The sequence below is a fragment of the Pipistrellus hanaki genome (assembly GCF_964339955.1).
Source record: "Pipistrellus hanaki genome assembly, chromosome: 7".
In the NCBI taxonomy this organism is placed as follows: domain Eukaryota; kingdom Metazoa; phylum Chordata; class Mammalia; order Chiroptera; family Vespertilionidae; genus Pipistrellus; species Pipistrellus hanaki.
The window spans coordinates 40,143,529-40,265,424 of NC_140509.1; the positions used below are offsets into that span (position 1 = coordinate 40,143,529).

The window sequence follows — 121,896 nt, forward strand, 5'->3', positions numbered from 1 at the left end:
CTTAATTCTCTAATCACCACTTCCAGCCCTTCTAACTTACTGCTGAAAATTTTTGAACCTCATAGACCCTGTTTCTAAATTTATATCATGTTACTTAATTCTTCCCTGCATTATTAGAAATACTTGACTCCACTGAAATTATTTTCTTAAAAATTTTAACCTTATCAAGACCTCCATAAATCCCACCATTTTCTCACTAATCGGCCATCTTCTTTGCCACCCCCCCCCCCCCCCGCCTTAACTAAATTTAACTATCAGTAGAAAATAAAATCCTTGGCTAATGCCAATATTTAACAGTTAACCAAACAGCTGAACAGTAATGGAAAAAATCACACAGGGCCCTTTTTTTTGCCACTGTAACTTGTTTCCTGAGTCTACCCAGCCCAGCTGGCCACTTCCTCCACAGCTCACTTCTACCCCTTTGACTTTCTAAATAAACTTTCAAGTGTATTTGAGTATTGGCACTAGAGTCTTTCTTAGCCGAATGAAAGGCCTTAATAACCCATGCGCTGGCCCACCATTTGATGACTCTGTGTATGATAATTTAATATTGTCTCCCAAGTATGATCTGATTTCCTCTTCCATGACCCTGTAATCTGTCTTTAAAACACAGTGGCCATGAGTAAGTGAATGGGCTACCGTGCACAATTTAATGCATGATTTGACAAGTCCATCATTTACAAATGTTATATAGCAGGAGAGTTTTCTGTGTGAGTAAATCCCCATATCACATTGATTGTTAAAGAAGAGTAAAGCTAATTATCATTCACATAATTTTTGCATTCGTGAATTCTGATTTTTACAGTGAACAATATTTCTTCAAACTGGTTTTGGACAATTGACTTAGTTGGAAAAATTCATCTAAACACTAAAGATATAAAATAGTTTTTGATTGAGTTAATGGAGTTTTGAGTCTTGGCCAAAATGATTAACAGAAATCTTACTGTTATAAAACCACAAAAGAAAGACACATTGGAAATTTTTACAGAAAGTATTTGATTTAAATGTGAATTTCTTATTGTGGCTGGATTCTTGTTTGTGGCAATACATTGAAACAAGTGAAGATCAAGCAGCATTTCAATCTGACAGCATTTGTTGACATATCTCTATTCAAGTGACTCAAATTTAACAAATAAATACAAAATTGATTTTTAAGTTCACATTTTCAAAAAGAATAATCTAGGTCACTTTTATGTTCCTTTCACATGAATTTAACTCCTTTAACTTAACGTCAGAATCTTTAAAATATTAATTTTCTAACTCTAAGTATGAAGATGATAAAAGCAAGCATCCTGCATGATTTGCCAACAATATAGTTAATCCTTACTTTTCTAGATATTTATTTTCCAGTTTATGAATTTAGCACAATTTCGGTTGCTTCTCTAACTTGCTTTCTGCTGCCTTTGAGCCATTTCACTGTTTATTAGTAACTAATTCAGAGTAACCACGGTAACTAAGGAGGTTTTAGTCAATTTTCCTGTGTTTTCTGGAAATAGTTTCATTGGGATTAATGGCTGATTAGTGCTTTTCATTTATATGTACCCAATTTCTTCCATATCAGCATTGATCCTTGGCCAAAAATAGTCAATGGCTGACTTTAGTCAAGAAGAACTTGCCATTTAAATATATTTTTACTATATGGCTGACAACACCCCAACTAGGCACCCCCCCTCCCCCAGAGAAATGAAGATATATGTTCCCACAAACATAAGTGTTGATAATAACTTTAGTTACTATCACTAAATACTGAAAAGAAACACAAATGTCCATCAACTGGTGAATGGATAAGTAAGTTTTATAAGGAATACAACTCAGCATTAAAAAGAAACTACCAATACCTGTAACAACCTGGATGAGTCTCAAAGCATTATGTAAATAAAAAGAAAGAGACTCAACATTACATATTATATGATTCCATTTGAATGCATTTTGAAAGAAGCGGAAAGTATAATATGGACTAAAACAGATCCGTGGTTGCTAAGGACCAGGACTGCCGAGAGAGGAATAATTAAAAAGGCAATATTCCTGTTGTCAGAGAGTTCTATAGCTTGGTATCTATGATAATTACACAACACAGCATACATTTTTCAAAATTTATTAGAACTACACGCATAAAAAGAGTAAATTCCACCGTACATAAATTATACACTAATAAACTCACTCTTTTTTTCATTATACCACATTATTTTTTAAATAATTATTGCTTGAAACAGGTGAATAGTTGACTAGATATTGGAAAATTTTGTTATCAGAATATCTTTTTTCCTCATCTACTTATTTTTGTGGTTGTTTTATGACCACAACTGGGTAAGAGCATTTACTGAGAAGCTGGGAAATTAGGTTTTATTTCCCTCTCACCTGAGATTTGGATTATGAATAAAACAAGAGATATTATGCACCAGAGAAAATTGTTAAGGCAAGTTGTAACATCTTCCCTGGAGACTTTGAAAAATGTAGAAGATGGACATATCCCTGGAATTGCTAAAATGCAATCATTCTTGGAGGTAGACACTAGAAGGTATAACCTCTCAACTTCACTCCAGTCCCAGTGGTAAAATTGGGGTAAGAGTCATGCTTACACATTACATGTTTTTATTTATTTATTTATTTTATTTATTTTATTTTATTTTATTTTATTTACTTATTTTTCCCCCCTGGGGAGTCCTTTACTTTCTCTAACCTTTTATTTTATTTTATTTTTTATTTTTTTTAATCAATCTTTATTGTTCATATTATTACAAAGGTTCCTCATTTCTTCCCCCCTCCACCAGGTTCCCACCCCACCCTCCGCCCCCTCCCCATCCCCCATTGTTCTCATCCATAGGTGCAGTTTATGTTCAGTCTCTTTCTCCCTCCCTTTCCCCGATAGTAAATCCCTTTTCAGATAGTAAATCAGTTACTTAACATTTTCTCATATCAATAATACCTCCACATGCCCAATGATACATTTCACACAAAAGACATTTCCAAATAGGTCAACCAGCCTCATCTAGGCCCCACCCAAGGCACTCACAGATCAACACCCCAGCCCTATACTAACTCAACACATCCAGTTCTAAGCCTTCATCACTTGATTCAGCAGACCCTCAAGTTCCCACAAAAGTTTCCAGCCATGTCTGAGAGGCAGCCGTGGGGCAGGGGCAGGCGAGGAGTGAGCTGTTCCGGGCCTGGATGCTCCAGGCCTGGCCTCTGCTGCTCTGGTTCGTTCCACAACCAGCTGCTCCGGGTCTGGTCACTGCTGCTCCCAACCTAGTTGCTCTGGACTTGGCTGCTGCTGCTCTGGGCCTGGCCGCACCCGACCCGGCTGCTCTGGGCCTGGATGCTCCTGGCTCGGCCACTCCAGGCCTGGCCGCTCCCAGCCTGGCAGCTGCTGCTCCGGGCCTGGCCGCACCCGACCCGGCTGCTCCAGGCCTGGCCGTTCCCAGCCTGGCAACCGCTGCTTTGGACCTGGCCGCACCAGACCCAGCTGCTCCGGGCCTGGCCGCTCCCAGCCTGGCAGCCGCTGCTCCGGGCCTGGCCGCTCCCAGCCTGGCAAGCGCTGCTTTGGGCCTGGCCGCACCAGACCCAGCTGCTCTGAGCCTGGCCGCTCCCAGCCTGGCAGCTGCTGCTCCGGGCCTGGCTGCTCCCAGCCTGCCAGCTGCTGCTCCGGGCCTGGCCCCACCCGATGCTCCGGGCTTAGCTACTGCTGTTCTGGGCCTGGCTGCTCCCAACCCGGCTGCTCTGGGCCCGGCCACTCCGGGTCTGGGTGTTCCTGGACTGGCCATCCTGGGCTTGGCCGCCTCCGCCTCAGGCCTGGCTGCCACTGCCCCAGGTCTGGCTGCTCCAGTGCTGGCTGTTGTTACTCTGGTTCTGGCTGCTGCTGCTCTGGGGCCTGGCTGTTGCTGCTCCGGGCCCGGTTGCCACTGCCTTGTGCCTGGGCACTCTAGGCCTGGCCGCCGCTGTTCCAACATTCTGTCCTTTTTTTTTTTTTTTTTTTTTTTTTTAAACACATATATGTTGCAATGTTGGCTGGTGAGTTGAGTTCTGACTTAGTCTTTGATTTTTCAAGATCTTCTTTGTTTTCTTTCTTAAGTAATTTTACTATCTTTTGCTCTCACTTGATTTCTTCACATTGAGAACTTCTTTGGTTTCTTCCTCCTTGTCCTGGGAGCTCAGCAGGTTGGCCCGTGGCACCCCTTTGTTCTCCTCGGGCTCCTGTGCTGCTCCAGCCTGTTGCCGGGGTTGGCGCCACCCAGGAAGCAGCCCACGGCCTTGGCTCCATTGCCAGCGTTCAGAGGTCGAAGGCTCAGGGGCACATACCACCCCCCCCCCCTGGGGCCCCGTCGCCCGGCTCCCTGCCGGCGCCCGGCTGGCCGGTGTCCGGCAGAGGCTCCTGCTCCCTGTTGCATTCCTCCAGTCTGGAGCTTTTTTTTTTTCTCCTTCCCGCTAGGGGAGTCTAGGATCTGAGTCAACAGACTGTCCTCTGCGTGCAGTGCGCACGACTCTGGGGACTCAGCTTTTCGCCACTCCCCTGGGATTCCACCTCACAGCCCCGTCTCCCCCTGCTCGAGCCTGGGTCCCCAGGGTCTGGTCCAGGACTGGGGTTAAGAGCAGTCGAAACTGGGGCCCAATACAGCCGGGGCTCCTGTTTCCTTCCCTCCAGGGCAATCCCGCATCAGAGTCAACATTCCTTCCCTTGCAAGCAATGTGCGCGACTCCAGGGGCTCGGCCTTTCGCCGTTCTCCCAGGACTCCACCTCACAGCCCCGTCTCCCTCTATTTGAGCCTGGGTCCCCAGGGATTGGCCCAGAACTGGGGTTCAGAGCAGTTTGGACTGAGGCTCAGCGCCGCCGGAGGCTCTGTTCCTTCCGGCTAGGGTAATCCAGCATCAGAGTCAACATTCAGTCCTCTGCGCGCACTGTGCGCGCGACTCCGGGGGCCCTGCTTTTCGCCGCTCCCCTGGGATTCCGCCTCACAGCCCCATCTCCCCCTGCCGGAGCCTGGGTCCCCAGGGTCTGGCCCATAACTGGGGCTCAGCGCTGCCGGTTCGGGGGTTCAGCCCAGGCTGCGGGTTTTATTTCCTTCCTGCTAGGGAACGCCAGGCAGGCACCCAGCCTTCTCCTCCTCTCCGGCTCCGTCCTCTCTGTGCACGCGCGCATGTGTGCGCACAGCATGTCTCCTTACCTTAGGCTTTTTCAGCTCTTCTGATTTTCCTTCTGGTTTTCTCTTTCCTTCTTGTTGTAGAATTTTCAGTCAGTCGACTACCTGTAGCTCTGGGCGATGTCCACTCTACATTTTAGTTGTATTCCATTGAAATTGTTGTGTGCTGCTGTGGTTAGGTGTCTACCCGAGCAGCCATCTTGGATCCTCTCTCTTTCTCTAACCACATTACATGTTTTTAAATAAAGGTTGATTATAAATAAAAAAATTCACTTCTATATTGCTTTAAATTATACAAATTGTAAGAAGAAAAAAGTCAGCTAAAAAATTCTTTGGTCATTGAGTTTTAGTCAAAACACTCTTTTTAAAAGTATAATATCTTGTTGCTGACCTCAGGGAGTCTACAGATGGTGGATAAGGCTAGACCAGTGAAAAGTTAATTCACAATAACCAAGTGTACTTTTCTTAAAAAGTAAAAAATTCATAAGACCTGCACAGTTATAACCTCCCCATATATGATTCTTCTTAGGTTTAATTATGGGGCAAATAAAATGTAGGTATGATCATGTATGGAGCCATATTTTCTGAGGCATTTCTAATTGTGGCACTTCAATACTTAGGAAATCAATTATGAAGCTTGTGAGAGTGAAAGATTAAATTTTCCAATAGTAGTTAGTGAAATCTATTCAAACTTTAAAGAATTGAAAGTCTTCAGCATTAGGGAGACATAACTTGTAGAAACCAAGGATACTTTTAATGTTATAGTAAATGCTGTAATAAGGTAAATGCTGTAATTTTATCACAATTATGGAGCCAATTTATCACCAGACCTGCAGTATACTTACCACCTACAGAAAGGACTAAATTATTATGTTGGATGGGTGACTTTCAACTTAAAACTGGGGCTTCATAGGAAGCTGTGCATTTAGTTATATGGGGTTTTCTTTTGTCTCCAGAGAGCTTCTTGCTCCCCTTGTGCATTCTATCTCGGTTCACTATCATTTTAGCATCGTGAAGGATTTGTCAGTGGCCTCCATTTTTCCAAGTATATTTCAATGCTTCCCTCTGCACCCCCCCCCCACCTCTACACCCCACTCCTAGCTCCCAGTTGGTGGTTAAAATCAAAATTGCAGTTCTTTGGTGCTTGCCAAAGGATATAATCTTAGTTACAGCCAAGCAATACCTTCTGTAAAATTAGGCAAGGGAGATAGTCTTTGAGAATTGCCTCAGTGCAGGGGTTTTCAAACCTTTTAACTAGATTCACAGTAAGAAATATATTTTGCATCATGACTTAGTAACACATTTGAGAGAAACAAAAAAACATTTCTCAAGACACTGATTTTTCTATTCCATACTCTTCTGTTCAATTTTTTCCTCTTTAAAAGTTAGTTACCACCCACTGGATTAATTTTACTATCCACTAACAGATGAAACATAATTTGAAATCCAATGCCCTAAAGGATATAAAACTTGCCGTTCATCTACATATTATGTAATCTAAGTGACAATAGATCCTTATGGAGTATTTCACCTTGACCATGTTATATGATAAGCCCCCCTCCCATGCCCCACCTCCATGGACCTGAATTGCTTTTCCTGAGCTGTACTTTGGCTTAATGCCATATGCCTATATGAGAATGATCCTTATGTTAATTGAGAATGTTGTGAAATACTCTGTTCATTATACTACATAATATCCCCTGTATGGGGGCAAGGGGTAGAAAAAGTCTTTCTGGTCGCACCGTCAGGAAAAATTATTATCCTAGGTGACTGGCTTGGTTTTCCTTTTAGAAAAACTTACTGCACTTTCTTTCGCATATTGGCACTTAGAAGTCTGGGGTTCACATTCAGAACCTGCCTCTCACAAAAATGTGGGAATTGTGGCTAGAATTCGGATACTTAACCTCATCCAAATTCCCTTTTACTTTTCTATCTTTTGTATTTTCTTTTGCCTCATATTTCTTACTGATCTTATATTTATTTTAACTATTTCTTTGTATCTTTGTATGCCACCTAAAATCTTTGTGAAACAGAAGAGAAAGAAAAAGGAGAGTAACAGAGAAAGGAAAGGAGAGAGATTTAATTCAATATATGGTGATAAAAATCAGGTTATTAGGCTTTCATTTTCTACATTTTCAAGCTGAAATTATCACGAAGGTACAAATTTAGAACACTTTGTTCTACCTGTTTCAAAAATAATAATTATATGAGAAACCAATTTGCTAATATTTTAAAGCTAATAAAATTTGGTTTTAAATTTTTCTAAAACTAAAGCATTCTATATGCAATGATCAACCCTGCCTGGACCAGTAAAAAATAAGTTCCAGAAAAAGCTGACTTTCAGAATTGTATATGATTTTCCATAATACCAGAGAGTATAGTAATTTCTTCATGGTCCAAGAGAACAATGTTGAAACATAGTGTGATATCTAAATTGAAAGAACAGTTTCTTCTGAGAGAAGCAAATAATATGCATTTTACCAGTGGCCAAAGTGACTGTGGCTTCAAATACATCGCTAAATAATGTCATGATATTAGAGTGATAGAGTAGGCGTGAGCAGAGCAGGAACGATAGGCTGGAATGTCATAATAGCTAAAAGTCCCAGGTGCCTAGCAATGGGAAAAACTAGAGAAAATAACTATTAGAGTCCATGGCCTCCAGGTTGACCTTTCCTCTCCTAGCATGTAGTTTGTCCTGTGATTTAGACTGCCTTAAAGGAGGAGAAAGGGGGCTGGAGAATAGCCTCATACAGCTCTCACACAAGCCTTTGCACTGCCATTCCTTTAAGCATTAAGTCTGCAGGAAAACAAGGTCATGATACTCATCAAATAATCTTAGGAACAAAGTCTCAGGTCTTTTAACCACAATCAGAGGTAACATCTAGGCCTCAGTTGTATTTCAGCTCCACACCAGAAAAGCATCAAACCCAGACAAAGTGATGCCATGGTTGACATCAGGACCAGATGCGATGACTAATGACCCCTGCCCTAGCACTAACCAAAAAGTAGAGTCCATGACCCTGGAGAGATACACTTGGAAAGCTGATGAATATTCCATTGAGATTCTCCTCCTGAGACCTTCTCTAGAATTCATGCCTGTGGAAAACAGATAAACACCCTCAAAACTAAGGACCCAGTGTGGGCACATGCTCTCTCTAGAGCACACCTGCCTCTTTCCCCCTTCTTTCCTTAGGTAGGTAACCTTCGCTTTCTTTCTCCAAAGCTCAAAGGGCCCTTCCTTTTCCCCTGTAACTTGTTCCCTAAGTCCACACAGCCCAGCTGGCTCATTTATTCTACTTCTATGACTTTCTAAATAAGCTCCTTGTGCTAGAGTTCTTGGCTCTGAATTATTTCTTAACCAAACTCAAGCACTGAGGTGTAACACTACAGTTAACAAGAGGACAGATAAAATTAACTATGAAAATTTATGTTTATTTAGCCAGTATGGCTCAGTGGTTGAGCTTCGGTGATGAACCAGGAAGTCACAATTCATTTCCAGTCAGGTCACATGCCCTGGTTGCGGGCTCGATACTAGGTATCTCAATAAATGGTATTGGGGAAAACAGCTAATGAAAGGATTATAATTATTATATATAATAGCAGATTAATTACTTGACAGTTTTCTCTCAATTAACTATGAGTAGTCTCAATGTAGAGAAATTAACTTTGAGAAATAATGTGATAACTGAAAAATAATTTTATTGGAAAAAAGATAAAAACCAAGAAGGGATTGCTTTTGCCTTCTAATAGCACTCACTTTTTGGCATCACATCTCTAAGCTTCTTTTATTTCCTTCCAGATCTTCCAATCTTCTTCATTTGTCACCCTCTTGGTCTCTATTGGCTTTGATCCTCCCCCTACCTCCTTAACTCAATCAATCTCTGAGTATAGGGAGTGCCTTAGCACTAAGTCCTGGACCTCTGCTTTGCATCTTAGTAACCTTCATATAGAAGGAAGGAACTTTCTACACCATCTATATGCTAATGGCTCCCAAATGTGTATTCTAGCCTCAACCTTTCATTTGCATTTTGATTTACATAGGCATTCATTCAGCCAAGAGCAAAGAAGCGGGGTAGGGAGAGAGAGAAAACTACTTTGTCTCGGGTTATGTATTCACAGATTTTCATGGGTTTGCAGTACCCATGCCCACTCTGGCCAATAATCTCTTCCCATATGTGACTGACAGGAAAGTACTTACTCTATGTCACCCCAACTCATTGCACATGCATCCATCTTCCTCTTTGTCCAGTTTCTATCCCCAGTATTCTGCAGGGAGTGGGCTGGTGGTTTCCTGGGGAGTGTGAAATTGTAGCCTCCTGATGAAGCTGCCCAAATGACATGCCCATAATGTCTGGCTTCCCCCTTTGCTCCTTTTCTATTATTAATAACTAGCTAATTACAATAATATCACCTCTAGAAAAGTAAATTTATGGAATTAAATTGTATAACCCATTTGATTTATATAAACTTAGTTATACATTTCCACAGAAGAAAAAAAATACAATTCTAAGAAATTCCTAAAAGCAGAATTAGAAACATTACAAATCTTTGAAAACCATATAACCTAGAAATAAAATATTTTTTTTTAATGAAAGGGGTAACATTTTTGAATCTCATCTGTCTCCTGGTTATGTTCTAGGCATGTTCCTTATCTTGCCTCATTTAATTCTCACAATGATCCCGTATCTTAGAAACCATTGTATTTCATTAATAGAAGAGAAAACTGAAGCTCATTGTTAGTCGCCTGCCTAAGGGTATACAACTAATTAGGACAGAACCAGAACTTAAACTCCACTGCAAGGCACCATCTAAAAATATTTTTTAATTCACAATATTGACCATAAATGATAAATACCACTTAACTCAGCCTTAAAACAATGATTAGATAATGTTTTTACTTTAACTTACATTATGGGAGAAAAAAATACATATTCTTTGGGCCTGTGCCATGCACAGGGAAGCACTCATAACAGGTCAAGAGCTATTAATCATTTAAAGAAAACCATAACTGATTAAATTTCAGTTATGGTTTCCTTTATCACATGTAAAAAAAAATTTTCATAAAAACTTATTTTATTGTTTCTGTGTGAGTTCTTTTGATTGTTAGTTTCTTTAATAATAAATAGCACAAGGCTTTTAGTGACATGACAGTGGATACCTATTCATAGCATCTTTTGTAAGATTTTCAATGACAAATATATTATTTATCTCTATAGATTAAATAAAGAATCTATATTTGCTTATTATGGAAAATAAGAAAATGTATATATGAAAAAGAAGTAAAATCATTGCTAATACCCAGTTCTTCCACACATACCCAAGTAATCTATGGATTAAAAGCACACCAGTACTAAAAAATAATGACAAGTTAGTTCTTATCTTAGAGTACAATGCTAAACACACCATAAACAATTAAAATGATCATTTTATTTTCCAAAGTGCTATTTTTAAACTCTTATTATCAATAATATTTTCTGTGACTTATTTATAACTTAGAATTTACAATATACTAAAACAGGTGTGGGGTGTTTTTGTTTTTGGCAAATATTGTACTATGTAATCTTCATAAGAACCTGCAAAGTAGGTAGCACTGTCAACCTTCTTTTTTTTTTTTTTAAGATAAGGAAACAAAGGCTTAAGGAGCTTAAATAATGTTATCAAAGCAATAATTCTTACCTGGGACAGATGGGCTTCTAGTGTAGGTTCTTCTGACTCTAAAGTTGACATTCACTCCACAAAGGACTTGGCTACCTATATTGGGTAGAACCACATGATGTTGCCAATAGTAAACCATTTTATAAATAGGGAAAAAAATGTAAATTATTCCATCTATTAAAATAAAATTAGTTTCCACTATTAATAGAGTCACATGACAAATGGTATCAAAATGTCAGATTAAAAGGTTAAGAGTGGATATCAGATGATGTGGATTCAAATCCTGACTTCCAAACTGATTAGTAGTGAGAACTCAGGCAAATCATCTCACTACATGTTTGCTTGCATGTTGAAAAAATGGAATTGCAGTTCCCTGTATAGTTCATAGGAATATATGAGGAGCAAGTGAAATATATAAAACTATAAAGGATATAAAACAGAAAGTGATTATTATAAATAACTTATACATAAGGAAAATCCAACAAGCCACATTCCTAGGTTTCAAGTGTGAAAGAGTAAAAAGAGCGGCATTATAATCTAGTGTAGAAGGCCTTAGGGAGCCCTCCACAAGGATGTTGACTCATTTTTGACAATTGTGTTAAGACTAAAGGTAATCCTTCAGAATCCTGGGAGTGATTAGTGATTCCAGTTAATTATAAGCACCAATAACCTATTCAAATGTCAAACATAATGCTTATACAGAAATTTGTCCTAATCTACAAAAAACTCATCACTGTTCCTGGAAAAAAGAACAAAACTGTCTAAGAAACATTATTGCTGTACTGTCTGAAAGCCCCAATTGAAATTTCAAGAAGCTCAGAGACTTCTGGACAGCCTGCATAAATTCAAGAAGAAGGAAATATTATATCTACTGGCAAATAACCAAACCTCAAGAGCATGTGCCTCACTGAAGAAGGGTTCTTTAGCAAGGATTTAGAGGAATTCTGAGTTGCCCTTGAGTATTAATTCTCTTTCCTGTACATCATTTCTGGAAATAGTAGTTACTCAGCATGAAGAGACTCTTCCCTTTCTTTGGAAATATTTTTGCACTATGATTTATGTTCAAGATTTCTATCCCTTCTGGTCCTTTTAGCATGTGAGATAATTTGAGTGAAGATATTTTGTAGACTGAAAAGTACGAGGCAAGTGGAAGAAGAACTCTGTATAATTGACTCCTAAGATAGACATAGAAGCTACTCTTTTTCCTGTAGACATCATTCAAGCAAGAATTTTAAGGAGGACTTAATTAACATATAACTTCAGTAACGATTTACATTTCCCTTACTGCTGCAATGAAGGATGTCTGCAACAATCATTAGGCTTACGTAACTCAAGCATTTGTATAGCATATTGATCTAATTTTGACTCTTGCTCAGAATTGGCATATGTGTTCCTTTAGTTGAATAAAATAAGCCTCAAAGTTCTGCATTATATTTTTCTTTTTTAATTCTCAACCTTAGTCTGTCTTTTCCCAATGGTTACTCAAAATCTTTTCCATTGTATGAACATCTCCAATCCTACATTGCCTTCTACCTTTAGCCAATGACCTGATCTCCTTCAGTTCCTTCCACGGCAATATCTCTCCAACTACTGCCCCCATCCCTCATCTTCTCTTCATCTCTCTTTTTCAGTAGAAGGTGCAAATGTAGAAATCTCTTCCTTTCCAAAGTGGACTCTTCCACCTGCTGTTCCTTTTCTTTCCATACTCTATTTTGTCTTCCTCTTCATCACTGTGTGTTCCCTTTGCATGAAATGAAACTCTTTCTTATCCCTAAGAAAATAAATAAACCAGAAGCAAACAAAACAAAAACTTACTCCATTTTCTTTTTTTTACATTACCATTCCATGTTATATCATTTTTAACATCAAACCTTTACAAGAGTTATCCATACTCATTTCCTGAACTCCTTAGTCATGTGTTGTTAATCTTATAATCTAATTTCTATTTACTACTCTTCATTAATCTCCTAAATGTCTCTTCTCAGAGGTCTGAGTAGTATACCTTCCCAGTCATATTTTTTAGAATTCTCAGTCTTTATCTCTTTTCTTTGCCTCCAACAGCCCTTTATCTAATCTTTGTCAAGTCATTCACACACTGCCTCTCACATCCATAGCTTCCTCTTTATTTCAACAGAAATAGGACAGGCCTCATTTCAGCCTGGAATCCAGCCCTTCTGCCCTGGATTATTACAACTCACTGCTAACTGGTCTCCCTAAACCTTCCTCCCTGCCAACACTCTCAGTGCCTAAAGGGTAAGCGTTCTTCTTCCACAATCAGACCCAAGCTCTCCTTCAACTTCCTTAACCTCCTGGCCCACCTTAGTGTCCTTATTTCTTTCTGAGCTTTCTGCCTTGTGCTTTTGTTTATACTGAACCCCTAGACTGGAAACTCCTTTCATATCTGACTGGAAACTCATATACATTTACTGACCACCTGCCCCATAAAGCTCTCACCAAAGTGCTCATAAGTTAATATAATCTGAAGAAGAAAAATCAGAACACTAAAATGTAACTGCAATGTAATCCCAATTTATATGTATACCAGCATGTGGCATATAAATATACTGAATGTTAATAGTGTCCACTTTAAGGTATGATGCTCTGGAGATATACAATGGAACTTTGGGCTCATTTTTTGTTGTATTTTCAAAATTATTCAAAATAGATAATATTTATTGAGTGCTTCTTGTATACTAAACTCTTTACGTGCAATAAGTCATTTAAATCAAGCAACAACAAAACCCTCCAATGTAAGCAATAGTATCATTCTTCTATTACCGAGGTAATTGGGAGTGAAGCGATTTGCTCGGTTATAGGACTGGTGAAAGTGGGCTAGCTCCAGAGCCTATACTCCACTGAACTGCATGAAGGATTTTCATAATTGGAAAAACATGTTTTTAATTACCGTTTTTTTTCCTCCTGTCTCTACTCTCCACACACCTCCACCCCCAACACCACCCAATTCCAAATTTTCCTTCCATTTCTTTCCAAGACAATAATCTCTGCTAGGAGTTAAGAAAATTTGCATGAACCTGTGAGTTAGCAATTGTCATTCTGAGGTAATTGCATCTTAAAAAGGATTTTTGTTAACATAAATTAATACCTAATTAGTGAAATTTTAGGTTGCTTCGACTAAATGAACATGGCATACTATTAGTGGCACTGTGAGGAGGGGCAGAGGAGTATCTAGGGAAAGTGGTTTCCCCCACAGATTTTATTTTATCTATTTATTTTATTTTTGCATTTTTTATTAAGGTACTATATGTGTACATATCTTACCATTGTCCCCACAAATTTTAAAGCACAAAGGCCCTCAAATCCATCCTCCTTCACACACAAATTTGGTAGAGCACTAATAATCCCCAACCTGAGGCCTGTGTAAAATTCTATTATACCATTTTGACTCTGTAGTGGCCACTAAAAACCAAACTAAAAACAAAAGTCATAGCATGCCCTAGGTTGATGTGGTTGAATTCTCATTTTAGCCTGACAAGAGTACCACAGTGTTAACAAATCCATTCCTGAAACCATCAGTATGTTTATATTATGGCATTTGTTCTAGCTGTGCGTACCTTTCACAGAAAAATGTTTCCAGTGTCAGTGTCTAGTCTAACCTCCCTTGTACCTCTAGTATTTCAGATTTATAAGTGAGTTTTATGGCTTGTCTTTTCACCAGTCCTGCCTTGGTTGCATAACAATGGTATTTTAAATCAAGAATTCTGCCTTGTGTTTGCTACCTCAAACGAATACTAGGGATTCATATGACATTTTCTTCTCTAGGCATTTCTAGGGACTGAATGTCTGTTGAGTATTGACCATGGCCAAGTTCCTGAGGGAAATCCCCTGGGCTGGGCACATTGCAGGGCAAGCTGTTTATTCCCTGAGGAAGTGGCGGAGGCTGAAATAACACCAGATGTTCATTTCCAAGAGAGTCTTTAATGAAATTAAGGATAAAAAGTGATACAAATGAGACTAATTTAACAGAAGAACACCCAGTAAGAACTTAATAACCCAACTGATGTGGCTAAGTGGTTGAGCATCGACCTATGAACAAGGAGGACATGGTTCAATTCCTGGTTAGGGCACATGCCCAAGATTCAGGCGTGGTCCACATTGGGGGGCCTGCAGGAGGCAGCCAATCAATGATTTTCTCTCATCACTGATGTTTCTATTTCTCTCTCCTTCCTCTCTGAAATCAATAATATATATATATATATATATATATATATATATATATATATATATATATATGTATGTATGTATATATATATATATATATTATTATTATTATTATTTTAAGAACTTGATAAATATTTTTTGCCTGGATGGATGGATCAATGAATGGGTAAAAGCTTCCTTGGAAGAACCAATGGTCACAGAATATAATGGAGGGATGGAGAGAATGCAATTGGGGGGGGGGGGGGGCGGAATCAAATAAGTAGCATTTCATGGGGTTTTCTTGTTCTTTGTCAGTTTTGGAAATAGATTTGTTATATGTTTTTAGTGTGGTTATTTGTGTGTGTGTGTGTGTGTGTGTGTGTGTGTGTGTGTGTGTGTGTATTTTAGATTTTCAGCAAAAAGGCAAGCACTTTATCATGACAGTTGGCCTTTTATTAGGCAGGACCAAATCTCAGTCAGTCAGAAGGGAAGAACCCCTGGAGCAAAGCTGAGAGAGAATGTCAGTCATTCTAAAATTTCACATATCCCATGGAATCTAGAAAGTGCCAGAAAACAGAATCAAGAAGTAAATATAACACAGTCTTGAATCCCCACCCAGAGAAAGGAATGCCACATCAGAAGGAAGGGGTGAGGTAAAGAGGTTGGGCAGGCTGAGGTTGCCCAAAAATTCTGATTATCTAACATAGGTTCTCTCCTGAATTAATGTTTGAAATTCATGTTATTCAATGGCTTTCTGTTACTTAAAACTTGCAAAGAAGTTTGTACAAGAATAGCTGTGGCAGTGACATTTGCTGCTCATTAAGTATTTTTTGCACCCTCACACTACCCACCTTCTTGCAGTCAGCAGGGACCACTTGACTAGCAGAAGTGGCTTTTGTCATTGCTAAGAGGAAGCACTGAAGAACCAGCCTGTGATCCTCTGTCTCCCTCCTCCCTCATCCCCCCACAATGTTCCTGATGGTGCAGCTGCAAGAGGGCAGAGCCTGCACTAGCTTATACCCCAGAGCAATCTGGGCCCAAATTCAATTCTTCCACATGCCAGCCTAGTGATTTTGGGCCTGTGGCCTCACTTCTCTGGGCCTTAGTCTCCTCAACTGTAAAATGAATATAATAACAGTATCTACCTCAGAAACCGGTGTATGTGGCACAGAGTAAACACTCAGTAAATGCTATTATTATTAATAATCTTAGAAATAATAAGAAAGGCCACATAATAAAGATATTTAGATTTTTCTCTCTTTTCCTCTCTCTCTTTTTTTTTAAATGAAGGTAAGGCTGAACATTTTAAAAACAACTAATAAGTATTATCATTTATAGTATTACTTCTGTGTCTTTTCCCTTGTTATGACTTACATTTCCAACCTTATAATCTACATTCTGCTTTAAAAGGTCTATCATAACCACGTTTTCAGATTATTTCAACATGTCTTATTTTCTCTTTTTAAAAAGGAGTATATCTTTTTAAAGCAGAGTAAGAACATGTGTCAGTGGTTTATTGTGCCATTTAATGAATATTTCCAGAAAAGATTACAGTGTGTAAAGACTGCAATAAGAAGAAAGGAAGAGGGGAGTTTCAAACAAAGTTTTGGCTCTAAAATAAAACTTCCAAACAGCAATAAAATTCAGTTCTCTGCTAACATCACACCTTGTACCTCATAGTTACCCAAACTTCGCATTTTACAAAGTAATCAGTATCTAGATGTTACCTTAAATATTATTTCAATTCTTAACTTCGGCTTCATTTCCAATGCCTATATAATTATGTTTTCACACTGGAATGAGAGTGAAATAATTTTACTTCTGCAATTATAAAAAGTTGAGAAGTCAAATCTAGACTATGTTTGATGAGTAAGTTCTAAATGTAAAGTGGTGTTGCTTTATCTTTAAGCACGCAGTTAAGGTGGTCTAAAATGGAAGGCACATGCCAGTCCTTCCACTCAGCATGTCTCTCTATTCCTTATCCACTAGTGAGCTCCTCTTTCACCATCACAACTTACTTCTCTCCAGAGCCTCTCTTTTCCTCCTTACTTATCCCTCATGCCCAGAGGTAGCTGGTCACTCCTTCGCTGTGTCCCCTCCACAGCTTCACAGATCCCATTGTTGTCCTTCCCACTGTGTGTGTATGTGTATGTGTGTGTGTGTGTGTGTGTGTGTGTGTGTGTGTGTGTGTGTGTTTGCATCTCTCTCCCCACAGTGAGAGCAGGATTCATGTATACACCCCAGAGCCCCCAAATCCTGGGAAACCGCTCACAGTCCAGTTGAACATTACAGAAAGAGTTTTCCTCACAGTTCAATATGGAAGTTGCTAAGAGTATGCTAAATCTTAAAAGTTCTCATCACAAGAAAAAGTATTTTTGTAATTATGTAAGGTGACAGGTGTTAATTAGGCTTATTGTATAACCATTTCACAATATATGTAAATATTGAATCCTTATGTTATACGCCTGAAACTCATACAATGTTGTATGTCAACTAAAAAAAGAAAAGTAAAACAAATGGTTGGTTGTTGTTTTTTTGGTTTTTTTTTTGTTTTGTTTTGTTTTTTACAAACAGTTGAATATGTAGATAATAGATTAGACTGTATAAACACATGATATGGATTCATTTTGCTATTTTAATCCAACACTCAGGGCTTTCTATTTTAATGAATTTTGCATGAATCCTGTTCTCTACTAAATAGTGAGGCACTAGAAGACAACAATTTTGTGTCACTTATCCTTGTAAGCACTGGCATCACATAAAAAATAAGCTTGAAAGGCAATAGGCACTATTTGCGGAAATTAATTTAAATCATTACAGCAGGCCTAAGTGTTAAGTGACTCATTCAGTAATAAGTGAAGTTAGGCCCTCACTGAGTCATGTGATTCTAATATTTATTACTGATACAGCCAATATACTTGTCATTAATTTGCCCAGTTGTTCATGACACTATGATTCTGAGGAGGGTAAGCACAAGAAGTATTCAATTAAGCCCAACAGAACATCAAAGTGTCAGCAAAACTGTAACAGTTTTCCTGGAAAACCAGCCTGCTACAATACTACCGACTTTGTTGAGACTATGTAAATTTCCTTTTACAATTCCCATTATAATCACAGATTTCAAAATTCAGTGTCAGTTTCAAGTTCTCACCGTCAACATTTCCCCAAAACCCAATAATTAATAGCTACCTCTTTAGAAACCTAAAATATTTAACTTCCTCACAATTTATATGATTTATGCCCCTCTATCATTCGCATTCATTTTCCCACACACGCACTGAGATACTTTGCAAAATTTTGAGTAGTTGCCTGGTGATTCATCTTCAGTGTAATATGAAGTGGAAGCATGATGAAAAGTTTGAAATCAGGTGTTTCCAGAGATCCTAAGATAATATTCAGACATTGTTCACTCACAGAAATATAACTCACTGAGAGTTCTTTTCTTTTCTTTCATTTTCTTTTCTTTTCTCTTTATTTCCTTTTTGGTTCTTGAAGCACCAAATGAGGAAAGATATAGATAACTGTCCAATCTCTCATGATACAGCTGGGTAAAGACTCAAAAACACACATGTGCTATTTATTAGCCAAATCCCTTGGATAGCTTACTTCTAACAGACTCATCTTTAACTAAAATGTGGTAAATATCCTCCAACTTTACTGCACAAAAGATTTTATTGAGGAATTACTAAGATAAGATATGTGACACATGCCCTAAAATAACTAAGAAAAATACAAAAATAAACTATATAAAATATGCAAAGAGGCAAAGAATATACCAAACATTTTTCCTATCCATAAGAAGTTTATAATTTCAAAATGAATGTTAAAGACTCATACTGATGAATGAATGATTAATGACTCTCAGTGGGAAGAATCAGACCACAGACATGAAGCTAGTGTCTTCAATAAAGACTAAAGGGCCATGATAGAGAATTGTGGACAATTGTAAAGCAGAAATAAGTTCTGGAGCTACACAAACAGAGGAGAATATTTCAGTGATGAACAAAAGATTGTTTCATGCTTTGAGAAGATACTGGCTTATATAAAACCTATGAGGCACCTATGAAGAACTACATGGTTCCGTTTCAAGGGTGGAACAGAAGAGAATAGTTGGGGGGGCACCAGGCCAGCAGGGGAGGGCGGTTGGGGATGATTGGGTTGGCAGGGGAGCAGTTAGGTGTCAATAAAGCCGGCAGGGGAGCGGTTAGGGGCTATCAGGCCTGGCAGGCAGAGTGGTTAGGGGCAATCAGGCAGCCAGGCAGGTGAGTGGTTAGGAGCCAGCAGTCTTGGATTGTGAGAGAGATGTCCCAGATTGGAAAGGGTGCAGACTGAAGAACCCCTCCCCCCATGCATAAATTTCATGCACCAGGCCTCTAGTAGAACTATAAACCTAGAATTTTATTAAGATTGTTATTTGCTATAAATAAAAAATAACAGATTCTTTATGTGAAAAAACTTTTTTTTGTATCTATTAAATTAATGATATGACTTAGCATTGTAGATTGCAAAACTTCCAACTCTTCCCCTTGAAATATATGTACATAAAACCACTTCAGTGGACCTCAGATACAGGCCAGGTGGTTCACCAAAAGTTATAAGGAGATGGAAAGAAAAAATGAAATAGGAAAGAAAAGTTTTTATTCCTTTTTTAAATTTATTTATTTATTTATTTTTTTACAGGAGTACTGAGAACATTTAAATGTCAGTGAGCTCAAATACAGAAAATTGAAGAGGTTCTTGAACTCACTGTTGAAATGACCTTTCTAAATTTCAAGGCATTAAATTAAATAATATATATGGGACCTACCACAGGAAAATATTTAAAGTAAGGGTTTACTTTTGTGTCTTTATATGGCTTTGATAACTGTTAGGACAGAGCTATAAACAAAGTAATGTTTTCCTGTTGTGTCTGATTTCCCAGATTAACTAGATTTAAATATATATATATTTTATTGATTTTTTACAGAGAGGAGAGAGGGATAGAGAGTTAGAAACATCGATGAGAGAGAATCATCGATCAGCTGCCTCTTGTACACCCCCTACCGGGGATGTGCCCGCAACCAATGTACATGCCCTTGACCGGAATCAAACCCAGGACCTTTCAGTCCACAGACCAACGCTCTACTACTGAGCCAAACCGGTTTCGGCTTAACTAGATTTTTATTACAGGAAAACAATATGTGCCAGATTCAAGAGCATAATAGTTACTTAGTGTGTGGACTGATAGGCTAACTGGGTGGGTTAGAACCTGAATTTATAAACTAAATACAAAAAAGTTCAAACCTAACACTAAAGCCAACCAGTTTCTCTTTAGCACTCACCTATCTTGTGAGCACGTGTCCCTCACTATGAGAGGAGGAGAGAAGGGAACTTAGAGCCTCACAGCCAACGCAGTTACTGCCAACAGCAATTCAGTGAGCCCCTCTCTGAGCAGTGCGTCAGACACCAACATGATCTCTGTATATACTAATAAAAAGTAGGTCATGGTAATATTTCATATGGCATGACTTCATAACCAATATTCAAAGCTACCTTATTGATTTTGATTATAATAATCCAAACTCTTGGAAATCAGTTATTCAAACTAGAAAAGTTTCTCAATAATAAGAAAAGTATCTTTATTTTGATATCTCTCAAATTCCACTTTTGTTATATCTTCTCCATGGGTTTGTATAATTATGGCCTTTCTCAAAACGTCTTGGAGTGTCAATTCTATAATACTTTTCTGGGTTAATCCTTATAAATATTATTAATCCATTTGTCAGGGTATATTTGAAAACTACCTACTACAGTATAGTCTCAGGAATATTAATGTGTTTGTGGGTATAAGAATATTTATATCTCTCACCATGCATCATACTTACACAAACAAGTTTCCATACACACACACACACACACACACACACACACACACACACACATAAAATTAACCAGTTAGTAATAACAATGATAGACCCTTCCTTCACTAAAATTATACTTTGAAGTTGGTACCACAATTTGGCTAAGTTAAAAAAGTAAGACTCTCTTGGGTCAGCTCTCTCTCTCTCTCTGTGTCCCCAAATATGGATGTGGCAAGAGGTTATCTTATAGATGTCCAAGGAGCCAGGTTCTAATTATAAACCATAATTTATTTTAAAATAACATTAATGTACATTTTCCACTTATTCCAAATATAAAATGATAACTAAATTACTTTATATAACCTTATTTGAGAGATATTGTTATAATATAATTATGGTAGAATTCATACAGCATCCATTATTTGGCGAATCTCATTCCATTTGTTGTTGCTGCTCATTAAAGGTCATCCCTTCATTAATTTGTTCTGTTACAGTGTGAGGTTCTCCAAAAATGCTTGAGGTTGGACTAATCATAGAAATACATATTGGGATTTCACAGAATGTCCTCCAGCCCTAAAAAGAAATAATAAGTTATATAAGCCTTTAATGAAAGTCTCACCAGAAAAAAAATGTAATCAAGCTAATAATACCAGATTCAGAATAATACCAGCTTCAGTCATTGTTTATCTAACACTATTCAAGACAGACACAAGCAGTCCCACCACTAGAGAGATAGTCTCCACTGAGGTCTGCTAACATGTTATCATACTTCCTCATAGTTTAGTGGAAACATCCCAACAGTTCATTCTGTTATTACTACCTCGAGCACACCAGAGTTACTTGAGCAACATGAGGAGAAAAACAGTCTACTCTAACAAAGGACCTCAAACAACCCCAAAACGCCGTGGCCTGAATAAAACTGAGGTTTTTTATTCTCTTGCAGAGCAGTCTGGATGTAAATAACCTAGGCCTGGAGGAACTCACTCTACCACCCCTTACATATGATGTTAAGCGTTGTCCCCGTCGTCACCATTCCCCAGTCAGCGTCAAGGGTAAAAAGGTGTGTAGGACCTCTGTATTAATTGCGTGACTACTACCCTCAGGCCATTCAAAATAGTAGATTGGGAGGGAAAGCAATGCCCTTTAGTCAGACCCTTGCTACCTTTCTCCCTGGTTTGGATATAGTATCTTAACAGGTTTGTGAGAAAAGCTCTGAATGACAGTATTATCTTCACTAAATTTCCTAAATTTTCTTAATTTTCAATTCTTTGAATTCCCTATTTAACCTGCAGGTCATAGGCAGAGGGACTTTCCTTTAGGAGATCTATATTCTTTTCCAGCTTTGCTTCCAAAACTGGCTAAACGTGTCTGCTTTCATCTCTCTTTTGCAAAAACCAGCAAGAAGAAGCCAATAAACATCAAACATTTTTTCATGTAGTTACCATAGACCAACAAACTTAGTAAGCAGGTAGTCTGTCTTCTAAGTTATTATAGATTAAATTTCACCAGTTATTTTTCAACAGTCTACACTCAGTATCATGAGAACCTGCAGTATTTATTGCTTACAACCTACTGTTGGACTGCTAAGCATAGTTTTACTTATTGTTATGTAGGAGCTCAGTTCTGGGTATCATGTCCTGTATTAGTTAGCTGCTATGACTAAAGACCCCAAAACACAGTAGGTTACACTAAGAATGAAGCTCATTACTTTCCTAAAAGGTGTCTACAGCTTGCATGGTGGCTCTCTCATTGGTTTCACATGGCCTTCAAGGTTGTTCCAGTTGTCATCGTTTCCCAGCCAGTAGACAAAGGGGAAGAGACAACACAATACAACCAAAAGTATTCTTTAAAGAGGTGACCTAGAAATTACACACATTTCTGCTCATATTCCATTGGCTTAAACTTATTTGCATGGCCACAGCTCAATCCAAATGTGTTCTCTGTCTGGGTCACCTCCTGTTCCATTAACACTGGCAAGAGAGGGATTATATTCATAAAAAGAAAAGAGAAACTGGTTAGTAAAGAGCAATCAGTAGTCTCTGCCACATGGGCATTTCAGAATCCCAGCCCACTGTTACTCCATCATTTTGGTTTGTCTAAGATTCTGCAAAGCAAAGTATTTCAAATAGAAACCAAAAGACTTACCATTAATGACTTTTCATAAGTTACAAACCCCACACGTTACACAGTCCTTGGTCAGCCTCACATTCCCCATAATATTTCACATCCCATAAAAAGAAGAAAGAAGGAAACAACATAGCACGTAAGTCTATTGCTTCCATTTTGGAATGTTTGTACTCTAAAATTGCCTTTATTATTTTTTCCTTATGTTGAAATCCTGTGCCACACAGCACATTTGCAAGAGCACAGTCTGCAGATGGATCTGGGTTTTGGCAACCTTTCAGCCCAGATATTATCCTCCCCCAAGTTCCACAAACAACAAAATTATGATTCATGGGAATATTACTACTCAGAATACAGTCATATAAATGTGCCAGACAACATTCTAAGATAAAATAGAAAGCAGGTCCCCTACTGGTTATAGTTCATTGCCCCTTAAGCCAGGTATCCAGCACACCACTTGACCCTTTTTAATGCTATTTCAACACATTCTACATCCAGGACTACAATTTCATTCTTTACTTCTGATCAGTAATAATTTTATTTCCTAGATACATTGATACTAGAAAGAGCCTATCTTGGAAGGTCTGCCAACAACATAAATTATATATATGGTATTGTGCATGAGATGCATATGCATTTAATAATAGTGAGTCTGTCATTGAAAGACAATAATATCTGGTTTAACCAAGCAAATCTTTTTCTAGACCTACAAGGAATGGGACAAACAATAGAAAATGATGACTCTAACTATGACTGAATTATCCCCCAAACAGCAACCTTATTGGCGTTCCCTCAAACTCCTACAAATGCATTTCTAGTTCTCTTCAGTGGACTTATTGAGAGTTGTAAGTTTAGGAGAATGGTGAGGTGATCTTGCCAGTTATTCTGAAAAACTCCTCAAGTGGCAACTACTGCAACATTAATTAAAGGAATATACTTGCTCTTGACTTCCTTTTTTTTTATGAATCCCTATTTAGAAGAATATACATAGCACATGTACCAGAAGACCAAATACTGACAACATAATTCCTTTTATCATATGGGTTGATAAATATACAACATACCTCATCTATGCATATGGCAGGTATTCTAAACCAGTCATAGTACCTTTTCTCACAAATGCCTATAGTATCCTTGGAATTATGCAAAACTTCAGGAAATTGTCATCAGTTAAAATTAGTCCTCAGAGTGAAATCTATTTAACATTCTGACATTTAAGCACACACACACACACACACACACACACGCACACACACACACTGAAGTTTATGACGAAACAACATGGTAGATCTAGAACCAGGGTCCAGGATCCCTATTTCCTGAGATTAGTGTTTTTTCTTCCCCAAGGTATCATGATGGCTTATTAGTAAATTAATTATATTTGTAACAGCTTGAACCACCTTTATTTGTCTAGGGGAAAATTATTGAAAGAAAATTCAATCTATAGTTCCCCGGATGGCATTTAAGAAGATTCTTCCCATAAAACATACTTCTAAAAGTCCTTCTAAATGTTAAGAAGGTAAGAAAATTGCTTTTAATTAAGTTATTAATTTATGTTTATTGTAGATATTATGTCATTGGGCTAGATTTATATCAGGTAGAGCTCTTTGTACTTTATAGTATATTTGTGCTTTCTTGTAGAGTTAAAGTTTGTTTATGTCAATTGTATAGGCCTTTTATAAGGAGTATAGTGGTCAGTGTTTTGAGAAATTAGGAGAAATAGATGGAATATTCCCTTATTTTAGAGGATTGTTGTGTTTCAGATGAGGTATATTGAAGGAACACCAAAATGTTGCATGTTCCACTCCCAGCTGGGGCATGTATGGCAAACAACTAATCAATGTTTTTCTTTCACATTGATGTTTCTCTCTCTCTCTCTCTCTCTCTCTCTCTCTCTCTCTCTCTCTCTCTCTCTCTCATTCTTGTTCTCTCTCTCTCTCCTCCCACTTCCTCTTTCTCAAATCAATAAACATAGTTTTGGGTGAGGATGAAATAAATAAATAAATAAATAAGATATTTGCAGGACATTTTTACTTTATCATATATGTGTTATCAAAGGTAAATGTAAACAAATTTTCCCCACATAAGAAGAAAATGAGTGTATTTTTCAATTGATTAAAACAAATAGGATTTATTCATGCATTTATTAATAGGCTTAGAAGAGAGTGCACATGTGTTTTTTTAAAACAATTTTTTCTTTTTTTATAATATATTTTTATTGATTTCAGAGAGAAAGAGAGATAGAAACAGTGATGAAAATCATTGATTGGCTGCCTCTTGCACACCCCCTACTGGGGATTGAGACCACAACCTGGTCCTGTGCCCTTGACCAGAATTGAACCTAGTGCCTTTCAGTCCACAGGCCGACGCTCTATCCACTTAGCCAAACCAGCTAGGGTGAGTACACATACTTTATTTAAGGAAGTGAATTAATTTTATTATGACTGGAAAATCAAGTACAAAAGAATAAGCAGTAGAGAGAAGCCTGGACTAAATAGCTGAGACTATGTCATGAAGGACCTTGTAATCAATCCCTAGGACTGATTCCTAAAGCAATGGCAGCCATCTGAGTTTTATTCTTCTTACATGATCAGATTTAAATTGTAGAAAGCTCCCTCTGGTGACAGTATAGGGAATAGGTAGATTAAAGGGCAGTAAAACCCGAAATGCACTTGGGAAGACTGAAGTATTATTGTAGGTGAAAGATAATGTTGAGACGAAATGTTAGTGTTTGTAGCAGGAATAAGGAGAAGTGAAAAGATTCATGATTGTAACTTGGAATCTCCCAGACTTGGGAACATGTTGGATCTAGAAAGAGATATGGACGGCAGCATCACTAAACAGGAGAAGAAAAAGGCAAACAGGCTTGGAGTAAAAGGCAAAAGGTTCAGATTGGGACATCAAGACTGAGCTGGTCAGACAAAGGCGTCTAACAGCTCAGAATCCAGGCAAGGCCAGACATCGAAGTGGAGGGTCTTTGGCATAGACATGAGAGTTGAAGCTGTGGGAGTGAGTGTAGTGAAAACGGGGAGGCTTATAATGCAGGATCTAAGAAAGAAACATCAACATTACAGGAATGGTTCAGAACAGGAGCTTGCAATAGAGACTGAGAGAGATCACCAGAGATAAGGAAAAACTAGAGTAGGGTGGGGTTCTGGAAAGTAGGTCCAAAAGAGAGTATTAAAGGTGAAAAATGTTGCCAAATGAAAGTAAAAAAAAAAAAATTTTTTTAAAAAGGACTAAGGCATGGGGCTGAATTTGAGGCAAAGTGTTTGCTGGTGAGAGGTTTCTCCCAGCATCGGTAACATGACAGAATGCTATGGCTTCAGAAGGAATGGAAGGTGAAAAAACAGAAGAAGTTTGAGTATGAACAGGTGAAGAGAAAGGCAGTAGCTGGAGAGGCCACCTGGGATGTTGTTTTGGAGAGGTTGTTTTCATTAAATGTATTGCGGTGACAGTGGTGAATAACACTATATAAGTTTCAAGTATACAATTTTATAATATATCACATGTATCATTTCCATTTGCAAATGCAACGAAAAGAATAAGATACCTAGGAATACACATAACAAAGGAGGTAAGGGACCTCTTCGCTGAAAACTACAAGGCGTTGAAAGAAACTGAGGAAGGCACACACACACAAAAGGAAAGATATTCTGTGTTCATGGATTGGAAGGATCAACAGTTCAAAATGGCAATAAACAGAGTTAAAGCAATATACAGATTTGGTGCAATCTCCATCAAAATCACACTGGCATGTTCTTTTAACATAAGGAGGATTTGGCAGTTTCCAAATGATACAGAAAGCCTTGGCACAAGAGCAATGCTTTAAGATGTAAGAGATATTTTGCTGCCTGTGGATTCTTATAAGATTTTTATGGTTTCCTGTCTTATTTTTAAGTCCTTTATCCATTTTGTGTTTATTTTTGTGTATGGTGTAAGGTGGTGGTCTAGTTTCATTTTTTCATTTCATATATCTGCCCAATATTCCTAACACCATTTATTGAAGAAACTATCTTGACTCCATTGTATGTTCTTGCCTCATTAGTCAAATATTAATTGATTATAATGGCTTGGGTCAATTTCTGGGCTCTCTGTTCTGTTCCATTGGTCTATATGTTTGTTCTCGTGCCAGTACCACGCAGTTTTGAGAACAGTGACTTTGTAACATAGCTTGATATCAGATATATGTCATAGCAATATCTTTACTGATACAGTTCCTAGGACAATGGAAACTAAGGAGAAAATAAACAAATGGGACTTCATCAAAATAAAAAGCTTCTGTACAGAATAGAAATGATCAAGAAAACAACAAGAAAGCCCACTGCACAGGAGAACATATTTGCCAGTTATATCTGATAAGGAAAAATTATAATTTTCCAAAATTTATAGAGAACTCAAACATATTAACAAAAGAAATATAAACAATCCAATAAAAAAATAAGCAAAGGACCTAAATAGATACTTTTCATAAGTGGACATACAGAAGGCCAAGAGACATATGAAAACATGCTCAAAGTCACTAATTATCCAAGAGATGCAAATCAAAATGACAATGATGTACCATCTCACACTATCACAATGGCTATCATCAACAAATGACAAGTGCTGGCGATGATGCGGAGAAAAAGGAACCCTTGTGCATTGCTGGTGGGAATGCAGATTGGTGCAGCCACTGTGGAGAACAGTATGGAGTTTCCTCAAAGTTAAAAATGGAACTCCCATTTGACACAGTAATCCCACTTCTGGGAATATATCCTGAGAAAACAGAAACACCCATCAGGAAGGATATATGCACTCCTATATTCATAGCAGCATAATTTGCAATAGCTAAGATTTAGAAACAGCCTAAGTGCCCATCAGCAAATGAGTGGATTAAAAACAAGTGGTACATCTACACAATGGAATATTATGCTGTAGTAAAAAAGAAGGACCTCTTACCATTTGCAACAGCAGGGATGGATCTGGAGAGCATTAGGCTAAGAAAAATAAGCCAGTCAGAGAAAGATAAATATCACTTGTGGAATATAATAAACCACATAAACTGATGAACAAAAATATATCCAGAGATAGAGAAACATTGAACAGACCATTAAACCTCAGAGGGAAGGCTGGGGGACAAGGGGAGGGGGCAGAGGCAGGGGGATCAACCAAAGGACTTGTATGCATGCATATAAGCATAACCGATGGACACAGACACTAAGGTGGTGAGGGCATGTGTTGGGGCGTGGGAGTGCCAGGGAGAGGTCAATGGGGGGGAAAGGAGACAGATATAATACTTTAAACAACAAAGAGTTAAAGAAAAAAAAGATACACGAGAGACATTGTATGTCAGAGTAGAGGTGTAAAGTGAAAGAGGAAACTTCGACAAGCAGAGGAGGAGGGATAAGCTTTAGAGAACAGGAGGGACATTGTCACAGAAGAGAAGTTGGAAAGAGGATGTAAGAATGGAGCAATGAGTTTGTAGTAGATTTACTCACAACTAATCTCTGTTCAAAACAGAAGGAGACGTTATTTGCATTATTTGCGCAGAGTATTGAGAAGAGAGTAGGAGGAGCACATAGGAAATTTTGAGAAAAGTAGAGAATGTGGGAAACACCCATGTGAAAAATGGGAGAGCTGACTATGGAAAGGAAGTGGAGTTGTTCTAATTTTCCATTTTATTTGGCACATAGTTAAAATCTAATTGAATTAAGCAATCATTAAGAATATATGAGAAACTGCTTAAGTAAATTTAAAGTACCCTAAATTAATTTTAAGTAATGATTGTAAGTGGTTTTAAAACAGTTGATCAACAAGTATACAGTACTTTAAATATATAAATTAATGAGGGAACAAGTATAAATCAGCATTTTTCTTGAACATAATTATTTTCCTATTTTTTCTCATTTTCCTGCAATTAGGAGAATGACAAGTCCCATAATAAGATATACATGTAAGAAGTATGGGTTCATTCTCATATCAAATTATACTTGTTAATGTAAAAATATTCAAACCTATAAATAATTTCTGTGAGTTTATTTGAGCCAAACTGTCCACAATTGCTGAGAACCAAAATCTCAACATATTGGGATAATGCTCCAGAGAATGGCAGTTTTTCACTTTTATACACACACACACACACACACACACATTACAATCAAAAGAGGAGACGTAAGTGGGTTACATGAAATCCGTTGGTGATAGATTAGGGAGGTGGGAGAAAGCAAATTGGGGGAAACCTCTGGGATTAGATAAAAAGTAAAATGATAGACATACTCCTTTTACTTAGGTCAGTTCAGGATGGTTAACAATCAACAATTAACTCAATAACAATGAGGGGATTTGTAGTATCTGTCCTGGCACCCAGGGCATTAGGTTGTGCCCTGAGGGATCCAGAAAAAAAGGAAGTTACAAGTTACCCTGACATTTTACAGGCATGTTATCTTAGATGCAAATAGACAATAGGCTCTGTAAAGGTAAAGATTGGCCTTTATCAGGGAAGATACCAGCCTAGGAAGTGATTACCCATAGTTAAAGTTTTCATTTCAGATCACCCTTTGTGGTTACTTTAGGTCTTTGAGTTTGCAAGACCGCTAAACAGGCCTTCCCGAGCTTGTCAGGCTAGCATGGAGCCCTTTTTTTTGTCCACACAATTAAGAAAGATGTGAAAACATAATAGAATTAGAAGACCAGATGCCTAGATACCCAATGATCAGGTCTAGAGACACATCATTCCCAGATTTATGTGCTCCAATTACCCGCCAGACATCTGCTGAGCATCGACCCTGTGTCAGATGCAGGCTAGGCCGTGGCACAACATAAAGGGGATATCACTTATGCTTGCAAAATGTTCACAGTCTCATGGTAAGTTCATGGCTCTTTCATCTTCATGTAATGTGGACTAAACATATTTTGAGACTTTTACCAGAGTTTCCTCATTGTGTTTACTTATCCTCCTCTTCCCTGCCCCCCATTCCTTGTACTAGAATATGAAAGCATTTAGAAGATTCTTTTTGGGGAATCTTAATAGCTCAAGAAAGAAATCCTAAAGATACCATCTAAATTTCCTGATGAAATGTCTCATTCGGGTCTCCCAGCAATTAAGTGAACTATCAACAGATCCCCCCTTCAAGCATAAGCTTCAATCAGCTGTATAGCTCCCTTCATCTAAATATGAGAAAAGATCCAAAGATCACCAGACATCTAAGAAGTTTGTGCGTGTGTGTGTGTGTGTGTGTGTGTGTGTGTGTGTGCGCGCACGCGCGCGCACACATGTGTGTGTGTTTTAGAAGGGGGGTTTCAAGAGAGTCATGGAGAATTGGACAATTACAACTGAGGGGTACTTACATTATTTTATAAAATTGTCAATATATTTCTATATGAAGATCCAATGAATACAGGCTCTACAACAGGGGTCAGCAAACTGCAGTCCATGAGCCAAATCCAGCTTACCCACACACAACTTTTATAAATAAACTAGAGACCCAGTGCATGAATTCATGCACCAGTGAGGTCCCTCAGCCTAGCTTGAGGGATTGGGCCAAAACTGGCTCTATGACATTCCTCAAGGGGTCCCAGATTGCAAGAGGTGCATACAAGGCCAAGGGACTCCACTGGTGCACAATCAGGGCTGGGGAATAATGTGGGAGATTGGCCAGCAGGGGGAGGGATCACAGGAGGGCTCCAGGGCATGTTGGGTCTGTCTTGCTCAGTCCCAATCATTGAGACCCCTGCAGCAAGCTCACCTACCGGTTGGAGAGTTTGCCTCCTGGTAGTCAGTGCATGTCATAGCAAGCAGTTGAGCAGCTTTAGCATATCATTTGCATATTACACTTCGATTGGTTGAATGGCCAATGTGCCAACTGGACACTTAGCATATTAGGCTTTTATTACATAGGATTATATAAGATTTTTAATAGAAATACCACCATGCTCATCTTTACATATTACCTACGGCTGCATTCACACTACAATAGTAAAGTTGAGTAGTTGAGATGGAAACCATATGGCCCACAAAGCCTAAGTAGCTACTATGGGGCCCTTTATAGGCAAAGTTTGTAGACCTCTCTTCTACGAAATAGGTCATTTGAATAATTCTTCAATCAATCATTCCTTTTTTTTTTTTTTTTAGTGCTCACTATAAAAAGGGAGAAACAAAGGTGATTAAGACATGGATTCCATCCTCAGGCAACTTACAATTTTATAAGAAAAATTATAATACTTATCTATATAGCCATATTAGAGAGTAGATAGTGAGAAGTACATGCTTTGGTTATCAGATAATATAGGAACTCAGGGAAGACCCCTAAAGTAAATGATATTTAAGTTAGAACTTAAAGATTAGGTATGTCTTTGAAATCCTTACCTCCTTTGAAGTGCTTTAGACAGTTACTTGAAAATTTTCATCCAAATGTTTAAATAATAATAATAATCCTGTGATTTAAAAATACATTTTAGCCCAGCTGGCATGGCTCAGTTATTGAGCCTCAACGTATGAACCAGGATGCTGCAGTTCCATTCTCAGTTGGGGCACATGCTCAATCCCAGTGTGGGGCATGCAGGAGTCAGCTAAGCAATGATTCTCTTACCACTGATGATTCTATCTCTCTCTCCCTACCTCTCTGAAATCAATCTACACTAATAAAAGAGAAATATGCAAACTGACCATACCTCCATGGCACCCACCAGCCAATCAGGAGTAAATATGCAAATTAACCCACCAAAGATGTTGGGTTAATTTGCATATGCAGGCACAGAGCGAAGACTAAAGGCTCCAGCCCGAGTGAAGACTGAAGACTGAAGAGGCTTGGCTTCTCCGCTACGGCCGGAGTGAAGGCCTGGGTCCTGGATGCTGAAGGAAAACCAATGCCAGCAGCCAGGGGAAGGAAGGCCTATTGCATGAATCTTAGTGCAATGGGTCTCTAGTTTAAAAATATATATAAATATACCATCTTTTATACAAATTCTTTTTATGTTTATTGAATTTCATTTCTATTTAATTCTTATTGTCAAAGACCTTGAAAAATTTGTCTAAGAAATCTGACAGTGAGTTAACATAATACTGTGATTTGGGTAGGAATCATTTATTATGAAATACTGTCTGGCAGGAAAGAAGAAATGGTTAGGTCAAAGTAATTACAGCCAGGCTGTCTTCTAATCACAAGGTACCTTGACAATTTGACATGAATCTAATTTCATAAAACATGTCATTCATTATTGCTGGTATGAAAGAATATTTTTATTTTTATTTATTTTTTTTTTAAAATATATTTTATTGATATTTTTTGACCCCCTCCCTCCCTCCCACACATCCCCTCCCTCCCCAAAGTTTTGTGTCCATTGGTTGCACTTATATGCATGTATACAAGTCCTTCGTTGATCTATTTTCTCCCCCAGATCATCCTCCCCTCCCCGCTGTAATTTGACAGTCTACTTGTTGATATACTGTCACTATATCTATCTTATGGTTCATCAGTTTATAATGTTCTTTATTATCCACAAATGAGTGAGGTCATGTGGTGTTTCTCTTTCATTGATTGGCTTGTTTCACTCAGCATGATGTTCTCCAATTCCATCCAGTTTGCTGCAAATGATGAGAAATCCTTCTTTTTTATGGCAGCATAGTATTCCATTGTGTAGATGTACCAAAGTTTTTGGATCCAATCATCTGCTGACGGACACTTCGGTTGTTTCCAAATTCTGGCTATTGTAGATTGTGCTGCTATGAACATAGGGGTGCATATATCCTTTCTGATTGGTGTTTCTAGTTTCTTGGGATATATTCCTAGAAGTGGAATTACTGGGTCGAATGGGAGTTCCATTTTCAGTCTTTTGAGGAAACTCCACACTGTTCTCCACAGTGGTTGCACCAGTCTGCACTCCCACCAGCAGTGCACGAGGGTTCCTTTTTCTCCACAACCTCGCCAACACTTGTCGTTTGTTGATTTGTTGATGTTGGCCATTCTGACAGGTGTGAGATGGTACCGCATTGTTGTTTTGATTTGCATCTCTCGAATAATTAGTGACTTTGAGCATGTTTTCATGTGCCTTTTGGCCTTCCTTCTGTCTTCTTTTGAAAATATTCTATTTAGGTCCATTGCCCATTTTTTAATTGGATCATTCATCTTCCTTTTATTTAGTTGTATAAGCTGTTTGTAGATGTTGGAGATTAAACCTTTATCAGTGGTAACATTTGCAAATATGTTCTCCCACACAGTGGGCTTTCTTGTTGTTTTGTTGATGGTATCTTTTGCTGTAAAAAAGCTTTTTATTTTGATGTAGTCCCATTTGTTTATTTTCTCTTTAGCTTCGATTGCGCTAGGGGTAGTATCAGTGAAGAAGTTCTTTTGGCATACGTCTGAGATTTTGTTGCCTGTGGTTGCTTCTAGTATTTTTATGGTTTCCCGTCTGATGTTTAAGTCCTGTATCCATTTTGAGTTTATTTTTGTGTATGGTGTAAGTTGGTGACCTAGTTTCATTCTATTGCATGTATCTGTCCAATTTTCCCAACACCATTTATTGAAGAGACTGTCTTGACTCCATTGTATATTTGTGCCTCCTTTGTCAAATATTAATTGAGCATAGTGATTTGGGTTGATATCTGGGTTCTCGATTCGATTCCATTGATCTATATGTCTGTTTTTGTGCCAGTACCAGGCTGTTTTGAGAACAGTGGCTTTGTAATACAGTTTGAAGTCTGGTATTGAGATACCTCCTACTTTACTCTTCTTTCTCAGGATTGCTGTGGCTATTCGGGGTCTTTTATTGTTCCAAATGAACTTTTGGAGAGTTCTTTCTAGGTCAGTGAAATATGCCGTTGGTATTTTAATGGGGAGTGCATTGAACCTATAGATTGCTTTAGGAAGTATGGACATTTTGATGATGTTGATTCTACCAATCCATGAACATGGTATGTTCTTCCATCTGTTTACATCTTCCTCTATTTCTTTTTTCAGTGTCGTGTAGTTTTCCGCGTATAGGTCCTTTACTTCCTTAGTTAAGTTTATTCCTAGGTATCTTAATTTTTTTGGTGCGATGGTAAATGGAATTGCTTTTTTAGTCTCTGTTTCTATAAACTCACTGTTGGTGTATAGAAATGCCATAGATTTCTTGGTGTTAATTTTGTATCCTGCTACATTGCCAAATTCATTTATTAAGCCAATTAGTTTTTTAATGGAGTCTTTTGGGTTTTTTATATACAATATCATGTCGTCTGCAAATAAGGATAACTTTACTTCTTCTTTTCCAATTTGGATGCCTTTTATTTCCTCCTCTTGTCTAATTGCAATGGCTAGTACTTCCAGTACTATGTCAAAGAGGAGTGGCGATAGTGGGCATCCCTGTCTTGTTCCTGTTCTTAGAGGGAATGGTTTTAGTTTTTGCCCATTGAGTATGATGTTGGCTGTGGGTTTATCATATATAGCTTTTATTACGTTGAGGTATGATCCTTGTACTCCCACCTTGTTAAGAGTTTTTATCAGGAAAGGGTGTTGGATTTTATCAAATGCTTTTTCTGCATCAATTGATATGACTATATGATTTTTATCTTTCAACTTGTTTATGTGATGTATCACGTTTATTGATTTGCGGATATTGTACCAACCTTGCATTCCTGGAATAAATCCTACTTGGTCATGGTGTATGATCTTTGTGATGCTCTGCTGGAGCCGATTTGCTAGAATTTTGTTGAGGATTTTGGCATCTATGTTCATGAGGGATATTGGTCTGTAATTCTCTTTCATTGAGTTGTCTTTATCAGGTTTTGGTATTAGGGTGATGCTGGCTTCATAGAAGGAGTTTGGAAGTGTTCCTTCCTCTTGAATTTTTTGGAATAGTCTGAGAAGGATAGGTTTTAGTTCTTCCTTGAATGTTTGGTAAAACTCTCCTGTGAAGCCATCTGGCCCTGGGCTTTTGTTTGCTGGAAGCTTTTTGATGACTGTTTCAATTTCTTCCCAAGTCACTGGTCTATTGAGATTTTTAGATTCTTCCTGATTGAGTTTTGGAAGTTTGTATTTTTCTAGGAATATGTCCATTTCCTCCAGGTTGTTCAGTTTGTTGGAATAGAGTTGTTCGTAGTATTTTGTAACAATCCATTGTATTTCAGTGGGGTCTGTTGTTATTTCACCTCTTTCATTTCTGATTTTGTTTATTTGGGTCCTCTCTCTTTGTTTCTTGGTTAGCCTGGCTAGAGGTCCATCTATCTTGTTTATTCTTTCAAAGAACCAGCTCTTGGTTTTGTTGATCTTATGTATTGTTTTTTTGGTCTCTATGTCATTTATCTGTGCTCTGATTTTTGTTATTTCCTTCCTTCTGCTTACACTGGGCTTTTCTTGTTGCTCCTTTTCTAACTCTTTGAGTTGTAGAGTTAGATCATCTGTTACTATTTTTTCTAGTTTTTTGCAATAGGCTTGTAAGGATATGAACTTCCCTCTCAAAACTGCTTTTGCTGTGTCCCATAGATTTTGGATTGTTGTGTTTTCATTGTCATTTGTTTCCAGGATGCTTTTAATTTCTTCCTTGATTTCACTGGTAACCCAGCCCTTGTTTAATAGCAAGCTGTTTAGTCTCCATGTGTTTGATTTCTTTGGATTATTTTTATTGCAGTTAATTTCCAGTTTTATGCCATTGTGGTCTGAGAAGATACTTGATATGATTTCTATCTTCTTGAATTTGAAGAGACTTTGCCTATGTCCCAAAATGTGGTCTATCTTTGAGAATGTCCCATGTGCACTTGAGAAGAATGTATATTCTGTGGCTTTGGGGTGGAGTGTCCTGAAGATGTCAATTAATTCGAACTGGTCTAGTGAGTCATTTAGGATTGATATTTCTTTGCTGATTTTTTGTTTAGATGATTTGTCGAAGGGTGACAGTGGGGTATTAAAATCTCCTACTATGATTGTATTGCTATTAATCTCTCCCTTAATGTCCTCCAGCAGTTTTTTAATGTATTTGGTTGCTCCTGTATTGGGTGCATATATATTTACCAGGGTTATTTCTTCTTGTTGGATTGTTCCCTTTATTATTATGAAGTGGCCATCATTATCTCTTGTTATGTCCTTCACTCTGAGATCTAATTTGTCAGATATAAGTATTGCTACCCCAGCTTTTTTTTCATTTCCATTTGCCTGGAAAACTTTTTTCCATCCCTTCACCCTCAGTCTGTGTGCATCTCTTTTTCTGAGGTGAGTTTCTTGTAGACAACAGATGTATGGGTCTTGTTTTCTTATCCAATCTGTTACCCTATGTCTTTTGATTGGAGCATTTAATCCATTTACATTTAAGGTTATTATTGATAGGTACTCATTTGACGCCATTTTTATTCTATACCCATGTTCCTTCTTCACTTCTTATTTCTTTATTTTTACAGTAGACCCTTTAGCATTTCTTGCATTGCTGGTTTGGTGGAGATAAATTCCTTCAGTCTTTTTTTGTCTGTGAAGCTCCTGATTTCCCCTCCAATTTTGATTGATAGCCTTGCTGGGTACAGTATTCTTGGATTCAGACCCTTCCTTTGCATGACTTTGTATATTTCGTCCCATTCCCTTCTGGCCTGATAAGTTTCTGTTGAGAAATCAGTTGCTAGTCTGATGGGGGTTCCTTTGTATGTAACTTTCTGTCTCTCTCTGGCTGCTTTTAAGATTCTTACTTTGTCATTGTTGTTTGCCAATTTAATTATAATGTGCCTTGGAGTCTGTCTTCTGGGATTCATTTTGCTTGGGACTCTGCGGGCGTCTTGGATTTGTGTGGTTTTTTTCTTTTCTATTTCAGGAAAGTTTTCTGTCATTATTTCTTGAAATACTTTTTCCATGTCTACCTCAGTTTCCTTTCCTTCCGGAACCCCTATTATTCGAATATTATTTTGTTTTGTTATGTCCCAAAGCTCCCGTAGGCTCTCCTCCTGCTTTTTAATCTTTTTTTCTAGAAGTTGCTCTACTTGGGTATTTTTTTCCATGTTATCTTCTAGCTCACTGATGCGGTCCTCTGCTTCATCTAGTCTACTCTTGATGCTTTCTATTGAGTTCTTCATGGTAGCGATGTCACTTTTCATTTCTTCTTGGTTCTTCTTCAGTTCCTCATGGCTCTTCTTCATTTCCTCATGGTTCTTCCTCATTTCTTCTTGGCTATTGTCAAATTTCTCTTCCATTCTTTTTAGCCATGCTATGATCATTACTCTGAATTCTTGCTCTGGTAGGCTGCTTACCTCTGACTCGTTTACTTCCTTTTCTGGTGATGCCTGCTTTTCTTTCACGTGCGGACTATGTTTTTGTCTCCCCATCTTTTCAGGAAGTCTGGTTATGCGGTATTCCTTCTCCTGCGTTGATTTTTGAGGTACAAAATACAACACTACCAGGTACAACACAAGAGGCACTTAACAGGAATGTATTTACAATATTAATAACCTCTAATAAAGGTGACCACTAGAGAAAGGCAACTTAGGGGATAGTTGAGAAGGAATAGGGGTAAAAATAAAATAAAGAAAAATTTTTTAAAAAAAAATTAAAATTAAAATTAAAAAAAAAATTAAGTAAATTAAAAAAAAAAAAGAGGGATAAAGAGATAGAAAAAGAAGAAGAGAAAAAAAATAATGACAAAATGAAGTTGGAAAACAGGGAGAAAAAAAAAGATGGAGAGAGAGAGAGAGAGAGAGAGAGAGAGAGAGAGAGAGAGAAAGAGAGAGAAGAAGCAAACTAAAAGAGAAATGTGAAACAAACTATATATATGTGGAGAAAATTGCCAAAGAACAACCTCTGGACCCCGCCAATGCCAGGAACAATATTTGGAGATTAATACAAACTACTATATCCACTATTATTAAGTAAGGCTATGATATACAGAAGTAAAAAAAACAAACAAAAACAGAGGATTTAAAAAAAAATACAAAGCAACAATAACAATACAGGAATAAGCATAACAATTTCACTAAAAAGCATAAAAATTCACAATAATCAACCTTCACACAAACAATGCGACAAGGATAGAGGAGAGAACAGATGTTTTTTTTTTTTTTTTTAACTAGTTAATATAGTGCAGAGATTGGTATTTATACACTTGGATCAGGGGTTGGAACTTAGGTCTATAAGTATAGTGAGAGCTTTAGCAGGGGGTATACAGAGAGAATAGAGGAAAAACTAAAGCCAGAATGGGATAGGATAAACTGTAGACTAAAGGGTAAAGTTTAGTAAGAGAGTGATAGTGTAAAGGTTGAGTTGAGATAGGGTTGAATGATGCTATAGTAGAGATTAAAATAGAATGAAGGTTACTCCTAATGTAAAATAAAGAAAAAATAAAATGGTACTAGAGAGAGAGAGAAAAAAAATAAATAAAATTTTTTTTAAAAAAATTGCAAAATAGCAGTAGTAATAGTGATGATAGAGATTGAAAAATGTAATAATTGAAAAGGTAAAATCAAGTAAGGAAAAAAGAAAAAAAATTGTTTCTTAAGTAAAAGATATGAAAAATGAAAATTAAATAAAAGATGTAAAAAATGAAAATAAAATAAAGAATAGCAAAATTAGCATAAAAATGACCAGTAGTAGTCCTTTACTTCCTCAGTTAATGTATTTGGCACTTCTGATTCTCGGACCAGACAGTCTTGCAGTTCCCAGCTTTCCACTGCACCTCAGTTTTGTAAGGTAATCCTTAATTTTAAGTAGGCTATATCTTAGTTATTTGTGTCCATTTATTTTTGATTAATTAAAAGACAAAAGAAAAGAAAAGAAAAGAAAAAAAAAAAAAGAAGGGCAGTTTGTAATTCAGCTCTTAGGTGTCAGTGTTTCTGGTTTGACCTCCCAGTCTTTTTGGTTGCTCTGGCCTTCTTTCTCTATGGCTCTAGCTGGCAGGGTGCTAGCTGGCTCCCAGACTATCTCTTCTGGCTCCGATCCCTTGTTTCCCGAAAGGGAATTTCTCCCTGCCAATTCCCCGGATATGCCCAACTAGGCAGGCCTTCCCTAGTATTCCGAAGCTAGGGGTTGAAGGGGATCAGGCGTCGAGGTGTCCAGACGTTCCGCCCTTGGCGGGACAGCCGCGATTCTTAACACTCTGTCCCCTGTCCCCTGGCGTTTTTTTTTTTTTGTTTTTTTTTAAATAAAATCAAAAATTCCCGCTTCTGGGGAAGCTTATGCCAAACCCAGCACTAGATGTCGCTGCAGCCTTCTTAGGGCTCAGCTTTGCGGGCGCTGCATGGAGGCGGGGCCGGAACTCTCCGGCTACCAAAGCTGGCCGTGCCGCAGGATCGCGATCTCTCAGGCTTTCCCCGCAAACTCTGACCTTTCCGTGGGTGACCGAAGAACTCCTTTGAATCCACACGCCTGCGCCAATTCCGGCGTCTCAGCTACTGGATGGACCTCTCCGCTGTGGGCTTTCCCGGCCTCAGAGAAGCCACTCCTTTCTCGCAGCGCCGCCGCCGCCGCCGCTGCCGGCCGCCGCCGTGGCCAGGAAATCTGACTGCTGGATTACTCAAGAATGACAGCCATGATGAATTCTTCCACATGGGCCAAAAATGAACCTGAGCAGAGACTTGCTATAGGAGACCATCCATGGAATGTGTGCTGAGGTCGGAGAACTTGAGTTGTAGTTGGCAAGTTGGTCTGGGTTCCGTGTGGACGATATTGAAAGCTGAAAATTTTCAGGTATCACAGTCCTAAGTGGTCCCACACAATGTTTACCTCCACTTCGGCCAGGTTTCCACAGAAAATATGGGTGAAAAATCCCCTCCGGCTTCCAGCAAGCTGAGGGAAAAAAGGAACCAGTTTGCAACCCTGCAAGGCACGTTGTTTTCTTAAAAAGGCCTGCCCTCAGAGGAAACTAGTTAACTGAATTGTAACCAGCTGATGTGATACTAGGGTCACTGGTCTGAAATAAAGGGAAATACGCAATCATAGCTCGCTCTAGTCATCCTGTCTGACCTAAGGGAGTGAGGACACAAAAGGAAGCTAGGTGGATGGGAGGCTGAAAGAATATTTTTAAAAGAGCACTGTAGTTCTATAGCAACAGAAGACTAAAATCTTATTTTCAATGGTTTAAGTTTTAAATTATATTAGAATCAGAGATGAACATCTTTTCTGAGCTCTATATACATGAGTAAGTTTTCACCCATATGTCTTGAATGATGGCTTGCTCCTTTCTTTTAAAACAGACCAGCCAATGATTGCAAGCTTCACAATAGAGGGACAATGTCCTGTTGAGAGGGGAGTTCCAGCTCTCATCTCAAGATCCCCCTTCGAACATTCCTGCCACCACCTTGCTGGCTTCAAGCCCTGACCCACCACTCATAACCAACAACACAGAAAAAAACAAAACAAAAAAAACACACAAACAAACAAACAAACAAAAAACCTGAAAATTCACCAAGACTTTAAAAGACTCTAGGACAAGGAAGTAAACACAAAGTATTACATAAAACTAAATAAATAACAACTCACCAGGACTCTGAGGCACCATGCCATCCCCATGTACTCTTGAAGAGAAAATGGGGCCACCGTTCCCCCATTAAATCCCTTCACATCTGCTCTTTTTTCCTCCCCACTTCTACTAAGAGATACAATCATTTCACCATGAGAGAATTTCCTCACTATTGTGTCTAAGATGGATACAAATCAATGATTTTAAATTAAAATACTATTTGGAGAGTTATTTTAATATAGATATGTCAATATTATTGCTATGGTGTGATTCTGGAAAAGACAGTATTAAACAAGCTCAAAAAGTAAGTTGTAACCTCAAAAACAAGATAATAATTAGGTGTGGGGTATCTGTCAAGGAATTGTCATTAAATCAGTCACATACACAACCAATTGTATGTAATTAAGGGCTGGTATTGATGCAAAGTGTTGCCTGCTGCATTTCTTCTAAGTTGTGTGACTGAGCCTCCAAAGCTAGCCATTTCTCCCTCTAATGTTTAGAAATGGGATTCCAGAGAAATAACACTACAGTTTCCCAGAGATTAGGGGTGGATGTGTCCATACTGACAATGCCTTCTATGTGCATGCTCAAAACCTGGTGACATATATGTGCCAGGCTCTAGCATTGTAAAATTTGGAATCATTAAGGATTAATGAGAAGATTCATGGATACAAAATCTTTATTCTAATTCCAGCTTATTTATAATCCATATTTTTTTCTTTCCTTTTCTTTTACTCAATAGATCTTTATTTTGAATAACCAGCAGTGCTACTATCTCTAATTCAAATCCACCATTCCAGGGTTCTTCATTAACTTCTCCCATTCCATATTTGTAGTCCCCTTCTCCCACAATGAAAATTCTTGTTCTACCACTCTCCCCAGTCTACATATTTACTCATTCGCTGTGTCTTACTATTCAAGCAAAATATTGATATGTTTAAGACTTACATCAATATCACTAGCAACAGCAAATCTAAGAAGAGCTCAAGAGTGTTTTGTAATTGTTTTTATCTTTTGGAATATATTCCTCTATCTATGATCAAAACACTGCCTTGAAAAGTTACTTGAATTCCTTTTTCTGTGTATGATGATATCAACTTTATACAAAATAGGAATGGATTTTATTTATATTCAGTTTTAGAATTTGTTTGCTTTTTAAATTTTGCATGAATATATAAAATATTATAAAAATCAGAACTATGTAAAAGTAAATTCATAGAATCCTAATTCCCAGCTCTATCCCTCACTCAATTCTCACCTGCCTGCTATGGAACCACTTTCATTAGTTTCTAATTTATCATTGTTGTGTTTCTTTTTTGAAAAACTAATCAACAGCCCAAGCCGGCCTGACTCAGTAGTTGAGTGTCGACCTATGAGCCAGGAGGTCATGGTTCGATTCCCGATCAGGGCATATGCCCAGGCTGCAGGCTCGATCCCCAGTGTGGGGTGTGTAGGAGGCAGCCAATCAATGACTTTTTCTCATCATTGATGTTTCTCTCTCTAGACTTCTCCCTTCCTCTCTGAAAGCAATAAAAAATATAATATTTTTTTAAAAAAAGAAAAACTAAGCAACATGTGTGGGAAATGGAGTCTCATATTTATTTATTCTTTATTACAAAAAGGGTAGTTTGCTCTCCCTATCCCTTTCGTACCTTGCTTTCTTTATTTCACAATATATTCTGGAATTCATTCTATATAGTTTTATAAAGATCTTGTCATTATTATGGTAGAAAACTACTCCATTTTGTGGCTCTTCAACTAATATAACAATGGATATTTAGTTTGTTTTCAGTATTTTACTAATACAAGTCATTTTGCCATGAATAGTTTGGGACATTTTTTTTTCTTTTTTTTTATTAACGTATTACATGTGTACATATCTTCTTATTGCCCCCCCCCCCCAACCCGACTCCCAAACATGTCCTCACCCCTCAGTATCTTGCTTCCATTGGTTACTCTTATATGCATGCTTACAAGTCCTTCAGCTGATCTCATCTCTCCCACCTCTCCCTAACCTTCCCGCTGTAATTTGACAGTTTGTTTGATGCTTCACTGCCTCTGTATCTATCTTTTTGTTCATCAGTTTATAATGTTCTTTATTATCCACAAATGAGTGAGATCATGTGGTATTTTTCTTTCATTGATTGGCTTATTTCACTTAACAGAATGCTCTCCAGTTCCATCCAGGTTGCTGCAAATGGTAAGAATTCCTTCTTTTTTATGGCAGCATAGTATTCCATTGTGTAAATGTACCATAGTTTTCTGATCCAGTCATTTGCTGATGGGCACCTAGGCTGTTTTCAAATCTTAGCTATTGTAAATTGTGCTGCTATGATCATAGGGGTGCATATATCCTTTCTGATTGGTGTTTCTAGTTTCTTAGGATATATTCCTAGGAGTGGGATGACTAGGTCAAATGGGAGTTCCAGTTTCAGTTTTTTGAGGAAACTCCATACTGTTCTCCACAGTGGCTGCACCAGTCTGCATTCTCACCAGCAGTGCACAAGGGTTTCTTTTTCTCCACATTCTTGCCAGCATTTGTCATTTGTTGATTTGTTGATGATAGCCATTCTAACAGATGTGAGATGGTACTTCCTTGTCGTTTTGATTTGCAACTCTCAGATAATTAGTGACTTTGAGCATGTTTTCATGTGTCTCTTGGTCTTCCTTCTGTCTTCTTTCAAAAAGATTCTATTTATGAAATAGAATTGCCCATTTTTTATTGGATCATTTATTTTCCTTTCATTAAGTTGTATAAGTTCCCTGTAGATGTTGGAGATTAAACCTTTACCAGTTATAATATTTGCAAATATGCTCTCCAGTTTGGGACATTTTTATTTTGTATTTCTAAGATATATCTTCAGCCGAAGCCGGTTTGGCTCAGTGGTAGAGCGTCGGTCTGCGGACTGAAAGGTCCCAGGTTCGATTCCAGTCAAGGGCTTGTACATTGGTTGCGGGCACATCCCCAGTAGGGGGTGTGCAAGAGGCAGCTGGTCGATGTTTCTCTCTCATCGACGTTTCTAGCTCTCTATTTCTCTCCCTTCCTCTCTGTAAAAAATCAATAAAATATATATTTTAAGATATATCTTCAGAGGCTAACTAATATTTTCAGTATTTGACATAATAGATGGTTAAATGCTAGAGAAATAATTAGGATAGTGGGATAGTTTTCTACACAATATCCAATTTCTTCTACCTACTAATAGAATTCGGGTTTAATTATGGACTTCAACATGCCAGCTGGAAGACTACACTCCCTACTCATGCTAGGGAACAGACTCAACAGGGAGGAGATCCTTTCTGCCCTTCTGCTCCCTGCCCTCTCTCTGCATAAAATTCAGACAAGATGTCTGGAACCCCAGCTGCCACTTTGTGCCATGAGGTGAAATCTAAATCTAACCTAAAAAGGTGAAATCTCAGTAGAAAGGATGGCATAGTGGGCAAATTGTAGGCTGAATTCTGGTCCCAAATTGCCTGCCTCCAGACTTCTTTTACTTCTATATTGCTTGTGCTATGTGTTTGGATTTTTCTTACAAACAGCCAAACTTTAGTGATGCAGAACATGGTCCTGAGAGTGTGGTGCTACGAAGCACTTAACCAACACACGTCACGGCTTAGTGGAGGCAAATCATCTGGGAAGCTGGCCATCCTTAGAATGAGGTAGCAAAACACTTAGTTAAATGCTTGCCTCTGTACTTTGGAAGAATGCCCATGTGCTGATCAAGACTTCAGTGTCCAGGGAAATGGTTTAAATATTCATAACAATTCATGTGTTGGCCCTTTGTCATCGCTTTTAGCAGAACCTACAATGGAGAAATAAACTCAGACCAGAGCTATCAAGTCTGCAAACTGAGGTTAAAAGAAACGTGGGCTTAGCAAGGAAAGCGTTCTCTGCCCGAGGTGTTCAATCTAAGTTGAATGAGAGGCCCCTAGTTCAAAGCCTCCAAGCTGGAAGAGCAACCACTGCTTCTGTGTGTTCAATCAGAACCGCAGTAGCAAGTGTCTGTACAACTACAGCCTTTAAGGGATTTCAGATGGAAAGTGCATCTGCTGGTAATGACAAGACTGAAGATGTGACTTCCTGCTGGAGCCATTATTTCAAATGTCCTCAAAACCTCAGTCCTGAAGTTGAGTGTTGAAGAGCACAACAACGCCTAAGCTATAGGAATTCTTCAGGCTTTAGAATTCTCTATCTACAGGAGATTGGTGATAATGCTGAATCAGCCCAGGGCTGTGACCATGAAAGCTGTCTCTGCCTCCTTCACTTCTATCTTCTGTGACTTGATCATTAGTCACAGAGGAAAACCAGCTGTGACTAATGATCAAGTGTCCACCCTAAATCAGTTATCTCAGAAATGCTACAAAGGAGGAAATCTTTTATTGGCTTTCTTCTTCCTAAGACCAGGAGGAGGTCCGGATGTCTAGCTGCTTGAATGAACGAACAACAAGTTCACTAAACCAGAAACATTCTTCTGGCCGGGCCCTCCTGACTAATGCAACGTTACCTCATAATCCCTGATACTTTTGGAGCCAAAAGACTTGAATGCTAGTCTTCAACTCTTTTCAGGGAGGGGAAATATATTAAAAAAAAAAAAAAAACATCTATGCCAAAGTTAACGTCTGCTTTCCCTTTTTCAAATAAATCCCCTAGATGAGATCATTGCAAGGCTACATTGAAGAGATACTGCTTACAGACTTCATGAAGGAGATAAACTTGAAGGAGGGGTAGAATTTAAATTAACTGTTACTTATTTCAAGTGGGATACACAGGATGCACAAAGGGTTGGTAGAGAAAGCTCATCACCTGTGCAAAAAACAATGGGCTGGCTTGGCTGAAGCTCCAGGCACATTTGGGTAGGGTGTTGAGTGCAATGCTAAGACATTTGGACTTTGTCCTGTAAAAAAACAATGGGTAATGTTTGCATATAATTGTTTTTTGTATGGATTATATAACAATTCCCAAAGTTAAATCATGGTATTAGCTAGGACCCATAGCAAGCAGCACAAGTTCAACTAAGGAAAGTGAATAAGCAAAATGGAATAAATCAGTGGCTAAGCCAGCAAGCCACTTCAGTGCTCACACTGGCTGTATGGCAGGATGAACCAAGGTCAGCTCTGCTTTTTTAAAAACAAAACAAAACAAACAAAAAAAAACTCTTCCATTTTCAGAGCTCCAGTGGTGCAATCGGTTAGCGCGCGGTACTTATAAAAACTCTTCCATTTGTATCTCTACAGAATTAGACTAATGTAGTCTACATGATCCTTGCCAATAGAGACTTTTTAAATATTGGTTTGTTGGCTTGTTTGTTAGTAGATCAGCATTCAAGTACTTCTAGGAACATCAAGAGTCAGATTTTTTACTTGTCCATCTAGATCAAAATCTGTTCAAATGCATGGCCCAGTGACTATTTATGAATATGTTGAGAATAACTAATGAAATACAAGGGCAGAAGCTCTTCTAAGATTACTAAGCAACCTTGAATTTTTAGTATCAATTTGTATAGTACTCTCTATAATCTTATTTGAGATAAGATACAAAATATTGTCTTAACCTGGTCTCATTTATGTCCATCAGATTGTGTCACCTCAATCTGGCAATGTACTATGACTTCTCTGAATTTTAGATGTGACACTGAAATGTGGCATAATCTCGGGTGACTTAGAACAACCATTATATCCACATCAGTCCAGTCATATCAGCCTCTTAACTGTCAGCTCCAGGTTATAAATTTTACCTACCAGTTCATGAAGCTGGGTCACAGAGAGAGAACATCAGTCCTAGCATTAAAAAGGGGTTAGAAGCAAAGATGGGTTCAAGTGTAAAGAGAGTATTAAAAATAATGAGATAATAAAAAAGTATTATCAATGCCTCTTAAACAATGGAATAAGTTATCCGAACATGGCTGCAATAGGAGTATTTCTTTATCCCCCTTACCCCTCTCCCCCCGTTTATCTTCCAACTTTATCCTAATTGTTACAGTACACCCTTTGAGGTGATGTTTGCCAAGGGCAAAGATAGTTTGTGTTGGTGCTTTTCTGCCTCTAGAGGGAAAGCAACGGTGAGTGTCATTTGAAGGTAGACAGCATCAGATTTGTTCTGTGAGAGCCCTTGCACACTGCAGAGATTTGATAAAAACTTTAAAAATAGAAGAAACCTACTATCAGTGGTGCCATTGAGCTCAATGTCCATGATTATACTGAGAACAAAAATCCTCACTCCATGGTTCCAGAGTTTGTGTTCCCATAGATACATGAAAACCCTTCTGAACGCAGGCATCGGATCGGCTTGCCCTAAGCTCATAGAGAAGGTGAGCGTTCCCATTACCTTTTTCCACCACAAAATAATAATTTCTATTAATAAAAGCCATCAAGCCGAAATTAACTAGACATTTTCTTTTTAGTTTCAAGACTTTTCAAAATTAGTCATGTTCTCTGTATTACAGAGCAGCATCCTCCGTGGGTTAGCACACTGTGTTCGTGTGGAGATAAAGACGACTGTCGGAGGCAGAAATTCAGGAGCTCTTGCTGGGTTAGCAGGTGTTATGGGTTGAATTGTATCCCCAGAAAAATAAGTTGAAGCCCCAGTCACTTGTACCTATAAGTATGACCTCATTCAGAAACAGGGTCCTTGCGGACGTAAAGCAGTTAAGATGAGGTTTTAGAGAAGACTCTAATCCTGGATCCTTATAAGAGGAGAATGCCATGTGAAGGCAGAGACACACAGGGGTGGCACAGGCAGAGGTTGGAGTGAATCAGCTATAAGCCATGGAATGTCAGGGACTGGGTCGCCCTCCACCGCCAGAAGCTAGGAAGAGACAAGGAAGAATTCTACTCAGAGTCTCAGATTAAACATCACCCTGCTTACACCTTGATTTTGAACTTTCAGCCTAAAAAAACTGGGGGCGGGGGAGGGGGAAATAAATTTCTATTGTTTTAAGTCATCTAGTTTGTGGTACTCTGTTATAATACTCTAGGAAACAAAATAATATTGTATCACAACAATGGCAGGAAATGGAGAGTCAGGCTAAACTGGGAAACAACATGAAATTTGTCTCAGAAACCCTTGATTGGATCTTGGTTTTGCCATAACTCTGCTACATTATATTATGATTAACTTAAAATATTTTTACCTGGATTACAAAATGCTTACTTTAATCCCTAAACGAATTGTAAAAGTATATAATTCTGTGCAATTGGGTCAAGAATCAAAACTTGGGACTACTCTACTATTCTAAACTACTAGTATTACTCTGTAATAATTATTACTAGTAATAATTGATTGTATCACTTTGACACTTTTTAAATAAATTTGTTTCTTGATGTCGATTTTTTTTTAATTTCTGCTTTGCAAATGTGTTAAAACAGTGTTAAGGAAAGAAACAAGTGTAGTAATTATAATGAAGAAAAACTAGAAAGCACTTTGCATGTGTGTGTGCTATTGTTGTTGAAAATCTTACTATGACAGTAAGTTTGGCTTTGTCGACCACTGCTGTGGACTGAACTGTCCCCCTAAAATTCACATGAATCCTGAATGTGGAGCCCTGATCAAAAGAACTGGTATCCTAACAAAAGGGAAGAGACATCAGATTTTCCTCTCTCTCTCTCTCTCTCTCTCTCTCTCTCTCTCTCTCTCTCTCTCTCTCTCTTTTCTCCTCCCCCTCCTACTCCCCCCCCCCCCATCCCCTTATGTGAGAGCATGGATAAACAGAAGCAGAAAGAGAAGTCTCACCAGAAACTGAAATGCTGCTAGACTCTTTGGTCTTGAACTTTTCAGCTTCCAAAACCATGAAAAAATAAATTCCTTTTGTTTAAGCCACCCAGTCTATGCTATTTTTTTTTTTTTTTTTTTTTATGGCAGCCTGAGCAGACTGAGACAAACACTGGATGTCTGGCAGGATGAAAGAAGAACTGCATAGTATGAACAGTTTGAGAGAACTTATTCTAAGACAAAACTACTTTCTTAAAAAATACATTGTGTCTGAATCTTTTTAGCAATATTTTGGTTTTCTTTTTTTAACACATGAAGGAGTTATTTGGGGAAGACTTTGTAAAACACAGATTTCTGGGCTACGTGCTCAGAGATTTTGATTCAGGAGTCTGGGACAGGGTCTGGGTCTTGCTGTTGTTATTTTCACATTCTCCAGGTGATTCTGATGCACAGCCAAGTCTGGGAACCTTTGAACCACCTCAGAAAAAATAGAAGTAATGAATGAAATGCCCTCTTCTCTCTAAACCTGCCGATCCCTCACCCTCCTTTCTCCTTACCAAGAAAGGGGGCTTAAATGAATCAGAGTGTTGAATTGGAATCAGTGGTAGACATTTTCTGATGAACAAGAAACTCATCACTCTCTGGTCCAACAATGAGATGGTGTGCACCCGGGCAAGACAGACCCTCAGGAGGCTGCACCCGGGCAAGACAAACCCTCAGGAGGCCCCAGAATGAATGCTGCTGCCCGGCAGATCTGCAACAGACCTCTCCTCCGTGTACTCACACAGCCTTCTGGATTAGTCTGTTTGCTTTCTTTTCACTTTCGCATTTTAAGACCATAGTTTTTGTCTCCCAGCCTAGAAACAAGTGAAAATGCCAACATCCCTTTTCCCACTAGCACCTCATCTCTAATTAGTCACCAAATCCTCTTGGTTTTGCCTTTTTAAGTTTCTTCCAAATTCTTCCTTATATCTCTCCATAGTATCTACCCACAACCACTGGCATATTTCCACTTCCTATGATTTCACATATAATTATTGCAATTGCTCTGGTTTTCATTGCTTACAGTCATGACCTTCTACGATCTAATCCAGATTAAGGCCCTTTGTATTCCTTACAGCTTCAGGCAGGGCTTTTTTCTTCTTTCTGGATTAACTTCCACAGCAGAAACCAAGCCAGAACCGTACATCCCAGGGCTAGTCATGCTCAACTATTTTATTCTCTGAACATCTTATCTCTCGGTACAAATTAATCTCACACGTTTCCTATTGTAAATTGCCATTCTGCTTGGTATGTGATTTCCCTAAAACTTGTCCAATCATACTCATCGTTCCTTCCAGACCATCCTAGATGCTGCCTCCTCTGTGAAATGCTACAAATCTTCCCCTGTAGGGATAACAGGGAAAAGGTAATTTTTGTGAATAACTCAAATCTCTGGATAGGCCTGTTTTTGGTAAGAAAAGACTGTGGAGAGGTAAAAGCCAAGCCTTGAACTTGTGCCTCAGAAGCCTGGGATGTCAAGCAAAGAGTCTGATGAGGCCTCGATGAAGGGAGAGGCTGGTGTCTGGAGCAAGTCAGCTCTGCAGACTGTGGCTCCCGCAGTACGGCAAGCAGCGAGGGGCAGGCTTGAACCATCTTCCAAGGGAGGGTCCCTTTAAGCTATCACCATAGGGCCTTACCACTAGGAGGGGAGGAGGGAAGGAGTTGAAGATGCACGGAGAGAAAAGTAAATTGCATTTCTCCACAGTCAGCACTGCATTCATGATATTTGACATCCCTGGAGCTGAGCATTTGAGAGGGGCGCTTGTAGAGAACTAAATCTGTTTTCCTTCCAAGGACTCCCTTTGGAAGGTACTTGTTGACATTATTTTCCAGAGAAAGATGTAGCTAAATTTAAAAACCATTTAAAAATACTAACCCTTTCTGAAAGGACTGTGGCCAACTCCCTTTGTTTAGACACACGGCACCCTTGGAATTCTCAAGCCGAGCCAGTCACCTATGAATTCAAGAAGCCACTGGAACTGAAGACTGTTTGGGGGCTCTATCAGACAAGCATTCTTTGCATCCCAAACTCAAAGAAAAGCAATTGTCTCCTCCATGCTTTTTCTTCCTGTTCCAAAATCTTCCTCCTCAATACAACCTCACTCTTTTTCAGTCTCCCATCACATCAGGTTTTGTATCGATCTTTCAGAAGGAAGCTAATGACGAAGGTACCAACGCTGGAGTCAGGAGCACTGGGATCTAATCCAGCCCTGCCTCTGACCAGACGTGTGACTTTGGAAAAGGTAAGTGACATCTTCCTTTTCTCAGGCAGTATCCTCATCTATAAACTATATGTTAATGTCCAAGGTGTCTAAAATTCTCTGGGATCTGATAAATAAATGTACACCAAATATATTATTTATATTGGAGAACCTTATATAAATTATATAAGGTTTAGAAGCACCTCCGTTGACCAGCTGTGGCCTTGGATAAGTCAAATCATCTCTCCACTTTGCTAGGCTTCACTACTAGTGCCACATTGCCTGGTTTTCAACCCCCGTTTTGCTAGCCACTGGCTGCTGCAAAGATTTCAGAACTTAACCTCTTTGAACCAGTATACCAGTCTAAAAGATGAGACTATTTCCCCATCAGGTTGTTGCAAAGATTAAATGAATTAACCCAGGGATATGTGTGGAGCACAAATAGTAAGAGCTCAATAAATGTCAACTACTCTTAACCATCCTCATTATCATGATAGAATGAGAATAACAACCTGCTTTGAACTCTTCCCATGATTCATGATAATGTAAGTCAAAGGGATTTGTAAATGTAAAAGTGATATTTTAAGTTAAGGATTTATAGAAATGTTCAGCAGCTGGTGACTGGATTTTTTAAAAGGTGCCGAACCCAGACAATGGAAAACAATTTTCAGCAATTGATGGGAAGTACTGCTACAAGCTATGTGCAGATGAACCCAAAGCCAGACATAAAATGCTGCCTACTTACCCCCACCAATCTGCACGTTTAAAGAGACAGAAAGCAGATCTGTGGTTGCCTCGGACAGGGGGTGGGAGCAGGGGAGGAGGGCACTTCTTAGGGCAATGGAAACCCTTTACCACTGGATTGTGGTGCTACCTCATCACTCCGTAATTTAATAAACCACTGAACTGTCCATTCACAACGGGTGAATGTGATGTTATATAAATTATACCTCAATAAAGGTATTTAAATAAGTAAATATAAAGTTAATTATCACCTAACATGTTAATTGTAAACCGTTTTAAAGAAACACACAGATTATTTGAAGTTGCTAGGTTTTGTGAAAACAGTGAAAGTGCTTTGAAATTTATGTCTTTCAAAGTAATACACAAAGTAAATTATATTACTCATAAAAAATAACACTGTACGCATTTTAAGGATTCTGTGATTGGACCACCACTACCCCTAACACATACACACCTTCACTATCAGACACCCGCACAGAAATCCCCTGCTTTGGTGAACTTGAGCCCCACAGCCTCCTCTTTCATTGACATGCTCTCCCCGGAGCTCCCTCAGCCCATCCCTGGAGCACACTGTCTAGTGAAATAGACAAGAAGAGGCTTTAGAGCCAGTCATGTGTTCAAACCTCACCTCAGCCACCTACATGTCTGGAGGCAAAGTATTTAGACCTGAGATCCTCCTTTGCCAGAAGGTGGGAAGACAGGCATTGAGGCAGAGAGATTAGCCCTACACCAAGCTAGCCTAGTCATACTCCTCACCTTTCCCAATCCGGGTTAGTCCCACTTCCTCCACAGAGGCTCCTCTGCTCCCCAGCACTTTCATGTAGTAATTCCTTCAAGTGCCTTCACTCACCTTGACTTTGAGCTACATCCCTTTCAAACTTCGGATTGGAGGTATTCAAGAAATATTTAGTAAAAAAAAAATGTGTCAACTACTTCCACTTTTAATCTAGTGAGTTGTTTTTCACGATCACTTTTAATGAAGAATTGTGTCGAATGTGAGGGAGATCTGGCTGACATCTGTCACCCATTGATTGCCAGCGATGACTGGCTAGGCTGGTGTCCCCTTCCTCCCTCATTGCTGTGGGCTCAGTCCAAGAGGACAGCCTTCCCCCATGGAGGAGAGGACCGTTCTCCAGTCAAAGGTAAACAAGAGCATCTGTGTTCCCCTGCCAGAACCTCCAAACAAGCGCGCAGGAAATGTGTGAGGAGGAGCCACTGTCCATACTTGCGCTGGAGGTTTTGTTCCATGCCAGATTGCTCCTGACAGCCCTAGTCTGTCTTACTTATTTTCTCGTGGAAACAAATATTAACACATGAAGAAATAGCCAGTTTGTGGCCACTGAATGGAGCTTTTTCTTGGTGTAAGGCCAACGGTCCATAATGGTTGGTCTTTAATGACATGTTCTAATCCATTAAGTTAATCAACCTAGGTTCATTATTTTGCTCCCTATATTCTGAGGTTGGTGGACACCATTAGCTAATAGAGTCTATAAATAAATATTTTAAAGAGAAAATGTCTTTTTTCAAAAAGTTTTGCTGAAAATTGCTGTCAATTGAATAACATGCTCACAATATTTTGTCATTCCCAGGCCCATCTCTACAGCTGACCCATAGTTAATATGTACTGTGAGCAAGATATAAAACTGTGCTATGTATAGTAAGCTACTGATAACTGGGGGGTTATAATTTGTAACAATAGCATAACTTACTGACAGTGGACTAATGCAGAAAGCTACCTATAGATATTTCATAATCTCCCTCTGGCCTTTGTCACACCACAGACATAGAATGAAATTTGAAACTCATTCTTTGAAAGCAACTGTAAAAGAGATTTTTAAAAAAAATATGTCATAGGGTTATTGCAATTATCTGGTGGGATAACACATGGAGAGCACCTAGGATTGTGTGAGTTCCTCCCACCAGAACTCCTTCCCTTCCCATTTTATTCCCACTTTCATGATGGAGGTGGGAAACCACAGGCAAATGTCTACTAGGGTCTTGACTTTTTTCTGGACTGGTGATATGGACAGGTCATACACAGTCCCTACCTTATGAAGCTTCTAGACTAACTTCTCCTACAAAATGTACCATATGCATGCTTATTTCCTCATACACTAAAGTACATTTCCAGCATCCAAAGGGAAAGCTAGCAAATGTGATTAGGATGGGTCTTGGAGCTAGATTCAAGCCATTGCTCATCATTTTATTACTCCCCACCACTGCCAACCACCCCTCCTCCTGTGCACACACTATGCGGCCCTTTGCTTCCAGCTGATATTCCCCGACCCTACTGGCTGGTTTAGATTGCCCTCCTCTGTGCTTCCCAGGGCACCCTGAACTACCTCTTCTCCCAATCATTACTTTGAATTGGATTTACTAGTTTATGAATTTGTCTTTCCACTAGATCCTACAATCTGTAAAAGAAGAAGTTATATCTTCTTAATTATATTCCTAGAAGCTGTCTCTTGCCTGGTCCAGGGTAGGTGTTAACCAACATTATTTGAATGAATGGATAAATTTGATCAATTAATTCCTTCATAATGACTTTTGAGTTCTCACTGCAAGTTGATGAATTTGTTAGGCCATGTGCCTGGGGCTCCACTCAATCCTTATAGATGTTTTTTAATGGACAAGGAATTCTTCATTATGAAATCGGCATGTGATTTACATCTACCTACAATCTTAAAGCACTCGTAGAGCCCCATGGAAATTCAAATGAACAAGCCACAAATTGAATTATCAGCTCCTAATTAAGCAGATGTTGGCTTTCATTAATACTGGTAAAATATATCCCAGAAGTTAATTAATAGCTTGAGAAGGCAAGGTATTCTGAGGTATGTTCAGAAGAGTTTCCAAGTCTCATATATGTTTCTATAGTTGCTTACACTGCAATAACCGATGAATTGGCAAGCTAATTTACTAAAAAAAGAACAGAATGAATTCCAATTTCCTTCATCTTTTGGAAGGACTCCAGAGTTGCCAGTGTCCTTACTTGCCCCAAGATACCTAAAAACTTTGAGCCTATAAGGTTCTTTTTAAAGATGAGGAGTGATTCTTGTTCTGTTGATTTTTATATAACACCTCTATCATCAAACACATTTCAAAATAATGATTTGGAAGCACCGTCTTCCTTTGGTAGTAAAACATCCAGCCAATCCTCCTGTTGGGTTTTAGTCCACTTAAGTCTTTTCTCTTAGTGTAGTAGGATGAATAGAAGCAAATCACAATTCAAAACTACAGTTTACCAACCTTCCTTTCTCTTGTTCAGCAAAATTCCCCTTCACACCCACCACCCAGCCGTGCTGATGCTGAGAGGCACTGCAGAAAGCAGCCAGAAGGGCACACATGTTTGCTTTCTGAATTGAAGTAGGATTTCATTTGTTTTACAATTGCCAAGTTACCAAACAATGATTGAAAGTCTTCTCCATTCAGTAATAAGGCTGCATGCAAGAAAGGCAAGTGTGAGGCAGGAATTTGGGGGACAACATGGGTTATCTACAGAGATTCCAGGGGCCTTTCAGCCCAAAGATTGTAGCAAGCTGTGTACATAACTATTGTTTGATCAGATTTCCTAATTCATCTTATGGCTCCCCATCTCTTCTCTCCCATCTGCCAAGACTGTAGTTCAAATAATTTGAGTTTTACCTCCAAAAAAATACCAAAGAATCTACCTGCATAAAACTTCAGGGTACCCTGGCTGATTTGGCTCAGTGGATAGAGTGTCGGCCTGCAGACTGAAGGGTCCCAGGTTCGATTCCAGACAAGGGCATATGCCTGGGTTGCAGGCTCAGTCCCCAGTTGGGGGCATGCAGGAGGAAGCTGATCAATGATTCTCTCTCATCATTGATGTTTTTATCTCTCTCCCTCTCCCTTCCTCTCTGAAATCAATAAAAAATTAAAAAAAAAAAAAAACCACTTTGGGTTTCAGAGCCACTCAGTTCCTAAAAGGAATTAACCAATGAGCCCTCCAGAAGCTCCCACCAGCAGTGCCAGGATTCTACAAAAGAATCCCAAGCTCCCTTCTCTGGCCCTCAGCAGGCGGACACTCCTGGAACACGAGGAAGAGCAGAAGCCTTCAGCCAACCTGAAATATCAGCCCCAACCACCCACCCCTTCTCCTTTTCTTCTCTGCTCTCTCCTCCCCCTTCTGCTTTCCCCCTCCCTAATTTTCTCCACTTGTTCCTCATATCCTTCTTTTAGGAGAAGAAATAGAATATTGGGGACTAGCTATAATTATAAGAAATATTAATCATGCTCTGTAAAGCAAGGTTGTTCTGATTAGAGAAAGCATATTCTAACTTGGCTGAGAGCTGTATGCCCTGGGACATATGAACTAACATCAGAATGCAGTCCGTCCTCCTTTCCCGAGAACTGCCTACCATCATGGAAAGATTTACCACCTCCTGGCTGAAATAAATGTAGTCCCGGGGGCACCCACCCTCTCTGACCTCCCCCAGCCCGCATTGTCTGCAACCTGTAACCATTATACCTCGCCTCCTTCCCCATGCCTGTCATTCTGACTTTCCCACGCAATCTTTGCCCTTCTTCCCAATGTAAGCAGCTGGCTTATAGGGAGGGGCAGAGCAGATTCTTGTGGGTGACCTGCTGCTCTCCCATGCTGCCCGCAGTATTGGTGTAAACGCTCATATATGATTCAGCCCTGTCTCTGCTTAACTGGCTCAAGTAGTGACAGGCAGCCCAGAACCCTTGGCTGTCTGGTGACACTTCTTCCCTCCCCTCTCCCTAAAGCACCCATTGGAGGTTGATTGTCATGTTTCCCTCTAGAACAGTGGTCGGCAAACTCATCAGTCAACAGAGCCAACTATCAACGGTACAACGATTGAAATTTATTTTGAGAGCCAATTTTTTAAAACTTAAACTGTATAGGTAGGTACATTGTTATCAACATCATTAGGGTACTCCTAACCTGGCCTTTGCTAAAAATTCAAGGGGCCAAAGAACCACATGTGGCTCGCGAGCCACAGTTTGCCGACCACTGCTCTAGGAGCGCAGAGGCTTTGCCTAGAGGAGCTGCAAAGGTAAAGTCCAAACCTCCAAGCTCTTCTCTCACCCTCTCCCCCCACCCACCCACCCCCCCGCTGGCCCCGGAAGAGGCAAAGGCGTCTGCCTCTCCCAGCACCCACTGGCCCTTTCTCAGCCTGAGCCTCGGCTAACAGCCGGCCCGGAGGTGTGACCCTTTGTCCACACCTCCAGACGCCGGCCAGGCTTATGGCGCGGGCAGCGCTGCCCTCTAGCGTCTCCCACCCAGAGAGAGCCCGGGGCGCCACCGGCTCCGGGATTTCTCTCTCGCAGCCGGAGCAAGACCCGGAGCTCCCGGAGCTGCGACCTCCAGGTCTCCTCCACCGCCTCCGCCCTCCCTGCGCCCGGCTCGCCTTTTCATCACACCTGCCCGTCCCCGTGCAGCAGGGCGGCCAGCAGCTGCCGCCCTCCGCTGACTGAGGAGCCGGCGCTCCCGGGGCTCCTCCGCGCCCCGCGCCGCCCCAGCCGCCGGCGCCCGGACCGGGAAGCGCTGCGCCCGCTGCCGGGGCGCCCGCTCCGCCTCGCCGCCGCCCGGGGCGCGGGCGCTGGAGGGGACGGCACCCGGCACTCCGCCGGCCGGGCGTAGCGAGAAAAGGGAGCGGGTTCCGAGAGAGGAGACTTCTGGAGCCGGCGGGACGCCCCGGTTCGCCCTGCCGGCTCGGCTGCTCGCACCGTCCGGACACCAGGTGAGGGGCGCACGCCGGACCCGCCGACCCCGGCTTCCCAGGCCACCCCACCCCACCCCACCAACCCCACCCCACCCGCCCCACCCCACCCCACCCCACCCCACCAACCCCACCCCACCCCACCCCACCCCAGGCCGGGGCACGCGGTCTGCCGAGGTGGTTTTGCTCTCTGAGGCGCCCAGGAGAGGGGATGGGGGCAGGGGGCGGGGAACTATGGGGGGGTCGCCTGGGCGCGGGGTCTGCCCCCCAGACCTCTCACTAAGGGACGCATTTCTCGGTCAAGCTCCCCCCCTCCTCTCCCCAACCGTGCGAACTTGGATGTCGACATTGCGTATAACTGTGGTTTATGAATTTTATCCTGCTTCCTTGCGAGTGGAGTTGAAGAGGCTTAAAAAATGAAATCAATGGGAAAGGGGTTCTAGGAGGAAAAACTTGAGTGGGAACCACGCGGGGGGGGGGGGGTTGTGCTTCGAGAACCTCTGGAGGAGGACGCGATCTCAAAGGGAACGCTCCCTGAAAACCTTGGATGAGAAAGGATGGCCAGGCTGCTCCCGCCCTCACAAAAGAACGGTGTGCTGAGTCCTGATAAAAAAAAACAGGACAGCACTTGGTGGGGAAGGGATGGGGCCGACCCCGTTTTATAGAATTACAGGATAAAGCTGGGCAGTGTGAGGGAAGGAGGGAAGTTTTGTCTTAAGCCATTTCCACTCAAGGAAATATGCAAGGTGGGAGACGCGCCCCCTTCCCAGGAAGACGAAAGGGAATGGAGGCTGACTGGACGTGGTTTCTGCTCTCACGGGATCACGGATGGTTTTGCATGCTTCCGATAGACTTGGGTGTTTCTGCCTGCGTCCGGTTTGGGATAGGACCTTCTAAATTCAGCCCATCCCTGCTTGTCCTTGGGTTAGAAGGATGAGGCCGAGGGTGTCAGCATCTCAGGGAGCTTCTTCCTCGCCTTCCTTATTGTCCTTCCCCGCCTCCTGCACCAAAGCTGAGTCCCAGGGGGAATAATAGACGGACAAATGGGTTGGAGGAGGGGTGTGCTTCCCCGATTATTCAGAGTTCTCCTACCATCCTTCTTTTACCCTTCGCTCCAAGCAGTACGTGCTCCTGCTCTGAACTTGACATTGCTCCAGAATACATATTTGCCAATAGTGACACGTGCAGACGTGACCTTAAACACCAGGGTGGGCTTGAGAGTCAGAGGCTTTCCTGAGTTAGCCTTGTTCCTGGTGCAGCAAGTAGGGGCGGGGGTCTGGCTCCCTGTGCTGCCATCTCCATGGGGAGCATCTTTGCAATCCCTTTGAAATACATATTTCAAATAAAAGAGGAGATTGTGAGCCAGCCTTTCTCTGTGGGTGCACTTGCATTCCTGCTGAATCCAATGACATGATCCTGTCTTCCACAAATAAACGAGTGGAGGCATTGGAGGCCCACTTAGCAATTTCAGACAGTGTGCCTGCCTGTCTTTTTCCTCCTTGAGCACTTGAGCCCCCAGACAACAGATCCCTGGAAACGAAGTGGGCCACCTAAGTGGGATTAGGCTCAATTCCTGTCTCATGGTTAAAGCCAAGTATGTTACTTGTTTCTGAAGCGGCATAGCACCTCCACAACGAATCACCGTGCTGCGAGAGGTGGGAGAAGTGCTTTTGCTCAGGTGTGTCATCCCTAGCAGAGAGCTATCCAGAGAAACTCCTTCAAATCCTGATTCATCATTGTTGATAGAGCTTAACGATTATGTCATCCTCACCCGATATGGGCTGTTGAAGCCCAGGGATTGCCACAGATTGCTGTATAAATTGAGACTTGTGATGCTAGAGCTGGAGAGGAGCTCAGAAAATAATGTAGTCAAGACTGGTCCTCAGCAAGTGGTATATGCATGCCTACATGTCCCTTTAAGGGGTCACTGTTTCTCTCATGAAGATTTCCTGGGATGAAGACTTCACAGATTGTTATTATATCAAAAGGCATTCAAATGAACCATTTATTACCACCAGCTGGCAAGTTGAAATGCTACAGAAATCCACATCACAAGCATAGTAAACGCGAGTTTTCATTCTTTTCTCTTCTCCTGCCCACGGCGGCCTTACTCAGAGTTCTGTTCCTAGACTAAGTGCTTCTGGGGATCCTCCCGGACACACCATCCCCATGGGCGTGCGTTGAGACGGGAGTCACAGCCTCCATTTCATCTCACCCTGATAGCACCTTTGTTAGCCGTTGTGGTATCTGTTCCAAACATTGGCTCCCATTTCTTTTTATTGATGCCCGGTCAGCATTGACCATGTAAGTGAATTTCTTTGGAGGAAAACCACCAAGTTAGGATTTCTCAGAGAGGGTATTTAGGAAGAGACAACATCCAGGACACATCGCTAGCCCGGGTGACACTGGAGTATGTTTCCACTCCCTGCTGCTTGATAAGGTTATTATTAGAGAGCCACGTGAGATGCATCACTGACAGCACCTCATCCCCACCTGGCTCAGGCTCCTCTCTGTCAACATATCACACCACCACCACCACCACCACCACCACCACCACCATCACCACCACAACCACCATCACCACCATCACCACCATCACCACCACCACCACCACCACCACCACCACCATCACCACCACCATCACCACCACAACCACCATCACCACCATCACCATCAACACCACCAACACCGAGGCTTCAAATTTAAAGTGGATCCCATTTCAAAACCTCAGGCACTGACACGTTAGGTCATCTCATTATTCACACATCCTGTTCCCTCCTTCTCACCTTTACACTCAGATCATTATTTTTCCATGTGTCTGTGGTCCTTCTTGGAATTTTATTTCTATACTACCCTTCAAAGGTAAAAAAAAAAAAAAAAAAAAAAAAAAAAAAAAATCTAAATCTAATACGTTAATATGGGGAGGCCTTCCCTCTACTTCTATTGGCTCATTTACATAAGAAGCTTGAGGCTGTTCAGGAGGTGAATTTCAACCAAATAGGGATTTATTATTCAGACCAAATGTTACCAAGGCCATCTTTCAAGACAGAGGTTGAATCTGGACATCTCATGCCTTAGGCCTCTTTCTTATCCACCTCCCGTATGTTTATACATGTGATATTATATGAAAATAGAGTCCAGGGAAACGCAGAAGGTGAGTATGCTAAATGGGGGAGGGGAGAGGAAGGAGAAAAGGGGGCAATGGAGCAGTGGGCAGTGAGCAGTGGGCAGCTGACTTCTTTGTTTTCTCCTCCCTGAGTCATTTTGTGGAGCCAGCACCGTGGGCCCTAAAGCTTGGGGTCCAGGTGGGTCGACTTACCAAAGTTCATCTTCCTGGGAATAAAAGGACTTGCATCAGTATCCAATCTATTTTTATGACTTGGTATACCTTTCCACTTTTTGTGAATTAGGAGATTAAGAGCCAGAATTTATAAAGATTATTCAGTCCATTGGTATATTCCTGGATCACAACAAATTGGTATAATCCTTGAGAATTCTAATACAGTTTAATTCTAATTTTATTCTTTTTGGGGGGTGCGGTGTCTTACCCACTATGGATTACCAATCACCTGGTTCACTGTGGTCCTTGTCCTAATAGATGTCAGTACATTTTTTTCATGATTTTATTCCCCTAAGACAGTGGTCAGCAAACTCATTAGTCAACAGAGCAGCAAACTACAGCTCGCAAGCTCTAAGACATGTGAAATGAAAAACCTGTAGTCAGCAAACATGTATAGTAGGTTCATTGTTAGAGCTCTCTCCTGTTGGTCAGTGCTCAACACATTCAGTTGTAGGATTAGGAAGACAAACTTCTTTAGAAGAACCTGTGAAAACCCAATCTGGATCATTTTAAACTGCAAATTATATGAGGAATGAGTATCTCAAGATTTTGGTTATCAGTACAGACCAGATGGAAGGTCTTTATGAAAATCTGACATGAGAAGAAAAGCATTTGTATAGCAAGAAGTTAAAATTTTGAAAAATAGGAACCAGTAGCAGCAGCAGCTTACAGTTTTAAACTCCCAGATCCTTCTATGACCCCATCTGCCTAAAATGCCCAAGTAAAGCAAAAACAGACCCCTTCGCTGCAGCTGTTCTCTATTCCCTTATCAGATAGTCGGCTGGCTTGTCCTGATATTCCCAAAGGACTTGGGAAGGATCTGACTTGAGATTAAAGTAGAGTTTTGTTGGGACAGTTCCCCCAAGAAAGTCAAATCTGTGTCAAGCTTTGTATTCTTTGGAATCAAAGACGAGGAGCCAGAGCATCGTTGAGAAGTAAACTCACCAAATGGATAGTGAGACTGATAAGCAATACCTTCTACAAAGTGCCTGCAGCTACGATACCCTAATGATGTTCAGAGTTATCCTAAGTCCATTCATCTGCCCTGGGAGGAGGGGGGCAGGAGGAAGGAACTAACATGTGATGAGCGTCTGCTGTGCTTCAGGACCTGTGGTAAGAACGGCACATATACTCTTTTATTTAATCCTTGCAAAAGCTCTGCAGGATAAGTATTATCAGCCCCACAACTTACTGGTTCATTAAAACCCTATATATATATATATTTTTTTTTCATCCAAACACCTGACCTGCCGTCCTTTTCAGGGAGCTACTAACAAGCCCGAGTGAGGGAAATGAGGGAACACAAGAGGATTAGCTAATGAAAAGGTTTGAGAAGTGTCTGCTTACAGAGGAGATCCTGTGAATGTGGACTTTACCCTGAAAACCTCCAGGAATCGTTTTAAAAAGTATTTATTAAGAACAACATACATACAGGAAAATGTGCAAATCAGAAGTGTTACGCTCAGCAACTTTTCCCTAAGTGAGCACACCCTGATAAGTAACCACAGCAAGATAAGACATGGGACATCCCCACCACACAAGCTCCTTTCCTGTCCCCACCCAGTCAGGACTGCATCCTCCTCCTCAGATGTCACCACGACCTGCATTCCAACATCCTAGCTTAGTTTGAGCTTTGTATGCACATAAGTTGTACAGAATGATCTCTTTTGTGATTTGGTTCAACGTTCCACTCATAAGATTCATTTGTGTGTATGGTTTGGCCAGTAACTTGTTCATTCGTTGTTGTAACATGGCAAAGGTGCCACCGTTTTGTACAAAGGTGGCACCTTTTCATTATCCATTCTACTGTTGATGGATAGTTGAGGCGTTTCCAGGTTTCTGCCATAATAAATAATATCTCATTATAGTATTTTAAGCTGTTGCCCAAAACAATTAGTTTGATGTCATAGAGAGCTCACCCTGGCTGCAATATGGAGTGGAAGGGAATGGGTCTAGAGGAGGCAGGTACCATGAGAGCCCGAACGAGGCAGCAGCAGTAGACATGGAGAGAGGGAAATGGAAACAAGATGAACTGATGTTGTAGGAGAAGAAGGATAGTGTGGCATGCAGAGAGTGAATAGATGCGGAGTGAAGGAATGGAATGCAGGACAATTCCCAGGTGTCTAGACCTGGTAAGTAATGTTTTCTTTCACCAAAACTGAGAACACAGGAAAATGAAAAAGAACCTATTTGTTGGATCTCAGAAGATGAATAGAGTCTGGCCAGTGTGGTTCAGTGGTTAAGTGTCAACCTATGAACCAGGAGGTCAAGGTTAGATTTCCAGTCAGGGAACATGCCTGGGTTGCAGGCTCTATCTCCAGTAGGGGGCATGCAGGAAGCAGTTGGTCAATGAGTCTCTCATCATTGATGTTTCTCTCTCTCTCTCTCTCTCTCTCTCTCTCTCTCTCTCTCTCTCTCTCTCTCTCTCTTCCCCTTCCTCTCTTTGAAATCAATAAAAAAAATTATTTTTAAAAAAGGTTAAAAGAATTGCCCAAGATGACTCCAAATCTGTGTTTCTGTTGCAAAGCACTTGGTTTTCCCCTGGCGGCCACCATGCCCCTTCCTCCTGCGGCAGCACCCCTCACACCCCCAATTGGTAATGGGTTGTCACCTAACAAGGAACAACAACTACTTAATGTTTCCTGAACTGTCGACCTATGAATCATTTGCTTTCCTCTTCAATTTTGTCTCATTTTAGTAACATAATCACAAGAAAAGAAGGAGATGATGATGAATCAGCTAAAACTTTTTATATTATTTTCTTTTTTACCTTTTAAGACTACAAGACAGAATTCAGGACAAGAGACTGGAAATAAAGGAAATAGCATGTAGACGGCCTTGTGCGGTTCTGGTTGATCAGGAGGACAGGGCAGACAGACCCAGTTAACAAATGTGCAGGGAGGCAGGTTCCAGCACGTCCTGGAAGGACTGTCTGCACTCCCCAAACATGCACTGGCTGCCTGGGAGGCGTCCCTGGGAAGGGCAGGGTCTTTGGGGGCACGTCACAGGTTGGGTTCTCCTTTCTCTAAGAGAAACCTACTCTGCAGTGGGACTTCTGTGCAGGATGTTTATTAGGGAATGCCCTTGGGAACACACTGGAGGAAGGGAAGGAAGCAGGATTGATTGGTCAGAGGGAGAAGCTGCAACGTGGATCCAACCACAGGCTCAGCCAAACCCTTGATGGGGTGGTCTGAGTTAAAATAATGCAACAGAGTTGTCCCAAGGATTTGGCTTTTCAACTGCTTCCCACATCAGGAAGTGAATGCAGGCTGCACGAGACTGTCATGGTCTTGGGGGAGAGACTTCTCTGACACTGAGGACATCCTTAAAGGGCGGTCAGTTGAAGGCTGTCTTGACCGAATCCAAGAAGCTGGGCTACAAGCCCTTTCTTTCTTCTTTATTTTTTTACCTGTATTTTTTTAAAAAATTATTAAATGTATTGGGGTGACTTTGGTTAACAAGGCTATATAGGTTTCAAGTGTACAATTTCCCCTTTTTGAAAAAGGATCTAGGTAACATGTCTGTTCCATCCCAGGACATTTTTATATGGATTTCACCTGCAGAGGACTAAACCAGGTAACTTTCCAGGCTCCCTCCAACTCTGAGATCTGCATTGACTTATTTCATTATACCAAGGCTCTAAGCCACTGAGAACTTACAAACTGTTATATCTCTCCTCCCTCCCATTTTAGCAAGTAAATACACCACTCAAAATGGATGGGTGGCAAGACCACTTATAATAAACATACGTGGCTCCTTGGTGCAGAATTTCTCATATGAAGGTAGAGAGGGTACACTGCCAACTATTTTCCTAAGGAATTTTTAGATGATCATAAAGGGACTGTGTGTGTGTGTGTGTGTGTGTGTGTGTGTGTGTGTGTAATGCCTGTATTTAATGCTTTAAAAAGAGTTCACTATAACTGCTCCATTATGATTGGACCTGCACTACAACTGAAATATAACTGAAAAACTGCTCGTAAAAACTTCCCCTTACTATCTCAGTACTATTCGGCTCAGTACCACAGTGCCCTGCAAAGGGATTTTGTGCTGTGCGCTTTGAACAAAGGACTGGCTGATACCTGTCAGTCTGAAGGGCCTCTCAGCAGATTCTGCCGGGAAATCCTGTTCTCCCAGCAGACACAACATCCCCTGAACTGGAGGCGCTGCCTCTGACCTCGGGAGTCATTCCATCTTTGCCTTCAATTCTAGGGATGCTACTCCGGCTCCCCCACCACTGTGTTTAGTGGATTCCTACCAAGAGCCACACCACAAAATTTTAATGGCCCGATCCAAGCTCCGTTCTTGAGTATTGTTTGCTTTTTCTCCCATAGTTTGGTCTTCTTTCAGAAATAGTTTTAGCATCTGCAAAAGATCATTATAAAAGAAACATGGTCTTTTAAGAAAATGTCACTGGTTTGGGGGTCCTTGTTATGTCAGTTTCCTGTAACATTTTTTCTTCAGTTTGTTTTGTTGGTTATAATCTTATCCCCTCTCCCCCACACCTCACTTTGTTCTTATCACCTAAAGCAGTGTTCGGCAAACTGTGGTTCGAGAGCCACATGCAGCTCTTTGGCCCCTTGAGTATGGCTCTTCCACAAAATACCACATGCGGGTGCACGCGTTCAGTGCGATTGAAACTTCGTGGCCCATGCGCAGAAGTCGGTTTTCCACCTGGGCGAGTCTATTGTGAAGAAGTGGCGTTAGAAGAAGTTTAAGTTTAAAAAATTTGGCTCTCAAAAGAAACTTCAATTGTACTGTTGATATTTGGCTCTGTTGACTAATGAGTTTGCCGACCACTGACCTAAAGTAAATTCTTTAATTGTTCTGTGCCTCCGCTCTCCCATCTCTAAAATCTGAGTGATAATTCCTGCCTTGTAGACCTACTGTGATGAATAAAGAAGAGGTAGTGCAACATAGGCTGTGAGAAAATGTTTGTATTATTACAATTGTTATCGTTATCCTTGTGTGGTAGAAATAATGTAAATGTAGGTGGTGAATGTGATGCTGGCCTTGCAGGAAATAGAGAGAGGGGTCCAGGCTGAGTTACACTGCCCTGAACCCTATTGGCAGGAACTTTTCTCTTTATTTATTTATTTTTTTAATTAAGGTATTATATGTGTACATATCTTTCCATTGCCCCCCCCCTCCCAACTCTCATACATGCCCTCTTCTTTTCTCTTTTGTTTGCTAAACATTACCTCTGATCAGCTATGTTCTCAAGCCCCAGAGAATGCTCTTAGGTGCTACATTCTCCAATCACTGAATCTACTACACTGAATTTATCCACAGCCCTCCTTTATAGATGCAGGAGAGGAAACCGATCCCAGCATGTGACTCGATTTCCATTTGCAATTGCTCTGCACCCAAAAAGTCACAGTTTCTGCATGCTCCGTAGTGGCGCCTCTCATGCCTGCATGTGTGGAAGGAACGCCTGGAAAACCTGCTAAACCTTAGGTTCCTGGTCCCCACCTGCAAAGCTAATAATCAGTAGGGTAGTGTGAGGCCAGGATGTACATTTCTCACAAACTCCCAGGCGATGCTGATGCTGTTAGTCTGCAAACAACATTTTGGGGGGCACAGATCTGCAGGGGTGAGCATGACATACAATACTTGACTGGGTCAAGACAACCTTCATGGGGAAAGCAGACTGCCTTTAAAAGTGGGCAAGAATATCACATTGATAAGCCAGTAAATGCTCCTCTCAAAGGCTGTCAGAAGTTCACAAAATTCAATATATAGTCACTTAAAAAAAAAAAAAACTAGAAAACTAAGAATAAAAGAAATAAATTTCTTAATAAACTATAAATACAGGGTATCTCCAAAAAGTGTATACACACAATGTCTATAGATTTAATTACATTTTGAAAATGAAATGTATTTCAATAAACACTGCCTTTATAATTATTTAAAATGTATACATTTTTAGGACACCCTATAGAACAGAACAGCTTCTCACAATAAGAACATCTTTCTGAAACAATAGCTAACATCATGCTTATTGGTAAAGTACTCTAAAGATAAAACAACCACCATTATTTAACACTCATCTGAATGTTTTGATCAATGCACTAGACAGAAAGCAAACAAAAAAGAAGGAAATGTAACAAAAAGAAGGGGGGAAAAGAAAAAGAAAAGAAAGGAGTTATAAATTTATAAATTTTGGTCAGGCTGTATTACTATTTATAGATTATGGAAAGGATCGTTGAGACCTGTCTCTCTTTTTTGTAGTTTATCTTTATTGTTGAAAGTATTACAGATGTCCCTCCCCCCTCCCCACCACCACCCCTTTGACTGCTTCCACCCACATCCCACCCCCAACACCACTCCCAGGCCTTCACCACACTGTTGTCTGTGTCCATGGATTATTCATATAAGCATATAAATTTTTTGGTTAATCTCCCTCCACTCAGCCACCCCCACCTTCCCTCTGAGATTCCTCAGTCTGCTCCATGCTTCTGTATCTCTGGATCTATCCTTAAGGCTGCCTACCACAATATGATAACATAGGAAAAGCTGTTTGATATTATTACCTCATAGTACTGTTCTTAGACTGGAATTAGATAATTTGGGTAACAGAAACTTGTAAAAGGTAAATTTTCATGCAAAACCAAGATTTTATTAATGTTGATAATCTAGTTCCAAATTGCAAATGGTAATACAAGAACAGCAAACCAAACATTAAGAGATCTGAGTTATGTGCCTTGCTCTGTGTGTGACCTTGGAAAAACCATTGATTTGTTTCATGCCTTAGTTCTCTTCTAAGAGCAGTGATGATAACAGCCTTACCAGGATACAATGAGCTAGTGTCACATAAAATGATGCTGAAACCTAAAAATTAAATGATGGGGATGATGATAATGGCAACAATAATAATAAAAATTTATATATTTCAGCTACTGCTTCTTGTTTCTTTGTTGACAATTGAACTAAACAGATGTGATTTTTATGTTTTTAAATATTTGTATCAAATTCTGCTACTTCCAGATTTTACAGTAATTTCCTATGGCTCAATATTACCTTGCATCGCACATCAGATATGTTGTCCTGAAAAGTGGATGAGAATAGAATTTTGGGAAATTAACCCATAATTAAAATGCACAGAGGGAGTTTCCATATATTTAGTGGAATTTTAAAATTCATGTGAGATAATGTAATTAGCATTTTTCTGATATAAATCATTATCTTCAATTAGCTTGAATTTTCTGACATTATATCAAGTACTCTAGAATTGAGCACACCTGTGCAAATACTCTTCTAGTATATAATCAAGCCTTACAGTTATTAAAGAACTCACAGAACAACCTTTTGAAGTAGGCAAATATAACCAACTCTTGGTTATCTCAATGTTTTATGTTTGATTCTTTTTTTTTTTTAATCTACATTTCTTTTCTCACTCTACTCTGACACAAATTTAACAAGTAAAGTTCAAAATCCTCTGTTCAACTACTTTAAGGTTTTTCCTGATTATAAATGAATGATATATTCATTGTAGAAAATATGAAAATATAGAAAAGTACACAGAATTGAATTAAAATTACTCAAAACCCCAGCACCAAGAGAGAGCAACTACTGACACTTCGATTACTTCTGATGCCCACTCTCACAGTGGTGTTCATCTATATGAGCAGAAAATAGATGTTTCTTTTTAGATAAAATTAGAAGCATACTAAGTATTTTTTATCCAATTAATGCTTTTCAGTTAACATCATGCTTCAATATTTTCATATCATTAAAATATTCTTTAGAAACATTACTTCTATCTCTGGCCAGTGTGGCTCAGTCAGTCAGGCATCCTCCCATATCCCAAAAGGTTGCTTGTTTGATTCCCACTCAGGGCACATGCCTGGGATTGCTGGCTTAATCCCCTTAGGGGGCATGCAGGAGGCAGCCAATTGATGTTTCCCTCTCCCATCAGTGTTCTCTCTCGCTCTCGCTCTCGCTCTCTCTCGCTCTCTCGCTCTCTTTCTCTCTCTCCCTGAATATTGAAGTTTCCCAAGCAAATACATTCATTCATTTTCTCTCTCTCTCTCTCTTTTTGCAAAAGCCAATTTAAGAGGATTTCTACCATTTGTGTTTGAAAGGATCATTATTAATCCAATGATCTTCCACTCTCAAATGACGAAAATGAGTTATGATTAAGATAATGTAGGGAAGGCCTGGGGTGAGGGGCAGGGGTGGGCTAGAGGGGTCAATGGGGGAAAGAGGAACATATGTAATACTTTCAACAATAAAGAATTTTTTAAAAAAAGATAGGTACAAACTTTAGAACTTTATGAGTCATGGTTAAAACAGAGTGATGAACCCTAGTCCCATTACTCACATCACGTGGCCTTTCTCCACCTCAGCTTCCTTATCTCTACAATGAGGAGAATGCTAATACTTACTTCAAAAGAAGGGTTAGATAACGTAATATGTGAAAAGTGCTTAGAGCAGTGCTTGCACCTTCTAAGTGTTATATAAGTATGTCCCTGATGCCACTGTTGTTATTTTGAAGGCAGAAAGTGAAACATGGGAGGGTGAATTTTGCTCATTCAGAGATTTACTGGCCAAGCTGAAATTCATTAGTTTTCTCTTCTCTTCTCTTCTCTTCTCTTCTCTTCTCTTCTCTTCTCTTCTCTTCTCTTCTCTTCTCAGTGGGCCTTTTCAACACTTAACAATGTCAGCATCTTTATGACAGAGATTTAAGCATTAAAGTTTTAAGAGGCTTTCTGTCCACATATCTATATATTTCTTTCAAAAGCATTTGAGGGACATCTAGAGCCCACTAAATAGGTGTATGTTACTAGCAGTGACTAGATCCTATTGTTAGAACTGCAGGTTTATAAATTGTAACAATATCTCTTATTATAATAAAGTTAAATTCATTGCTAATGTTATTTTTATTTTATTTTTTAATCCTCACCTGATGATATTTTTTTCCATTGATTTTCAGACAGAGTGGGAGGGAGGGATGGGGAGAGAGAGAGAGAAAGAGAGAGAGAGAGAGAGATGATTGCCTCCCGCACACACACCCACTGGTGTCAGGAAATGAACCCACAACTGAGGTACTAGGTACATACCCTTGACTTGGAATCAAACCTGCAACCCTTTGATTCATGGGCTGACACTCTAACCACTGAGAAAAACAGGCCAGGTTGTTAACTTTATTTTTAATTAAAATACATCTAATTGTAATTTTTATTATTACAATGAAAAATAAATACATGGTACCTTTCTCAACTATTATAAATAAAATATACTTTCCCACTAAACCAGTTGCTCTTGCAGAATGCTTAAATCCTTCAACATTCAGTTAGTGATCTCCCATTAGCTACTGAGCCCTGGGTAGACGTGTTTGCTGGGGAGGCAGCTGGTCTCTCCCAAATGGAAATCAGATTTCATTGCGTCTGATCAGAGAGAATGTGGCATATGGCAAATGAATACACAGCTGCCTGGTAAATTTTTCCACTAAGAATTAGTCTAATACCTAAATGCACAGTGAATAAAACATTATCTAAATAAGAATATTATATTTCAATTCCTCATCACTGTTAAAGAGTCAGGTCATTCCCTTCAAATATAACAAAGTCGCACTATCTAACTTTAAAAAGGACATGTTACCTAGTGTTTAATGTCATACTATTCAAACCCAGCCTGCCTTTTAAATACTGTCATTAAATCATTTCAGGCAGTGCAGCTCATTGAGCATTCTGTAAGGCCTTGTAGAGTTCTGATAGAAATGGAGGACATGGAAGAATGATAGCATGGTGGGAAGGTCCATGGCTTAGAGCTTTGGAAAGTCAGATCAACGTTCAAGAACATCCTTGCCATGTCTTGGCTGCCTGGCACAGAGCAAGATGCTTATCCGCCTCTGCCTTAGTTTCCACATCTGTGAAATGGTAGCAAGATCATCATGCAATGGTGGTGATGATACAAACCTCATAGGATTGTTGGAATCAAAACGGGAAACTGCATACAGTGCTGTTAGCATAGCACCTGCTGCATAATCACACAAAAATGACGAGGGCTGCTTTGTCACTGATTCTAGAGTTTTGCTGGGTTATCTTTGTAACCTTGGGAACATTATCAGACTTCTCTGGGTCTCAGTTTTGTCAACTTCACCAGTAACGTGTATCAGATACTGTATAAAATACCTTTTCGGTTTAAAATGCTTTGACAATGCCCATAGGTGTTGGAGTGTACCAGAAATCTGTAACGGTGTCAAAGTTGGGAGAATTTCTTACACCTGTTGTCTCACAGTGAAATTGAGCTGCATTCATTCTCCATGACTGATCAGTCTTCTCAGGTAAAGCAGCAAGATTCACCCATTCATGACTGTGCATCCAGCCGGTGCTCAGATTTCCCAGCCCTGGTTTGGACAGGACAGTTCTGCTTCACTGGAGAACTGCCCTCCTCATGATGCCTTTACTAGTATTACTGACCTTTATTTCAGATTCTGCAGTGAAGCTTTATCATAATCTAAGGGCCCTGTGATGTTGACAACTCAGGCAAAAGAAACCAATACAAATCCAAAAACTTGATTCCTGGGGATCGCTAATACAGACTTTCTCTCCCAATTGTGTTGGATACACTATCTTTATGTCTATACTCATCAAGCTAACCTGAAAATCTCCTTAGTAGCCTTTAACTTTGTACTTTGCCAAAACAACCTTGGAAGTATCTATGTTTTTCTTTTCATAAAGAGCTTTATTTTTATTTTTATTTTTTTGCCTAGACTTCAAAGTAAGAAATTAAATGGCAAGCTTTCAGCTTACACTCTGAAAGCCTCCAGACATCGTCATTAAATCTAAATTGATAACTATTTTTTCTTTAAATAATGCAATTTTTAAAACTAGTGTCATTTCCGCCGGGACCGGCTTGGCTCAATGGATAGAGCGTCGGCTTGGGGACTGAAGGGCCCTGGGTTCGATTCCGCTCAAAGGCATGTACCTTGGTTGCGGGCATATCCCCAGTAGGGGGTGTGCAAGAGGCAGCTGATCGATGACTCTCTCTCATTGATGTTTCTAACTCTCTATCTCTCTCTCTTCCTCTCTGTACAAAAATCAATAAAATATATTTTTTTTAAAAAACTAGTGTCATTTCCTATGTAAATAACTATAATGATGTTCATGTATGCACTCTAGGGAAAAAGGCTAGAGGAGCTTTAGCTGTTGTTGTTGTTGTTGTTATTATTATTATTATTAAATAATATAATAATAATTAAACTAATAATAATCACCCTCTTATAACAGGTGTTGATGTGTTAACTGATATTTATACTCACTTTTCAAAACAGAATTGTAGATCAATAAAGGATATATTCAAAACTCAGTTCACCAGAAGAATAAACAATAGGTATGTCTATTTAAATATATCCCATGAGACTGAAAAAAAAATGCTTTTCTTCTAATAATATAAATGGAATTTTAGTGGCATACAATATTTTGCCCCCCCCCCCCCCAGATTGACTACTGGCCTAAGTACACCAGAAGATAAAGTAGAAACTAGATACAGCCAAGCGTTGGCATTTATACTTTTATTTGATTGTTAAGAAACTCATAATAACTGAATTTTTCTTAGTTGAGGCTCTCTTGATTATAAGAAACATATTCCCATTTTTGAATTAGCCTAATCTGAAGGGAGTTTATTAGAATGTGCATTTGAGGGGATCCAAGAGTCAGAGTGAGCTGCTAGGTAATTATCAAGAATCTGGAACCCCATGTGCATATGTCTCCCTTTTCTCTCCTCCCTCTCTTTCCTACCTCCTCTCCACTCCCTCCCTTCCCCTCTTATCCTCTTTGAATTAGCTTCCAGTGCATCTGTGTGCACATGGCTAAATGCAGGTGTTCCGAGCTCCTCAGTTTAGATGTCCAGATTCAAACAACTCAGCATCTCCTACTCACAGTTTCAAATTTTTTAGAAAAGAAACTGATTAGCCCAGCTACAGTTAGGTGCCTACCCCTGGCCCATCAACAACGTCCAGGATGTGAGATTATGGAACCCAAGCATGGTTACTGAGAATCTAGTCCCAGCGAGAGGGAAATAGCGGAAAGAAAGTCAGGAGGGCATGGTTTGAAGGAATACTCCCCTAAAAGTTGTCTATTCCTTCTCTCTCTCTCTCTCTCTCTCTCTCTCTCTCTCTCTCTCTCTCTCTCTCACACACACACACACACACACACACACACACACACACACACGCTACCTCTCTTCCCATTTATTAAGAGCTCTCTCTGCTGTACATGATTGAACCATGTTACATTAAACTACACTCTCACCACCCTCAGTCACTCAGATCTGGCAGCTGAAACAAAAAAAAAATATTGTCAATGGGCACCTCTTCTCAAAGTGAAAAATTTCCCAATTAGTTCATATTTTTCTCTAGGTAACACTCCATTTCGTTCAGACAACATCCCTTTCCATCCTGCAATGCAGTGGTTATATGGGAAAATGTGCTTACAGAACCACAAACACTCCCACTTAGAAAAAGAAGCAAAAAACAAAAGTCCTTTCTGTAACACCGAACTTTGGCTATCAGAGCAGAGAATTAATTGCATCCCACAGGACAAGGACTGCACAGTGAAGAGTATAACACATTTTGTGAGCATCCACCGGTATTCTGGGGGGTGGGTTCCTTGTCTAATCAGCTGTTTCATCATAACATGAAGAAGTGAGGATATTCTCTCTTTAAGCCACCGTATGTGACTCAGCCCATCAGTTCCACCTTCTCTCCGTAGCTCTATTGATTGTAGCCTTCTCCGTTGATGCAGTTTCTCGCTGAGTCAAAATTCTTGGGTTGCAAGTAAAAGCATATACTCAAAATCTGAGGACATAAAACAGCGCCCTTTAACTCAATTTTGGAGATAAGCTGAGTAATTTTTCTGCTCTGGTCCGGTCCAGCTGCTCTTTGTTGAGATCGCTCTGCACCCAGCTGACAGGTCACTTGCAAGCATGATGATCCAGTGTGTTCTCCTATTTCTGGGGCTGGCAGGCTGTCTGCTAGCGTAGAGGAAGCAGGTGGGCATGTGGTTCTCAACATCCAGACACGAGACAAGGTGGTTTGAGCTGTGGTGGCTGGGAGCCCCCCCTGTGGCAAGGGATGCTGTGGGGCCCTCTCAGAGGCACGTTCTGTCACGGCGTGTATTGACAAAGCCTGCGTGTGTGAAGAAGACAAGTGAGGGCTCCGTTACCAGCTCAGTAGCAGGCAAGTGCAACAAAAATTGGAGACAAGCTTGTCATTTTATTTTTTATTCCTTCCGAATCTGAAGCACCTGTAAAAACCCTCTTTTAGAAGGTTTGTAAACAATAGTTAATGGAAGTCAAATGTGGTCTGCAGCATTTTTTTTGTTTTTACCTCTTTACTTTTTTTACTTGATGTTTCCCCCTTATCTTGGGAGCATCGGTAATGACAGAAATAGTTCAGGGCACCGTCACAGGCTGCATCAGGAAAGTGAGTGCAGCACAAACCAGAGCGAACGGGCTCTCTGCTTCCTGATAGTAAGCTTGGCTTCTCAGGAGCCTCTCTGAGCCCATGTCCTGCGATCTCTCCACACTGTCCACTCTTGTTGGGGCAAATGATTCCTCTTGCTGGCCCCACCACTTCTTTCCTACAGAGTGATTGCGAGGGAACATGGGCCTGGTGCACCTCATCTTCCCACCTGCACTTGTCCAGCCTGTGGCCTCAGGCAGAGCCTCCTCTCTGTCGTCATGTGCCCTGCAAAGTCGAGATTGAAGTTGTCTGCTCTTGCTGATACCTCCAGTGTTTGCTATCAAGATCAAATGAGACCACACCTTCATGTGGTAGCTGCTTGAAAACAGTAGCATGTTCTGTGCATGTCAAGAAATGGCACTCCTGTCACAGACGCTTGGTAGCGAGATCAGTTGTGAAAGGCCATTTTTGCCCAGGGTCAGAGGGCAGAAGCAAAATCCCACCTTGGAAACGGGGGTGACCACACGTGGAATGCCTGCTGCTGCTCCTTGCGGCACCTTGGCGGTTTTCCTCTTAGCTCTCCTCTTCAGGTAGGGACATTTGAATAAGCCCATCAGAAAAAGGTTGAAGGCATGAGAACTTAACAAAACGTGGTTCTCCCAGGAAAAGTCAGCCTGTGGGTTCAGTGATGACATGTCACACTATTCCGGTTTAGAAGCCACTTGGCCCACCCACCTTCTGATATCTCTTCCATAGTTTGCTCCTAAGTTTGTCATTGTTTCCTCTGATCTCCTTTGAACTTTTACCAGATAATGCGTTTCCGTCCTTGAAATTTACTTCCAAATGTCAAGAGCTCTCAAAACTGTAAAATGCTAGAACACCCAACCTTCAAATTATGTTCTGAATGTAGTGCCTTTTCCTATTATTTTTAATTCTAACACTTGAAATTTTTCCCTACTCCAACATTTTATTTTGATGGGTCAAATCTACAGAAAAACTGAAACACTAGGAAGATGAGCATGGATATATTCTTCTAGTTGACAACTGTTAACATTTTCCCACATTTATTTGCCTTCTGATTCTGACTCTCTCCCTCTCTCTCTTCTCTTTCTCTCTCTCTCCTCCCCTCTCTTTCTCTCTCTCTCTCTCTCTCTCTCTCTCTCTCTCTCTTAGATCTGATCCATGATCTGGTCGTTATGGTCGGTCATTATGTGGTCAGTCATTACACTTCACAGCGTAATAACCATTGCATATTATATCTTTATTATATAGGATTATTGTATTATTTTCCATACGAACAACTGAACCCCCGCCAGTATTATTAACGTATTTAGAAACATTTGTCTCTATTTATACCCTATTTTATAATTTGCTTCTTTCCATTCATTATTTTTTGAACACATAAACTATTTACAAAATTCCAAGATCAGAATATATTCTTAAATAGTACATTTTTTAATAGTAGGACAAGTAAATATGCCTTCTCTTCTTACATCATTTACACTCCCAGGTAACCATTTACATTAGTTTCTGGTTTATCTTTCTTGTGTTTCTTTTTTTGCAAACTAGATATACATTTATCTTTTCTCTTACGCAAAATGTAGTATATAAGATGTATTCTTTTATACTGTGTCCTCTTTTTTTTTTTTTTTGCTTATCAGTGTATCTTGGAAATAGTTCCATGTCAATTCAAAGAGCTCTTTCTCTCGAATGTTTTTCATGACTACGTAGTACTCGGTTTTGTGGATGAACCATAGTTTATTGAATTAGTAGCACATACAAGAGCTTTAAAGTTGTTTCTAGCATTTCACTTTTAAAATAATATTGCAGTGTTTAACATTGGGCTCTTAATATTTTTAGAGGTAAATTCATGCAAGTAGGATTACTAAGATGAGGGTTAAACATACTTGTACAGTGAATTCCTAGAAATTGAATTGCTAAGTCAGAATGTAAATCTATATGTAGGGTTGTTAGATATTGTTTAAGGCCCTATCAGCAGTGTGGGAGAGTGGTGTTTTCTCTAAACCTTGCCCAAAAGAGTACATTTTTTTAATACTTTTGCCAATCTATTAGGTAAGAAATTATATTTCAATGCAGCTATTTTTTTTTTTGCTTTTCTCTAATGATGAGTAAATTTGAACATGTTTTCACACATTTAAAGATCATCTATATATATTTTCTATAAACTATCAAACTATCAATTCATATCTTTGGCCCATTTTCTATATTGGGTTTGAGTCTTTATTTTTATTGATTTTGTACAGAGAGGAAGGGAGAGAGATAGAGAGCTAGAAATATCGATGAGAGAGAGCCATCGATCAGCTGCCTCCTGCACACCCCCTACTGGGGACATGCCCACAACCAAGGTACATGCCCTTGACCGGAATTGAACCCAGGACCCCTCAGTCCCCAAGCCAACGCTCTATCCATTGAGCCAAACCGGTCTTGGCGGGTTTGAGTCTTTTTCACTTAATTTTAAGAGCTTAATTTTATATAAATTAGACCTCTATCTTCAATACATGCCACAAATATGTTCTCTGTGTGTATGTCTGCATTTTGCCATGTAACTTTTTTAATATAGTCAAGCTTATTAATATTTTTATTGCATTTGGATTCTGGAGCAACATTATAAAGGCTTTGCCCTGCCCTACAAAGGAGTTGACCTATATTTCCTTCTGATCTTTTATAAATAAATTTTTGCATGTCGAACTCTGATTAATTTAGCATTCTGGTATGGATCTAATTTGATCTTTTTTCAAATTGCTATCCAGTTGTCCCAACAACATTTATTTATAAGTCCATCATTTTCTCAGTGATTTTAGATGCCACTTTTATCACATTCAAAATTTTAATTTGCACTTGAGTCTATTTGGGGAGTTTGTATTCTGTTCCATTGGGCTCTCTGTCTATTTAAGCACTAATAAAAATGTGATGGCTTTTCAACTGGGTTTATACAACAGCCACTCCTTCTGCAGTTGGTGCTTGTCAGGGCTACAGGGAGAGGATCCCATCAGGCCTATGTCTCACAGTTCAAACACTTAGGAATTATTTGTGGTGGACAGACTTTAAGGTGATTCTGCCTTCTGTACTCTTCTCCCCTTGAATGTGAGACCTGGGACTTGATTCTAACCAGTAAAATACTGGTAAAAAGATGTCATTCCCTTACAATATACCAGTATAAGACTGAGTCTTGCTAGTGGACTAACTCTCTCTCCTACTGGACTTGAATAGCAGAGTTATGTGGTGAACTACAGAGTGAGCGCATGGCAGAGAATGAGGTGGGGCGGGGTGGGGTGGGGGTTTCTAGGGACTGAGGCAGCCTCTAGCCAACAGTCAGCAAAACCAACCAAAGAAAAAACTGAAGCTCCGGAGTCTCCTCCTTGTGGACTTTGAAAAAGCAGGCTGCCATGGATCCTACAGCTACGAGGAAACTAATTTTGCCATCACTTGAGGAAGCTTGAAAGTGGGTCTTCCTGCACTCCAGTCTGTGATGAGAATGCAGACAGACACAATTGCAGCCTTGTCAGCCCTAAGCAAAGGCCTCAGGAGGTCATGCTCAGACTCCTGATCAGAGGAACTACACCAGAAAGATCTTTTCACATGTCTTTAACTGGTTTTGAAGTGTGTGATGGTGCATTATCAAGAAGCAAAATTACTTTTGCCGTGTCTTCTGGCCCACTCTGGTTTTGTATGGCTTTAGGCTGCTAAGTCTGCAGTAGTTTATCACACAACAATGAACAGCTAATATACAGTGTTCAATCTTAAATCTAAAATAACATTTAAAATCATAGAATCCTAAATGTGTATGCGGTCTTAGGCTATACATTAGCGGCTCTCAACCTGTGGGTCACCTAAGACCATCAGAAAACACAGATATTTACATTATGATTCATAACAGTAGCAAAATTACAGTTATGAAGTAGCAACAAAAATAATTTTATGGTTGGGGGGTCACCACAACATGAGGAACTGTATCAAAGGGTCATGGCATTAGAAAGGTTGAGAACCACTGTTCTAGAGGGTGATCTGCTTTACTCAAATCTGCTGCTTCATTTGTTAACTCGTCTAAACACATGAGTGACAGAAACAGTCTGTCTAGTGTTTGACCAAATGTCTGGATGCCAGGGCCTAGCCAAGTTAATACAGACAGAGCTTCCACAGAGGCAGGGGAGCCAGAGGTTCCTGTGGTGAAAAGATTAAAAACAAGGACATGAGTGAGGAAGAAGGGGCAATTTCTATGTAAATTCCTGACAGGTTTTGAATCTCTTTTGACCCTCTTGTGCAGAAATCAGAAAGAGAATCGGGAGGTAGGGCCAAGTTCAGCAGTGGGAGCCCTAGCTTTCCAGGCTCATCACAGCCAAGAGCCGACATGAAACTGTTGATGGAGACCCAAAAGCTCTGAATCCCTAGCTTTGTCTGTAGGGACACTCTTCTCAGTGTCATATTCTTGAGTACTAGTAAGGAAGGCAACCAATTTACTGATAACTAAATTGAAGTCTTGGCTGTCTCAACAAGCAAACTGAATTGGCACACTAGAAAAGATAAGATTTGGCAGGCAAGTTTGAAAAGCTTATATTTGGGATTTCCATGATTCCAGCTGGTGACCTTCAGTGTTTTTCACTCTGGCAGATGTTCTGTTACCACAGGTGTTCCTCGGGCTCTGTTGAGAGGCAGGTGGCAAGAGGGTTGATCGATGACAGCCAGTCCAGGAGAGTGGGGGCCTCTGCTAGGAAGGCTGGACTGGGTATTTAGAAGGACAGAATTCCAACAGGTTTTACACCTTCGGGGTAATTTGGGACAAGTCTCTTGATCTTTCAGCCTCTGTATCCTCTCTGATTCGCTCCCAGCCCTACAATTTCATGGGATATCTAATCTCAGACGCTCGGCTGGCCATGAGGGCCCCAAGCCCCGCTCTTCATCCGAAAGCTAGCCCTGTGTGCCTTCTCATATCCGCTACTGCCACTGTGGATTGTATTTCTACCACTTGAGTAATTTAAAAACCAATATTTAAAAACGCTTATTTTCCCCACAATGGTGAGTCAGAATACAGGTTCTGAATTGCTTTACACGTAAACTGCATGTTTATCTAATTATAAATAGAAAGTAAGACTGTGCCAGTGATAAAAATGAAGCTAGAAACTATCAAGAGAATCTGGTCATATTTCCAAATCCTATTATAGTCTTTAATAGTTTGGTTTCAAATCAGTTTCCAATACCCAGGGAGTCGGCTTTTCTGTTTTAATATTCCTGTTGCTCACTCAATTCAGGAACTCTCTCGTTGCTATGGAAGTTGACTGGGTTTTTGCATCTGTTTTAAAATTCTCTCTCCGTGCCTTTACAATTAAAAGTCAGACCTGATTATAATGCCAGATGAGTGGATGCATGGCCACGTGTGAAATAAGAGAGAATACTTTTTCTGAGTTAATTATTCTACCAGACAGTAACTCTTTCCCATCCTTTCACATCCCACTCGGAGGCAGCCAAAGTGTGACTAAAATCAATTATATGAGTTTAATTTGCCCAAACTCGGGATAAAATTTTATTAGTCTTTTCCTGAGCATCTGGTTATTCTAATTAATGTTCTTCTTATCAGCGAGTTTAATGATTCACTTCCATGCCCAGCTTTTGCCAAGTGCGTCAGAGCACGATGGGTAGGCAGACCTGTCTCCATGGCTGTTAAGAAGCTCTGACCCTGAATGAAGAGACAAGCAGTGTGCTGAGCAGAGCAGGGATGAGGGCATGGCTTTGAGCAGTGACCGTGACCTTTATTGTGCCTTGAGGTTTTGTAATTGTACCCACACACACACACATAAAAATATAGGATGCCCCCCAGAAAAAGTTTATGCACACTTTGTATAATTACAAAGGCAGTGTTTATTAAAATACATTCCATGTTCAAAATTAAGCTATCAGCAGTTACGGTGTGCATACATCTTTGGGACACCCTATATATGCTTCATTATCTATATCCTTGTCAGTAGTGAGTGGCGAGTGAAGACAAGGCTTTTTCCACATTTTTAAACGAGGCTAACTTCAGCTCCTTTGTAGAGCTTCACCTGAGTAACCCTTTCCAACCAGAGTGCTCTAATTACTCCACATTCCCTTCGCCCTCTGCTGCTATGACTCTGCTGTCATAGCAAAGTCACAGGCTGACATCTGCAGCCGGGAAGGTCAGTAAGAAATGCATGAACATGTGGTACAAAGCCAAGCCCCAGGCATACATGGTCATGACTGGTACTGAGGGAAATGTCAGACCTGCTTAAAAAATATGAATATGATGTAAGTGCCTGGGATTAAGAACGGAGACACATTCCATATAAAGCAGTGGGTGCGGCACCTCCCTGAGGAAGGTGTGTGAACCTGTCCCTGGTCCACTGCTGCCCTCGGTAGGTTTCTTTACTCCTTCCCGAAGGTGCATTCTGGGCACATGACTCAGCCTCATACATGGTCTGCCAACACGAAAAATGTGTGAGAAAACAGATGCATGGACAGGATCACGTGGAAGGGTACTGCCGCCATCTAAAACTGTACAGAGGCTAACGTCAATCATGAAGAAAGACTACGTTGGCAACCCGTGTCCTGTGCTTCTATTTTGCCTTTAATTCCCAAGGTTAATCTTCCAAGTAAGAACGGCCTTCCTGGGAGCATTTTCCCCATAAACGAGTACCTTTTACCTGTCCACACAGAATGAGCAAAGAAGGGAGTCTAGCGTAGGTGAGAGTCTGTTTACACATAAAGAAATTCTTAAATGATGAAACGGTTTGTAAAACGTGGCGGAGTGGTCTCCAAACCTGGGTCACATAAGGAAGAAATTAAAGCACTATTTGCCGGAAGTTCCTGGTGTGAAACGACAGGAATGGGGTGCAAATGATCTTAACTGGTCGTGGGACTGCTCAGACACAGATAGGAAGAGATTAATACAACCATTTATCCTGTAAATGCTTGCTGAGCACCTATTCTATGCCAGACATTATGCCGACACTGGAAACACAAGGAACAGACTCTTTTGTCAAGTCCCTCGTAGGCTTAGGGGTGAAACGAATGAACAAGCCAAAGTTGCTGTGCAGTCCAGGGCATAATTCTAGACAATCCTAGAAGAGTAGTGTGCGCTGGGGGCTGTGGGTTCAGGGGAGAGGCACCTTACCTGGGCACTGCATGCTAGGGGTGGTTTTCTGAAAATATCCAGCCCTCCAGCTCTAAAAGCCAAATTGCCACGTGATCGTGAAAGCTGCTAAACTCATCTGTAGGAATAAACTGGATGCCTTAGAACAGTATCTCTGGCTGGTGCGCTCATAGCCAGGCACAAGACAAAAATCAATTTACAAGTTACAACTATTTGTAAAATCCATGCCTGTTGCCCATAAAATACTGTGTATATGAATAGATGCAAATTTGTGCTATAACTATATTCAGGAATAAATATACATAAATATGTGGTGCAAATCATAAACCCAAGAACCGCATTCAGCATTGCAAGATGCTCTGAGGGTGAGAGACTCAGGGAGAATGTGAGGAGGGTCATAAGCTTGTTTTGGGATAGAACAGAACTGTTTGCAGGATTTAAATTATTTCTTCCTGCCTCTGCCTTTATTTTATTTTTTCAAGTGTGGGTGGTTAGATTTGTCTAAGTTAAATGAGCACATAGTTTGATTACAGTGCTACTTCAACTTATCTTTAGAACAGAATTAAGTTACAATTTTAACAAATGTCTTTGAACTAGCTTAAATTCTCTTAAAATAGTGATTCACGGTATTGAGGAAAAAAAAAAACCAGCAGTCAAAGGAACCTTCACAAATAACTGATGTTTTTTAATTTTAGTGTCCTTAGATTTTTTTAATGATCTACAATTATGAATAATTACTCATTTGTAGGCATTGTAACTTCCACATAAAATAACAGTTAACAATTAAGGTTAATAAAGGAAATCAATATAGTACCACTAAAGAAGTTACATAAAAGGAACATCAGTAGAGACATATTCCCTGAGTTTACTTTGCTTCATCCACTTCCAGATTGTGTTGCGCAGGCTGTTGCTTTACAACCAAATCTGCTCAATTAATATCACTTTCTGCCTTGTTTCTGTTGCCTCTGTAGGTCAATTTCCCCTTCACTGCACCCACTCCCTACCCCATGTGCAGCCTTCCAGACCAGCCCTGACTTGAGGGACTCAGTACTGTGGGCGCCCTACCCTTCACTTTATACTTGAGGAGAGTGAAGCCTGGAATAGTTGACCAAGTTGCTCAGGACCACACATTATTAGCCGCAGAGCTGGGACTGAGACCCGAGAGACTCCTTACTTCCAATGATTTACTCATTTATTCCTCCAGGAAGCACTTGTTGAGCATCTTCTATGGTCCAGCCCCTGGGGATTCAAAGATGAATAGAAAACACTCTTGCTGATAAGGAACTCACAGTCCTGTGGGAAGTACAGTCACAAAGGCAGACGCAGACAATTGCGCTGGAGAGAAGTGCTTCAGCATCAGAAGTGCCTCCGCGTCATCAGGCAGTGTGGGGGCAGAGAAGAGAGCTGCTCACACCCGTTGGGGATTCAGGAAGGAGATGCCGGGAGTTCGTTCGTGCTGAGTTCTGAATGCTGAGGAGGAGTTTGCAGGGAGAGGAAGGGCATTCCATGTAGGATGACCAGTACAGTTAGTCCCCCTGATCTCTGATTTTGCTTTCTGGGTTACACTACCCGTGGTCAACTGCTCTCTGAAAACATTAAATAGAAAATTGCAGAAATAAACAATTCCTTGCCTTTCTGTGTAATGAAATCTCCCGCGGCTCGCTCCATCCCGCCTAGGATGGGAATCATCCCTTTGTCCAGCGTATCCACCCTGTACACGCACTACCTGCACTTAGTAGCGTCTAAGTACCAGATCAGCCGTCATACTATCGCAGTGCTTGTGTTCAAGTCACCCTTATTTAACTTAATAACAGCCCCAAAGTGCAAGAACGTGACGCTGGCTATTCAGATATGCCAAAGAGAAGCCAGAAAGTACTTTAAATGAAAAGGTGAGTACATTTTGAAAGAGAGAGAGAGAGAGAGAGAGAGAGAGAGAGAGAGAGAGAGAGAGAGAGAGAGAGAGAGAGAGAGAGAGAGAGAGAGAGAGAGAGAGAGAGACTACATCCATATAACTTTTATTATAGTATATTGCTACAACTGTTCTATTTTATTATTAGTTGTTGTTATTAATCTTTTACTTTATAAATTAAACTTTATCATAGGTATTTTCTATATACATGAAAAAAAAAACACACCACAGTATATGTAGGACTCAGTACTATTTACAGTTTCAGGCGTCACTGGGGATCTAGGAACATACCCCCATGGATAAGGGGGGACCGTGGTATATGAGAAGGCTTGCAAATATGAATGTGCATTTTCATTACTCTGGGATTTCTGAAACGCAGCTCCACAGACATATTCTTAAAGGACCTAGAGAATCTGTATCCTTTTAAAGGATTAATGTTGTATTTAAGCTTAATGAACAGACATCATTCTTAATGCCCCCAGCACATAAAATGTACCTCTTTTTTAAAAAAATATATTTTATTGATTTTTAACAGAGAGAAAGGGAGAGAGATAGAGAGCTAGAAACGTCGATGAGAGAGAAACATCCACTAGCTGCCTCTTGCACACCCCTTACTGGGGATGTGCCCGCAACCAAGGTACATGCCCTTGACGGGAATCGAACCTGGGACCTTTCAGTCCGCAGACCGATGCTCTACCACTGAGCCAAACCAACTTCAGCAAAATGTACCTCTTTTTTTTTTTTTTTTTTGGAGAAACATGGAGCTTCTGAATTGGGGAGGCCCTCTGAGATCATTGAACTCGGTCCGCTCGCCCCCAGGGGCCATGGCTGAGAGTGATAAAGCATGGTGAGCAGGAGCACTGAGGAACCAGAGCCCAGTCAAAGAGCAGGGACAATTAAAGCTTAAAATTAGGAGATTAGTCCCTGTGACGCCCTCCCCCCGTGGCAGATCACAAAATATAAAAGCAAATGGGAGGGGGGAAATAGCCAACGGGAAGACTATCCCTCTAGCCAGCCTATCACAATTATAATAAGGTATTTGGAAGAAGAGAAGACATTTCAAAAGGGCACCATTGTTAATGCCACCAAGGAAGAACTGGAAAGGTGCAGTTTAAATCATTGGTTCTGTGCCAGTTCTCTTTTTTTTATATAACGATCAGTTCTCACTGTGAGTTACTGCACCTTAATTTAGTTAGGAATATGTTTTAAAAATGGCTTGCTAAAATGTGTGATTCAATAGAAGGAAAGTATTATCAAATGGTGCAGTGATCCATAAATAGCTATTATTATTATTACTATTTAACCTTCGTTAAAAACCCACAGTGAGCTAAGCAATGTACTCAACTTGGGAAAGATGTGGTTCCTTCTTTGACAAGCAAAGATTAAATATACAGAAGAGAAGAAAGCTTGGGTCTATGTAGGATCAGGGAAATGTATGTTTTTACTCCAACCTGGCCTTGCTTTGCTTGTCAAATTGACGTCGTTCAAGATTATTACACCAGTACTTGTAACCGCTATTCCTCACTGCTGTTCAGTGCTTTATACTTTACTGAGGGTTTTGTACACATATCTCGTTAGATAATTTAGCAGTCTCTGGAAGTGTGAAATTTAAAGAGAGGTCGTTCTATTTCAAGAGAAGACCAAAACCACGGGAGGAGTCCGCTGGCCTGTGGGAGCAGCAAAGGGCAGCTGCACGAGGAGGGAGGAGAGAGATTTCTCGGATAGGCAACACAGGCACAAAATTACGGCACTTCCCCCCTGTGCCTTTCAGCCACTAGTTTCCCTCCCTGGCACTGGCGATTGTAACCAGTTTCTTCTGTTTCCTTCTAGAGACACCAAATTCACACACTAGTTACAGTTTACACAGGTGGTGTCATACTCTATGCATTGTTGTATACCCCACTTTTTAAAAAAATATATTTTATTGATCTTTTACAGAGAGGAAGGGAAAGGGAGAAATAGAAGTGTCGATGAGAGAGAAACATCGACCAGCTGCCTCTTGCACCTACCCTACCGGGAATGTGCCCGCAACCAATGTACATGCCCTTGACTGGAATCGAACCTGGGACCTTTCAGTCTGCAGACCGACTCTCTACCACTGAGCCAAACCGGTTTCGGCCCCACTTCTTTCTCTGACGATATGCTTTGGAGATTATATCATGCTGCATTATTATTTTTAATGGTTGCATCATATTTCCCTCATTTTCATTTGGTGCTATGGTTTTTATTTGTAAATTATTAATCTATAGATATCTGGTTGCATCAGATTTCAGGCATAAATGTACCATACTTTATTCAATGAACCTGCTCTTTAAAAATGTTTAGGGGTTCTTTTTTGTTGCTTGTTTCTTTGTTTTTACAAACTTCTATTATTACAGTGATAAATTACTTAATAAATAGCCTTATAGAAACAACTCTGCAAATACACACACACACAGTACATAGAAGGTAATCTCTATATATAAAAGCCTAATATGCAAAGTGTCTCCTTGGGAGTTCAACCAACCAGGAGTTTGATTGCTCACTATGACATGCACTGACCACCAGGAGGTGGCGAGAAACAAAGGAAGGCCCTGGCTAACAGCCTGCAGTCAGGGAAGGGAGGCCTGGCCTGCAGCTGGCAGTCACTAGGGACCCTACCTGAGCACAGATTTCATGCACTGGGCCTCTAGTTTCCTATAAGTGGAATTGCTGGGCCCAAGTGTACATGAATTGGTCATTTTGATAGGTGGTGCCAAACTCCCTTCTGGAAAATCTCTATTGATTGAAATTTCAGCAGAAATGTATTGGAGTACCTATTTCCCCACTGTCGCTAACACAATGTATTATTGAAATTTTTAATGTTTGATAGACTGATTAAATGAAAAATAAGATCTGATGGCAGTTTCATTTGCCTTCCTTCTAATTACAAGATTGAGCTTTTTTTTCGTAGTTTAAAAAGCAGTATTTTTTAAAAATCTCAACTCTCTATATCCTCTCTCAGTTTTTCTTTTGGGGTAGCTATTCTTTTTCTGATTGATTTAGGAGAACTTTTTTAATATAAATAAAATTAGTCCTTAGTAATCTGCATTGCATATGCAGGGTATCCAAAAAAAATGTATACATACTTTAACAGCTGATAGCTCAATTTTTAAAAAAATATATTTTATTGATTTTGTGCAGAGAGAAAGGGAGAGAGATAGAGAGTTAGAAACATCGATGAGAGAGAGTCATCGATCAGCTGCCTCTTGCACACCCCCTACTGGGGATATGCCCGCAACCAAGGTACATGCCCTTGACCGGAATCGAACCCGGGACCCTTCAGTCCCCAAGCCGACGCTCTATCCATTGAGCCAAACCGGTTTCGGCTGATAGCTCAATTTTGAAAATGAAATGCAGTTTAATAAACACCGCCTTTATGTATACATTTTTAGGGGATATGCTATATTTTTTTCTAGTAAATCATTTGTCTTTTGGCTTTGTTAATGATATTTGCCTTTCAGAATTGTCTAGTTTATTAAAGTATTGAATTCATTAATCTTAAGTGATTTTTTCATATTTACAAAGATTTTTATTAATACAATATTATTTCTAAAAGAAATTCCCTCGTTTTCATTTGATACTATGGTTTTTATTTGCAAATTATTGATCTACCTGATATTAATTTATGTGAGGCAAGAATCTAACTATGGGTTTTATTTTGATGGTTACTAAATGGCCCCCCTGCATTCATGAATAATTTATATTTCCCTTCAATATGAAGTGCCTCCTCTGTCATATATTAAGTTCCCTTATAGAAAGTAGGGCTTTGTTAAAGCCATTATTCAGTTTAGGGATCTAGAAATTCCCTTGGGCCAATTCACCAAAGCTGATGCTAGAAACAACCTACTAAATCCAAGTAGATGTGTGTGTGGCAAGTAACCCAGAAAAAAGTGACATGTGGGAAACGGGCAGAGTGCCTTGCTGAAGAAAGACAGCAAATAGGAACAGAGAAAAGCTAAGATAAAAATATGAGGGAAAACATGGGAAAGATTCCAAAGCAGATGCTTTAGTGATGCAGACAGTGATGGGAAGGGCCCTATTCCAATTGCTCTCACGATAAAGTCCGAATTCCGGCATATGAACTCCCCGACCTCTCTGGCCTGGCCTCTGTTTACCTCTCCTGCCCAGGGGTAGGTGACCTCCCGCCTGAGCGTTACTCCCTGGGGCTACCTCCCTGACCTGGCCAGGAGTGAGCAAGGAACTCTTCTTCTGCTTCCCTGCAGGACTCTGTGCGGTATAGTCTAAATGTCTAGTTTCATACACTCCCAGTTTCTATTTCTCTTTCTCCTGGTAACTCGGTTTCTCTCTGGTGACTGCCCCTCCGCTTAAAAAAACTCCTGTGATTCTGGTGCCGTTGACTCCACCCAGAGGTCCCACACAAGATCTAGAGCAAAGCCATTAGCACCACTCCTTCTCTGAGCCCCAGTGCTTAGAGCAGGGGTGGGCTGTGCCCTCGGACGGCTAACAGGACACAGTGAAACTCAGGCTGGGGATCCTGAATGACAACTCACACTAGAAGTCATAAGACAGGATGCAGAATGGACCAAAATTGAAGGAGCGGACTAGGAATGGAGAGAGAGAGAGAGAGAGAGAACATCACTTGAAACCCTGGGTCTAATCTGAAACCAATCTTTCCCTGAATTGTTTAATTTGTTATGCTAACAAATTCTATATCTTTTCTCAAGTCACTATAAATTGGATTTCCTGTCACTTTCAAGAGCAACTTCTTAAAAGCTCCTAAAGGTTAAGCTTCTTAAGAACAGCAACTGTATCTTAATGCTATTGTATTCCTGGCACACGCCTGGAGCACAGCAGCACTGATTAAATGCACAAGAAAAAAATAAATAAATAAATAAACGATCTGATAAAGTTCTTTTAGATCCTAAAATAATCATTGCTTCCATGTATTGATAACCTGCTTGCAAAAGATCACTGAGTGAGGTGATGGCAGAGCCTGGATTCAAATTCAGGACTCATCTGGGTCAAATCCTTGTTCTTCTCATCCATGAAATGGTAACTATAATACCTACGTTGAGGTTCAATATAAAAGTAATGATAATAGGGCCTGGGGGCACAGCTCTCCAGCCAACCACTGGCCCCCACTGCCAGGCCAAGTCCATGTGCATGGGGACCCACCCACGGTGGATCCTGTGGAGTTCCAGGTGCTGACCTGGTGTCACTGCAGCACCACCAGGCTGAGGTTCATGCAAGGGGGTGCAGGCTTGGGGTGGGGGCTGCAAGAGGCCAGGCCCGGGTCCTGGCAGGCTGCAATGCCCTGGAAGATGCCACTGAGCTCTGGGAGCTGATGGCCTGGAACCAGGCAGAGAATCAGCACCAGCTGAGGCAGGAGGTGCAGGAGCAGGAGCAGCCATAGGCCGGGGAAAGGGCACAGGCCAAGAAGAGGGCCGGTCAGACCCGTGAGGGGCAGGCCGAGGAGCACACAACTCAAAGGGCTAGAGGTGCTACAGTTGCTGGAGGAGGAGAAATATTTCCTCACCTGAGGGCCCTGGAGCCAGGAACCAGAAAAGCATTGGGTTCCTGAAGAGCTACAAATGGATCATCACCACAGAGGGGCTGGTGGCCAGGTCAAAGCACAGGCGCTCCTGAGGACTCGAGCACACTGCTGCCCGGGGATCATGTGTGGTGGAACTAGGCCAGTTGGGGCTGATCTGGACTGAAGCAACTGGTGCTTCTTATGAGGAAGGCTCAGCCTATTCCAGAACAGCCCTCACACTATGGCTTCTGCACCCACCACTCGGTCAGAAACTTCCCCACTCGGTGCTCTGTTCTGCCCACATGGGGCAACTCTCAGCACCAGGCCAGCCCCTTGGGTGGTTTCCATTCACAGAGGAGCAGACTGGGCCATGGCCTCCTCTGGAAGCCAGGTCATCTCCTGAGTGTCATGGAGGATAGTGGGTGGCAAATACAGCCCATAAGCCAAATCTAGCCTGCTGCCTGTTTTTTGTTTTTTAACTAACCTTTATTGGAACACACATACACAACACACACACACACACACACACACACACACACACTAATAAGTATACTTAACAAATACTTATTCTTAAAACTGATTATTTCATCCCCTTTCTCTTGGTCTTCAGAATCTTGTGGATTGTAAAAACCACATGGAACTCTCTCAGCTCTGAAAGGAAGGCATCCTCACTATGAGAGTTTACTCTGATTTTTGCAAATAGAATTGTGTTTTTATTTTGCTTCCAATCGTTTCTGCTAATGAGCAAAGGCAAAGTGATGGATAACCTGAAGTTATTTAAAAGTGTTTGGGGACGCTGTTCTATGGTGTGCTCAGCAGTAAATTTTTCTTCCTAATTGTATTTTGCCTACAGTGGCACCAAAATGAGTGTGGATTGTCTGAGCATATGTTGATTGGATGACAAAGGAGATTATTATTGTGCTGGACAGGAACAGATACCATATTAAAGTATTTTAAAATTTCACTTCATGTAATCCTAAAAGCAGATAATCCATGAAGCCAGAATATAAGAAATTTTTGTATTCTACTGCATCTTTATTTTACTATAGCATTATAACTTTTATTCTGCAATGATTGAAAACAATCTTGTTTTATTCTGCAATGATTGAAAACAAGCTGGCCAGTGTTACTCAGTGGTTGAGCATCAACCCATGAACCAGGAGGTCACAGTTCAAGTCCTAGGACAGGGTACATGTCTGGGTTGCTGCCTGGATCTCCTGGTAGAAGGCATGCAGGAGGCAGCCAATCAATGATTCTCATCATTGATATTTTTATCCCTCCTTCTCCTTTCCTCTCTGAAATCAATTAAAAAGAAAAAGAAAACCTTATCTACTTTAGTTAGTGAAAATTTCATTAGCTGTAAAATTTTATACCACTTGAATAATCTCATGTTTCAATTACCATCGTCTTAAAATAGTGTGATCGCTAAAGCATTATTCATTCTGTTCATAAGTTAATGCTGTTTAAATTGTTAGTAAAATGTATTCAATTTTTTTTTCGTGCGTTTTCCCAACCTTTATATTTTCTGCTATGCAGGGTTTAAAGGCCAAGCAGAATATTTGAAGGTTTTCTTTGAGCATTTAAAAAAAAAAAAAGTTGGTGAAGTGACCAACTTTTCTAAGCCTCTGGTACTCCTTTTCATGGGTGGGGTGGTTGTGTATTACTTCTGTAGAGCAGTTTTCCAATATTCCCTAAAAAAATTTAGCATTTGACTGAATTACATTTTGAGGAGTTATCTTAAGAAAATAATTAAAAGGCCTTGGGCAGTTTTGCACAGTGGTTAGAGCATTGGCCCAAGTACCAAAGGATCAGAGATTAGATTCCAAGTCAAGGGAACTTACCTTGGTTGTAGGCTCGATTGCTCGCCTGGTGGTAGGAGCACGTGTGGGAGGCAACCAATCTATAATATGCATCTCTCTCACATCAATGGTTTTCTCTCTCTTGCTCTCTTCCTCTCCCCCCACCTTTCTGCTCTCTTTATAATAAAAAGTCAATGGGAAAAATATCCTTGAGAGAGGATAAAAAAAAGAATGAGGCTTAGAAGCCGAAGTCTGAGCCGTAGGAATCCTTGTTGCTTTTGGAGTGTCCCCGATGCCAGGCCATCTCAGTGGACAGAGATTAGTCTTCTTGGGAGGAAAATAATAAACATATATATTGATTCTGAAACACTGGAACAGAATATGAAGTTCTTTTCTACTACGCCTAAGATTGTTGGATTTCCAAAAAGTGTTCTTGAAACATCAGAGAATTTAAGGCAAAAGTTATAGAAAAAAAAAACACAGTAACTTAATAGTTAATTCATAGTTTGCTTTAATTCACAGGTATTTTTTAGCTAAAGTAAATCTTTCTACGTACTTCCTATAGGTGCTGTTGTAAATACTGAAAATATCAGTAGAAAACATTAGTTACCTTCCCAGCATCCATTTCTTCCTTCCTTCCTGATAGAACCCCGGTTTTGTTTGGAGACCCCTCCCCAAATGTCTGAGGGAAAACAACCTCATGATCAGCACTACCTCTTGTAAATAGAGAAGTTACTTCGCCTACATTGGCTCAATCATTCTTGAGGGAAAGTTTCCTCTCTCTTTTAGGATGTGAACAGGAATGTATGTTGGATCAGATAGTGCTGGGGAGTGTCATGCAACCATAAGAGAAGCCAGCCTGAACTCAGCACTGTCACACTGAGGTAAGCAGAGCACGGGTATGGGGGAAATCTGGATCCGTGATGACATTACTGACTTCCTGTGTCAACCACCTTCCAAATCTAACTGTTCTTGTGGACTCTGTATGTGATGTAATAAACGTCTTCACAAACGTATCCAGGTTGGTCAAAGCATGCCTAAGCTCCAGTCTGAAAGCTGAGATTGTAGGCAGACATCCAGGCCGAGCTCGCAATGCTGGAGAAAGTGCTTTTTTACAGGTTAGAGCCAAGAGTTACAAAGGCTGCCCAGTGTCCCTGTAGAAAGAAGCATGAAAACAGTTGGAAACACTGGAGAATTCTTCTGCAGATTCCTTCTAAAATACCCATTACCCTGTTCTAGCATAGAGAGAGAAACAATGATGCCAGCTTTGCAAAGGTAAACTCATTGATTCAAGGACAAATAACTGATGCTACATAATTCAACCCAAAAGAGTTTTGAAAAATTCTGATGACCTTTGACAAAACACGTTTGAGTCACAGTTTTTAGCACCAGTTGCCATCAAAATAAAAATGTCAAAATCAATTTGTATCCTAAGACAACTTTCACGTTGCTATGTCAACCTCTTGTTCAAGGTTAACATCAGATGCCTTAATATGGGCAGAGTTGATGTTTACACTACTTTGTAGGAGGCTTTTTTTTTTATTTGCACAAATAATATTTATTTCAATTATTTCTAAAACGTCATCATTATGTTTTTACACTTTTTCCATGAATAAATTATTCTGTGGTTAAAAATCAATGTTTAGTTTAGTAAAGTAAATCATATGCAAATTTGTTATGTATATGTTTTTACATACTTTTCTGGGGAGAAAATTTTTATTTTCATCTCATTCACAAAGAAATCATGACTCAAAAGCTAAAATTGTTGCTGGGGGGCTGATTAATAACTGTAGGAAGTCAGAGAAATTACCATGAAAGGGGAAAGGAGACCCAAGGAATCAAGTAAGATGTATTTGAAGAGCTTTGACATGGACAGATATAAAGGAGAACAGGTATAAGGAAACTGCCTCCTGGATATGGCAAAGTGGTCATATATGTAACTGAGTCTGTTAAAGTCTGGTGGAAAGCAACTGCATAAGAAGCCACTGAAGCCTTTACCTTATTTAATGAAAACTGGTTGCAGTGCATGTAGTAATTAGGTGCATGCCTGGATCAAAGTCCTGGAAGGAAACCAAAGACACAGTCAAAAAGGGTAACTGAAGAGATTTTTATGAAAGAGCTATTTACAGAAGAGTGGATAGGATTAAGGAAAATCACAGGAGAGGTGAAGGAGCCTAGGACTGACACCAATGAAAGCCATTTGCTCTCACTCCCAAGCCTGAAGAGACCCTCCAGCCTTGTGAGAGTCATAGAAATAGGACCAGGGCACCCGACAGAAGCTATGACCTTAGGAAGAGGGATGCTGAAACCACAGCCCAACAAGGAGCCCAGAACATAATTGCCCCGTCACTCTTTCCACATCCTCTGAACATTACTGTCAGAGCCTCTCATTGACCAAAGCCACACAAAAGCTGCAGAAGGGCAATCCCTTTTGACCCCAAATAGGGTTAAAGTTAGAGAAAGACCTGACCGGAAACAGACACCACCCAACACAGACGCTGCCCAAATAACAGCACGGAAGGGACTCATTAAAAAATGGAGAGTCCTGGTCAGTGGTTCAGTTGGTTGGAACATTGTCCTGTACACCAAAAGGTGATGGGTTCTATTCCCAGTCAGAGCACATACCTATGTCGTGCATTGGATCCCCAGTTGGGATACCTATGGGAGGCAATGGGTTGATATTTCTCTCTCACATCAATGTTTCTCTCGCTCTAATTCTCGCTCTTGCTTGCTCTCACTCTCTTCCTTCCTCTCTAAAATCAATAATATATTCTTGGGTGAGGATTAAAAAAAAAAAAAGATAGCCCTAGTTGGTTTGGCTCAGTAGATAAGAGTGTCTACCTCTGGACCAAAGGGTCCCAGGTTCAATTCCGGTCAAGGACACATACCTGGATTGCGGGCTCAGTCCCCAATAGGGGGCGTGCAGGCAGCTGCCGATCAATGATTCTCTCTCATTGATGTTTCTATCACTCTCTCCCTCTTCCTCTCTGAAACCAATAAAAATATATATATTTTTTTAAAAAAAGCACTGTCTTCCCATAAATAAAGTTTAAAAAAGGAAATATTTGGTTCCCCAGCAGCTTTGTTACTGAAAGGTATATTTTAGATTCCTTTCCATTTTGTTAATGTTAGTTTTAGTCCTCATACTTCATGCTGACAACATTTTGAATATAAACAAATAACTGTTTCATAAACATTAACTTTCTGACAATAAAGCCAATCCTTTTTCCCTCAAACAAAAGTACTCTTCTAGTTCCATAATCCTGGCAGTACTTTATCAGTGTCAAGGAACAGAGTGTTTATAATATATAAACGAGATAATTTGCTTTGGTTCTATCTCCAACCATCCTAGCTCACATTACATTCACATTTGTCCTTTGAGTTGCTATGCGCATATATTGCATCTGTGAGTGTGGGTAGATGAGTGCAAATAAGTGTGTATAGGGATCTGAAATGCCACCACGCTCATGTCTGTGTCTTCAGACTGGTTGCGGAGGTTGTCTGGTGCCATGGGAAGCATTCTAGATGTTATGTCTGGAGACACTGGTTCTGATCTGACTTTTCCTTAATAAACTGCCGGACTTGGGCAAGTTTCCTCAATGCTTCATCTTCTTTTATTTCCATAAAAGGCGTCGAGGCAGCAAAGGCTCTGAAGTCACCTCTAGCTTTCCAATCTTTTGGTCTCTCATGCCCCTAATTATCATACCTACCAAGAACTATCAGTTTGGCTGCCTATTGGCTTGAAAGGGCTTTTAGCTAATGTAGAGAATGCTAAATACTCTATTTTAAATTAAAATATTTCCTTTTTTTAAAATTTATTTATAGGAAGAAACTGCTTTTTTTGAAATATGTTTTTATTGATTTCAGAGAGAAAGAGGGAGAGAGAGATAGAAATATCAATGAGAATCATTGATCAGCTGCCTCCTGCACGCCCCCTACTGGGGATCAAGCCCAAAACTCAGGCATGTGCCCTTGACTGGAATCGAATCTGATTCCCTTTGGTCTACAGGTAGACACTCTATCCACTGAGCCAAACTGGCTAGCTCTATCTTCTTTTCTTTTCTTTTTCTTTCTTTCTTTCTTTCTTTCTTTTTTTTTTTTTTTTTTTTTTAGGTAAAGAAACCAGCAGATGGCATTAAAATGCAGCAAATCCCCATGCCTTTCTGAGAATCTAACACTGATAGCCTCTCCGGAACCTTGGCATTTCCCTGAACTGCATAAATTATGTTTACCATTTCCCATGTAAATATTTACATGCCTAAGTATTGACTCTACACAGCTATGAGGAATGAGGAGGATTACTTGTGCCCTAGAGAAGATCTGAACTTTGTCAGTCAACTGCATTGATGAAACTCTCCTTAATAGCCTTAGTATCATCTTGTGTCCTAGAACAAAGGAAAGATATGCAGCCACTTCTGGGTTTGAAATGTTCTATGCAAGCTGTCACCTGGGTGCTTGTACAACATTCCTGCATAGCGTGAATAAACAGCTGCCTGTGTGTTTAATACCTAGTACACACTATATTCAGTGTATTAACTGTCCTTTGAGATTAAGTCAAATTTAATGGTCTCAGATAAGTCAAGTAACTTAACCAAAGATAATAGCTAGTAAGTGATAGAACTAGAATTTGAACCTAAGATTCTACAGATGATGCCTTTGTACTTGTTACCGAGTGTTTCCAGCAAAACTGATCAGACATATCCACTACATCTCAAATATTTTATTTTATTTTCATAGAAAATAAAGCTTTCTGCCTAATTTTGCTTTCTGCCTAATTTTGCTTTCCCCTGGATGGATGCTTCAACACCCTGAGCCCCTTCACATGTCCCTCTAACTAGATGGCCACAACTGTCAGCTTCTCAACTAGCAGGGGTAATTGACACCTCAAAGAGGCTTGCCTTTAGGCATTAAAAGCCCTGTTTCTTGCCCTGGCAGGTGTGGCTTGGTTGGTTGGGCTTCTTCCAGTGCACCAAAAGATTGCTGGTTCATCTTTTCTTTCTTTCTTTCTTTTTCTTTCTTTCTTTCTTTTTTTTTTTTTTTAGGCTCTATTTCTTTTCTCTCTTCTTAATTATAGACATACATTTTCCCCATAAATATCTACCTCTTCTCTTCTTCCACCACAATTAACCAATTGTATTGTACAAATAACCTAGAAAATTTTACACCTTTACTGGTCTTTGAGAATACAGAAAGATTGGAGGCACTGTCCTAGACCACTCCCCTTCTGGCTTAGGTTGAGTCTCCTGGGAACAGACTGAGATGGAGAACTGTGTGCAGAAGTTTGGTTGGGGAATCCTCTCAGGAGATTCACCTGCAAGGACATGAGGAAAGGACTGAGGGAGACAGAACCCATGGATGGATCAGCTCTAAAGAGGGGACTGGGTGAGCAGCGTAGTATGCACTATACTCTGTCCCACTGGTGGGCCTAATCTGTGTCTTCAGTTTAACTACCTGTTCCTCTTCCAGCTATTAAGGTTCTGAAAACTAGTGTGGAATCTGACTGTGCAGAATTTGAGCTCTCTCTCCTGGGAAACTAAACAGAAGAAAGAAAGATTATGAAATATCAAAGTTCTAAAAATACTAGGATGAAATTGGGTAATTTGAATGAAAGTCAGTCAAATCTATGTGGAATATAGCATATTACTGATTCATTATCAGGCCACATAATTTAATTATAGTCTACTTACTATGCAATTTTCACATCCTAAACCTTTTAGTGTGAAGCCTGTATTATGTTATTAAGACAAAGGAGAGAGAGAGAGAGAGAGAGAGAGAGAGAGAGAGAGAGAGAGAGAGAGAGAGAGAGAGAGAGAGAAGGTACCATGTAAGAGAAGCTTAAATAAGGATGGCAGAATGCATTGCAAATTCAGAAACATTTTTAATATGTAAAAGAAATGGTGGAAGTTCATTTTTTATTTCCTATAAATAAACTTGGTTTGATATTAAACTATTAGAATAACCTTCCCTTTCATCTTTCCTCAACTTGAGCTATTTACAATTCATAACACAGAGAGCCATATTTACAGTATTATTGAAAAAATTCCACATATAAGTGGATCCACACAATTCAAACCCATTTTGTTCAAGGGTAAACTATAACAATAAATATGCAAATAATGCTCTGAAGCTAATTTGATTAAATAAATTAATAACTCAATAAACCCTCCAAATAAAGAAAGAAGAGTGCCCTGCCGATGTGGCTCAGTGGTTGACCTATGAACCAGGAGGTCACAGTTTGATTCCTAGTCGGGAGCATGCAGGAGGCATGATCATTGGTTCTCATCATTGATGTTTCTATCCCCTCTCTCTCTCTTTTCCTCTCTGAAATCAATTTTTTTAAAAAGAATAAAGAGTACGTATGTGTAAACATTTAAAACATTTCCCATAATTTATAGTCTCCTAGAAATTATATAAAATGAATTGTCAAGTCTGTTTCTAACAAAACCACAATTAATATTTCATTTTAAATAAATTTGCTAGGAACAGGATATCAATTTAAGGGGCGCAAAGTTTCTTATCTGTTTTACTTACACCATCTCTCCATCAAGTGGAACTGGCACAAAGTAGGTGCTCACTGAATAGGTGTTTGGATTAATAAATTAGGACAAGGTCAGTGAGGACTATAACACAATACTAAAACCAAGAAATGATCCTGGTCATCCAACAAACGTACTTTGTCTTAGAAAGAGAACTAGCAAGTATTTAAAACAAAGTTCAATCCAGGTTTGGGTTAACAATGAAACACTATTGATGTCTGTCCAAATTCTATTCACAATTTTGGGTTCTTACATAAATGTTCTGAAATCTTTTAAAATAGCACAACAGGCATAATAAGCCCAGAACCATGACAGCTTTGTTTCAATAGAGAGTTAAGAGATGGTCTGTTTGTGAAATGCCTTTACCATGAATTATTCATGCTGGGAAATCAACAAAATACTTACTCATTCAGCTGTAATACTTAGCTATGTTATTTGACCAAGAGACTGAAATGAACCTGGAGAACTTAAGAAAGGCAAGAGAACTTGGCAAAGAATAGCACTCCACGTAATCACATGAAGACCATAAATATTACATAGCATTACTGTTACATACTGTGCTTCATAGTTTTCACAAAGCATGTTGATATATACAGTATATCTAGATTAATGCTTAGGACAATCTTGTGATTCAGGTAATAGTACTAAATCATGTTAGAAGTTTGGGAATACTAATCACAACCTTTTGCAATTTAATCAATTGAAAATTAATAATAATAGCAATATTCACAATAATCATAGCTAGGACCTAGATATAATAGCATTTATTTACGTGCCAAGTACTATCTACATGCTTTCACATCTGTTAACTCATTTACTCCTGACAACAATCACAAGTGTCCGAATAGGACTCAAGGCTTTATTAAAGTGGGTTAGCAAATTCAGTTCCTACCTGACACAAACTTGCACCTTTTTGTTCCCCTCTCTCCTGAGTTGAAGATAATTGAGGAATGACCACCTGGACCTTGCCACCCATTGCCATTCTGGAAAGCTGGGACAGAGACTTGAGGTCTGACAGGAACAGGCTTGTGTGCTCTGGGGTCTTGTACTGACAGAGCCTGAATGTGGGAGCTCCAGGCCTCAGGCCCCGGCTTGTCAATGAGCTGAGGAGAGGGAGCAGGTGTGAATGTCAAGAGTTCCCCAATTTCACTGAAGGCTCACAAGTTTTGCCAGTGGGTGGAAAACTGTTACCGGAAGTGATGCTTCTGTCTTCCAGGAAGTAGTGTAGATACCCCCTCCCCGCCCCCACGCTTCCAGGAAACTGCAGGGGGAAATGTGAGTGAGTCAGTCCATCCTACTCCCACTATCTCCAACAGCGAAATGAGGAAAACTGAGGACCAGGTAGGCTGCATCCTCTTTCAAAGTCAAAGGACTGGCAGGTAGCAAAGGCAGGCCTTGCGTCCTCGTAGGCTGACAGCCGCCCACATCGTACTCAAGCTCCCTGCCTGGAGACCTTCCTCTCAGACAAGCTTCCTGGAAGCTGAAACTTCAAAACTCTTGAAACTCTCCTCGAAATGCTTTCATGCTTTAGCTGGATTCTTTTTCCCCATTTATTGCCATGTGTGCTGAGAACATATCATTCAAACCATTTCTTTCCAAGCCAAGTTAAGGGATGGAGTGAACACCAAAAAAGAAAAGAGTAAATTCTTGTAATTGCACTTCAGTGCTCATCAGCATATTTAAAATTTGAGTTTGACTCTGGTACATTCCCATTATTCAATAAGTACTTGTTATTTTGAATAACAGGGTAAAACATCTTCAGTTTATACACTAAGTGGCCAGATTATTATGATTGCTGGACATATAATAATCTGGCCACTCAGTGTGTGTTTTTGTGTGTATGTATTAGAGGCCCAGTGCATGAATTCGTGCATGAGTGGGGTCCGGCCAGCCTGGCCAGGGGGAGCGGACATGGACAGTTGGCCAGCCTGCTTGCTGGTCAAACTCCTGGTCGAGGGAACAATTTGCATATTAGCCTTTCATTATATAGGATATACACTGAGTGGCCAGGATATTATGCGTTCAGAGATCATAATAATCTGGCCACTCTGTGTAGTTACCAGTTGTGCCCAAAGCACTAGTGTTTTGCTTTGGTGAGTATCAGAATCAGGAGCAGATGCTACATTATTCTCCTACTTGTATTTTTTGTCAGTCTTCATTCAACAAGTATTCCAATATAAAACTGCTTATTGCTTTATTTTCCGCTAAAGGAATACACATAATTAATATGTGCTCGTTCATGCAGTTTTCACCTTACTGTTTATTATTAACAGGCTCAAATTGCAGCGTATGAATAATTTTGACTGCACATCACCAGTCTTATCAGTCTAATGCAGTTAGAGGAAGTCTTTCCTCTAATTTATTTTGTGGGTTTTTTAATGACTAGCTTGAATGATTCACTGTACTGTATTTCTTTAAGGTTCTTTTGAACAATTTCACTATGGGAATTTAGAGTTTAGTATCTAACCTCTGATCTCTTCAGCTATTCTCCCACCAATAAACTCTTCAGTTACAATTATAGTAAGAGCTTCTGTGACTTATTACAGTGGACTTTGAGATGGGAGTAGGATGGGAATTAAGAAGATCCCAAAGTCCTACCAATTCCAGACCCTGTTAGTGTGTCTTTGAGACTGAGGACTTTTGTTTCTGCTGTAAACAGCTTCCTGATCAAGTAAAAAAAAAATTAAAAGTGTTAAGTAGCATCAATATCACATATAATCATGAGGAAAATCACTTTAGTTTTGAATAAATCATGAGGAAAATCATTTCAGTTTTGAATAAATCATGAGGAAAATCACTTTAGTTTTGAATAAACTAGTAATTACTTCAAATAATGACATCTATCTCATCTATCTTCTATTTCCTGTGGACAGATTTTCTGAGTATCCCTTGAGATGTTACTTGTTTTTTGTTTGTTCGTTTCACTATTTGTTGTGATGATCCAGGGGTCCAATGTAAGAAGTTAGTATTTGTTTTCCAAATCAACAAAAGTTGTTCCCACTAACACTCCTAGAACCAGAGCATCCTTTCAGCTTACCCATCTCAGTTTTGTTTTCTAATGAATTTGGTTAGTTTTATAGTTGTATTCATTATTAGATTCACATAGTTCTGAATAATTTCATTGCCCATGAAAATTATAGTAAAAATTAAATAATCATCAAAGAAATGCACTTCAATAATATGAAAATGTTTCACATCAAATTTTTTTTTCTATTTCTGACTAAATAAACGCACCTAATCTCAACTAAGCAAATTTATTTTTAAATTGCCAGTGTGCATCATATGTACCAGTCAGTCAGTGGGATGGATGGACAGACAGTTGGTCACTTAGCCTTTTATATATATAGATATACATAAACCATGGACAGACAGTAGTGCAGTGAAGGCTTAAGGAGGGGGCTCCAGGAGCAGGTTGGAGGAGGTCAGTGAGGGGAAGAAGGGGACACCTGTAATACTTTCAACAATAAAGATAAAATTTTTTAAAAAGGAAAAAAACAGGGACACTACATTAAACACTTAATTACAATTTTTTGAGTTGTTATTGATTTATTTATTTTATTTTAGAGAGGGAGAGAGAGAGAGAAACATCAATTTGTTGTTCCACTTATTTATGCATTTATTGGTTGATTCTTGTATGTGCTCTGACCGAACATCGAATCCACAACCTTGGCATATTGGGATGATGCTCTAACCATCTGAGCTACCCACCCAAGCCCTTAACTACAATTCCTTATAGGTTAGAGTAACCTTAAGTACCATAACAAAAATGCCTGAAATGTCAGTAGCTTGAACAACAGAATTTCATTTCTTGCTCAGATAAAGGTCCAGTTTGGGAACTGATTGACAGCTAGCTCTTCTCTACATGGTGATTCCAGACTGGCTCCTTTGTCTTTTGGCCCTGCCACTCAAGGCCACATAATCTTCTGTGTTCAGCCAAGGAAGGAAGAAAGCATGGGGAAACACCTCTGCTTCTTTAAAGCCACAGCCCAGAAGTAACACCTGATGCTTTTGCTCATATTTCACTGATGAGAAATAGTGACAAAATCATAGCAATTTATTAACACCTGTTCTGTTCTGGATACTGTGTTAATAATAAAAGACAGCACATGTGAAGTGACAGTAATTAGCTGCAATTTATTTACTCAACCATTCAACAAATGCTTATTGAACATCGATTGTGTGCCACTTGTTTGGCTGGAATTAAGGAACCAAGGACAATGCTTTCACTCCAGTGTAGGAGACAGGCCTACAGCCTGCACATGTTTAAGGGTTCCAATGTAGGAGCCCCCACACACAGTCTTCTCTGTCTCTTTTTTTCTCTAATGAAAACTTTTGAGACAATTTGATCTTTCATATGTCCTTTAAAAGGCATTAAAATGGTAATCAAAAGAAATGTAAGAACATTGTGGGACTTCCTTATACATACTTAAATTGTTTAGAATTTTTCTTATTACCTGTAGAAGGAACATCAAAGTATTTTTAGAATGCCTGAGGCCTTTGAAGTCTAGTCTTGGTCTTAGATCTTTAAAAAAAAAATACCTAAAGGAATGTCAGAAAAGACCTCACAAATGGGGTAGGGTTTGGATGCCTTGGGAAAAGAGTAGGGTTCAAAGGAGGAGAGGAAATGAGGAAAGGTGTGTTAGGTCAAAGAACTTGAATTGGGCTAGTCAGTAGACAGGGTCAGGCTACCATTATGGCCAGGAATGATCAGTTGTCATGGGAAGAGGTGGGATTCTCACTCAGGCTATGAGTTAGGCAAATCAGGTGTGTGTTCCCTGGTGAACTGTGAGCACCTCAAGGATAAGGACCATAGTCATTCTTTAACTCCAATTGTAAGTGTCTACCCAGGTTTGGAGAATTGAATAAAATTGGTGTGTGCATTCACTCACTTCTTATAAATTCTATGGCAAGGGGGAAATCTTTAAATCAGATCTTGAATTCAAAGACCATGTGTTGTTGGGATGGAAGGAAGGTGAATGGGATTGGAATGCTTCTGACTTTTATCACATGGGATTGGAATGCTTCTGACTTTTATCACAAATTAAATTTCTTCTCTTTTACATTTCTCCTTCTGCCAGCCCCACTTACTTTGTGTGATAAATATGAGATCTTTTTCTCCACATGTTCTTTACTCCAGAAAACTGCCGTTATCTATTCAATGAACATGTTTATTCCTAAACATCTGAAGAATTAGGAAAACTGTTAGTTAAATTTTATTGTGGCATTTGTCACGTTTTGTAAAACAAATTATGATAATGTTTACAATTTCCAGTGTCTAGAAGGCTGCTACTTACTGTTTGTGCTGTTGTAGAAAAAAGAAAAGTTATATCATCACCTTGTTGTGCTGCTCAGAAACTAAAAAAAAAAAGTTGTATGGAGGGTCACAATCCTATCAGTTTTCTGATAAGAGCTTGAATTCACAAGCATGGTGATTGGGAGAATTTGGTTTTCTCTAGGTAGAATTTAGATTAATTAGACTGAATCAAAATGATGGTCCTCACAATATTTCCTGCCATTTGGAAGGACAATGATTTTTTTTTATTTTAGGGAAGTAAAAATTCTTAGCTTTTCAGGCACCAATTTAGGCCAATTACTTGTTATTGACCACTAATAAGTCATAAGTGTCTTCTGCTGAGTCTAGACACCACCTCTGAATCAGCCCAGCACTCCAGGAGCCAGGACCACAAGTCGGTGTTTATATATGGTGAAATTATTTGCTTTTCCTATTATATCTGAAGTATTTCACCTGTAGCAGTTTGAGAAGGAAAAAAAATAAATATAATCCTATAATATTTCCAGAAATATCAGTGCCCTTTAAAATTCTGATTAGTGCTACTAATCCCTATAGACTCAACACTGCTGGAAACTAGTGAAATCTAATTAATTATATCCTGGAAGGGACTGGTGGGTAATAGCTTAGCAACTAAAAGGGATCATCAGAGATAAAAATAAATTTTAAAAGTCCTCTCAATAATCATAATATTGAGGAATAAAAAAAGAAAAGGAGGCAAAAATTGACAAGATAAAATATTGTAAATTTGGGAGTCAAATAACTATAGGAAAGTCAAGCCACATTTATTTTTTTGAGGTAAGGCAGTCAAATACAAAGTAAACAAACAAATATAGGACAAAAGAAAGCAAATACATAGGGTGCATACCCATAGCAAAAATCACTTGCCTTTTTCACAGAAATCTCACGCTGAGCATATATGCAACCTTAGAAAATTCAACACATCACTTTGTGCAATCCCTGGTACATGAAATGAGACTTCACCCTAGCCAGTTTTGCTCAGTGGATAGAGCGTTGGCCTTCAGACTCTTCTTCCAGTCACCATAAAATCAGAGCATAAAAATCATAGGATGTTAGACCTGAAAGATGCTCTTCATTATTTCTGAGACCCTGAGGCATGGTGTATCTTTTTCAGGAACACATAACCTACCAACAATACATCCAGTACATTGAGATGCACTCACAGGAGGTCTGTACTCTTGACCCTACCATTTCCATGCAACTCACTAGCTCTTGCTTCTCAAGCTGAAGTATGTTTAGAAAAAGGCAGATACCTGCAAACCGCCCTTTGTAGGACATAACTTTCAGAGGAAGCTAGGGCCGTGCCCAGTGATCCAAGGTAACAATGCTTCCCTGGGTGGGAGCACAGTGTGCAACCTTAACCCTGAAGGCAGTTCAAATGCTCATTCCACTGGGTCTGCCACAAAGGCACATTACACTGGTTTCAAAGAAAAATCTTTGCACACACAGGAAGGTGCCTAGATCTCCTCTGAGGAACTGAGTACTTCAGTTGTGTCATTAAGCTGAGTTTAAAAAAAAAAAAAAAAAAGTCATTTCATTATTTTTTTTAATTTACTAATACAACCTCAAGCACCAGCTAGCTTAAACAACAGGTACTTCATAAAGTTCATTTTTTATTATCCTCGGCTGAAAAGCAAATAACACTTCTACAGGTGCCCTTCATATTGAAAGGCTTTATTTGCCTGGAATAGACTCTCTATTGACTAAAACCTTATCTGTACTTCACAAGACGGATTGTTTTTCCCATCATCTTATAAAGAGATGTAGCCTGTCCACAGGGGACAAAGGAAAACAAGACTCATAAAAGAGATGGTGCAATAGGAGCTGACCACTGGCCAAAGCTGGAGCAATTTGAGCAATAAACAAGTACTGTGGTCTTGGGTTATAACCCAAAGAATAAAATACATGTCCCTGGTCCATACTGATATAAATACTAAATGATATAAATCAGTATCAACAGCACTTTTCTAAAGGTAATTTCCTTAAAACTGGTAGCTACTATCCCCTTGGGACTGAATCATAAATGTATGTACATATAAATATAAATTACTGAAAATAATTAAGTGGTGAAGAGACAAATCCCTTACCGAAGAATTCTAAATCATATATGTACATATTCCCCCCTCTTGGAGGTGGAAGTTAACCACCCCACCTCCATCCTTGAAGGTGGGCTAGCCTTATTGACTTACTTCTAAAAAACCAAGATGGGAAAGAGAGAAATAGAATCCTGGCAAACGCTACCTTAACCAAGTGACAAAGGTTAACATCTCCATTGGTGTCGTGGATGTTATGTCCTCCTGATGGGATATAATGAAAAGGACACTTTACCTCCATGGTCCTATATTCTTTCCTAAAAACCCATACTCCAGTTTAATCATGAGAAAAACATCAGACAAACCAAAATGGGTGATATTTTATAGAATACCTGGCCAGTAATCCTCAAGACCATTAAGGACATGAAAAACAAGCAAAGATTGAGAAATCGTCACAGACCAAAGGCCACTGAGAAGATATAATAACTAATTACAATGTGGATACCGTGAATTGAAACAGAGAGAGGAAGCCGAAACCGGTTTGGCTCAGTGGATAGAGCGTCGGCCTGAGGACTGAAAGGTCCCGGGTTCGATTCCGGTCAAGGGCATGTACCTTGGTTGCGGCACATTCCCAGTAGGGCGTGTGCAAGAGGCAGCTGGTCAATGTTTCTCATCGACGTTTCTAACTCTCTATCCCTCTCTCAATTCCTCTCTGTGTAAAATCAATAAAATATATTTAAAAAAAAAAAAGAAACAGAGAGAGGACATTAATGGAAAAACTGGTTAAATCCAAAGATAGTCTGGAACTTAGTAATGAATCAATGCAGCTTTCTAAGTTTTTTGATAAATGTACTATGATAATGTAATAAGTTAACAATGGGTGAAATAGGTGAGGGGTATACAGAAACTGCCTATTTGTCTTTACAACTTTTCTATAAATCTAAAATTATACCAAAATTTAACTATTTATTGAAAAGTTGATACCACAAATTTATCTTATTGTATGCCCCTGCCTGGAGCATGGAAGAATTTTATAGCTAATGAATTGCCAAACCCAAGAAGCACAGGTAAAGGGTTTAGAAAGCTAAATGAGTTCAACAACCAGGGGTGGAGTGCAACAACAGACTGTAGAATGAAAGAAAAAGCAATGTTTGTTCTTCACTGAACAAACTAAGTATTGTTTGTGTAGTCGTCTGAGAAGCAGAATATGTTCTGATCATAACAAAAATTGAGGCCTTCCTCTTTAGGCAAAAGTTATAAGGTAAAAGCCCAAACCAATATGTAAACCAGAGTACACAGAAACACAACTGTGTGTTGGCTATTAAAAAAGGACTATGTTTAATGGTAGAAAAGACTCAGATGAAAAATGTTTTAGACAAATTCCTCAAATATGTTTTAGACAAATTCTCTTTATGAGTTATTTAAGATATTATTATAATACCCAACTTTTATGTTATCATCACCAAAGTACTGAAATCGCTTGGCCAAGAAATTGTATCAAGTTCATGCCCCCCAGTCCTCTAAATTACTTTCTATTTCCCCTCAGGCATACAACTTTGAAGATTTCATTTCCTACCCAACCTCTCCATTCCATCCATCACACCTACAGATTCCCTGGCCTCATTAAAGAATTCTCAACCACCTTCTGGCATTTGGCACCTTTTCTAGATTTTTCTTCTAAATAATCTCTTCAAAATGACATTTTGAATGAATGGACATGATTTGTGAGTAAGGGGGTATATATCTGCTTTCCAAGTAAGCTTTATGTCAATGGGGGAAACTACCTGTATAACTTGCCTTTTTTCTCCTCATCTTTGCTTAGATACACACAATTGTGTTTCCAAAAGACCCAAGAAAAACATGGGCATAGTTTGTGACATATGTTCTTAAAGTCTTATTCACAAGACAACTATGAATGTTTACTAAGTCAAGTGGGCTGATAAGTGAATAATATTTTTATCAATATATATTGGGTTTGCACTACATTTCATCACTTTTACCACTGAAGGATACATTTTAAAGGGCTATATTAAACATTCAAAGATACAAACACAAGTAAATACCTCTTAGTTCAATATGGAGATAAAATATCCATTAGTATGTCAACACATGAGCATGCTCAGCAAACAATAGACTCAACAAATGTTTATTGAGTACTTTGGAGTCAGGAAATGTGCAAGTACTTTGGCAAGTGCCATCCCATTTTATTCTCTCTAAAATATGTCAGGTAGGTAAAATTATCTTCATCTTTTCAAATTGTGAGAACAAACTTCCAAAGATTTATCACCCAAAGGATAATTGATGTGTTACTTAAAATAATATTAGCCGCTTTCACTGACAAACTCCAAAATATTAGCGGTTAAATAAAATGTTATTTCTCACTTATATCACTATCTAATCATGCAAGGCAGAAGGGGACTCATGATATTTCCATCCCATCCAACTGAGGCATAGAGATTGAGCATATGGATGGTTCATTAGAAGTTTTTGTAGACCAGGCCTAAAAGTGCCACATATCACTTCTGCTTACTTTCCATTCCCCAAAAATGACACCTATTCCATTAATTGGAAAAGACTAAATGTTTTCTTCCCAAGATAAAATGTAAGATAAAAATGTTTATTCTCACTACTGATAAATCAACATAGTACTGGAAGGTCTAGCTATTTCAATAAGGCAAGAAAAGGAGTACAGATGAGAGAGAAGAAATAAAAGTGTTCCAATTTGCAAATGACATGATCATCTATGTAGGAAACTCCAAGAATCTACTCCAAAAGTCCTATTTAGTACTATAATTAATAAGTGAATTAAGCAAGGTTGCATAACATGAGATCAACACACAAAATCAAATATTACATTTCTATATTATAAAGATAAGCATGTGGAAACTGCAATTAAAAACACAATGCCATTTACATTCACTCTAAAGAAAATCAAATACATATAAATCTAACATAACATGTGCAGGAGTTTATGCTAAAATTTATAAAATACTAAGGACATAAAAGGAAACTTGAAGAATAAATAAAAAGATGATAGAATTAAAACCAAGCACATTAATAACTACATTAAGTTTAAATGATCAAAATGTCCTAATGAAAAGGAGGAGAATATCAGATCAGATAAAATGCAAGACCTAACTGGAGGTTGTCTATAAGACATAGATAGGCTAAAAGTAGAAAGATAGAAAAAACATAAACCATACTAACATTAATTAAAAGAAAGTTGGAATAGCTATCTTAATATCATATAAAATAAACATCAGAATATTATAAGGGACAAATGGACACATTACATAATGGTCAATTCATCAAGAAGACATAATTCTAAATGAGTATGTATCTAATAACAGATCTTCAAAATATATGACTCAAAAACTAATAGAACTTGCCCGGCTGGTGTGGCTCAGGGTTCGACTTATGATCAGGACATGTTTTGATTATGGTAGCACTGTAGTATAATTTGAAGTTAGATAACATGATACCTCCAGCTTCTTTCTTTTTCTCAGAATTCGTTTGGCTATTTGGAGTCTTTTGTGGTTCCATACAAATCTGATGATTTCTCGTTATATTTCTTTAAAAAATAACATTGGAATTTTGATAGGAATTGCATTAAATTTGTATATTGCTTTGGGTAATATGGCCATTTTAACTATGTTGATCCTTCTAATCCATGAGCATGAAATATTTTTCCATTTTGTTGTGATTTTTTCCATTACTTTTAATAATCCTTTGTAATTTTCAGTATATAGGCCTTTCATGTTCTTTGTTGAATTTATTCCTAGGTATTTTATTCTTTTGGTAGTAATTGCAAAAGGAATTGTTGTTTTTTCATTATGACAAATGATTTTATATGTGGACTTCTGTCCAGAATATATAAACATCTCCTTACTCTGTTTTGTTTGAACTTTACAATGAAAATTTTTCCTATTAGTATGAATATAATAAACTTATAACAACTACATTATGTCCCAATCATAGTTTAAATAAATGAATAAAAACCCATACTCTAATATCTCCTTTACATCTTCCTGTGCTCCCACTGAAGATCAAATTGAGAAACATTCTACTATCCCTTCCTTTGCTTGGACAGACAGACAAAAAAAATATTTATAAAGGAAGTGCAGTTAACAAACAATTAATTAGATAAAATTAGTAATATGAGTGCAAGCTGTCACTCCTGAAATAACAAAAAAAGAAGTTGGCAAATATTGGAGAGTTTGTCTAAAAATGATTTAAAGAACTTTGGGCAAAATGAAAACAACCAAAGAAGGGATAAAAGAATATGGTGAATTATTAATAGTTATTGAAAACCAATAGAAAACTAGATAAGATAGTGAAATTAAAAGTAAGTTGAGTCCTAGCTGGTGTGACTCAGTGGGCAAACCACTGGCTCACAAACCAAAGGGTCACAGATTGATTCCCAGTCAAGAGCACATACTTGGTTTTGACCCAGCTCTGGTTAGGCACGTGAAGGAGACAATCAAGATCTCTCTCTCTCTCTCTCTCTCTCTCTCTCTCTCTCTCTCTCTCTCTCTCTCTCTCTCTCTCTCTCCCTCTCTCCTCCCCCTCTCTCTCTTGATTTTTCCCCTCCCACTCTCTCTAAAAATCAATAGAAAAATATCCACAGGTGAAGATTTTAAGAAACAAAACAAAAAAATGAGTTGAGTGTGCTCATGGCCTTCCGCATCTCCCTGATGCTCTGACCGTCACTGGGACAGTATCACCAGAGGCTCTGGCTAATGGGAGCAGCATGCACTAACCATTTGGTTTAGAGTGATTCTCTCCTACTCCTTTTTTTTTTTAATGAAAAATCATTGAAATATGGTTTTGGACTACACTGGTATTTTCCAAGTCATAATGAGAGCAGAAACTGAAAGTTACAAACCTCCAAGAAGTTTCTGCATCAACTCCAGATAGACTATGTCTGTTTTAACTATGATTATTGCAGTTAATTTTCCATTCTGATGGACTAATAAAAGTTTGCTGTGTGTCTGTTAATATTTGTATTGGTTCTGCAGACTGTGCCTTGAGTTAAGTGTTAATATAGTCCTCCCTCTCCTACAACATGAAAAGCTAAATAGACTTAAGAGATTTTCAGGGACTATTTAACCAGCACTGTTCTAATTAAAAATCATACTGCCTCCTATGGAGTTGGTAGTGATTATAGCCATGTGTCATTTCCTTAAGAAGGCTAAAAGGAAGCCAAGGCAATTGAGGTTAGATCACTTATTTTTTAGTATGGCTGTTTATCTGGCCTGTTCACTGCCCCAAATGTGATCCCTCCCATTACTCAAGAAATCCTTCTTACTTGGGGTCCCCAGGCCCCACTGAATGACTACCAGCCTCCTCCGTTACTGCTTTCCCGCTTCCTCTTTTACATCTCACTACAAAAAAGCTCTTTGTCCCAGTGTAAAGGGTGTGGAGTGCAGCAGCAAAGAAAAATAATAAACAGCCTAGGTAAAATGAAAACAACCTGGACCCCATAGCTCCTCCACAGTTACTACCTTATTTTTCTGCTCCTGTTATCAGCAAAACTCTTAAATTGCTCTTATCCACTCTCTAGATCCTCTCCTCCAATTCTTTCTTGGAACTGCATTGAGCCTTTGATCACTCTCTCTTATTTGATATACTTTCTTCACGTGCAATGGAGTGATCCGCCATCATTCTCTTCCACCTCAGCAGCTGTTCTTGGCTCCGTGGGTTCCTCCTTACCTGCTTGACCTTTAAAGCAGGGAAGATCTCCAAGGCCAGTTCAATCTATCTCATCCCACCGTTCAGAAGAATGCGTCATTATGAAATAAAAGATGGCAAGCTGGATGTGTGCAGAAGTTTGGGGGACTGGCAACACAAGGATACAAACCTAACTCCTACTCTGCAAGGCTTGGGCACAACATAAACCGGGAAATCACATTAAAGAGCTGACAATGTCATTCCCACCAAATTGCAATGTGTTTGCTAGTTGAACTAGAGGCAGTTAAAAAGATGAATCAGGCATACACCATACCCTCCGGAAATGAATAGTCTGCAGAGGGGGAAATGAAAAATAGTTACAAAATAGGAACTAAATGGTGTCATCAGAGAAATGATAATTAGAAGTTATGGGAGCTCAGAAAAATAGAGCAGCATTTAAAAGTTCTATGAAGCTGAATTATTTCTGATTATTTTTACTGCATGCTTTCAAAATAATTACATTTCTTAATTGCCTCTATTATCAAATAGAAATTTCTGAAATTTTCTGCCCCTTATGCATGCTGTTCTCTATACTCAATCTTAGAGGCTTAGTTGGAAAGCCTTTCAATTGAGAGCTATTCATTCCGGCAAACCTCAAGAACTCCCCCCAAAAAAACATAACTATAGATTAATATTTACTGGGAAAAAAACTTTATTTAATTTTATTAAAGAGAAAGAAGTCAAAATTGAGAAATAAACATATGGGACACAGGTGGAAAGAGAGGTTGCTCCTAGCAGCTTGCAGCTGGCAGTTGGCTCAGTTGCAATCGGAAGCCAGTTCTGTCTGATTCCGGAGCCCTTACTTTTTCAGTGTTTAAGCCTGGTCTTGAACATAAACGCACATTTAAACTGATTATAAAAGGAGGGCAAGGTACCAGTGGGAAAAACAAAACACATCCAATTTACAAGAAAAGGGGATTGTTGGTAGAACAAGTCCCTTGGAAGAACTAGAGAAACACAAGACATCCGAAAGAGTGTACATTCACAGAAAACACTGTAAAAGCATAATGGAAACAGAGGCAGAAATTTTCTCTTTTAAAAGACAGAAACTGTCTTTAAAACAAATGCCCTATTTTTGGTCTTTAGTGAAGTCATTATTATTGTCTTTCCGTTTCTATATCTAAAGGATAAATGACACCTATTTCCCCTCTTTTCACTTAGGCTAGAGATTTTTATTCCTGCCCCCTGACTTCTTATCCCCACTCCACCCAAAGAACCTCACCACTTTCACTCCCACTCACACGCCCCTCACCTGCTCCTGCCCTCATCTTTTGCTGAATCATTGTGTCTATTAGCCCTAATCTACATCAATCTTAAAAATGATGAAACACAGTTTTTCTTCAGTTTTCCTGAACCTAAACCCATAGAGTCTAATCACATTATTTGATTGGTGTTCTGACCAGCAGCCATTAGCTGTGAATATCTCTATGTGGGTTTTGATTGTCTTGTGAATATACATTTATATTTAACTTCTTTAAAATTCCTTACGGCTATGCATTCAGTAAGTGTCACTATCTCAATCACTACCCAACTTAATCACAGCTATCCAAAAAATAGGGAGGGAGGGATGGATGGATGGATGGATGGATGGATGGATGGATGGATGGATAGATAGATAGATAGATAGATAGATAGATAATAGAAACAGAACAGAAATATTCACCAAAGCTAAACACACTTTTTAAATGCACAGATTTTCTAGCTTCATGATGGAGCTGCTTCATTGTCTGTTTACTGTATTACTCTAAGAACAATTTGTCATGAACATCAAAGTAACCTGATAAGCTTTTTTCTCTCTTTTCTCCATTAAAGTGCACAGTTGGATATATAAAATGTCAGAAATAATTAGACAAAATCGAACAATCCCACTGAGACACTAAAATATCTCTGGAGTTGAATATTTGCTATGAAACTATAAAATCTGGTTTGGAGGATGCTGATTACAAACAACTTTAATTTTTCAATGTAATGGTCCCAAACAAGCATGATACAATGTGAATGTATTGTTTTTGAAGTAAAAGAAAGCCTTTTATATATAAACTAGAGGCCCGATGCATGAAGATTCCTGCAAGAATAGGCCTTCCTTCCCCTGGCTGCCTGCACCAGCTTCCCACCGGCAGCCAGGACCTGGGCTGCTTCGCTCTGGCCACTGCTGCCACCCACGGTGGGGGGCATACTCCGAGCCACACCACAGCCACTCAGAGCATGCCCCCAACCCTGGTGAGTGTCCGCTGGGGCTGGGGACTACACACAGTCCCCTCCCGCCCATGTGTGCGTGCAGCTCCTCCTGAGCCAGTCCTGATGCCCAGGTAATTTGCATATTACCTGTTTATATAAATAGATGTGTACTGTGTATAAAAGAATAAATATAAATAAGAAAGAAATTCAGGTGGAAAACAGACTTAAATTTGGTAATGTCTTAATCAGAAAGAGTTTGGGTACTTTTAAAAAAAAAGTATCCCTTGAGGAATAATGTAAAGATGAAGCTTACCTTCAGAGAAGGAAAAGAAAGTTATATCAAAATTGTGTAAAAATGTTATTACTACCAACATAGGATCACATACTACAGGAAAAACAATATGGTTTTTCATTCATTAACCAGGAGCATACTATTTTCCAGGACCCCTCCATTCAGAAGAGATGCTGTGGCGCTGTCCTTTGCCCACCCAAAATGGAACGCAGGAGAGTACAGAGCTGAAGAAATTACAGCCTCCCCACAAATGAGGGACATTCAAGTCTAAGTAGTTTCCAGCTGAAGGAACATAACCAACAGCATCTCCACAGGGTCGACGGGAGCAGGGGGAAATATGAACATCACTAACTGTACCACAGAAGCCAGTGGGGCCGGGAGAGCCAAGACCATCACTGAGAAGATGCTCATCTCCGTCACTCTGGTCATCATCACCACCCTGACCATGCTGCTGAACGTGGCCGTGATCCTGGCCATCTGCACCACCAAGAAGCTCCACCAGCCTGCCAACTACCTGATCTGCTCTCTGGCCGTGACAGACCTCCTGGTGGCAGTGCTAGTCATGCCCCTGAGCATCATGTACATTGTCATGGACAGCTGGAAGCTAGGCTACTTCATCTGCGAGGTGTGGCTGAGTGTGGACATGACCTGCTGCACCTGCTCCATCCTCCATCTCTGTGTGATCGCCCTGGACAGGTACTGGGCCATCACCAATGCCGTTGAGTATGCCAGGAAGAGGACCGCCAAGAGGGCAGGACTGATGATCCTCACGGTCTGGACCATCTCCATCTTCATCTCCATGCCCCCTCTGTTCTGGAGGAGCCACCGCCAGCTCAGCCCGCCCCCGAGTCAGTGCACCATCCAGCACGACCACGTCATCTACACCATCTACTCCACCCTCGGGGCATTCTATATCCCCTTGACCTTGATCCTGATCCTCTATTACCGGATTTACCACGCTGCCAAGAGTCTTTACCAGAAAAGGGGGTCCAGCCGGCACTTGAGCAGCAGAAGCACAGACAGCCAGAACTCGTTTGCGAGTTGCAAACTTACACAGACGTTCTGTGTATCTGACTTCTCCACCTCAGACCCCACCACAGAGTTTGAACGGTTCCACACCTCCGTCCGGGTCCCCCCCTTTGACAATGATCTGGATCACCCGGGAGAGCGCCAGCAGATCTCTAGTACCCGGGAGCGCAAGGCGGCGCGCATCCTGGGGCTGATTCTGGGGGCGTTCATTTTGTCATGGCTGCCGTTTTTCATCAAAGAGCTGATTGTGGGTCTGAGCCTCTATACCGTGTCTTCTGAAGTGGCCGATTTTTTTACATGGCTTGGCTATGTTAATTCTCTCATCAACCCTCTGCTCTACACTAGTTTTAATGAAGACTTTAAGCTGGCTTTTAAAAAGCTCATTAGGTGCCGAGAACATACTTAGATTGTAAAAAAAAAAAAAAAAAAAAGGCATGAATTTGACCAGCCTCCTGAGTGGACAGGGTTAATTCTTGAACAGTGTTGGTTCAGGAGAGTTTGTAAGTATGTGTGGTCTTGTTTTACTCGTTTGTTCTGTTTTGTTTGAGGCTTGTTATTTGGTGTGCTGTTTTCTACTTCTGGTCTTGTTTGTGGTACATAATTTCAAATAAACATTATCATGCAAAAGCAGATATTTCATAAAAGTAATAATAAAGTGAACTAGCAAATACTTTTTATTAGCCATTTCAGTGAACCCTGCAATTAAAGAATGTCAAAATAAATCTTTATTTGCAGAATTTCTTATTACTTTTAAGTCAAATGTCTGATAACTGGTCCTTGTATGGCATCAAATCCGAGGTTATGGCTCCAAATGCTTACAGATTCCAAGGGGTATTGCGTGACCACACAAAGCACACAAAAGGATGTGCTGCCATCTACTGCCTGTAGACGTGAGCCAAAACCATTTACTGTGACTACATAGCTCCCTCCTTTCGAGCATAAATAGTACAGATAGCCTGCCTTTTGAGTTCCTAATTATATAAGCTTCATCGTTCTCTAAAAGGAACCTAGAATGAATGAATCATTTCCTAGGTCTTTGATTATGATTGTGAAACATAAGCAAATAAGAAATAATCTAAATCTGTTTTAGTTAAGATGGCAAGGAACAGAACATTCAGTGCAAGGTGAGAGTAGAATGAGTGACTTGATGATTGGAAAAACTTAGGGGGTCTCCTCCATTCTAAGTGTTCCAACAAAGACTCAAATACATTTCTCACTCTAGCAGGATTAAGGTGAGAGTACATGTCAAATTTGGGGAACTTTGAAAGCAGCTGAATAGGGTGCAATGATTAAATGAGGGGATATATTATCTGAAGAACTTTACTGGAAAATGTTACTAATCCAATTGTGCATTGAAAAATAAAACTAAAAGTTGAAAATATATGTTTATAGCAAAGGGCACCCATCAGGAAACAAGTGTGGAATTGTCTCTCCTAGAATCTCCATGGCGTCGTCCATGTCCGGAGGCTGGATGGGTGGCCTGACTCAGCCTCCCCTGGTCTGGAGTGACCACTCTAAGTCACATGGAGGAGCTCATCACTAAATTGAGAGGGATAACAGAGAGGACTGAAAGTTTGTAAATTCTTGTATACACCTAAGAAAGTGACTATTCTAAACCTCTGCTCCTTGTCTTTCACCCACAGCCTCTCCTCGTGTCTTTTAGTCTCCACAGATTATCCCTTTACTTTGTTTGCCAAGAACACATTAATTTGCCCCCTCTCCACCCCCAACTTTTCTGTAATCTTACCTCTCTCTCCCCCCACCCCCCATTTCTTTCTCCCTCCCACCCCTTCTTCTTGTTTTTTTAAATCCTCACCCAAGGATATTTTTCCATTGCTTTTTAGAGAGAGTGGAAGAGAAGAGGAGAAACACAGAGAGAAACATCGATATGAGAGAGACACATTGATTGGCTGCCTCCTGCACATACCCCAACCAGGGCCAGGGATTGAGCCAGACACCAAGTACATGCCCTTGACCGGAATCAAACATGGGACCCTTTAGTCACCAGGCCAATGCTTTATCCACTGAGCCAAACTGGCTAGATCCCATCCCTTCTTCTTTAATCTCACATATTAATTTGCTCAAGTCTCTTGAACACTAGAGTAAACTTCCTGTGGTCCTACTCCCCCCTCAAGCACCTGCTTTATCTTTCTCTTAAATCTCCCACCTAAGTTTTTCCAATCATCAAGTCACTCATTCTACTCTCACCTTGCACTGAATGTTCTGTTCCTTGCCATCTAAGTATGCTTCTCCCAGTTCTTTTAAAATGGATCTCCCAAAAGTTGTTGGTGACTTGTCTTCCCTTTGTCCTTATCTACCTCCCATTCTCTCATCAATTAAAGCAGCTGCTATCCTTCTAAGATACTCTACTCTCCTGGTCTCTCACTACCTCCTCATTCTTTGTTTTCTTGAGGCCTGTCCTCAGCTCTCACCTCCTGTATTTTTATACCCCATCATTTCAACAATTAGTTCTATGCCTATGTCTTTTCAATGTGTGTCTTTAGTTCTGATTTCTTCTTTCTTACACTCCAGATCTATAAGTTAGGTCTGGTGAACATCTCCCTATGACTATTTGGTCAGTGCCTCAAACACAACCTTTCTAAACTGAACTCATAATCATTTTTCCATACTAAAACCTTCTCCTCTTCCTACTTGTTCAGTCTCAGATAATAGGATTGCCATGTTTAATAGGAAGCTAAATTCTACAGTAACTTATTTAAGTTAGATAAATGTGATTCTCTTTGTGGCTAGTCCCTCACATCCAGATAGTCTTAAAGTCTTGTCTGTTTACCTATGCAGGAATGTTTATAGATTCCTCTTTCTTTTCCAATATTTTGGTCCTCTCCCCTGGACTCATCTCTTCATCTGATCCACTTCTCTGTGGACTCAACCTGCAACGTTTCTCTTGTACACTGCCAGATAACGTCTTCCTAGGACAGTGTTTCTCAGAGTGGCATCTCCACACCAGCAGCATTAGCACCATCTGGGAACTTGTTCAAAATGCAAAATCCAGGGCCCCACTGAAGACCTACTCAATCAGAAGCTCTGAGTGGGGAGCCCATCAATCTCTGTTTTAACAAACTCTCCAGGAGAATCTTGTGCATGCTGTAGTTTAAGAATCACTATCCTATAGAGCGTGCCGTACTCAAAATCATCTACTATTTTCCCATCAGTATAAAATAAATTTATATTCCTTAGTATAATATTCAAGGCTCCTTCACTATGTGGCCTCAAACTACCTTTCTAAAGTTATATTTTACCTCCTCAAACTCCAAAAAAGTCTGGATATTTCCTTGTTTCCTGAGTTCCCCTAATATTTTTCCCACTGCATTTCAGAAACCTGTCCCTGTGCTCTCCCTTCTTCTTCCACAAATTCTTCATCATGTAGTTCAAATGCAATCTCTCTGTCAAGTCTTCCTGAGACCCTCCTTCCTTCTCTGTGGAAGTTCTCTCTCCCAGCTCTCTGCCCCCAGAGAACTCACCTGCATCTCTATTACTGTAGCCAACCAATCTTGTAGTGCATTTGTTTGTGTATCTCTGTGAGTTTCTTCAGGACAGGAACTATGTCTGTTTCATCTCTGTATTCCTCAGGACTTCTACTGTGTTTTACACACAGCAGGCACTCAATAAATATTTATTAATGTGAATGAAATTGTGTCCCTGGAAGAGAAAAATGTAAATGTGCCATCTTCTCTCAGTGAGAGAACCAAACTTCTAAAATCTCATGATGCAACACTGATTTCCTTTTCCCTCAAATTCCCAGCCACAAAAAAAAAAAAAAAAAAAAAAAAAAAAAAAAAAAAGCTAACATGCTTTCACATGGAAAGGAAATGGAACTTTTCATTGAATATAAATGAATGTTCTTTATTAGTTAAGATTCAGGTTAAGCTGCTGTTAAAGACAAAATGCCCAAACATAATAGTGCAGCACAGACCAGATAGTTTCTCTCTCTCTCTCTCTCTCACTTGATGGCCAAGAAATACGAGGGCAGCCTGTACTCCACAAAGTCACCCAGGCTCTCATGTTCCTTCCATCTGTGGTTCTGCCTTCCCCTCAGGGCTTGTCCTCAACTGCATGGCCAAAGCTGACTCCCACATTCCATAGGAAGGAAGAGAGCAAGCAAGTTCCTTTCATTTATTTTTTTTTGAATCTTTGCAGCTTTATAATACATCATCATTTCTAAGCATTTTTTCTTGCATTAATTTGATCATCACTATTCAAAAATTTTTCCTACTTTGAAGAGTTTTGTAAGAATTCAATGAGAAAGTGCACAGAACCTAGCACAATGTCTGGTACATAATATATGCTTGATAAATGTCATCTATTTTTACTGTTAACGCTCTGAAATTGGTAGGCAATGTGTTACATTTCCTATCACACTCTCAGGGATTTTCAGAGGATGGAGAATTCTGAGTTTTCTTGACCACCACTTTGACCCCCAATTTAGCCATCTTATATTTGCTTATTTTGTTTGCTTGTTTCCAAATGATAGGGAAAACCCATATTGCTATGCACCAGCAGTCCCTAGTCAGAACTGCATTATATTAGGATGAGAAATATATTTTCCATCCCTGGAAATCAGAGAAGTTCCAGTGTTTTCATGGCTGTCAGATTTGAGAAGTTGACATTAGGACTTGTTGCTCAGGACTGCCTTTGGAGAGTTGGATCAGGTCGGACAATGGGAAAGTCAAGCAAGTTCCTTTTAAAGAAGTCTTACACATCACTTCTACTTGCATTCCATTGGCAATAACTTGGTCATCTGGCCACACCAAGTAGTAAGAGAGAATAGGAGAGTAAAGCTCTAGCTGGGCAGTCATGTGCCTTGCTAAAAATGAGGACCTTATAATAAAAGGAAGGTGGGGATGAATACAAGGGACAATGGGCAGATTCTGCCTCAAGAGAATGTGGGTTTTTGTATGTGCAACTCAAATATTACTGGGCAAGTCAAATGGCTTCCCAGCTAATGGTGATCTACATATGAGGATGTTGAGACTTAAATTACAGGGGAATTGACTGAGGTTGTGCATTAGCTGAAAATCCAGTATTTATTATGACCATAATATGTATAATGTCTAGAAATTACACCAAGTGGCCAGATTATTATGATCTCTGAATGCACAATAATCTACCCACTCAGTATATATATAAATGTGATTCTCTCTCTTTGTGGCTAGTCCCTCACATCCAGATAGTCTTAAAGTCTTGTCCATTTACCTCTGCAACTTTACTATTATACACCGCCCCCTTGTGTATATATTAGAGGCCAGGTGCATGAATTTGTGCATGGGTGGGGTCTGGCCAGCCTGGCCAGGGAAAGGGGACATGGGCAGTTGGCGGCCAGCCTGGTGGTTAACTCCTGGTCGAGGGTACAATTTGCATATTAGCCTTTTATTATATAGGATATACACTGAGAGGCCAGATTATTATGCATTCAGAGATCATAATAATCTGGCCACTCAGTGTTTATGAGGAACTCTCTTGCTTTTTTCATCATTCTCCACATATTATCTTAGCAATTATAAGAATTTAAAATTTTTTAAAGTCTACATAAAAAGCAAAAGGGGGATGCATAACTAATTTTTACTTACAACTCATTTCCAATTTACTAGATAAGTCCAATCAAAGGCAATTATTCTGCCATTAACAAAGAAGAATCTCTATATATTTCCTATATAAATCAAACCGATAGAAAAAAAAATCTGTTGTTTGATTTACTTATTTAACCAGTAGGGCTATGCTGGCTACTATTGACCATTCTTGCCCCTTTACATGAAAGTTTAAGTGAAGTAACAGAACCTTCAATGTCTGATTTTCCTGTGTAAACATTAACAGATTAAAAGTAAACTCCAGAGGTGAAATTTTAATCACCTCCATTAACTAATAAATTAGGACTTCCTGTCTGTGTACTTAGTGGAATTCTTGTAAGTCACCCCCTTGTAGACCTAGTAGATGCTTTGATTATAATTGGTAGCAATAAGAACCCCTATTAGCATATCTGCTTTTGAAACTGTATAGCCTCCTATACCTACTGAACTTCAGTTTACAAACTGATAATTACTAGTATATACAAGGTAAGTTTAAGCACAAGATCCAACAACTATGCTAGTTACTAGCACAAAGCCTTATAGTTTCAACTATCACATTGGTCTTAGTCTGCTAATATGTGTTGGCTGTGTTTGCTTCATTTTTAAGGTTTTCTACACACAACAAATTTTAACTTCATTACAGACAGTATTTGCAAATGTAGTGAGAGCATCAGAAAAGTTAGTGAAAAGAAGCATATGACTATAATAAAAGTACAAGTAAAGGTAATTTTTTTTATTAAAATAGCTGAGAAAATGACAACCATTATATATAAGAACTTGATCACATTTGGTTCAGTTTTCAAGGGCCACCATATGCTACATGTGAAAAAGCACTCTGCCTAAATTATAGACTATAATCAGCTGAAAATAAGGAAAAGTGACTAATGAGACGGGAAATGTCTGATCGTTAAACAGTGTTTGAGAATATGTGTGGGCATATTTAGTTATCCCAACAGAGAACACTAATAGCATTTTGTGGTAGGAGACCAGGAGGCCAAATCCTGCAATAAAAAAGAAGCCAGGCCCTCTAAATTAAGAATTGCACTACCCCAAATGCCAATGTGACTGCCTACTAAGAACCTCAGGAGTATCAGCATCAACATGGGATGCTCAAAGCCTAATGTTAATTCTGGTGTCAGCTAGGAGTGATTTGAGAATGTAAAGTCTGAACATGGTGAGAGTGCTGCTTATAAACTATGATTACAAGCTGTGAGGGTTTTAAGGCTCAAGGACTATCTGAATCTGCCAATATCAAAGTGAGGGTCAGGCCAACAAATACAGGCACCACATTGGTTAAAGAGCTTCCAGGACATTAGCAGAGATCATTAACAAAAGGGAATCAGGAAGTGTCTATCAGCCAGGAGGAATGCGTGCATGGTAGTGATGCTTCACAAGATTGACTTACATCCTTATTGGATGGAAAGGCCTAAGTCACCCCAGACTTAGAATTAAAGGGCAATCTCCAGCACCTGTCAGTAGGAGGAGGGGATATTTCAAACGGTAGAAAGAAATTGGCTGCTCCTTGCACCTTTAAGTTATACAGGGAACTTCCTATCTCCCCATAAACCCTATCCTGGAGAATACACAGCAGTTTTCAGCCTCACCACACACACACACACACACACACACACACACACACACACACACACAAAATAGTATTAAATTATTTTACTACAAATAGAAGAGAATAATTCTGAAAGAATTGCTTCAGGAAAATATTGTAATACTACTGTAGTAGCCCTGCACACCAATCTGTGCGCATAATCCACCATGTAGCACCATGTGATACCTCGTCTCATGCGCGCACGCACACACACACACACACGCCACCCTCCACTATCCACAGCTGATTGGTTGGGGCCATTGGACATATAGCCCAGGAATAGCCAGATCTATAGGCTGGGCATGTGCTATGAGGTACAAAAGCTTCCCCCAGAAAGAAGGTGATTAGTTGCAAGGATGCATTCTACCACTCAAGATTTTAAACAGCAACTATGTGAAGAGACATCCCATCGCCGGTGGGAGCAGCTGTAGAAAGGTAAGCAAAGTGAGGCTGAAACAAAAAGAGCAGCTGGCATGGGTCCAGGCAAAGCAGAAGAATGAAGGTCTATTCCTGCTGCTGAGAAACTAACAGTGTTGCCTGTTCTCCGGCACTGCCTTTTCCAATCCCAGATGGTCTTCTGCTTCCCAAACTATGCTCCAGATCCTTGAGGTTTAGCCGTAAGAATATTCCAGAAATTCATTTCTCCCTTATTCTAACAGTTATCAATACAATCAACCACCACCACTTGAAGTAACCTGCATTGCTCTTTCTTCCAACCAAAGGAGCCCCTAGGTGTCTGAGCTGTGAGCATCTGGGACAGGCACGCTGGCTCCAACTGGACAGTAAGTGCTGTTGGACCAGATTCAGATCTTTTCATTTCCACTGACCTTTCTAGTGTGGAAATGTACATAGTTTCCATTACTCCCTGATACCCTTTTGTTCCCTTCATGAAACCAAACTTCTCTGTTTAGTTTTTACTCCATATATTTCACTTATAGCTATCATAGATTATTTGTTGTGGTGTTTTGGAGGTTGTTGTTCTTGGGAGTGGAAATGAGGGAGAAGGTCTTGTGGGCGGGCGGGGGAGGGGGGAGGGAGAGACAGTGGGCAGAGAGATCCAAGTACTGTCTTAGTTTGTTCAGGATGCTATAACAAAAATACTACACACTTGTTGGCTTATAAACAGCAGGAATTTATTTCTCACAGTTCAGAGGCTAGAAGTCTGAGATCAGGTTGCCAGACTGGTTAGTTCTGGTGAGAGCCCTCTTCTGGATGCAGACCACTGACTTCTCCTTGAATTCTCACAAGGAAGAAAGCTCTTTTGTGACTCAAAAGGGCACTAATCCCACTCATGAGGACTGCATCATCATGCCTTCAAGTAATCACCTACCAACACAATTGCATTGGGAGGAGAGGGTTTCCATAAATGAATTTGGGGGAGATGCAGATGCAATGTTTAGTCCATGACAAGCACTAACAAGCATCTCTAAGTGGTTTGTGAGCCAGGTTTCGCCAGTTCCACTTGCACCCTCTCCGGGTGTTTTGAGGGCTTTGGGGAGCAGAGTCGTGACACTAACAACCACAATGTACTTTGCCAGGCTTAGCTCAGTCACAGCCATCCTGGGAATAGAATTATCTCCTTGGATCCTATAAAAATGCTTTAGATCTGAATATACTCCAGAAAGTAAGCACATTTCCAGTGATATCAGCTTCTTCTTAATAGTAACAAACAGTAAAAAATGAGTAACATCAAGCAAGGGTGTGTGTGTGTGTGTGTGTGTGTGTGTGTGTGTGTGTGTGTGTGGAATTTACTAAAAAATAATTTGAAGATAAAGTTCATTTAATCAACAAACATTTCTTAACATCTGTGT

At 39.9% G+C, this 121,896-nt stretch overlaps 1 protein-coding gene across 2 annotated transcripts; it reads left to right on the forward strand.

Moving 5' to 3' along the window:
• The first annotated feature begins 56,607 nt into the window (after positions 1 to 56,607).
• Positions 56,608 to 113,592, forward strand: HTR1E (5-hydroxytryptamine receptor 1E). 2 transcript variants are annotated; one of them, XM_084890748.1, is made up of 3 exons: positions 56,608 to 56,718; positions 90,578 to 90,672; positions 112,019 to 113,592. In XM_084890748.1, the coding sequence occupies exon 3, from the start codon at positions 112,206 to 112,208 to the stop codon at positions 113,301 to 113,303; it is 1,098 nt and encodes a 365-aa protein (XP_084746874.1). In that variant the 5' UTR covers positions 56,608 to 56,718; positions 90,578 to 90,672; positions 112,019 to 112,205; the 3' UTR covers positions 113,304 to 113,592. The 2 variants fall into 2 exon arrangements, with proteins under 2 accessions (XP_084746874.1, XP_084746875.1); XM_084890749.1 differs by lacking the exon at positions 90,578 to 90,672.
• Positions 113,593 to 121,896: the final 8,304 nt, after the last annotated feature.

Bases quoted from the DNA above. Each gene is read 5' to 3' on its own strand.
- HTR1E (XM_084890748.1), top strand. From the start codon at position 112,206: ATGAACATCACTAACTGTACCACAGAAGCCAGTGGGGCCGGGAGAGCC.